Here is a 144179-nt window from a genome sequence, read left to right as displayed (position 1 = left end):
TTTGTTGGCAAAGTAATGTCTCTGCTTTTCAATATGCTATCTAGATTGGTCATAATTTTCCTTCCAAGGAGTAAGTGTCTTTTAATTTCATGGCTGCAGTCACCATCTGCAGTGATTTTGGAGCCCCCCAAAATAGTCTGACACTGTTTCCACTGTTTCCCCATCTATTTGCCATGAAGTGATGGGGCCGGATGCCATTATCTTAGTGTTCTGAATGTTGAGCTTTAAGCCAAACTTTTTACTCTCCTCTTTCACTTTCATCAAGAGGCTTTTTAGTTCCTCTTCACTTTCCGCCATAAGGGTGGTGTCATCTGCATATCTGATGTTATTGATATTTCTCCTGGAAATCTTGATTCCAGTTTGTGCTTCTTCCAGCCCAGCGTTTCTCATGATGTACTCTGCATATAAGTTAAATAAGCAGGGTGACAATATACAGCCTTGATGAACTCCTTTTCCTATTTGGAACCAGTCTGTTGTTCCATGTCCAGTTCTAACTGTTGCTTCCTGACCTTCATACAAATTTCTCAAGAGGCAGGTCAGGTGGTCTGGTATTCCCATCTCTTTCAGAATTTTCCACAGTTTATTGTGATCCACACAGTCAAAGGCTTTGGCATAGTCAGTAAAGCAGAAATAGATGTTTTTCTGGAACTCTCTTGCTTTTTCGGTGATCCAGCGGATGTTGGCAATTTGATCTCTGCTTCCTCTGTCTTTTCTAAAACCAGCTTGAACATCTGGAAGTTCACAGTTCACATATTGCTGAAACCTGGCTTGGAGAATTTTGAGCATTACTTTACTAGCGTGTGAGGTGAGTGCAATTGTGCAGTAGTTTGAGCATTCTTTGGCATTGCCTTTCTTTGGGATTGGAATTAAAACTGTCCTTTTCCAGTCCTGTGGCCACTGCTGAGTTTTCCAAATTTGCTGGCATATAGAGTGCAGCACTTTCACACCCTCATCTTTCAGGATTTGAAATAGGTCAACTGGAATTCCATCACCTCCACTAGCTTTGTTCATAGTGATTCTTTCTAAGGCCCACTTGACTTCACATTCCAGGATGTCTGGCTCTAGATGAGTGATCACACCATCGTGATTATCTTGGTCATGAAGCTCTTTTTTGTTCAATACACAGTTCTTCTGTGTATTGTTGCCCCCTCTTCTTACCATCTTCTGCTTCTGTTAGGTCCATAGCATTTCTGTCCTTTATCGAGCCCATCTTTGCATGAAATGTTCCCTTGGTGTCTCTAATTTTCTTGAAGAGATCTCTAGTCTTACCCATTCTGTTGTTTTCCTCTATTTCTTTGCACTGATCGCTGAGGAAGGCTTTCTTATCTCTCCTTGCTATTCTTTGGAACTCTGCATTCAGATGCTTATATCTTTCCTTTTCTCCTTTGCTTTTCACTTCTCTTCTTTTCACAGCTATTTGTAAGGCCTCCTCAGACAACCATTTGGCTTTTTTGCATTTCTTTTTCTTGGGAATGGTCTTGATCCCTGTCTCCTGTACAGTGTCATGAATCTCCGTCCATAGTTCATCAGGCACTGTGTCTGTCAGATCTAATCCCTTAAATCTATTTCTCACTTCCACTGCATAATCATAAGAGATTTGATTTAGGTCATACCTGAATGGTCTAGTGGTTTTCCGTACTTTCTTCAATTTCAATCTGAATTTGGCAATAAGGAGTTCATGATCTGAGTCACAGTCAGCTCCTGGTCTTGATTTTGCTGACTGTATAGAGCTTCTCTATCTTTGGCTGCAAAGAATATAATCAATCTGATTTCTGTGTAGACCATCTGGTGATGTCCATGTGTAGAGTCTGCTCTTGTGTTGTTGGAAGAGGGTGTTTGCTATGACCAATGCGTTCTCTTGGCAAAACTCTATTAGCCTTTGCCCTGCTTCATTCCGTACTCAAGGGCCAAATTTGCCTGTTACTCCAGGTGTTTCTTGACTTCCTACTCTTGCATTCCAGTCCCCGATAATGAAAAGGACATCTTTTTGGGGTGTTAGTTCTAAAAGATCTTGTAGGTCTTCATAGAACCATTCAACCGCAGCTTCTTCAGCGTTATTGGTCCAGGCATAAACTTGGATTACCATGATATTGAATGGTTTGCCTTGGAAATGAACAGAGATCATTCTGTCATTTTTGAGATTGCATCGAAGTACTGCATTTCAGACTCTTTTGTTGACCATGATGGCTACTTCATTTCTTCTGAGGGATTCCTGCCCACAGTAGTAAATATAATGGTCATCTGAGTTAAACTCACCCATTCCAGTCCATTTTAGTTCACTGATTTTTGGAATGTTGACGTTCACTCTTGCCATCTCCTCTTTGACCACTTCCAATTTGCCTTGATTCATGGACCCTTACTGGTTTACAATCCTTGCTGTAAAGTGTTTTATTCTTCTTGGGATCTCTCCTATAGGATCAGTTCATGCCAATCATATTGGTTGAATAGAATTATTAATTTGATGAAGAGAAAGAACTAAATGTTACTTTTTTCAACAGTTAGGAAACTGTGCCTCTCTTTTTCCACAATAGCTTCCTTTAAAACATTTCTTTTAATGTAGTAAAGCTGTAACTGAACTGGCAACATCAAGCTGCACCATTTTAACTCTTGGGGATAAATTACCAGCAAGTGCTTTACTCTTTTACAAGTTTCTTTCAAATTTAGTGAAATATCTGTTATACTTTTGCTAAAGGGAAGAATGGTAAATCTTTATTAGTTAGGGAAACCAAAATTTTGTTGAGATCTTAAGTAACACACCATCAATATGATAATTTAATTAAAGTACAAGAAAATGTGATAGAGAACAGTTCACTGTAAAATTGTGTTGTTCTTATATCATTAATGGAATTGACTCTGGCAGTAGGAAAACAAGCTGGGCAAAGTTAAGATGCTTTAGATTACATGAGTATTCATACTTATAATGCATGTACCATACGCACTGCATTTTAATTTATGGGCTTAAGGGAACTGTGATTAAGTAGGAGAGAGAAGAGCTTTTTAAACACCTCCTGGGGAGTGATTTCTATTCTTTGCTGTCACATCTCCAATTATTCTTTCTCTTCAAATACTTATTCTCTTTCTTTGAGTTTTCCTGGTACAGGTGGCTGCCATTTGTAGAGCTATCAATTTTGCTGCCCCCTTTTAAGGCCGCTATTATTTATGCCAGTTCCTGCTTATCCTTCTTTTGATTCATTTGGACAAGAACAGCTACAAAACACTTTAAACAGCTTGAGAAAAAGGTTAACTTTAAGGATCACATGTTATCATGCACAGCCTCCAAATAAAATGTTTCATCTGCTCCAGCACAACACTCAGGGATTGTGACTTTAACATGCTTTTAATTTGAGCCACCCTTTTAGATGCCAGAAATGTGGGGATCAATGCCATTCGAACAGTGTAATGCCAACAAGACTATCCCACACGATGGCCGAAAACATAAGCTCTGATGGAGAAAAGTTTTTTTGTGTGTGTTCGAAAGACAGTGTGACACTCATGTCATCTGGAAGAGCTGCTTTCCTTCTGTTAATTGCTATTGCCTATTTCACTCTTCCGAATCATTTGGTTTAAAGTTTGTTATGTTAGAATTAATGGCAGGTTTTGTAGTCTGTTAAACCATAAATTACCACTCCTTGTCTTGGTACTGAAAGAGATTACTTAGCCATTCACAATTTTCCATGGGATGTTCTCCAGATGTGTGCCATCTGAAGTCTCCTCACTCCAGTGGACTAAGCTGGCCTCTTGTTGAGGAAACAAAGAACTGGAAAATATATACATCAATGTTAAAGCATGCAGGTCCTCAGACAATGTTAAGATGCCTTCGCACTTTCACTGAGTGCATATGCGTTTGCTAACAATGCCCCTACTGTGGTGGGCAAGTGCCACTGCTGTACTTACGCCTTTATGTCTAATTTTATGCTAATCCCCGAATTGTTCAAGGAGACTTTAACAGTCAGCTGCCTTTCGCTGTCTTTTGAGGTATCAAATGATGTTACAACTTGGAAATCCCATAGATGTGGGCAATTGTGTCTTTAAACAATTCTGGCCCATTGGGTTTTCTAATGTGTTGTGTGTTAAGAACATGGTTCTCTCCAGTCCGTCCTGAAATACTGCGGGGGATTCTCTATTTCAAAGTGGCCCGAAGGAGCTAGCCATTAAGACAACGTTACCTCTAATCCAATTTCCCATAATCTCAAACTCTATGCAAAAGCAAATGTTGAACCTGTAGCTGAACCCAGTCTTTTGAATACCAAACCAAGACCCATAATGTATTATCTTAACTATTTGAGGGAGAGGCTGATTGTTTGCAAAATATCTTTGGGTTGCCATTAGTTAGGGTTTAATCCTTTAGAAATATTCAGCTCTCAGTCCTATTCAAGCAGGAGAGTCCTGGCTCCTCCAGCCCCTCGGCACAGCCTGGGTGATTGCTTGTGTATTTAGCCCCCACTTATTTTGTTCAGGTTCACGATCAGGCGAGACAGCACTGTCGATTCAAAAAGAGATTCTTTTTTCAAACTATTGATCTCCGTTGCTCTTGCAAATCCTTTAGTATTGGCTCTCAGGATTACTATAATGCTATAATCATTCTGTTAAGGATTCAGATTTGTGGTGGGCTAAAAGATGGGAACATCAAAAGGACTGAAATGCCCTTGAAGCAATCAATTTTTGTTCATCAAATACAAATGCTGAGAGGCTGCTTTTGGCTAATAATTTATAACTGAATTAATGACACATGGCTTCCTTCGGTCTTTTTCCCTTGAATTGTTCCCCCTCCCGCCCCCACCTCTTAAATGATCTGATTTTATATTCTGGCAAGTGAATTTGAATTGCATAGTGTTCTAAATAAGAGGAATGCTTTGGAAAGTGAAAAGCTGGTTTCATTTGATTTCAAACTGCTAAGGCAGTAGAATTTTTTTTTTTTCTCTTTCTTTGGGCCGTGAGAGAAGGGAGAACCTAACACGGTATCTATCATACTTCCTCTAGTAAACAAACATGCATGCGGCATGTATGTGTGGGTAACATCCTGGTGAAAGCCTCCATTGGCAAAATAATTTCTGTTAAAATCACAAGTAGTTTGCTGTGTCTCAATTCCTTCTACACGAATCAGTTCCAACAAAGTTTGTTAACAAGATAATGATGCTATAGGACAGGATTTTTCTTTGGTGTTCACAAATATAAGTTACAGATCTTGTTAATATAATGATTAAAATTGTTAAAAATTTTTTTAAAGTTCTGAAGGCATTAAGTCATTTTCAATTCCATTCCTAATGTTTCTATTTTTCAAAGTATCAATGTCAATGTTTAGCTTTTGGAGAGTGAGAAGATCTTGCAGTGGGAGTCCTGGGGGGTCTGTACAGGTCTCGCATGTCCAGTGAACCTCACAGTGAATCATGAAGAAACCTAAGAAGAAAGTTCTAAATGCAGTGTGAGCCCAATAGAAGAGCAGAGTGCGGGAGAGCCACAGAAGCCCAGCAAAACTTTGCTCTCCGCCTAGGTAGAAATTCTGATTATTCAGCTGCTGCTGCTGCTGCTAAGTCGCTTCAGTCGTGTGCAACTCTGTGCGACGCCATAGACGGCAGCGCACCAGGCTCCACCGTCCCTGGGATTCTCCAGGTAAGAACGCTGGAGTGGGTTGCCATTGCCTTCTGCAATGCAGGAAAATGAAAAGTGAAAGTGAAATCGCTCAGTCGTATCCGACTCAGCGACCCCATGGACTGCAGCCCACCAGGCTCCTCCGTTCATGGGATTTTCCAGGCAAGAGTACTGGAGTGAGGTGCCATTGTCTTCTCCGGATTATTTAGTTAGGACAGACTTGACACAAGAGTGCCTCCCTCCCTCTTTTATTTTCATTTTTTAAAATGAATTTTTGTTGTTTTACAATATTGTATTATTTATAGTTTCTGCTGTCCAGCAAAATGAATCAGCTATAGCATGTTGAAAAGCAGAGACATTACTTTGCCAACAAAGATCCGTCTAGTTAAGGCTATGGTTTTTCCAGTGGTCATGTATGGATGTGAGAGTTGGACTGTGAAGAAAGCTGAGTGCTGAAGAATTGATGCTTTTGAACTGTGGTGTTGGAGAAGTCTCTTGAGAGTCCCTTGGACTGCAAGGAGATCCAACCAGTCCATCCTAAAGGAGATCAGTCCTGGGTGTTCTGATCAGTCCTGGAAGGACTGATGTTGAAGCTGAAACTCCAATACTTTGGCCACTTCATGAGAAGAGCTGACTCATTGAAAAAGACTCTGATGCTGGGAGGGATTGGGGGCAGGAGGAGAAGGGGACGACAGAGGATGAGATGGCTGGATGGCATCACCGACCTGATGGACGTGAGTTTGAGTGAACTTCAGGAGTTGGTGATGGACAGGGAGGCCTGGCGTGCTGCAATTCATGGGGTCGCAAAGAATGGGACATGACTGAGCGACTGAACTGCACTGATACATATATCCCCTCTTTTTTGTATTCCCTTCCCATTTAGGTCACCACAGAACATTGAGTTCCCTGGGTGTAATAGATTCTCATTAGTTATCTGTTTTATACATAGTAATGTATAGATGTCCATCCCATTCTCCCAAATTCCACCCTTCATTTCCTCCACTGGTATACATATGTCCATTCTCTATATCTGTGTCTCTGTTTCTGTTTTGCAAATAAATTAATCTGTATGGTCTTTCTAATTTTTGTCTTACATCTAATTTTTGTCTTGTGTTGGCAGGCGGGTCCTCTACCACTAGCACCACCTGGGAAGCCCTTCTAATTCCACATATAAGCGATATCATATGATATTTGTTTTTCTCTTTCTAACGTACTTCACTCTGTGTGACAGTATCTAGTTCTATCCACATCTCTGCAAATGGCACAATTTTGTCCCTTTTTTTGGGTGAATAATGTTCCATTGCATGTATGGAGCCACATCTTCTTTATCCATTCCTCTGTCAATGGACATCTAGCTTGCTGCCATGTCCTGGCTATTGTAATTAGTGCTGCAATGAACACTGGTGTATATGAGTCTTTTTAAATTATAGTTTTCTCTGGGTATATGCCCAGGAGTGGGATTGCTGAGTCATATGGTAATTCTATTTTTAGTTTCCCCCTTCTATAAACAGAGGAAAGAGTTCTGTTTCACAAATGTCAAAACCTTGCCTGTGGTCACATGGTCAGTTGAGGCAAACCTGGAGCTGAAACCCAGAGGCCCTGAGTCCTAACATGGATTTTTCCTTCTTATATTATACTCACCCTCTGCAGCAAAGTATCCTTTTCACCTTTTTTCATTTCATTATGCATTTATATTCCATTAAATATTATACATGTGGTAACAGAAATTGTGGATGTATATCTGGTAAAAAAGGAAATTTTGGTGAAAATGGGTGTCCATAGTTATACCTTGATGGTTATTTGGGGGATTCCAACATAAAAATAGACATATTTTTGCTTAAAGAACAACTCTTAAGATCTCCTGTTCTCTTCCACATTCCAGTTGAAAGCTATTCTGAGGAAATAGCAATATAATTTTCACCAAAGTGTAAATAATACTTTCCTCAAGGACATAGGCCTTCTGATGCGAAACAAACTATAACCCACAGAAATAAAACTGCAATGGAGGAATTTTACTCATCAGCACATAAGGGAGGTCTTTTTAGGCAGCAATATCCCTGGAATTGTACCAGTCCTATACCTGTTCCTGCCAATTTCACATCCATTTAAAGACTGGACTTTAGTGGTGCAGTGTCAAAATCAACTTCTCATTGTCTGATTTAAAGTCCACTTCCAGAGATGTCTGGGGCTTCTCTGGTAGCTCAGCTGGCAAAGAATCTGCCCACAATGCGGGAGACCTGGGTTTGATCCCTAGGTTGGGAAGATCCTCTGGAGAAGGGAATGGCTACCCCCTCCAGTGTTCTGGCCTCGAGAATTCCATGGACTTTACAACGCATGGGGTCACAAAGAGTTGGACACGACTGAGTGACTTTCACTTTCACTTTTTCACTTTCCAGAGATGTCTAATTTAACACTGATAGCTGTACTGTTTTTGACATTTGTTTTTTTTTTACTTTTAAAATTTCCCACTGCTTTTCACACTTTTGGGAGGAAGTTACATCTTAAATTCTTTGCTTGCTTGATTTTCTCAATGTTGTCTGACTTAATCTCTGTAAACTATCAGAGGCCATGGTCGAATGTTTGTTATCCCTCACTTCATGTGGTATTTATCTAGCTGTTGGTGTTTGGAAATAAATACCAGCCCACTTGTTTTAAATACCACTGGCAGTTTTATGCAGGTGTTGAGGGTGAAGAAGAGCTTCCTATCTTGGAATAACTGAGTTATCATCTTTTAAACAGAGATGGCGTTTTCTACTAATGACACTTTGGAGCTTACAACACACAGGTGTGAGTGTTGGGGGCAAGGAAGAGAGATACTCAGCCTGCTGTCATGGGGTCAGAATACAAAGTGGCAACGTTTATAGATTAATCAGGAGCCACGTTTTTCTTCCTTTAAACCAAAAACTGTTGCTTCCCAATTTGTTATTCACATAGTCCAAATACACTTGCTCCAACCAGCAGAGAAGAAAAACATATACAAGGGTCATATAACTTTTAGCTACAGGAAGAGTCTATTCTCTTCTTGTTTGCTTATATACTTTTGATATATTTACCTGCAGTGACAGCAACACATTGAGAGTGACTTTAAAGTGAAACATGGATTCACAAAATAGGAGCTGATGCTTTCATCCTAACATAGTTCCAGAGAGTGCATTGTGTGGGAAAAAAGCATTCACCCTGTACACCCCTGGAGATCAAGCCCCGCATTCCCGGTCTGCTGGAATCTTGTGTCTGGCCCCAGCCTGCTGCAGGCACCCTCTAGATTTAGTCATTTTAGCAGCATTGTAGTATAAATATAAACAATAAATAAAATGTGATATGTTTTAAATAAAAATCTAAAGTGATCTAAATGGACCTGAACAATCTGTTAAATTGTGCAGACCTGTGTGCTTGGTTCATTTATGTCTAACACTGTGTTGCTCTGTTGGCTGCTCATATTTTGATTTAATGAGCATGGAGAAGAGGGGAAACAAAAACCACTTTCTCTCTTTTTTAAACTTTTTATTTTATATTGGAATGTAACTGATTAACAATGTTGTGATAGTTTCAGGTGGACAAGGAAGGGACTCAGCCCTAAATATACATGTATCCATTCTCCCCCAAACATCCCTCCCATCTAGGCTGCCACATAACATTGAGCAGAGTTCCCTGGGAAAACACTTTCTCTTCTCAAGTTTGAAGGATTTCCTTTCCTTCATAGTTAAAACTAGAATTTTGTTCAGGACAATGAAACCATTTCTCCCCAATATTGAAACAATGTTGATTATTGTTACTCTCTTTCTCAATGATACAAGAAACAATTGGATTTTTTCAGATTAATCCAGAATAACATTAATTAATAAAATTAATCCAGAATAACATTTCCCTTCATGGAATCAGTGTGTTGGCTCTCTCAGGAGGGGAGGAACAGGAGTATGTTCTGGGCCTCAGTTCGTGAGGTTGACCCTGAGGATCAGTGGAAAGTGAGGAGGCCAGGAAGCTGTCCAGGACTGAAGAGCCCAATCTCAGTGAGGCCTGGGGCATTTTCTAGGATAAGATGACAGTTCTGTCAGTTGAACTTGCCTGTGACGCCACCTCTGTCCTTACTTTTTCAGTTGCTTTCTTTCCTGCTTCACCAATAATTCCTTTTACAATATGTTTGTTGGGATCTTCACCAGTTGGTGAGGTACCATCCAGTGGGGTGCACTGCTGGGAGTTTTTTCCTTCTGCCAGAGGGTTTTGTGGGCTCCAGGACTTCAGATTTAACTAGGATTGGCCAGGGGACAAACCAAGCATGGTAGCATCTGGCAGGAAGAGTTGGATGAGAAAGTGTGTCCTAATGTATAAATCTCTGCAGGTGTATTATGTGCCACATTCCTATTTGTTTTATATTATATAATACACTGGAGAAGGCAATGACACCCCACTCCAGTACTCTTACCTGGGAAATGCCATGGACGGAGGAGCCTGGTAGGTAGGCTGCAGCCCATGGGGTTGTAAACAATTGGACACGACTGACTTCCCTTTCACTTTTCACTTTCATGCATTGAAGAAGGAAATGGCAACCCACTCCAGTGTTCTTGCCTGGAGAATCCCAGGGACGGGGGAGCCTGGTAGGCTGCCGTCTATGGGGTCGCACAGAGTCAGACACAACTGAAGTGACTTAGCAGCAGCAGATATAATATACATCCTATATAGCTATGTCTTATATAATATATATGTTTTTGAAAGTAATCACTTAACTGTGCCTGGCACATGCAAACTTTCAATATGTGTTGCTAAAATTTGCAGAGGAGTCTATGAGCTTATTGTGCTTATGGCTCTGGAAGAGCAAAGAATACCTCACATGTAATTGGGGTAATAGTACACACTTTCCAAGTCCTGAAGAATTGACATAAGGCTCAAATCAGTTATTATACGTGAAAGTGTGAGTTAGTGCTATATACATCTAAAGAATTATTAGAATTGATGCTTTTGAACTGTGGTGTTGGAGAAGACTCTTGAGAGTCCCTTGGACTGCAAGGAGATCCAAGCAGTCCATTCTGAAGGAGATCAGCCCTGGGATTTCTTTGAAAGGAATGATGCTAAAGCTGAAACTCCAGTACTTTGGCCACCTGATGCGAAGAGTTGAGTCATTGGAAAAGACTCTGATGCTGGGAGGGATTGGGAGCAGGAGGAGAAGGGGACGACAGAGGATGAGATGGCTGGATGGCATCACTGACTCGATGGACGTGAGTCTGAGTGAACTCCGGGAGTTGGTGATGGACAGGGAGGCCTGGCGTGCTGCGATTCATAGGGTCGCAAAGAGTCGGACACGACTGAGCAACTGATCTGATCTGATGTAATCAAAGCCAGATTTAAGAAAACTGTAAATGAGGGAAAATCAAACTTTGGGAAATTTGTGGACATGTTATTGGACATTTGTGCATATTTTTGGAAAAACTTGTGTTTTGTAGGTACCTGGTATCAGTAGCCCCATCTTGTCGATGTGCTTCTCATTTCAATAGGTCAGAATAACTAATGTATTGGTTCCTTTAGGGTGAAATCCTTCATTCAAGCAGGAATAGAAAAAGACTAAATCTTGTGTCCACTGGAAAAAGTGACGACTTTAGAAGGATAAAAGTGTGGGCAAGACAGGAATAAAATGAGGACAAGAACATGAATAGCAGTTGTGAAGGAATCGGAGAAGATTTGGTGGCTTCCTTTGTGGAGTCCATGGGGAGTGGCAGAAATGGGGAGAGAGCTTTTCTAAGATGTTTTATTGTGTAATGTTGTCCCTTCCCCCTGTCCACCTGAACCATGTATTTTCTGAAGATATTAAATAAAAACTATATTTAAAAAAAAATCAGTATATCACAAGATGGTCTCCAGGGTCACCCATATTATTTGCACTGTGCCTTCAAACTATTACTCCATGAACAAAATAACTTTTTGAGCACATAGTGTGTTCTAGGAACTAGTTTTCTTTTCTTTTTTTTTAATTTATATATTTCTTTATTAAGGGATAATTGCTGTACAGAATTGTGTTGGGTTCTGCCAAACATCAACATGAATCAGCCATAGGTACACATATATCCCCTCCCACTTGAACCTCCCTCCCCGCTCCCTCCCCATCCACCCCCCTAGGTTGTTACAGAGCCCTGGTTTGAGTTCCCTGAAACATACAGCAAATTCCCACGGGCTATCTAAGGAACAAGCATTGATCCTTCCACATTATCTTACAGGATTCAAACAGCATCACAGTAGAAATGGGTATAGCTCCATTTTTTAAAAAGAAGAAACAGACTCAGAAAGAAAAACTGCCCACACTTGGTGTTCTCAAACTTCAGTCCATCAGAGTCACTGGAAGACTCACTGAAACTCAGATTGCTGGGCCACTGACCCCAGAAGTTTCTGATTCAGTAGGTCTGGGTTGTGAGTTGGACCATAAAGAGGGCTGAGCACTGAAGAATTGATGCCTTTGAATTGAAGTGCTGAGAAGACTCCTGAGAGTCCTTGGGACTGCAAGGAGATCAAACCAGTCAAACCTAAAGGAAATCAACCCTGAATATTCATTGGAAGGACTGATGCTGAAGCTGAAGCTCCAATCCTTTAGCTACCTGATGTGAAGAGCTGACTCAATGGAAAAGACCCTGATGATGGGAAAGAGCGAAGGCAGGAGAAGAAGGGGATGACAGAGGATGAGATTCACTGACTCAATGGACATGAATGTGAGCAAACTCTGGGAGACAGTGAAGGACAGGGAAGACTGGCGTACCATACAGCTCATGGAACTCTACTCAGTGCTCTGTGGTGACCTAAATGGTAGGGAAATCCAAAAAAGAGGGGGCATATGTATATGTATAACTGAATCACTTTGCTGTACAGTAGAAACTAACACCACATTGTAAAGCATCTATACTTCAATACAAATTAAATTAAAAAAAACCCTTTTTAAAAAAATCTCAGCAGCTAGGATCTGAACTAGCTTGACCACAGAACTCATTTCCTTCCCATTGCACCCCTCCGCAGCCCCCCTGCCACCACCCCCCAGTGCCTCTCCAGGACTCTCAACTTTGACTGTACATTAGAAGTATCTTGGGACCTCCAGGCCACAGCTCAGGAGCAAAACTTCTCAGGTATTTTCAATGGACAGCTAAGGGCAATACTCACCGTTACAAGGTAAGAAATCAAGGAATATGGCTTAAATGTTCCCAGGGGCCCAGAACCTGTGTGTGTGTGTGTGTATGTGTGTGCATGCATGTGTGTGTGTGTGTGTGTGTGTGTGCATGTGTGTGTTCACATCCATGTGAGAAGCTGAATGAATCCTCTCTAGACCAAAGTCTGAAGCAGTTATGTCCTTGTTTGCATTTTCCCCACTGGTTCAGACATGAAATAAGCCCAGGCTTTGGAGTCTGACCACCTAGGGTTAAATCCTCTTGAAGCTGCTTTTTAGCTGTGTAATCCAAGTCAAGTTCCTTTCTTAGTGCTGTTATGTTGTTTATGTGGAATGAATGTGATATGATCCATAAAATATAAGCAGAATAGGACTCTGTTCCCTTACTGTGTTCCTTTAGAGAGAGGCTGGCTTGGCAGCTTTCTAACTAAAACCAGCATTTCCCAAAGTGTGAGAGTTACGCTGCTGATGGCACAAGAGATGCTATTTGTGTCCCAACGTGGATTAAACAAAACCAAGTCATATTAGGAGTAAGTTGTTTTCTTTTCAAATGTTCTAAATTCTTCTGAGTATATCAAAGGGAAAGTTTCAGTGTGGGCTAGCATGTCTTTACAATGCTTCCAAACTTGCTTCCTAATAATCCATCTACAATAACATGTATGTATAAATATATATGAGTCTGTGTTTATAAGTTATATATAAGTTTCAGGTGTGTAGCGTTATAATTTGACATGTGTATACACTGTAAAGTAATCATCAGCTCAAGCCTAGCTGCCATCCCTCACCATATGGTTGATCCCTTTCACCCGTTTTGCCCACTCCCATATCACCTTCCCTTCTGGTTACCACCAATCTGTTCTCTGAATCTATGAGTCTGTTTTCATTTATTTTGTTTGGAAATCTGTTTCTTTCAAATTCACATATGATTGAAATTATATGGTATTTGTCTTTCTCCATCCTACTTCTTTCACTTTGCATAATACCTCCAAGGTTCATCCATGTCATTACAAATGGAAGTATTGCATCCTTTTTCATGGCTGAGTAGCATCCCAGTATATTTACATACCATATCTTCTTTATCCATTATTGGATACTTAGGTTGTTACCATATTTGGCTATTGTAAATAGTGCTACAATGAACCTAGGCATGCACACATCTTTTTGAATTAGTGTTTTCATGTTCTTTGAATATATACCCAGAAGTGGAATAACTGGATCACGTGGTAGTTCTATTCTTAATTTTTTGAGGAATCTCCATACTATTTTCCATAATGGCTGCACCAATTTACATTCCCACCAACAATGTATGAGGGTTCCCTTTCCTGTCCAGCTTCTCCAACATTTTTTGTTTTTTGTATTTTTGATAATAGCCATTCTAACAGGTGTAAGATGGTATCTCATTGCTGTTTTCATTTGTATTTCCCAAACAATTTGTGATGCTGAACATCTTTTTATGTGCCAGTTGACAGCATATACCACTGAATGTGATGTTAGCCTAGGAAATCAACCCTGAATATTCTTGGAAGGACTGATGCTGAAGCTGAAGATCCAATACTTTGGCCACCTGATGTGAAGAGCCGACTCATTGGAAAAGACCCTGGTGCTGGGAAAGACAGAGGGCAGGAGGAGAAGAAGCGGGTAACAGAGGATGAGATGGTTGGATGGCATCACTGACTCAATGGACATAAGTTTGAGCAAACTCCAGGAGATAGTGAAGGACAGGGAAACCCGGCGTGCTGCAGTCCATGGTGTTACAAAGAGTTGGACATGACTGAGAGAACAGCGTGATGTTAGCAGTGAGTTTGTCATATATGGCCTTTATATACATTTCATCTATACCAGTTTATTGAGAGTTTTTATCATAAATGGATAGGGAGGCAGGAGGATGAAGGACAAAGAAGGCAATGTAAAGACTGAATCAGAAGTTGGGCTTTGAAGATGGAGGAAGAGTCATAAGTAAAGGAAGGTGGGAACCTGTAGGAAAAAGGGACTGGATTCTCTTGTGAAGCCTCTGTCAACACATTTTAGACTTCTCTCCAGAACTCAGTTAATAAATTTGTGTTGTTTTGAGTTACTAAGCTTATGGTAATTTGTTATGGCATCAATAGGAAACAATATATGGCCCATGGAGGGACCCCATGACAGACAGGGGTCTCAGCTCCAGGAGGAACCATTGTTAAGAGATTAGGAAGAACAGCCAGGTGGGCCCTTTAACAAATCTGCCCGGGGCTGCTATTCCATGTTGCATGATTCACCATGCTTGTGATTAATGTAGGAAACTGCCAAACTACTTTCCAAAATGGCTTTTTACCAATTTTTATTCCCTCTAGCCATAGAGTTCCATTGTTCCACATATCTGACAATACTTGGTATGATCAGTCTTTTTAGTTTTAACTGTTCCAGTGGGTGTGAACTGGTATCTCATTGTCACTGGTCATTTAATTTTGATGTGATCTTTACCTACAGTTTTTGAATAAAAAACAAGCTATAACATTTATTTCTATTATTATATTGAAAATAGGGGGAAATGGAATAAAGACATAATAAAAAGTCAATTTCTGTTATTGTAAAGAAAATAAGGGGAAATGAAAAAGGCAGAAAAGAAACCATATGTTGTAGGGAAATAAAAAGACATTAAATGGATTTTATCACGTAAGATGACTTCACAAAGTATGGATATTTTGATTTGTTTCAAGTGAACAGACCTCCCCACTCCATCAACAGAAGAGGCTATGGAGGCAGAGACAGCATTGTGAGCTGCTGGAGAAGCCTTGAGACAGGCTGAGTGCTTGCAGTTCATCTGTAGAAGCAAGGAAAAATTCCTGACAAGATGTTCTGAGGCTGAATAATTCCCTTTCTCATTGTCCTGATAGAGGCTGCATTCGGTAGACTATGTCACTTTCCAGTTGACTCACTTTTTTTACCTCCTAAACCCAAGAGAAAAGAGGATGGTGTTGAATATTTGCCGTTGTTGAACAATGATTTCCCCTTCAATTTCTGCCCAGGCTTTGTTGCTGAGACACCATTTAGACTCAGGCTGTGAAAGCAGAAAGCATGAAGACAGTCTAACCTGACCAGGGGTTAAGGGTAAAGCTGATACACCTGAGTCACCAGTAATCATGCCCCACCCTCAGTCTCCAAAGTGGTTCATGGATGTCAGACGCTTTTTCCCCAGTCTGATGCCTTTGTGAAGCTAATCCCCTGTACTCCAGAAATTAAACTTATTGCTTATGCAGAATTTGGTAAAATGTGTAGAGACATGTGGATGGTCATAATTTCAACTCAGTGATCTTTTAAAAGATTAGCATAAGATGATAAAAATAACAACATTCAATTTAGAAAATTTCACAAAACCAGTTAATATTCCTGTTCCCTGGAATACCACTGATGCTTATGTATGTACATTTTTTTTCCTAATGGGGTATCAGAAAGCTCACAACCTGGGAGAGAATCTCAGAGAAGAGTGATTTTGAGCAATTCGTCATCTGTGATGGGGAACAAAGGTCAACAGGTGACAGCCAGAATGGATGAAATTGATGTTCAAAATTATTTTAAACTACGTCAGCACCACTACCCACTAATACATTTTTTCATTGACACTTGTTTATCTCTTTATCAAAAAGGAATTTGAGGGGACAAACTTAAGGGGTCTTGGTCTATGTAAGGATTATAACCAAAGCTCTCAGATTTAATCCTGATCCATCCTCTGTTGCTATTGGGACCAAATTTTCAAAATTCATCCAATGAATAATGTACTGTACTATTATTCTCTGTTTTCTGAGACATGTCCTTTTCCAACTCATGTAAATAAAGACTTACAAGGTCACTTTATATTTTTTGCCCAAAATATGGTTTTTAGATTTCCACGCTGGACATGCAATACTATAAACTAATTAATTGTCTTAAAATATGCAAAGTGTGAAGTCATTGTAAAGTTACTGTTGCCACTAAATATATAACTTGAAACGTATGCCTCCAAGCAATGAGTACTTCAGAGAAGACTCCAGAGAGAATTAGACCCAGAATTCTGTTATGGAGCTTTGATACATTTCAAACACAACTAATGAAAAGAAATAGCATATTGAAAATGGAGATCATATGTATGGTGTAGCCTTTCTCAGAAATTCCTTAAAACAGAAAAAAAAATTGGCAATAAAATGCTATTCCTTCAAGCTGAGAAATGGTTCCATGATGCATCAATTGGGACCTGGGTTAAATCCAATATAGTCCATCCTTAGTAAAGAATACTATTCAGCTGTTGAAAGAGGTAGGCTTACACATATTGACTTGGCAAAATCTCTAAGACATATTTTTAAATGAAAAACGCAAGAACAATAATACTGTATAATCTAATTTACACAAAAAGAAATGAAGTATAATTGAGATATAAACACATTATGTATATAAGGGCATGAGATGTATACCAAACTATTGACAGAGGTTACTTCTGGGAGGGGAGTAGGTGAGTATATGTGTATAAGTACACATGTGTATTGCAGGTGACCTGAGGGGCAATGAGCCAGAGATTAACAGGTTTTGTTCTGTATGATTCTTTTTGTTTGCATATTTTACAAGACTACATGTAGGTATAGGACAACCATCCCCAAACAAGAAAAGAAATGGTTTAATTGGATATACTTCAGTCAATTTTAGGTTAAAATATGATACTGGTATATATCTAAATCTGTAACATTCCTACTGACAGTACAATTGAAGAGAGCTCTGGAATTGGTTCTATCATGCCAAAACAGTTAACTGATGATGGAAATAAATACAGATCCAATCCAGGGATAAGTGGTAAACTCCTATACACTTTGTTCTCCATTCTATTTCCCATACCTCATACAGATCACAGTATAAAGCAAAGGGTTCAGTAAATATTAATTGGATGGATGTTTTTGGAACATCTTCCAACATCTGTTGGAAGCCTATCTTTTTATGACTTAAAATGCAAATATTGAACAAATGATATTATTTAGCATATTAGAGACAGTATGACTTTTACTACCTGGCTTAACTCTGTTTCCACAGCAAAGACACTAACATCAAGAACATTTGCTAACCATGCTCAGTGAGAACAGAGAAGACTACAAGAAACCAACATGGCACCCAGCTTCATACCAAATGGAAGTTGTCCAGATGACGATGGTGTCCAGCCTTCCCTAGACGTCACATCTGGCTTCTCGTGCCCTTCCTTCAGCAGCATCCACCAGCCGTACTTAACATGAAACACAAAGCAGGATCACCCACAACGGGCTCCTGGACCTCAGCCAGGCTGCCGACCCTGTGGCAAAGCTGTTGCAACACAAGATCTTTGGGGAGAACGTGTGGAGAATGGATGACAATGCAGGCTCGGCACCAAGCTGAAACGGGATCGCCACGAGCAGGGTGGGCACAAGAAACACAGCGATTTAATATCAAATGATAGGCTGCCTAGATGGACTTCTGGGAAATCAGATGCAATGGAAAAATTCCTTTCAGGCCAAGAGTCCCGTTGGGGAAAGGGAAGAGAATAAAGAACAAAAGAAAAAATTTTTGCAGCATTAGCTCTAACTGAAGGGGTATTATTAGTGGATGGATGGACTATAAAGTAATCTGCCTCCCAATGGCTGTCTTCTGTCTGGTCATCACCAACAGTGATATTAATTTTAAGCACAAAGGGATTTTGTATAGTTAATCCAGAATATGTCTATAAATGTTACATTTATATGGAAAGTGTTTTTGCATAGTCATGGTGTTTACCTAGGTTTGAGATTTGCATCCGTGTCACGTTTTAAAACTTTGGAAAAATAATTCTATGTTCATAATTTCCAATGTAAAATGAAAACACAAACCATCTGGAAATTATCAAAATGCTATGTAAAGGCAATGATGCCATTTACGGTATAGAATCAATTTAGCACACCAATAAAAACACACACACGTATAAACCTTGAAAAAGCCGGCTATTTCTTTTTTTCTATAGAACTTTTCATTTAAATTCTGTAGCCATTGTTGTGCAGTAAATTTCGTTGTCACACAGCTATAGCTAAAGTGCTTTTTATTTGATGTAATCCTACTGCATCATTAAAATATCAGTATTTTTTATGTTTTGCAAATATTTGTGGACACCATTAAGCAACATGAAGGCAAATGCAGTAACAAATGTCCATTTTATAGCCACTGTCAGACTATATATTGTACAATGCCCCAAGATTATCAGCAATCTAGACCTAAATTATCACAACCCTAAGTCCATGAAACACAAGACACATATATAATCTCCCTTAGTCCATGTATTGAAATGTTAGAATTGAAAGCTTGGGCTATCAATTCAGGCAGAAAATGTCGTTTTCCAGAGGAATTTTTCACTCTGGACAAAAAAAAGAGAAAAGGCAAAGGAATGAAGCTAAAAGTTGATTTCTGAGAATGGCTCTAAACCTGAGAGAAGATTTTTAAGTCCCCACAGAAGAAAGAGGGGAAGTAAAAGGACCAGTGGGGAAGATTATTTTTTAACCAGTGCTTTATTATTGTGAATTAAACAAGATGTTCAGATTATCAGTAAACGATGCTGGTTATGGGGTTAGAGATTTCCTCCCAACTCAGAATTCTTCTAGAGAGAAACCAAAGAGATTGATGTTTCAAACTATGAATGACAAATTGCTTATAACATACAGTTCATGGCAAATTCGGAGCAAATAGTCTCTAAGTTGCTCAGGGATGCAACAAGCTAAGGTGCAGTAGGGAATCTGCAAGAAATTGGGTCAGAATTGGAAATACTTTGTCATATTAGTGTGGAACTAGTGGTAAACACCTGGTGATTCAATTTGCCCAGTGACAGAATTCCCCTAACTTACTGATAAATATTCTATTTCTTCTGCTAAAATTCTTTATCACTTTGGTAAATCATAAAGGACAAATTACCCCATTTCCCATACCTCTGTTGGTGTTTTTTTGTAGAGCTTTGAAAGTGGTGAAAGAATTGATTTCATTGGCTGAAAATGACAATATTAATCAAAAGAGGCTGCCAGAACTTATAAAGGTGAATGTGTCTGGAGGGGTCGGGTTGGTAGACGAACTTGGCCTCTTGCGGTTCCCCTTCTGGTTGTAGCTCCACGGCAGCGCTTGGAGGAATAAGAGGAAGCTGCTGGGTCTGGCTGCCAAAAGACAAGACCAAAGAGGAAAAGTTAGTACTTTGAAATGCCGGTGTTCTGACTTTCAACCGCACTGTGTTCAAACCTCAAAGGCATTTGGACAGAAAACAAGCCATTACGAATCATGAGAAAGATTTCAAAACCTTTTTCTGAACCATGCAGACCAAATGCACATAATCTGCTTCCTAAAACTACCCTGCAATGTAGCGCTTTTATTTTTGTCTGCTTATTATGAATTTTAGAGGGTCTCTTCCAAATTAAGAGCTGTACCCTCCTCTGACAGAAGTCTCCTTGTCTATTAGATGATCAATTTGAATGGTATCTTCCTCCCCTTAATGTGAGAGCCAATTTAGAAGTTGGATTTTTATTCCATCATGAGTCTTTACAAATATTGACAAGATTTGCCATAAAGTTATCAAATGGCTTGATCAGTAATTCTGAATTAAGAAAACAACTATAGATTTTACTTGAAGAGTATTTTTCTCACATGAGATAAAATATGTAGTAGAAGAATTAAAATGGGAATTTTATTTTTTATATCTCTAATTAAAAATGAAGTTTTTAATAGATAATTCTATTTCAGGCGAGAATATGTTGAGGTGTGAAAAAATAGTTCTTTATTCTTGTAAGTGAACAAACTTAGGATTTTTTTAAAGAATTAAAAAAAAATTTATAGTACGCTGTTGTTGGTTATCTTTAGTAATGTGTACATGTCAATCCCAAACTCCCACTCTCTCTCTCCCTCCCACCCTTCGTATCTTAACCATAAATTCATTTTCTAAGTCTAGAAGTCTGTTTCTGTTTTGTAAATAAGTTCATTTGTATCATTTTTTAAGATTCAGCATATAGCGATATCATATGATATTTGTCTTTCACAAAATTGGGATTTTTTTTTTTGAGGACTTAAAAATAAAGAACAGAACCAAATTACTTTAATTAAAACATTCAAAATATGTTCAGATAGAGTAGACAGTAGTAGAGTAGACAATATTTAGAGTTACAATTTGATGAGATTTCAAAGAAAACTGTAAAATTGAGACTTTTTTCCTAATTCAGCTGCCTTTTAAAAATTCTAAATGGAAATTTTTGGAGAATTTTTCTTATTTTCATAAATATATAAAATAGATGTGAATGCTGGAATATATATTTTAAAAATATCTTCATCTCTTATCTACATTTTTGTATCTTTTCATGTTCAATCTAAGCAATGGTGGATAAAGTTAGGTTTGTTTTGTTTTTTTTAAGATAGCTTTAAGTAGCAGTTTATGAAAGAAATTTATTTCCTACAGATTAGCTTTAGGTTTTTCCTGACTTGTCTTTTAAGACTTTTGAAAATGTGAATATTTTAAAATTTTCTATTTATTTGTGTTTGTTTTGCTTTTTGACTTCATTTACCTTTGGGCCTATGTAGAATTCTGTGATAATTCTCACTTTAGTGTAGGTTTGAATATGTTGTATATGATGAGTCATTAGAATTAGTCATAGGGACTAGAAATAACATGAAACAAACCACATACAATAGATGAATTTATTTTAAAATTCTGCATCTTACAAAATATAGTGTAGTATGTAAAAAGAAAACATTTGTGCTTTTCTACACCAGGATTTTAATCATTAAGGCAGAATAGTTTTTTCCGTTTGTGTTTTAAAATGGAAGAACATTATACAAATATTTGTACAATGGTAGGTGAGTATCTGTAAATGTGGGTACAAACACAAATATGCATTTCTGGATAGATATATTAACTAGTTTAAACAGTTTTAGAGAGAGCTGGGGCAGGTGATTGTGAGAGGAAGGGGAAGATTTTTACTTTCTGTTTTATGTCCTGGACATTTGGAATCTTCTAACTATGTGTGTTTTACTTTTTTTCAAAGTCAATGATTAAAATAAATATTTTAAATGGAATTATGTGCTATTTCTTTTTTCTTTGTAATTTCCTGTGTAAAAATACCTTGGCTAATAATTTTTTTTAATAAATAAAATTTAAGCATTTTTTTTAAAAAGCTTGAAATTAAGCAGCTGTATTATTTTGCTTTTAGGAATTGTCTAAAGAAGCTGGCCTCCCAGGTTGGGCTCTGTCCTTACTTTGGCGAATTAGCAGCGTTGTCAGTTCAGCGTGAAGTGTTTCTTTTCAAATTATTATAATTCTTCCTGTGGTTGCTCTGAAGGAAACTTGCCTCATCTCGTGTGCTTTCTAATAAATCCTGATAGGTTATTTTGATAGGGAAAAAAACACACAGTCAAAAATATATCTTCAATTAATTTTGTGGCTTGCTTTTGTGCCACTTCTTGCTGCAAAGTTTCACATCTGAATATTTTGGTGATCAGAGTTTTGCTTGATTTAAAGTTAGTTGCTTGTCTGTAGATTTCTTATGGCAAAAAATTAATACTGAGATCTTTCTGTGATATTACCTAATTGCCACTCATGGGCGTTTGGGAACCATTGCCAGGCTGAAGTGAAGCATCCTATATAAGTGTGTAGGGATTACCTGTATTTGGTGTTCTTTAAAGTGATAGGATTTTCTCTATTTACATCGTTTCATTTGGAATGTTATATTTCCTTGGCATATCATTCTGGTCTGACTTCATGTGCAATGTGATAGGTTTTCATAAGACAAGAGAGTGTCTTTCAATTCTAAACATCCACTTGGGTGTAGTTAAATTTTCTCTATTTCTCTTGGGTGTAGTTATTTTCTCCATTTCATAGTTATACTTTTAGTATCTAGAATAAATAATTGTTTAATTTTGCCCTACACTGAAATAGGATCTTTAAGATTAAAAACAATGTCAATTTTCAAAAATAATGCTCATCTATTCCTATAACTAGAGCTATATACATGTGAGGTAATAATTCATTAATTCCAAGATATATTCTGCTGTTGACAAAAAAGGACAGAATTTTGTAATTATAGCTTGTGTCTAAAAGATGCCAAAACAATAAGTTTAATAACAAAATCATTTGAGCCAAGCTGTCAGAAAACTTTTAGCAAAAACAACTGGTCAGTTGAATAATTCAGTTTTTAAGGAGTGTTTCTGATATCTCCCTGAAGCAAAAATAGAATAAAAAACAATGACGTGTTTCTATATTAAATCTATACTTCAAAACAAATAAAAATAAAATTATTTGTGTTTCAAAATGCAGAAAATAATTAGTTAAAAAATTTCATATCATATAGATAATGAGCATGTGTTGAAAATTGTTACTTGGATTTAAGGGCAGAAGATTTATTTTTAAGTTTATAGGTATGATGCAGACTTTCAAGATTAAATATATATCTTGTACTCAACTTTTTGTTTTATCATAAAAGGCCCTGCTGGAAGTGGTAATGACATTATTGGCCTGTGAAAATTTTGTTCACTGTAGAGATAATGGTTAGTACTAAATACAGGAGGAAAGGTATCCATAATTCAGAATTTGGAAAGTTATTTTATTAGTAGATCATTTTAATTGAGCATTGTGAAAATTAATTTTTTAAAGTAAGATAATGGCTTTATTCTTAAAAAAGTCAAACTCTTGAAGCAGTATTTTCATCATCTTACTTTTAAATCAATATGGATTTCATATTTTCTAAGACTTTGATAGTATTGAAAAAGCAACTTACTAGCTTAAAATGTTATGCAAAGACCTAGGGTATTAATTTATCTTCATCTTTTTTAAAAACAGAAGTTTGGTATTTGAGATATCTGTGGTTTGCTTTGCATAATTACAATGACAGTGATTCAATACTTTTTACACAATTATCTTTCTAAGTTATGTTTTGAAGATTTTTTTTTTCAGGAAATAAAGCATCAATAGAATGCCTTTTTTTTTTTTTGGCCTTATAGCCACAGACTCCTGTCAAACGATTTTTTTAGAATATTTCCATTTTGTTAAAAGATCATAATTACTGCCATTGCTGTTACTTCCAATAGATAGTATCAAACACTTAAATTTTTCCAGGCATTGTGCTTAATGTATTATATGTATTATCCTATTTAATCCTTACAACAACTGCATGAGGCAGAGACACTTATTTTACAGATGGAGAAATCGAGGCACAGAGAGCTTAAGTAACTGGGTCACTTTCATAACTAGCCAATGATGGTCCTGGGATTTGGAACCCAGGCAGTCTGATGCCAGAATCCATGTCTCAAATTCCATAGATAAGGGATTTGAATCTATTTGAATTCCCATTTTATGTTTCATTGATATAATGACACAACTTCATGAGCAAAAATCATAAAATTCTGAAAAATGATTTGCTTAATATTTTTTATGTCTATGGAAAAGCTTTAGATTTACAGAAAAAAATAAACTGTGTGGACTCTTCGGATTCAAGAAAGAAGCTGCAGATAACTAACTGGGGCATGATTGAACAAATGGAAAAAAATAATTTTTTTTAATAGCTGATTTTATGTTGTTGATTGATATCTAGACGTAAAAGGCATGATTCTTGCTCTCGATTCCTTACAGTTTGGTTGGGGAATTAGTTGAGTAAATAGATAATTAGATGCAGTATGAGTAGGACCAAATCAGAGGCAAATCTAAGTTCATAGAAAAGGTTCTTCCTTCCTAAAACTTACTTTCCTTAGCTTGAGGGAGAGTGGGGAGGCTGCCTTGAGGAGGTGATCCTTGAGCTGCATACATTTAGAAAGATGCGCAAAAGTTTCTGAGGTAGAGAAAGGGTGGAGTGGAGGGTTTTGCAAGAAGAGAAATACCAGACTTAAAGGTACATACCAAGTGAAGTAAGACAGAGAAGCAGATGCATCATATGACATTCCTTATATGCGGAATCTAAAAAGACATGATACAAATGAACTTATTTACAAAACAGAAACAGACTCACAGACTTAGAGAAGGAACTTATGGTTGCTGAGGGGAAGGATGGGAGAAGGAACAGTTAGGGAGCTTGGGACGGTCAGGTACACACTGCTACATTTAAAATGGATGACCAACAAGGACTTACTATAGCACAGGAAACTGCTCAATGTCATGTGGCAGGCTGGATGGGAAGGGAGTTTTGGGGAGAATGGATATGTGTATATGTATGGCCGAGTCCCTTTGCTGTCCACCCAAAACTATCACAACATTGCTAATTGGCCCTACTCCAGTAGAAAATAAAAAGTTTAATTAAAAAAAAAAAAAAAGACTTAAAGGTACAGACACATTAGCAGGGCTTGAGTTAGAAACTTCACAGACAGAACATGAAGCATAGGAAATGAAGCTGGCAAAATAGAGTTTGCAAAATAAACTGCCTTGTGTACTGTTGTAAAGACCTAGGGTTTTATCTTGACGGTCAAAGAGAACCATTTAAAGATTTAAGTAGGGGAGGAAACATAATTAGACGTGTTTTAGAAAGAAAGTTTCAGACAAATAATGAAGGTTTTAACACAGTGAGGCAAGACTAAGTCAGGAGATAGTTGTACATGATTGCAGTAATCCTGGTGAGATATAATTAGAACTTGAATTAAAGCAATGGAAATGAAAACAGAGAAGAGAGGATAAGTTTAAAAGCTACTTAGGAGATGACTAAATGGTCAATAAGATATCTTCCAAAGAGGAACTACTCTGATTTCTGTTACTAGAAGTTGGTTTTGGTTGTTTTTGAATTTTATATAAAATCATACAGTATTCTTTTTTTTTTGATCTGACATCTTTACTCAATATTTATGTTATTGCATACAGCAGTAGATTGTTCTTTAAAAACTATTATAATTGTATCCCCCTGTGTGAATATATCACAATTTATTTTGTCTATTATTGGTTGACTGCTGGGTTGTCTTTATTTTTGTGTTAATTTAATTATGGTGCATAAATATTCTTGTACATTTTTTTGGTGCACACACACACACACACACATATATATATATATATATATATATATATATATATATACACACACATTCTATTAGAATTGCATAGATACAGGGAGCAAGCTTGTTATTGCAGAAGAGGGAGAGGAGATGGGGATGGGTGAAATAGGTGAAGGCAATTAACAGATATGAACAAATAGTTATCAAATAAATAAGTCACTGAGGTGGAATGTACAGCACATGGAAAATAGTCAATAATATTGTAATAACTTTGTATGGTATGTAATGTATAAGAATGTCGAATTGCTAAGTTTTACACCCGAAACTAATAACTAATATAGTAAGTCACTACACTTCAATGGAAAAAACACACATACAAAAAATGCTGGTTCATGGTTTCTAAGTACGTTCAACATTAGGAGATATATCAAATAGTTTCCCAAACTGATTGTATCCAGTTTAGACTCCTATCAACACTAATCAAGAGATTCAGGTGTTCCAGTAGTTACAATTTTCAAATTAAAAAACTTTTCACAATCTAAGGGTTGTGCCATGGGATGCTGCAGTTCTATTTCATGTTTTCTTGTAACTAATGAGGGCTTCCCTGGTGTCTCAGAAAGTAAAGGATCCGCCTGCATCGTGGGAGACCTAGATTTGATCCGTGGGTTGGGAAGATCCCCTGGAGGAGGGTATGGCAACCCACTCCAGTATTCTTGCCTGGAGAATCCCATGGACAGAGGAGCCTGGCTGGCTACAGTCCATGGAGTCGCAAACGATGCTGACCACCTTTTCATATGCTTGCTGGCCATTTGGAGATCATGCCTTGCTGGCCATTTATAAAATACCTGTTCAATCTCTTACCCACTAAAAAATATGTGTTGCCTGTCTTTTGCTTATTGATTTCTGAGAATTGATTTTACATGCTAGATATAAGTTCCTTGTTGGAAAATACTTTTGGAACCTATGTTGGGACTATCTTCTCCTGATCTGTGGCTTACCTCTCATTCTCTTAATGTCTTTTGAATAACAGAAGTTTTAAATTTAATAAAATCTACTCTATTAATCTTTTCCTTTGTGGTTAAAGCTTTTTGTGTTCTGTTTAAAAAATACTTGCCTCTCTTGGGACTTTCCTGGTGGTCCGGTGGCTAAGACTCTGAACCAGAGCGGGTCAGGGTTTGATCCCTAGTCAGGGAACTAAATCTCACATGCCACAGCTCATAGTTTGCATGCTGCAACTAACATCTGGTACAGCCAAATAAATACAATTTTTAAAATATTTTTAAAAAATTTAAAATACCTCTTTTAGGTAAGAAGACACTTTTCCATATTTTCTTCTATGAGATAATCTGGAACTGATTTTTCTTTATATTGTGAGGAAGCGGTCAAGCTGAGCTTCCCACGTGGCTCAGCAGTAAAGAATCCTCCTGCAACATAAGAGATGCAGGAGACGCAGGTTCAATCCCTGGATTGGAAAGATGCTCTGGAGGAGGGCATGGCAACCCACGTCAATATTCTTCCCAGGAAAACCCCATGAACAGAGGAGATCGGTGGGCTATAGTCCATGGGGTAAAAAGAGTTGGACGCAACTGAAGTGACTGAGCACAGCACATAAAATTTGTCATCATTTGTAAGTTCCCCCAAACTTATCATTATTAAAATGGTTTCTTGCCTATTCATAATGGAAATAACTGTTCTTTTCCAGTTTGGGATTAATAGAAATAAAGTTGTTTTCCTTTTTAATTTCATGGGTCTCCTGAATTTTAGTCCTTGATTAAGAACCCCTTACATATAAAGGCACAACTTCAACTACTTTCTTCAAGCTTCTTATAATATAATGCATTTTCACTATATTCAGGTTAAAGTATTTTCTAATTTTTATTGTCATTTTTCCTTTAATCATTGTTATTTAGAGAATACTGTTTAAATTCTAAACAAATTTTATTGTTAGTCTGATTTGGTTAATCATGTTGTTCAATTCTTCCACAACTTTAGTGATTTGTTTCTTCTATAAATCACTGAAAGTGATGTTAAATATCTCATGGTGATCATGGGTTTATTTTTTCTTTTAGTGTTAGTTTTTGCTTTACATGTTTGATGTCATTAGGCACATATAAAATTTGGACTGTTACATCTTCTTGTTAAATTGACTCTTTTGTCATTGTAGAAAGTCCTTCTTTACCTCTAGTAAAATTTAATACTTATTGCCCTAGCGCTCATTTGTCTGATATTATTATAGTTATAGAAGCTTTATTTTGGTTGATACTTGCATGGTATGTCATTTTTAATCCATATACTTTGAACGTTTTTGTGTCACGGTATTTAAAATATGACTCTTCTAAGTATAATATTTATTATATATATTTGTGTGTATATGTGCACACATAATTATTGCCTTTCAGTTGGGGTATTTATTTGATTTGCAGTTAATGTAATTACTAGCATGAAAGAAAAGTGAAAGAGATAGCCTCTCAGTGATGTCTGTGACTCTCTGCGATCCCATGGACTGTAGCCTGCCAGGCTTCTTTGTCCATGGGATTCTTCAGGCAAGAATACTAGAGTGGGTAGCCATTCCCTTCCCCTGGGGATCTTCCTGACCCAGGGATCAAACTCAGGTTTTCCGCATTGTGGGCAGATTCTTTACCATCTGAGCCACTAGCACGTATTAGTTTAAATCTTCCATTTTTATATACATTTCCATTTGTCTCCTCTGTTCCTTTTTTCTTTTTTCTCTTTTTTTGCATAGTATCAATTATGTTAATTATAAGATACAAGGTAAGTTTGCATAGCAGAAATAAAGTGAAGAAGAACCAGAGCATTAACAGAACTGGGAAGGCTGAGTGTTCAACGTATCATCTACAGTCATCATTAAATTCATCCAGGACAATAGTGGGACTTCACCGCAGATGATGTCACACATTTTGAAGGGTCTTTTCTGCCAGGTGGCAGATGGGAGGCAGACCTTAAGAGCTCAGTACAGCAGTGTGTGATCTTTGCTGAGAGAAGCTGGGAGCAGCCCTTCTTTTTTTATCCTTTGGCAGAGAGAAGGCTTAGAAATAAGGAGTGCTTGGAATTAAGACAAAGGTGTTAAAGATGCAATGGTTATTGCATATGCTCAGTCTGATAGTGGTCAGTGCTGAGCTGGAGCAGATGGCAAGGAAAAAGAGACTGCGAATAACAATTCATGTCACACTTTTCTCTAGAATTGGATGTCTTGGGATCATTTGGGATCAGTTGCTCAGTTGGGATCTCCACGACACATCTCTATATTTGTGAAAGCATCCCACCTGGAAACTGCTGACGCTGCTAGTAAAGAAAGAAGTGTAAGAAGGTGAGAAGCAGACAACTTGGTGGGGACAGGATCCCAAATCTACTTTCCTCTGTTGAGTAATCCACTCATAAAACGACCTCCCAGTCCAGGGCAGTGGTAAAGACATTACGCCATATAGGACCTTGGCATTTGAAAATGGAATTTACCAGGCAGCTTGGCAAACCAAACAGCACACGTTTGTCATTATGATTCCAAACTGACACAGAAAGACAGGGCAAGCAATCCTGAAGAGAGTTTATTCCAGGCAGATACCATGGAATCACAGTTACAGCTCATTCACTCCTACTGGTCTTATGTTGCCCTTGAATCCTTCTCCTTTCAGTCCAGGCAATTTACAAGTTGATTCTTTTATGTCTGTTTCCTCTGCCATAGACCACTGAAGGCATGATTTCTTCCCGACTGAAAATAAAACAGTTCTGGGAGGAGAAGAATGAGACAAGGCCATTCCTTCATGTGACTGGTTTCAGAGCACAGAGAACAAGATGAACATGGGTACATGGGGAATCAGAGAGCATTTCTTGGTGAAGTAAGCCTTGAATGCCAATTTACAGCAGAGATTAATTGTGACTTTATAGAACCAAAGATTCTGGGATCCAGTGGAGATGGGAAAATGTATACTGAATATTGACATTGGAGAACAAATAATACCAAACTAGGAACAAAAAAGAGCAGTGGTGCATAAGCCAATGGTTCCTTTATAGTTACGCGTGAAATCTATTAAAAGAAAAAGAAATGCTGTTTTAGGATATAGTTTTAATATAAGAATTATTTTGGTTGCATATGATAACTTAATTCAAAATGGCTTAAATAAATCAGAAAATAAAGTGGGAGAAAAAGAGGAATTTCTTGATTCACTTAACTGAAATTTGGTGGCGTATCTAGAGTTAGGGGTCATGTGACTTGGTCTCTCTCCCTTCCCCTCTCTGCTTGTCTCTGTATCAGCTTGTTTAGGCAGACTATGTTTAGAATGTGGGGCTGTCGCTGCAGAAACTCCAGACTAACCCCGTGAGCCTGTCAGCAACCCTGGGTGACTCAGGTTCACCTGTTTGAGTCACAGGCCTGTCTCTGAGCATTCTGGAGGGATGGGACACTCTGATGGGCCAGATTTAAACCCAGCAAAGAAGGTCGTGGTGCAGTCAGTCCCAACAAACTACATGGACTGAAGTAGGGGAGGTAAGTCAAAGGAAAAATAAGGTCCAGTTATGACTAGGTAGGGGAAAAAGCAACAGATGTTCACAGCAGCAGTGCCTTTACTTTCTGGAATGTTCCCATATGGTATGAAATCCTAACAATATAATGACAGTTCTGGGTGTCTGTGTGTGTGTGTGTGTGTGTGTGTATCCTCAAAATAGTGTTAAAGACCCCTGAGGCCTTCACGTATGCTCTTTCCCCTGCCCATAGTGTCCTTTCTGTGCTGACCTCCGTCTGTAAGCTGGTTGATATTGATTCATCCTTTGTATCATTTTTTTCAGGAAAGCTTTCCTTGATCTAACAGGTTAGTGCCTCTTTCAAGCGCAGTCCTCAATGCTTTCTCTTTATGCACTTACTTTAAGTCTTGTTAGTTAATTTTCCACTAACATTTATTTAACTTTTTGTCTCTCTGACCCTTTGCAAGCTCCATTAGGACAGGAATGTGACCATCGTCATTCACTGTTCATTGGCCACTGCTTGGCGCACGTGTGTGTGCTCAGTCGCTCAGTGGTTAGCACTGCTGCTCCTGCTGCTAAGTCACTTCAGTCGTGCCCGACTCTGTGCGATCCCATAGACGGCGGCCCACCAGGCTCCCCCGTCCCTGGGATTCTCCAGGCAAGAACACTGGAGTGGGTTGCCATTTCCTTCTCCAATGCATGAAAGGGAAAAGTGAAAGTGAAGTCGCTCAGTCGTGTCCGACTCTTCACAACCCCATGGTCTGCAGCCTACCAGGCTCCTCTGTCCAGGGAATTTTCCAGGCAAGAGTACTAGAGTGGGGTGCCATCCTGGCAAAAGTGGGTACAAAAATATTTGTTGAATGAATAGCTGACCCAAGTTAGAACATAAAAATCTGAAGTATTTGGATAAATTTAGGAAAAAATTCACTAAACTTTCTCTTAATTTTTTTTTTTTCTGCTAAAAGCCATATCTAACAACTGAATGTCCCAAGGTTTTGGTACCCAGAAGACCTACATTTTTATTGAGAGTTACAGTAGTTCACTTTTACTTACGGATATTACACACCTTATAACTAATCACAATTTTCTTATTTACTGTATTTCTAGGAAGGTAAAGAGTCAAATTTTCTGAGTTCATTTAAAGATTTTCTCTGGTACTTTGGTAAACTTCACTCAAATAAGCTTTAAGCACAAATGAGGTACAAGTAAATAAACAATAAGGAGTGATAGCTTTCACTCTGAATTTAAATTTAAAATTAGAACAGAGACTTGGCTCCCCACAAGTATCTTTGGTAAACCCATAGTAGATATTTACTTTCACTTTTCACTCATGCATTGGAGAAGGAAATGGCAACCCACTCCAGTGTTTTTGCCTGGAGAATCCCAGGGTTGGGGGAGCCTGGTGGGCTGCCGTCTATGGGGTCACACAGAGTCGGACACGACTGAAGCGACTTAGCAGCAGCAGCAACAGCAGCAGATATTTGAGAAATGCTGAGAGTTAAATTGTTGCATATGATTTCTTCCTACATTGGTGCTTGAGAAATTATAAAGCTATATAGTCCCAGGTGGCACTAGTGGTAAAGAACCCACCTGCTAATGAAGGAGATGTAAGAGACTCCAGTTTGATCCCTGGGTGGGGAAGATCCCCTGAAGGAGGGCATGGCAACCCACTCCAGTATTCCCGCCTAGAGAATCCCATGGATAGAGGAGTCTGGCAGGCTACAGCCCATAGGGTTGCAAAGAGTCAGACATGACTGAAGCAACTTAGCATGCATGCATGGTCCTAATTACCAGAGACAAAGCTGTATTTGCTGATGGTAGATTATCCTCTGTTAAGGTCACCTCCCCTTTGCTTTCAGAATACTTGCTCCTGGGAGATTTATTTCACTTAGACTGGCTCATGATTGCCTCACACCAAAGACTTGGATGCTGATGAAGCCATGAGGAACCTAAGAAAGGGGTTCTCCAAGAAAGTGTGGATAACAAAATGACTAGCTTACCATCTCTTGTCTCCCTTTTAGGGCCCCCTTGTTAACTATATCTCCAAAGTGCTCATGGAGGCAAAGAAAGAATATCTCATGGACAAACATGTCTCTATAGGGTGATGTGATGCCAAGTGCTTATTCAGGAGCTGAGGTCCCAAACAGTATCAGAATCAAGCATGACAGATTCTAATAGTCACCAAATTTGTCTAAATCTGCTTCAGAACTTTGAGTGCAGGAGGAGAGAGAACCAGGAAAGTATGTTTCTTGAAGATTCTGACTAATCACAAAGTTCTTTTATGAGTGCATCATATTGAAACAATGTGCTTCTTGTTTTAGGTTTATTGAGAAGACTTATAAAAATATTTTAATTCTTTTTCTATACTATTTTATAATTATAATATAAAATTAAATCAATCTGTTTTGTTGAGATACTTTAAAAAAAAATTATTCATTTCGCAGCGCTAGGTCTGTGTTGCTGTGTGGGCTTTTCTCTAGTTGTGGTGAGCGGGGACTGTTCACTAGCTGCAGTGAATGGGTTTCTCATTGCGGCGGCTTCTCTTGCTTCTGAGCATAGGCTCTAGAGATTCCACAACTCAGTAGTTGTGGAAGGGGGGCTCAGTAGTTGCAGCTCCCAGGCTCTGGGGCACAGGCTCAGTAGTCGCTTAGTCACTCCTCGGCAGGCACGTGGGATGCTTCCAGACCAGGGATCAAGCCTGTGTCTCCTGCACTGGCTGGTGAACTCTTCACCACTGAACCACCAGGGAAGCCCTCTTGAGGCACTTTTTGCCTTGATGATTATTCTGGCTGGAAAGCCAATTTGTTTAGTTTTGTGAAGAATAATATATTTCTAAACAGAGTAGATGGATAGCAGTGTTCAGGGTTAGTTAAGGAAGATAATTTTTTTTTTCCCTACCCCTCTTTTTAACCCATTATCTAAAAGTTGAGTAAATGTAAAAGACTCAAGCAAGACCTGACCTCAAGTAATCTTTACAGTGTCTTTAATAAGCTGTGAATGGAAACATGTGGAATTAATTGTCAAGAAAATAGATCTTGATTATAAATTAAGAGCAGAGTATTTGAAAAAAATACATTCTAGATTTCAACAGGTTTAAAATGGCTGGAAGCAAGTCCAAGATGTTTGATGAACTAGAATCTCTTTCCTACTTTTCCTTATACCCAACATGCCTTCTCTCACCCTCCTTGTCCATTGCCCAAATTTCAAAGGAAAGAATGGACAATCTGATGGGGCAAGACTGTGTCAACATGATATCTAAGCAAAGGGATGAAACTACTGAGAAATGTGTAAAAGCTTTTTTGGCATTATAAAGAGCAAAAAGCAAATTAAAAAAGCTGCTGGTGGTGGTTCGGTAATGGGATGGGATTTTATGTGCCTGTTTCTTGGGTTCTCAATCCACTGCTTAACTTCTCTTTGCTTCATGGTCACCAGAGGACTTAATTTGGATAAATTCCATGGGAAGAGAAGATGATAATTGCCTTTCTCTGTTGCTTGACTTCAGAGAAAAGTTATAGAAGCTTTACAGATGGGAACCATAACCCAAGAAATTTTAAACCAGGGGTTAGAAATAATCTGAAAATCAGAAAGAAAACCCTTCGGTACGCTGTGTGCGTGCGTACTAAGTCGCTTCAGTCGTGTTTGACTCTGTGCAACCCTAAGGTCTGCAGCCCGCCAGGCTCCTCTGTCCATGGGATTCTCCAGGCAAGAACACTGGAGAGAGTTGCCAGGCCCTCCTCCAGGGGATCTTCCTGACCCAGGAATTGAACCTGCATCTCTTATGTCTCCTGCACTGGTAGGCCAGTTCTTTACCACTAGCGGCACCTGGGAAGCCCAATGGCAAGCTACTTTATAGAATATAGCAGGTTGTACTCCTCACTGCTTTCTAAAACACTCGCAGTGATTATCCTCATCTGGCACAATTGCTGTGCCAAGTCAGTTTACCACGTTGTCTTTATAATTTCTTCCCTCTCCTAGATGTTTTCTTATTTTATGTAAGATGTAAAGAAATGCTAGAGTTAGCCTAAAATTCCAATAACAACTTGGGACCTTTTTTTTAAATAATTTTTTAACTTCTTTATTTTTGGCTGTACTGGGTCTTCATTGCTGTGTGGGCTTTTCTCTAGTTGTTGTGTGGGGCGGGGCCGGGGGGAGCTACTCCCCAGTTACAGTGCAAGAGCTTCTCATTGCAGTGGCTTCTCGAGCCGTAGAGAACCGGCCCTAGAGCACTCAGACTTCAGTAGCTGTGGCTCCCCCGCTCTAGAGCAGAGGCTCGATAGTTGTGGCACACGGGCTTAGTTGCTCCGAGGCATGTGGAATCGTCCCAGATGTCTGAAATCTGTATTGACAAGAGAAAGAAATCTGACAATGACCCAGAGCTTGGGACAAGTGATGATGAAAAGAAGAGGGAAATGAAAATAGCATCACAACTTATCTCCTGAGCCTAAAAAAATTATTGAGAGAATGAGGGTCTGACATGACCCATGTTTCTCTTCATATTTTTATTCTGTTGTAACGTATTTCCATTTCCATTCCTACCTTCCCACAAATGCCTGCATTATATCTCTATGTGTTTTTGTTCTTTCTCATTCCTTACTTCTCCTTCTAATATCTTACTCATTTCACTTTGGCCTTCCCTGGTGGCTCAGCAGTAAAGAGTCCACCTGACAATGCAGGAGACAGGTGTTCAGTCCCTGGGTTGGGAAGATCCCCTGGAGAAGAAAATGGCAACCCACTCCAGTATTCTTGCCTGGAAAATCCTAAGGACAAAGGAGCCTCACAGGCTACAGTCCATAGGGTCATAAAGAGTCAGATATGACTTAGTGACTGAGCATGCACACATGGATGGGCCTAGAGATTATTCAGACTAAGGAAGTCAGAAAGAGAAAGACAAATATTATATGGAAGAATTTATATGTGAAATCTAAAAAAGAGCACAGGTTAACTTATTTACAAAACAGAAACAGATTCGTAGACACAGAAAATAAATTTATGGTTACCTAAGGGAAAGGGGGGATTAATTAAGGGTAAGAAATTAACAGATCTATACCACTATATATAAAATAGATAAACAACAAGGATGTACATTAGAGCATAGGGAACAATATTCAATATCTTGTTATAACCTATAATAGAAAAAATCTGAAAAAGTGTATATATATATGTATATAATTGAATTATTAGTTCTATGCCTGAAACCAATAGAATATTGTAAATCAACTGTAGTTAAACAAAAACAAAAGATTGGGGAAAAGAGACCCACAGGACTTAACACTGGAGGGGACTGAGGAGGAAGGCTAAAAGGAGTTGAGGTGGTCAATAAAAAAAGTGTACCTCTAGGGCAGGGGATTTCAGTTTCGGTTAGTAAAATAATTTGGCTTTAATTTTTTAGGGAAAATATAAAATTCTACTTTTTTAAAAAAAGAGATAGGATAACAGTACCTTCATAATGTTTCATTTACAGAAGGAAGCACCAAATTAGAATTCTACAACAAGCACTGTGGGTGATGTCATGGTATGTTTATTTATATTGATAGTCCCTCAGTTGTGTCCAACTCTCTGTGAGCCCATGGACTGTAGTCCACAAGGCTCCTCTTCCCATAGGATTTCCTAGGCATGAATACTGGAGTGGGTTGCCATTTCCTTCTCCAGGGAATCTTCCCAACCCAGGGATCAAACCTGGGTCTCTCGCATTGCAGGCATATTCTTTAATGTCTGAGCCACAAGGGAAGCCCTGTTTATTTATAAGACACCTAGAAATCAAGCAGAATCATCAGTTTTTGTGTCCCCTCCCTGAACCAGCTGGCTCCTCTTCATCCTTTAGATCTCAATTTAAAGGGCTGGTCCTCAGAGACTGCCTCAACCAAGTTGATCTGACTGTTCTTGAGGTATAGCCGCATTCCTGCACCCATGGCTTCTTTTATAGACTTGATTTGCTTTGTATTATATGTATATACACTTATTATCTAACTTTCTACTGAATGCTTTAGAGCAAGAACTCTAGTTACTTTAAAAAATATTACCAATATATGCTCAAAGTGTATCATATGCTAGCACAGAGTAGAATAAATTAATACTAAGTAAGTGTGGTCATACTAATCAAGGAAAAATTTGCAGCTTATAGAAAATTTCATACAACAGGGAGAATCAGTTGAGTATTGCCAGATAACTAGAGAGGGAACACGAAGAAGAAGGTTTCAGGTTCATGAGGGTGTTGACCAAAATATTTTTTTTTCTGGACTCTGCTCTCATTTGACTTCATTGTATGTAGATTGTTCTTCTATCAAGTCAAATGAAATTTTTCTAGTGAGCGGAGGATCTCTCACTCTTGCCTTCCTTGCCCTTCAAAGAGAGTAGGGAAACCTGATCTTGCTCAGTATCAGCTCTCACAAAGGTTAGGACAAGACGAATTCTTTACTTGTGGGCAGAAGACCCTGAGGAAATGTGGAACTACTGAAAGAGGCTGCAACCCACATGTACCCCCAGGATTGTCTGCAGACTGTGTGCATTCAATAATATGCACCCATTAGCAGATGCTGTTGTGGTTAATAAATTAAAACACATGTAAAATAGCTTCTCAATCAAGAGGTATTTTAAAAGACTGGCCTAGACACTACATTGTACCACTTAGGATGAATTTTAACTGTGTGACTTCCCGCAACAGTGAATAAAAGACCCCCTTGCACCTCATCTCATCAGTCTTTTAAACTTTTGCTAATCTCTTGGGTGCAAAATGATATCTTACTGTGGCTTTAATTCTAATGAAGTTGTAAAGTATTTTATTACATATTTTAATATATTTTACATATTTATTAGTCATCTAGATATTTTTACCTGTGAAATGCCTGTGTGTGACTTGTGCATTTTTCTCTATTATTTATTTCTTACTGATTTTTATGAATTAAAAAAAATATTTTTGAGGTATATTTGTCTCTCTTTTACTTGGTTTTATGTGTTGTAAAACCTTTTCTCAATTTGCTACCTGCTTTTTTTCACTCTATTTGTGGTGTCTTTTGATGAAAAAAGCTGTTAATCTTTACTTGGCCAAATTCATCAAAATTTTCCTTTATATATTCTGAGTATTAAGAAATCCTTTCTCTCTCCAAGTTATTAACGTATTCTTTTTTCCTTCTAAAAATTTGCTTTCCATTTTTAACTTTTAATGCTTCTAAAAGAATAAGTTTCGTACACTTACCTTCATCATCATGGTGTTTTGATGCTTATGCAGCAGGCACCCTCCAGCTCCCAATTGCCATTGTGTAAGTTGAGGTTCACTGAGACAGATCTGCTCAAATATGGTAACTGTACAGTTCAGAACTACCAACTTTGCATCCTGGCACAACTTGCAAACTCAGTCCCGAAATGCAACTGTATGACTTCTTAGAAAGTACCAACTCAGTATTTCAAGTATGTTTAAAGTTGCATACTAATTTTGTATTTCAAACTACATTCTCAAAATTATGAGTTTTTAAGTCCATAAAAAGCTAATCTGACCTTCTTGTCTGAGCTGGAAGACAATGTTTTGTGACCATGTGGGTTAGAAGGGACTGACTAGAGTCAACGCCATGAGAAATGTCATTTGGAAGTGTTAAACATCAGTACAAGTAGGCAGTGTTGCTGGTGGACAGCAGCTTCTGTTCCAACTGTTCAAAGATTTACTGGTTGTCTGTAGTGACTTTGAATATTTTAGCAAATCCAACCTCTAGAGGTCTCATTTTATACATCAAAAATCTCTGCATACTTAGAAGAAATATATTCATAAAAATTAACCGAAATTTTGTCTTTCTTCTCCCCGAAATGGCTGGCTAACAAAGTCTCAATCCTTTCCCCCTCAAAGATATCAGAACAATTTTTAAGAAATTATTGTCTAGTCTGAATGGGAAACTGTGAATAAATGGCTTTTTTAAAAAATATAATTTTTCTGTAAGAAACAGTTGACTGATTTTTTTTCTATCATTTTCTTAGGGAATAAAAGAATATCTAAATCATATTGGCCAATACTAGTATCCCTTGGGTTAAATTGGAATGAAATTATTCAAATTATGTATAGGTGTTGGTCTCCCATTTCATATCTATGTAAAATTAAGTGATAAAATTGTATCACAGCAGAAACCTGCCCCTATGAACATCCAGGAAAATTTCACATAGAATTAATGATTTGATTTCCAAAAGTGAATTTAAGCTAGACTGGATATTAAAGCAGTGTGAGAGAGTGCCTTTGTTGTTTTCTCGGCCATTTAGAAATACGGGTTGGAGATAGCAATAGAGTCTGGTTGAGTCAATACGGGATAGTAAATATTTAAGTGTGTCAGAAATAAAAAGAAGTAATGTAATTAAGCTTAATCCTGGGTCATAAGCACTGGGGCCACTGGCCTGCTTTTGAACTGAGAACACACCTGCCTTCCTTTGCATCCTTTGCCAGAATATGTGTAACCTTTCGAGCTGGGATTTCAAGGACAGTCAATACAGATTACTGCAGAATCTCATTTACATGACATCCTGGGTGTTCTGAGAAGAACCTGGGAAACCTATGCTATAGTTTATAGACCAACAAGACTTCCATATTAGGCTTTGCCTTGGCTCCGGCCATGATGTGGGCCTCTGTTGCATAATCCCTTTTGATGGAGAGGTACCTCTTGCAATGAAAGTCAAATGTATTATTTTGGCTATTCAGTCTTCCCAGCTGCCACATGTCTTATTTTATGTCGAGTAGGCAGCTGGTTACAGCTGCCTGGAGACAGTTTCATCCATTAGAGTCTCTTGGTAAAGTCTGGTGCTTCTAGAAACTTAGATCACGGGTGGTAGGTGTCCCCACAATGACACTGATGAGAGAGCCTGAGCAGCTTTGGGGCTTAGAGAGGACTCCTCTGATGCAGGGTGATTCTGAAGCCTCAGGTTCCAATCCTCACCCCAAATACTGTGTATTGTGGACTAGCTATTCATCCTCCTCTTTACTTTGCTTTTCCTTTTCACATCAGTTTTGGTCCTCCTGCCTCTACCTCTGAATCCTTAAAAATGGATAGAAACTTTGACATGGGGGAGAGACACAGGATGGTCTTTCAGAATGTCCTCTGTGCAGAAGGCACAATATTTTAGGATTATTAAAGAGAGTTTGAACTCTTAAAAGATACTGTTACAACTTTTGTTGCAAAGTTGTGCCTGCGCTCCAGTAACAGTCTGGGTCCTGAACTGGAAGATGCTTTGCGGATGTCAGCGCAACAGGAGAGAAGGAGCAAGCAAAGCTGGTCTGGGTGCGTGCGTGCGTGTGTGTGTGTGTGCGCGCACGCATTGTATTTTTCATATCAAACCTGAATGCTGATACATTTTGTGTGTGTGTGCTTTCTTACCCTTATGAGCTCTTATGAGGAGCTGCACTTACTGATTTTTGGAGTGCTTTGTGGCATATATACCGATTGGTCATAAAACCTTACAGTAGAGCACAGAAATAATCTACCAACTGACTAAGGGAGCAAATTTCCTTTACATCTGTTGACGTATGTGTCACCTTCTGGGAGGCCTCCAGCGCACCGCATGGGTGTGGATTCTATTCCATACGTGGACAGCATGCATTGTAGTTGGAAATGGAAAAGACATCTATTCTTTTACTCACAAATTTACTTTCAAACTTTAATGATTTCTTTTTTTTTAAATTTACCTCTGTCTCTTTATAAACCCCTTTATGGGTCCTAGTTTTGCCCTTATTGGTCCTAGTTTTTCTCTTTGTAGGTTCACAGCAGAATCTACACCCCCTGCCACAGAAAACATGGAGAGTGTGTCCTCTCTCTCTTTCTTTAAATTGATTTTTATTGACGTATAGCTGCTTTACAATGTGTTAGTTTCCACCGTACAGCAAAATGAGTCAGTCATAAGTATGCATATATCCGCTCCCTTTTGGACTTCCTTCCCATTCAGATCACCACAGTGCGTTCAGTAGAATTCCCTGTGCTATGCAGTATGTTCTCATGTGTTCTCTTATTAATAAGAAAGATTAATTGAAGACCAACCACACACCAGCCTCCCTTCTTTGCTTAACCATCTATGGCAGAATCCCATTATTGTAATCTTATTTAGATAAGTCCTGTTAGTACCCTCAGTAATTGAGTCTTAGAATAACTTAGAAACTTGTCCATGGCCACACAGCTAGTAGGAGGCTGAGTCAGGGTTTGAACTCAGGCAATCCCAAGTGAAAGCCCACACTGAGACCACTTCTCTTACTTGACTCTTCTTTTTCTCCCTCTGGGGTCCAATATCCCCTCCTATGCATGATTATCCCATAACAGGGTCTTCATCACTTCCTTCCATCCCTTCTGTGTTTTCCATGGGTCATTGTTGTTCCTCTGGCTTGAGGCCCTTCCCCACCAGGTTGGTCATGTTGGTGGCACACTCAGTCAGGTTGTGGATGAAGGGGCAGAGCAGGACAAAGCCAACCGTGGGCCTCCTGTTGTGCACAGACTCGAACCCTGAGTCAGTCTTCCTTGGACATTCGCTCCACCCTCTGCTTCCCTCAATAAGGGTGACTTTGTCAAATGTTCCACTGACTCAGAAATATAGCTTTCTCCTCCCTTTGTCATTAGGGAAAGTGTATCACATTTTAGAACAAGTTCTAGATATTATTTCCTTTAATCTATCACACACATTTTAGCACACATGCCTTGAGAGAAAGCCCTTGGGTCTATTAAGAGTTTTGAGGAGGGAAATGTCCTAGGAGCTGTGATGACATGTGTTAAAACTAGAAAGGACAACAAACTGAAAACTCTAGAAAACTAACAATGGCTCTAAGCAGCTTTAGGAACTGGAACCATAATAGTACATTTGAATGATATCAAATGTGTTTTTTTCTCCATTCCATTTACATTGTAAACTCATAGGCAGTGTACTATATACACATATTAAGACTTTTTCATCAAAAGTGAAACTAGGAATATCAGGACCATTTCATCAACTAGTGAAAGCACATCTGATTTGACTCATAAATCGGCTATTCTCACATTATGGGTGATACTCACTCTTGGATTAAATCTCTGCTTCTGCTCTACATCGTCATAACTACATTTTCATTTCAATTCATAGAGATAAAAGAAGTGTTAGTCAATGCTGGTAAAAGTTAAAATGTCATGTGAACCAAATCAAGTTGAAATTAGCCAGTGGAACTAAAATATTCTGTTTTCACTATGTTCTCATTGGATTTTGCATTTTGTAGGAACTCTGAAAAGTGAAAGTGTTAGTGTCTCAGTTGTGTCTGACTCTTTGCGACCACATAGACTGTAGCCCCCCAGGCTCCTCTGTCCATGGAATTCTCCAGGTAAGAATACTGGAGAGAGTAGCCATTTCCTTCTCTAGGGGATCTTCCTGACCCAGATATCAAACCCGGGTGTCCCGCATTGCAGGTAGATTCTTTACCATTTGAGCCACTAGGGAAGCCGATTGTAGGAACTTTAGAATTCAGAAATAAAATAATGATTGGTCGTTGGTGTCACTGATTAGATTCCCAATGTACCCTAGGCAAGGAAATACATATTGAGTATTCTGGCATCTGCTGGAAGAGGTTGCACTGGCCTTTTATATCATCTGACTCATTGTGTGGGGGAAGGATAGAGAGAAAGAGGGGTCTGTGGAGAGAGGAGGGCCGTTGGATGGACCACTCCTCCTCCATCGTATATCAAGGTCCCAATCATGATTAGACCCAATAAGACTTTAGAACTTCTGAAAGAGAAATAAATGCCACCAAATAAAACAATGTGGATACTCTTAGTTTTCTGACCAGCCCCTGATGTTTGGAAAAACATCGTGGTTTAGAAAACAATTTTTCTTCACTGTACTTCTGTAGGCAGGAAAAATCCTTCTAAGGAAGCTTTGTAGCATTAGTGTTGAAAGATGCCTTGTACAGAAGTGTTTAGAAGTTAGTCCTAGTTGAAACAAAATTAAGCAATTTACTTCTGAATTTCCTGAAGCCTTTCTACGCCAATGTGTACTGAGAATTTGGGGGAAAGGGGAGGAGAAAGAATAGTCAGGTCCCTAAACTTATTTGACCATGAATTTTTTTTTTCACGGACTGCCACCCAAATTTAGTGGCATGCACTTTTAAAAAGTGGAATGCACTTTTTAAAATGTTCTACTGAAGACTTGTTGGATAGTTGCAAGATTAAAATAAAATTCTAGTGAAGAAAGTTCAAATTGGGAGTTGAAAATAGGATTAGGACCCACTCACATTAATAATATCATAGGCTATTAATCCTTGTTGAACATTTTATAAATAATTCTAGAAATTCTGGGTGTCAACCATAAGGCTGAGGGACTCTCCTGGTGGCTTGTAATTTCACTGTGATAATGTCACTAATAACATTTTAAAAATCCTTTTTCTTATAAGAAAATTTAAATTTGGTTGACAGGCCATAAACCTTCCCTCCCTTTTCTGGTCCATCCTATATTTCATGTCCTCAGAAAACCTTTTTAGTTTCTATTGAGTTTTTAAAAGTAATGTGTCAGGTTCTAATGCTCCTGCTGGTTTAAGGAAAAATGCTCTCACTAATAAATTATAATGAATTGCAGTCTCAACAGGCCTGTGACCTTCAGTCGGTGGGGGGTTTGGGGCTAAACTCCACTTCCCCCTCTTCTTGTTGGAGACACTTTTCTTATTCTAGCCTGTCCTCTTAATTTATGGGTGGGCTGCCCATAGGACAACTCACCTGCAAAAATAGTTCCTGCTGTGGTGTTTATTATACTAAGTAGGTTTCATGCTGACTGAGAGTTTTTACAAGGGGATGGAGTTGCTGTCAAGATCTTCCATCATCTGAGCAAAGCTGGCCCTTAAATTCTCTCATATTTCAGCATATTAAATTTAGTGGGATGCGAGTAGGCTGGATGGGAGTGAGAGGGGACACAATGGTGTGAAATTAGCTTAAATGTCTTGCTCTGGGACCCCTGTAAATCTGACTTCAGTAAAATGTATCAACAGGAAAGCAAACTAAAAAGACATACATTAGAAACAGTAAAACGGTTCCCTGCTAGCCCAAGGTCATGAAAAATCTCTGTAGTCTACATGAAGGAATGCTAAGAAAGTAGCTTTAAGCTGATTTTTTTTTTAATTGAGTGAATATTTCCTATTTTCTTCAGTTATTAGTAAGGATTTCTCACTTATTCAACTAATCTGTTCTTCTAGAGAATTTTAAAAGAATGAGATAAAATAACAAAGAAAGAAAGAGGAAAAAATCCTATCACCCTCTCTTAGGGCCAATTATTTTTAACACTGTCATTTTCTGTCCAGCGGATCTTCTATGCATTTTGTCAAAGTTGTGACAATAGAATGTATACAATGTTGTATCTGCTTTTGGGGATTCTCTGGTGGTCTAGTGGTAAAGAATCCATCTACCAATGCAGGAGAGGCAAGAGACATGGGTTTGATTCCTGGGTCGCAAAGATTCCCTGAAGGAGGGAATGGCAACCCACTCCAGTATTCTTGCCTGGAAAATCCCATGGACAGAGAAGGCTGTTGGGCTACAGTCCATGATGTTGCAAAGAATCAGACATGATTTAGCAACTAAACAACAACAGTCTTCTTTTTTGCCTAACGTTATGTCTTGATCACTTGATACCTTATTATTAAAAACTCTTTGCAAACATACATCATTTCTAATGATAAACAATGTGAAACAGCATGCATGTATTATTTAGTCATTCTACTGTGGAATTGCCTTAACACTGATTGATCTTACGGGCTTTTCTTTTCTTTCTTTCTCTATCATCCTTTTCTTCCTCCCTGTCTTTCTTTCTTTCTATATATATTTTTTCTGCAATTACTCAAAGGTCAAGTTCCTTCCTGGAACTCATGGCCTTTGCATCGCCACCTTCTTAGCCTAAAGGACTCTTGCCCAGGTCTGTAGAGGAAGGCACCAGGGATGCTCTGGGAGAATGACTGATGGAGTCATTCATTGACTGTTTGCCCTGGCCCTCGTGAAACAAGAGTTACTTGTCTATCTTGTTCAAAACTAAATCTCCAGCCCTCTAATAGGCTTGGCACATTGTAGATGGTCAATAAATACTTATTGCATGAATCTATAATATCAAACTTCTAGGCTTTGGGGAGCTTTTATTAATAATATTATGAAAACATTCTTTCTGCTTTAATTTTTATCAGCATTTTAAATCATCTCCTTGGAATAGATGACTAGAATGAAAATAATCAGGCCAAAGAGCCTGTGCATTTTAACATTCCTGACCCATGCCAACTGGCTTTTATTGAAGGTTGTACGGTTTATATCAGCTATGAAGGAGTATGTTCTTCTAACCTTGGAATAACTACAATTCTCATTCCAACTGTGATTGGCTCATTTCTAAACTAAATCCAGCAAAAATTGGGGTTGTGCAGTTTTAATTTAATGTCTTAGATTATAGTAAGTAGAAATCTTTCATTATTTATGTTCCCTCCTTTGTGAATTGTTTAAGTTCTTTATCCAGTTATCCCTTGGGTGTCTTTATGTTTTCTTATCAGTATATATGGGATTTTTTTAAAACCATAATTTAGTCTTTAATCTGTCATATTTATTTAATTTTTTGGTTTAACATTTTGAATCATTTATAAATCAAATTTATCAGTTTTTTTTTTTTTTTGGTAATTCGTTCCACAGTTTTTAATTCTAGAAAATCCTACACTATTCCAAAATCAAATAAATATTCATCTGTCTTGTGAAATTCTTATGGCTTGATATTTCTTTTAAACTTCTAAATTGTTATTTTGTGCAAATTTGCATTGGTATGTAGCGTGAGGTGAAGATCTAAACAGAATTTTTTTCAAGTAGCATGTCATTGTCCCTTTTGCCAACTGATTCATAATGCCTCTTTATCTTGAGACATTTTTGAAGTAACATATACAAATTTAACTATTGTTATTATTGAAATTAAAACAATTTAAATATCTTCATGTGAAAGTGAAAGTCACTTAGTCGTGTCCGACTCGACTCTTTGCGACCCCATGGACCATGCAGTCCATGGAATTCCCCAGGCCAAAATACCAGAGTGAGTAGCCTTTCCCTTCTCCAGGAAATCTTCCCAACCCAGGGATCAAACCCAAGTACAGCATTGCAGGTGGATTCTTTACCAGTTGAACCACAAGGGAAACCCAAATATCTTAATAGGTTTTTTAAAATATGTTATTTAGTCCTCCTAAAACATGAGCAAATTAATTTTGGTGTTTTACTGACTGCTGATTAGCATATGAGAGCATGTCTGGGAATATTAGCGAAGGCCTTGTAAAGAATTTAAACAAGCTTTAATATTAAAATTAAAAATATATAAACTATACATACTATACAAGTAGATAAACAAGAATTTACTGTTTAGCACAGGAATATAATATAATCAGAATATAATATAATCAGAAAAATATAATATAATCAGAAAAAATATAACAATCACTTTGTTGTACACCCGAAACTAACATAGACTTGTAAATCAATTTACTTCAATTAAAAAAGAGAGATAAATATACTCCTAAAAGAAAGGAAACCACTTTGGTATAAGGAAAATGCCAAAGTTAAAAAGCAAGACAAGGTTGAAAGAAAATATAATGATGTATAGTACAGAGATTCAATATCCAGAATGTAAGCACTTTCATGAATCAATAAAAAAGAGAAATAGCCAAATAGGAAAACAGGCTAAAGTTATGAACAGGCAATTCATAGAAGAAGAAGTGAAGATGCCTATGAAAAAATGAAATATGCTCAGTTAAAACTAATGAAGGAAATGAAATTTAAGACAGAAGTATGCTTTACCTTCATCAGTTTGGAAAAAATTTTTTAAAACTGTGAATTTGGACAGCTAGTTTTGGAAAAAACTTTTTGTAATCTATGTGAATTTAAAATAAATATATGTTTCATACTAACAATTTTATTTTATTTTTAGACTTTTAGACTGTGAAACTACTTAGATATGTAACCAAAGAGACATTTTAAATATCTTTAAAAGACTATTTAAAGGTTTGTTTATAATACTGAATTATTTGGTCACAACCTAAATTTTGGTCAATGAGGAAGTGGCTAAGCAAATGTGATGAGATTTTATGGAACACCATTCAGCAGTTAAAAAGAATGAGATAATAGCATGCTGGCATGTAGGGAGTGCCAAGACATACTGTTAAGAAAGTTGTGGATTAGCTACACAATATAGACTTATATGGGCTTCCTTCATAACTCAGTTGGTAAAGAATCCGCCTGCAATGCAGGAGACCTGGGTTTGATCCCTGGGTTGGGAAGATTCCCTGGAGAAGGGAAAGGCTACCCACTCCAGTATTCTGGCCTAGAGAATTTCATGGACTATAGTCCATGGGGTCACCAAGAGTCGGACATGACTGACTGACTTACACTTACTTATACTTACATGTAGACTTATACACATCTACACTCTAGTCATAAAAAAACAATGCTAGTCACAAAACAATGTTCTATGGTTCCTGATCTTATCTATCATCTGTCTATCATCTATCTATCTATCTATCATCAGTCAGTGAAAACAAAAAGTAAGCACATAGGGAAAAATTCTGAAATTACAGATATCATATTATAGATACCTACTATTATATCTGAGGAGGGTAGAATGATGGTTGGGTGAAGGCAAAGGCAGATTTTTTTCTTTTTTTCTTTTGTTTTCAAATGCAGATTTTAGATAAGGGTGGCATTTATTTATTTAGTTATGTATCTGTGTAACACTGTACGTATGCACATATATATGTATGTGTTGGGTTAATTTCTAATTTTGGCTATTACAAATCAATGCTACAGTAAAAATTCTTGAAAACATATTGTATTGTTCAATTATTCATTTATATAAATAACTTACAAACACATTTTCATTAAAAAGTCAAATTATATCAAAGCATATGGAGGGAAAAAATCAGTTCTGGATTTAGGTGTGCCAAAAACACATGGTACAATATCTTCTGCCTACATCAAATTCATACATATGATAGTAAATATCAAAGACATGAAAGTAGAGTAGGAATGGATGTATAACCAAACGTAAGACTGTGTAGTAACATCAGAAAACTGGAAGAAAAATGGTGTGTGTGTGTGTCTTTCTGACACCAAATGCATGCTATTTTCCCACACCAAGAATAACCAATTGTCTGAGACCAACTGAGTGTCTAACAATTCAATTCAATTCTAACATTAACTGGAGATAGCATAGACTCCACAGGTTAAGGTCTCAGCCCCATATGACTATCTCCACCTCAGATACCAAGTTGGAAATGGGCAACTGGCAAATGTCTAAGTTACCCACACTATAGCTCAGAATACTATAAGTTGGGCAGGGGTGGGGTTTTTTTAACAATCTAATCCTTGGATAATTCCCCACAATAACTCACAGGTTTCAGAAAAACACTTTACATACAATTAATGATTTAATTTGTAGGATGCAACTCAGGAACAATCAAATGGACGAGATTTAAATACAATGAAATAAATTTATTGAATTAATTATTATTTTTGTTTGTTTGTTTTATTTTTAAGCTCAATTTTACAAACTTCATTTCAAACAACTTGAAGCAAATTCTCCCTGTATTTAAGGTAATTATTTTTGACTATATGCATACAGGTTTTCAAAAATTGTCTGTTTTTTCCATTTGTTTTGTTTTCATACAGATTTCAAACAATGCATTCATGTTAACAGATATTCTTGTGTTGCTTCTCAATGAAGCGGAGTGTTGGCGGGAATTTCGAAAATTTATTTTAAAGTAGTGAAAAATTATTTTAAATACAATCCCATAGAGCAGTCGTTCCCTTATTAGAAATATAGTAGACCTGTTTTAACCGTGTATCATCATGTTTATATTTGCTTATTGTCTGTTGACTACTAAGACAATACGACCAGTGAAAGAATATTCTATCTGAGGTTGAACATTATTGGGCACAGGCTATATCTGTGAATCACAGGTGTAATTGATTTTGTAAAGGTGAGGTGACATGGATGTGAAGTATGCTATGAATATGGCATAGATAACTCTTTCACAATAAAAGGTTGTGGTCTTGAATTTTCTCTCGCAGTTTTAATATTTTACATAAATAAAACAAAGTGAGAAACAAACATCAGCTTTATATATTAACAAAAGAAAAACAACAAATATGCTTGACATCTACACATTTTGGAACTTATAATTAGTATTTCACATTCTGAAGCAATATGGAAAAGATTTATTCCTGAAAAGAGTATTTCCCACCAAGTTAATTTATTCAGATTAATATACTATATATATATATTCTCAGGTTATTCCAAGATATTGAGTGTAGTATCCTGTGCTATATACAGTTTATGCTTTGTTTTATCTTAATAGAATGTTTTTTACCAACATTTTCTTGTGTATTCACAAATTTCAAAAGAAAGATGCTTTATTTTGTGCAATACAGTGTACCCTATGCCTGGAAGAAGGCCTGATACATTGTAGGTGTTCAGTGAGTGAAGAATTGAATGCATGATGATAACTTTCTGGACTGTATGGTCATAGTGGATCGAAGTTTGTGATTTATACTTCACAACTTTCTGGAATTGCCTGCCTTCTTTCTCCCCTAGTGATTATTTTGCTTTTTGCCTCTCCTTTCCCTTGTGTCTTTTTTCCTTCACCTGCATTTTGCTTTCCTCTATTTAGTTTCTTCCTCCTTGCTTCCCTGGTGGCTCAGAGGTTAAAGCATCTGCCTGCAATGCGGGAGACCTGAGTTCGATCCCTGGGTCAGGAAGATCCCCTGGAGAAGGAAATGGCAACCCACTCCAGTATTCTTGCCTGGAGAATCCCATGGACGGAGGAGCCTGGTGGGCTACAGTCCATAGGGTCGCAAAGAGTCGGACACGACTGAGTGACTTCACTTTCCCTCTAACCTTATTCTCCACTATCATCCCCCAGCTTTATTTTTTGTCCCAACCTGGACATAAATGGACCTGAGAGATTTTTTTTTTTAATATTTATTTTACTTGTGAAATAAATCTTTAGTTTCTCTGCCCTTAATTTAAAAAGCAGATGAGCTGGATGGTCTATAGTTTTAGATATATAAATTAATTTTAAAAATTATTTCTATATCTCAGTGGCTCTGGAGAGGGGAAGCAAACTTTCCCTGCTCTTGCTTTAATGGTTCAAAGACTTTTGAATGCCTGTAAATCTGCAGCTTAACTGGAAGAGTCATTTCTAGAGAAACAGAGGAACTTGTGCATTGAAAGTAATCTAGATGTGAAGAAAAAGAAAACGTGGAGTCCTCTACCTGAGAAGCTGGAAAACACTCAGGAGACACCTACATGAAAGAGAACTGTATGCCAATGACTCAAACCTTATGTAGTCACACTCCCTGTGATTGAATGCCAAACACCCATGGTCAATGAAGGCTCCTTGATTTTACTATACTAGAGGATTTTTAAAAATTAATTCATTATTTCTCACTGTTCTGGGTCTTCGTTGCTATTCGGGTTTTTCTCTAGTTGCAGGGAACAAGGGTGCTCTGTAGTTGCAGTGCTTGGGCTTCTCGTTGCAGTGGCTTCTCTTGTTGTGGGGTACAAGCATTTGTGTTGTGCTGTGGTCTCTAGGGTGCTCAGGCTTCAGTAGTCGCAGCACGTGGGCTTGGTAGTTGTGGCTCCTGGGCTCTAGGGCACAGACTCAACAGTTTTGGCAAACAGGCTTAGTTGCTCTGCCAAATGTGGGAGTATAAGTGAGTTTTATTTTCTTATGTTTTTTTCCTTCCTGTTTTCCTTTCAATAGTTTCAAACACAATATTGCTCACCTCTCCTTAAAAAAAGCTACAGTGAGTTGTGGATCGTCACAGTGGTATTGGGTGAGGGAGAGACCTGGGAGATCATTCATTACACAACATTTTTCAACCTACTGGAACCTGGAACTCATTTTTATTTTTGTATCACTCAGGATTAGACATTTTAGAAACTTTATTCTAAACCAGTAAACCTCATTTGGTTATTTTATCTATCAAGTAATAAATCATCAAGAAATAAGTTGTGCTAACTGAATGTGGAATTCATAGTGGAACAGGGTGGACAGTAAATACCTCACTTAGAGGTATTTACTAAAGATCTACACAAGTTATTTAACTCACTCACTTAGTCAATATCTGCTTGCTTGGTTCTGTTCAGCCACATCATTCATAAAATACTTGCTTTTGTCTCAACTTTTGCATTCAGTTCAGTTCAGTCGCTCAGTCATGTCCGACTCTTTGCGACCCCATGGTTCACAGCACTCCAGGCCTCCCTGTCCATCACCAACTCCAGGAGTTCACCCAGACTCATGTCCATTGAGTCGGTGATGCCATCCAGCCATCTCATCCTCTGTCGTCCCCTTCTCCTCCTGCCCCCAATCCCTCCCAACATCAGAGTCTTTTCCAATGAGTCAACTCTTCGCATCAGGTGGCCAAAGTATTGGAGTTTCAGCTTTAGCATCAGTCCTTCCAAAGAATACCCAGGACTGATCTCCTTTAGAATGGACTGGTTGGATCTCCTTGCAGTCCAAGGGACTCTCAAGAGTCTTCTCCAACACCACAGTTCAAAAGCATCAATTCTTCGGTGCTCAGCTTTCTTCACAGTCCAACTCTCGCATCCATACATGACTACTGGAAAAACCATAGCCTTGACTAGACAGACCTTTGTTGGCAAAGTAATGTCTCTGCTTTTGAATATGTTATCTAGGTTGGTCATAACTGTCCTTCCAAGGAGTAAGCATCTTTTAATTTCATGGCTTCAATCACCATCTGCAGTGATTTTGGAGCCCCCCAAAAATAAAGTCTGACACTGTTTCCACTGTTTCCCCATCTATTTCCCATGAAGTGATGGGACCGGATGCCATGATCTTCATTTTCTGAATGTTGAGCTTTAAGCCAACTTTTTCACTCTCCTCTTTCACTTTCATCAAGAGGCTTTTTAGTTCCTCTTCACTTTCTGCCATAAGGGTGGTGTCATCTGCATATCTGAGATTATTGATATTTCTCCTGGCAATCTTGATTCCACCTTGTGCTTCTTCCAGCCTAGCATTTCTCATGATGTACTCTGCGTATAAGTTAAGTAAGCAGGGTGACAATATACAGCCTTGACGTACTCCACCAGTCTGTTGTTCCATGTCAGTTCTAACTGTCACTTCCTGACCTGCATATAGGTTTCTCAAGAGGCAGGTCAGGTGGTCTGGTATGCCCATCTGTTTCAGAATTTTCCAGTTTATTGTGATCTACACAGTCAAAGGCTTTGGCATAGTCAATAAAGCAGAAATAGATGTTTTTCTGGAACCCTCTTGCTTTTTCAATGATCCAGCGGATGTTGGCAATTTGATCTCTGGTTCCTCTGCCTTTTCTAAAACCAGCTTGAACATCTGGAAGTTCACAGTTCACGTATTGCTGAAACCTGGCTTGGAGAATTTTGAGCATTACTTTACTAGCGTGTGAGATGAGTGCAATTGTGCAGTAGTTTGAGCATTCTTTGGCATTTCTTTTCTATGGGATGAAAACTGACCTTTTCCAGTCCTGTGGCCACTGCTGAGTTTTCCAAATTTGCTGGCACATTTGAGTGCAGCACTTTCACAGCATCATCTTTTGGGATTTGAAGCCTCATCTAATTCTCCTACCTCTCTAATCACTCTTCTAAAAGATTCAAACTTTTCCATTCAGCTGAGAAAAATGCTTATATATTAGGTAGTGATCTCCTAATCACCTCCTTGCTTTTTACACCTCAGTACATTCAAACTAAGATGTATAATATATGCAAGGAAAAAATATATAGGGTGAGACAAAGTGAAAGAGAGGGAGGCAGAGAGAGAGGGAGAGAAAGAGCGAGAGAAATAGGGAAAGAAAGAGAGAATAGAAAGAGAGCAACCAAACTGAACCAAATAATTTCTTTGGTTATGGTCTCAAAATAAAATAACAGTAATATGAGAATGTGGTAAAAATACCAAACTCAAAATTTTATTGTATTTATAAATTGGTTCAGAGGACTTGAAAACTATTTAATATCCCTTGTATTTTAAAATTCCTCATTAAAATGTGAAATGTCCTAGAATATTAGAAATAATAAAGCAGATTACAAAAGATACCACTAAGACCTGCACTGAAATTGCTAAGATAAATCAATTTTGTTTAATGAAGAAAATATTTCAGTTAAAGGGGAGGCTTCATTATGAATGCTCATAGCTCTCCACTTTAAACACAGATGTGAGTTGTAAGATGTTTTGACAATTAAAAAAAATTGTGACATGTAACAACTAAGAAAAGTCATTTATTTATCTGATGGGGAGAAAGAAAATTCCTCAAGTGGTTTTCATTCTTTCATGCCAGTGAGGGTGTTCATAGACTTGTTCTTGGGAGACAGAGGGAAGAAGAGGAAAAGACAAGAAAAGAAAATATTTTTAAATGTGGGTGCATCAAAGATAAAAATCTGACAGTATATTTGCTTCCACCCAGAATGTCACAAATCTGAAAAGCAAAGTTGAGGCCCAATTAAGAATTTGGCCCAAGATGCAATGTTATCTAACACTTGCAGACAACGTGTAAGCTATATATTTCAGCTATACAGCTGTGAAGACACCTGCCAGTGCCCTCCCTCCTCGATTTCTTGCCTCTGCATTATTGAAAGGTCCTATCTGACTTCCATGAAGGTATTTCTCCCTATAGGTTTAGGATACAGTAACTGCAAATGTATTATTTGGATTTCATGTGCCTTTATTTTAATACTTCTTTTTTGAAGTCTCCTGTATTCCTGGCAGATTCTTTACTGTCTGAGCCACTAGGGAAACCCTTTTCTTTGTTTGAGGAGTAAATTACTAAACATACAGATATTTGAAACACAAAGCTACTTATAATAACTCCTAATTGTCTATGTAGTTCATCAACCCCTTCATTTCTGATTATTAGATGATCAGAATACAATCTGCTTTTAAATTGAGAGGACTTGTTTTGTACTCTTCATCAAAGTGGCTTTCCTTCAGAGCAAGGGAATAGTCTCTGGAGTTACCTGGAAAAAGATACTACACGCAGAAAGGGGGGAAAAAAAAAGGAAAAGAAAGCTGGAGTAGTAATACTTTTAATAGAGAAATTAGACTTTAAAACGAAGACTGTAACAAGAGACAAAGAAGGACTTTACATAATAATAAAGGGATAGATCCAACAAGAAAATAAATAACAATTATAAATATAAATGCACCCAAAATAGCACCTAATACATAAAGCAAATATTAATAAAGGTAAATAAATTGACAGTAACACAATAATAGTAAGAAGCTTTAAACCCCACTTACATATGATATAGGTATCATATATATTTCTAAATATAAAACATTTCATCCAAAAGCAGCAGAATACATGTTCTTTTTAAGTGCACATGGGGTATTTCCCAGAATAGATCACATGCTAAACCACAAAATATTCTAAGTAAATTTAAGAAGATTGAAATCATATCCAAGAATCTTTTCTGATCAGTGTTTGAGACTAGAAATCAACTATAAGGAAAAAATGTAAAAACACAAACATGTGGATGCTAAACATGATGCTACCAAACAACCAATGAGTCATTGAAGAAATAAAAGAGAAATCAAAATATACCTGGAGAAAAATGAAAATGGAAACAATGATCCAAAAATCTATGGAACACAGCAAAAAATCTAGGTGAGACGTTTATAGCGATACAAATCTACCTTAGGAAATAAGAAAAATTGAAGAGGTGGTCTTTTCCCTCACTGTATATTCCCGCTTCCTTTGTCATAGATTAATTGACAGTATAAGTGAGTGTTCATTTCTGGGCTTTCTATTCTGTCCCATTGATATGTTGGTTTTGGTAACTTTGTAGTATAGTTTGAAATCAGGGAGTTTTATTCTTCCAGCTTTGTTCTTTCTCAAGATTATTTTGGCTATTTGAGGCCTTTCGGAAGCCCATACAAATTTTATAATTATTTGTTTTATTTCTGTGAAAAGTGGCCATTGGAACTAGGAAAACTGGATAGATACATGTAAAAGAATCAAACTGAACTACTTTCTCATACCACATGCAATAATAAACCTAAAATGAATTAGACTTACATGTAAGACCTGAAATCACAAAACCCCTGGAAGAAAATACAGGCAGTACACACTCTAACACTGACCTTAGCAGTATTTTTAAATATGTCTCCTCAGGCAAAGCAGGCAAAAACAAAAATAAACAAATGAAACTACATCAAACTAAAAAAATTTGCACAGCAAAAGAAGCTGTCAACAAAGTAAAAAGTTCTCCTATTGAATGAGAGAAGATATTTGTGAAGGGTATATCTGACAAAGGGTTAACTTCCAAAATACACAAAGAAGTCATAGAACTCAATATAAAAAAAGAAGATATACAGATGATCAATAAAATACATGAAAGATGCTCAGTATCACTAATCATCCGGAAAATGCAAATCAAAACCACAATGAGGTATTACCTCACAGCTGTCAGAGTAGCTATTATAAAAAAGACAACAAATAGCAAGTGCTGGTAAGGATGTGGAAAAAAGAGGACACTTGTGTATTGATGGGAATGTAAGATGGTGAAGTCACTGTGGGAAAACAGTATGGAGTTTCTTAAAAATTTTTTTACTAGAGCTACCTTATGATCCAAGGCTCCCCAGGTGACTCCAATGGTAAAGAATCCACCTGCCAATGCAGGAGATACAAGAGATGCAGGTTAGATTCTAGGTCAGGAAGATCCCCTGGAGTAGGAAATGGCAACCCACTCCAGTATTCTTGCCAGGAGAATCCCATTGACAGGGAAGCCTAGCGAGCTCCAGCCTGGTTGGTCACAAAGAGTTGGACACGACTGAGCATGCGCGCACACACGCGCGCGCCCGCGCACACACACACACACCCACCCACCCACCCACCCATATGATCCAGCAATTTCACTTTGGGGTATTTTTCCAAAGAAAACAAAATCACTAATTTGAAAAGATTGTGCACGCCTGTGTTCACTGAAGTGTTATTCACCATAGCCAACGTAGAGAAGTAAACTAAGCGCCCATAGATATGTGTTACTCAACCATCAAATAAAATGGAACCTTGTGATTTGTGACAACACGGATGAACTTAAGTGTGTCACACTAAGAGAAATAAGTCAGAGAAAGACAACTTCCATATGATTTCAGTTATACCTGGCATCTAAAAGCAAAGCAAATGAACACACAAAATGAGTCATAGACACAGAAAACTAACAGGTGATTGCCAGAGAGGCAGTGTGTGAAATAGGTGAGGGAATACGAGTGAAATAGGTGAGGGAAATTAACAGGTACAAAGTTCCAGTTACAAAATAAATACTTCACAGGGATAAAATGTACTGAGTGGGGAATATAGTCAATACTAGTGTAATATTTCTGATGGCAATGCTAAGTAGACTTACTGCGGTGGTCGTTTTGTAGTGTATAGAAATACTGAATTACTGTGTTGCTCACTGGGAACTATCATAGGGTTGTAAATCAATTACGCTTTAAAAAGCAAACAAACTCATAGGAAAAGAGATCAGATTTGTAGTTACCAGAAGCAGGGGGTGGGAGGAGGGGGAATTGATTGAAGGTTATCAAATGGCAAAATCTTCCAATTGTAAGATAAATAAGCACTAGGGATGTAATGTACAATGTGATAAATATAATTAACCCTGCCAAAGTTGTTGAGAGAGTAAATCCTAAGAGTTCTTGTTACGAGGGAAAATATTTTTTTTTCTTTTATTTTATGTCTGTGTGAGATGATGGATGATTACTAAACTTACTGTGGTAATCATTTCATGCTGTATGTAAGTCAAATCGTTATGCTGTATACCTTAAACTTACACAATTACATCTCAATAAAACTGGGAGGGAAAATAAACAAGCAAAAGGGAAACCCAATACTCAGCATCATCTGATCTGTTACCAAGTTGTAATGGTAGCCTGTTGTTGGCAGAACTTCCCATTTTTATTTGGATTAGCCTGAAATTTTAATATATTTTAGTGTCAAATCTCTGAATTTTAGAATGTTGCTAAGTAAATCAAATTAAACAAAAACATCATGCATGACAAACAAACCACATCTGTAGTTCATAGTCAGCTGGGAAACATCTCATTTAGGCTTCTGACATTGATAGGAGATTTAAAGAAGTTCACATCTTCACACAATTACAGTTTGGAACCTGAGCTGGCTACTTTTTACACAAACCCTGCACATAAAATATCACCTCTTCCTTATGGAGTTTGTGTGGATGTTTTTCCCTTCTTGAGAACAAATGCCTTTGTAAAGAAGAATTGGGTTGTCTTGATCTCTGTATCCTTCAAATACCTGTCCCAAAGCTTTACACTTGAGAGGCACATATACATGTTTGTTCAATGAAAAGAACAATAAATACCACAGCATTGTCATCCATTGGTCTTGTTTTAAGCATTTTGGTTATAACGCTATGATAAAAACTAAGTAATTAAGTGTAAAAATTAGACTCTGTGTGAGAGTTATTTGATTAATAGGGTGCCAAAGGGCTTTTTAATAAAGCACTCTTACTCTGATTTAAATCAGGAAATCAGAACTTGTTTTCTAATACTGTTACTTAAAGTATGGTTATACTTTGGCAATATAAATGCCTGAAGAGAGGGCAATGGAATCCATGCCTGTGTTTTGCCACTTATAAATTTTCACCTGCAGTATTTCATTTGCTAGAGGTACCATGTGCTATAAAGCTCATGAGATTATTTGAAAAGAATAATTTTTATTTACAACAGTAAGTTGTATATTACATATAGCTGGTTAGATTATATAATCAGGTATTTAGTAAAATTCTTAGCAAATCAATTAAGGAGCAAAAATTTAAAAAATATCTTTTGATATTATTAGAAAAAGCAAAGTAGAATATTTAGAATTCTAAAGTGGAATCTTAGAGTGTGGAGGATATTTCTCAGTAAGACATGGGACCTTGAAATCATAAAAGAAGATTGGCAGTTTTGATCATTTAAAAATTAAAAACATTTGTATGGGAAAGGCACCAATAAATGCATCTTATAAAAGTGATCATGAAAAAATGTTTGCTCTCTCTCCATCTTGTTTTCTACCTTTATCTATCATTCATATATCTATGTATCTACGCCTCTACGTTTATCTATTTATCTATGTATCTATCTATGCATTTCTCTATGTCTGTCTATCTAATCTATATTTCAAAATGTTAGTAGCAATAATAAGCTAAGAGCAGCTGCTGCTGCTGTGGCTGCTAAGTCACTTCAGTCGTGTCTGACTCTGTGCAATCCCATAGATGGCAGCCCACCAGGTTCCCCCATCCCTGAGATTCTCCAGGCAAGAACACTGGAGTGGGTGGCACTCAATAAAAAAGAATTAAGCCACTCAGAAAATGAGAGGGAATTCCCTGGTGGTCCAGCAGCTAGGATGCCACACTTTCACTGCCAAGGGCCCAAGTTCAATCCCTGGTCAGGGAACTAAGATCCTATATGCTGCAGAGTGTGGCCAAAATAAGTAAATAAATAAAAATATTTAAGAGAAAATGGGACAGGAGATGAGTTGACAATTTACCAAACAATAATAAATAAGCTTCAAACAATTAAAATGATATTTAATCTCAATGATGATCATGCAAATTAAAATGATATTGCAATTTTCTTTTATTTACCAAATTAACAAAAGTTTAAAATACCGATGATACTGAATGTTGACTTATATCTAGGCAAACAGGAAATCATACATTGTTTTAAGGAATATAAATTGGTACAAAACTTCTTATGTCGCAATTTGATGGTACTGGTAAAAATAAAAACACAATCCTTTTGATCAGCAATTGTAAATATAGGAGTTGGTCACGCAAAATAATGCTTAAGTATTCAGAATACAGATGGATAAGTTTTCAGAGATGTTCACACATGGATGCAGCATTCTTTGTGGCAGCAAGATGTTAAAACTACCTGTCTGTCTGCCAGGAGCAGGTTGTTTAGGTACCCTCTGATTCTGCTAACCTGCAAATAATGGAGATCCATCTACTTCCCTACACGCACCAATATGAAGAGACATCTACAAACATGGTGAACAAAGACATGAAAGATACAGAACAAAAAATGTTCAAATTTTGTAAAATTATAAAATGTCTTTATATACATAAACATTTAAAAGATCTTAAAAGCATAGGAAAGTTTCAGAAAGAAAAATATCTTAACAGTGTTGAGCTACAGAAATGAGATAGGGAGGAGAAATTTTTTATTTTATACTCTTCTATAATTTTTTTGTTTTGTTTTTTTTTTTACAACAAATACTCTGCCTTTTCATTGTTACACTCCTAGTGAAAATGCTTTTTAATGAGACAGCTCTTTAACATGTAAACTCGTTTTTCCATTATGACTTTCATGTCACAGACATAGACTTTTTTTTAATTAAATGTGTCAAAGATTTAAGAGCTCAATAGGCATAGTTTGTTCAATAGACACCTCATCTGAAATGAATGATTTGCTTTAATGGAGTTGACATAGAACATATAATAACGTCTTAGTGCCTCCTTAGTACATTATCCTCAGTTGATTTAGGTTGAGGCCTCTGGCCCAAGATGTGGTCAGTACTCTGTGTCTGAGATTTATGTGTGTGTTTGGTTATGGAGAATGTGGCTGAAGCATTTTAGAATATGGTTCATTGTTGCATGAATTTATCTCTACCGAGGATTCAATTATTACTTTCAAATCTCACTATGTATAACAAAGGCTAGATGAGTTTTGAGTCATGCATTTTTAGCACTGAAATATTTTGTAAAAGACAATAAACCCTATTGTGTTAGGACTTCTCTGGTTTCTCAACAAAACTTTGAGGGATTAGTATAATTTTATGTCCATTCTACAAATGAGGAAATTGTGTGCTACTTAAGGCTATTCAAGCAGTAATGAATAGAGTCAGGGTTTGAACATAATATTTTAATAAGGCAATGTGGCACAGCAGAAAGGGCTAGACTTCCACTAAAAAATAATGAAAAATCTGCTTGATGATAACACCATAAACTCTGTAACTAAGGAAATAACACCTAGGCTGTTGTGGGTCAGATCAGGTAACAAAATGTTTCTATATTAGTGCCTCTTCCTTCTGCAAGTGTGAACTGGTCAGGTCATAAACACTGTGCTTTATGGACAAAGCCAATAATAACAAACTTAATAAAGCAGTGGAATTTACTGGTGTACGCTGCCACTAAGGCAGACCTAACCCAGGAACATATGCAGAGATGATAAATTCGTGATTGCGTCTGGTAGAAGAGCTGAAACAGATGTGCAGGGTGAGAGACATCAAAGTTAAAACAATTACCATCTCAACAAATGGGAAATTCTCCCAGATACAAGCTTAGCATTTTTAAAAGACCTGGGCATTCCTTATATCATAAGGGCAATCTGAGGTGGTATATTCAGATGTGAAGCATATGTCCATTAAAGTAAAACAAAACAAGAATAAATGGCTGTTAGTTGCTTTAAAAGATACTGCCACTTGGCAGCAAATGTCGTGGCATATATTTGAATCATTTGGGGGGGATAGCCTTATTTTTCTCCTGCCATCCACCACCCTCTCCCAGAGGTGTCTCCAATATGGATACATCTATCATTGATGCCTTGGCAAGACTGAGAGTTGGGACCAGAAAAGAGACCAGCTACTTTCTATTGCCCTGTGTTGCTGACAGTGGAAACGTGGTGAGTATAGGCTGTGGAAATAGGGATAAGACATGGCTAGATGCAGAGATCATCTCTGGTCAGTAACACTGAAGTCATCACCATGTGGATATTTCATTCAGATACTGGGGGTTATAAATGGTTTGAAAAGAACAGTCATTCAATGTGCTGTTTTGCCTACGTCTCATGTAAGGGAATCTAAAAAGATTTTCTATTAAGTGATTATTATTGTATGTTTTACTCTGTTACAATAAGTGAGAGCCAGATTTAATAAATTAATAAGGAAATGAACTGTAGTTTTTTTGACCTTGTGTATAAATATTTTTATATTGAATAGAAGTGGGCCAAACATCACTTAAAAAAATTTTTTTTCATTACCTGTAGCTTCATTATCTTATCTCAAAAGCTTTAGTAACTGAAAAGACTTGCACCTGTGTGTATATCAAAGGGTGCTTTGCCTGAAAATCGTATTTATTTGATATTTTCATAGCTTTTAGAATCTTGTTTCATAGCTTTTAAAGTCTTGCTTAATAGTCTCTAAGAAAATGTAAACCACTTATCTGTATTTTCTGACAAATGATAAAATTACCTATATAGAAAAATAGCATTATAATGAAGTAATGGCCAATGACTGTTCAATATCAGATCTGGAAACTCTGCTTTTTCATTGTATGCCCCTAGTGAAAATGCTGTTTTATGAAAATGACACCTCAGCATGCAAACTCATACTCCATTAGACTTCCGTGTCACAGTTTACTGGTTCAAAAAAAAAAAACTGTTGCTATGCGCTTCACTACTAGAATTGAATTAAATTATTAAACACAAGCTGACACAGAAATAATAGTGCAGCTGAATATTTTTATGGATTTGTTGCTAATCCTGTATGTTCTTTAGTGTTTGGTTACAATTATAGTACTTCTCCAAGAGGGATGACTACAGTTTAGAATTGCTGCCTCCAAGAATAGAGAAGATGCTGTGTAGCAAGGGGAATAAATAACTTTTGACTCTCACTTCTAAAAATAGACACAAATAAAATTTAATAGGTGTATTTAGAAATTGTTTCCTTAATTTATAGGATTCTGGGAGTATATATTTGAGTGGTTTTGGTGCCATATGGAATAAAACCACAGTGACAGAATTTCTTGACCTAGGTGGTAATGTATTGGATGGAAGCAATTGCCAGTTTGCCAGTTACACTTATCTTGCCAGTGCTTTCTTATATCGGACAAATTCCAAGTGTGAATCATTCATCTGAAAACAGACCAGCATACTGTAGCTGTGCTCTTTATTTCCTCTTTTATGTATGCCTTACAAATAAGCCAAGATATTTAATGCACTGATTAAAAGGCATACAGAATTGCATTGAGATGATGGGTAAATAAAATAGTGCATTAGACTCTCTGCCCTCACCATTGTTCTGAACATGAAATATTTTATCCAAAGCAGGCTGTGTAGAGTCCTGAGGGACCAACTTAGGACGCAAATTTAGCATGCATTTTAAACTTTGGTTGTTCTATCTTTCAAGCTAAATTTAAATCTCATTAATTTTTAGTGAAAGAACAATAGTTAAATATCTTGCAGATGTAGCTTGTGTATTTAAAATTCCTTAGAAGGTTTCCATTTAGGGTTTTTACTGCATTAGTTTGATCTACTGTGCATGACAATATGGCATGTGCATTTCTCTCAGGATGTGCAATTTGATTTCATACTGTGGAAAAATCCAGAGCGTAAAATATTAGCATGAACAGTGTCAAGTGTCTACGCTAATTCTTTTATTACTGTGACAATATTTAAGGATAGCAATCATTTAACTATTTTAAGTGATAAATATTGCAGCTTGAAAAAAAGTTATGTGATCAGCTAAGATATATCCTTGGAGAAGGTAAAGTTCTAGAAAGTTCTAGGAAGATGACATATACATGCAATCATAGATTTCTCCTTCTTGTACAAGATTATAGAGAATACAATTGTTGACACAAATGAATAAAATCAGAATGTAACATTTTAATATTGTTGCATGTGGGTCACCAAATTTGCTTACTTTGGTGATCACAGGCTAAGGGCATTTGTTTCCAAAGAAGCATAGTTACCTTCATTCTTTAGCAGAACCATATGTTTTAGCACAAATGATGATACCTTGCAAGATAAACCAAAAAAATCAATATTAATTTTAGCAACTTCTAGGAAATTAAAGTGTTGAATTCTTCTTTTAAAAATTAAAATTATTTAAAAGAAAAATATCCTGATTTACATTGCTCATTTTTGGAAGCTATGTTAAATAAAAACATCACAGAGAAAATTCAGTTTGAATAGAGAAAAATTTCATACAACTGGTTTTTCCTTGGATTCAAATTTCTTATCCTGAAATTTGGAATAGAACCACAAGTCTCTTCCCTAAGTAGTTGTGGGAAAGTGGTGATATATTCAGTGGAAGGATGCAGTATTAATATCTTTATTATAGTGCTCTCATCATTGACAGGGTACTAGCACCTGTATTATTTATATTCCTAAGATGTATGTATGACAAAAGCATTTATCACTATTTGAAGTTCTAGAAATGTCAATTCATTCATTCACTCAGCAAATGCTTTCTGAGTGCAAATCAGGAGCACATAAAAGTTTAGATGGGTTAGATGTTGAGGATGAAAACACATCATGTTTGCACTGTAGAGAGAGAGAAATTATGATACAATACCACAGCTCTACACAGGGAACAGGTACAAAGAGTAGCAGGACAACTCATTTACTTGGGGTGGGGGGTGTTGGTGTACATAGGGAGGCTTCAAGGAAGAGATTAATGGGGGATAGAGACCTGAAGGACTTGGAAGCATTGATCAGTAGGCAGGCGAAGGGATGGCAGGCTAGAAAGGGAATTGAAGGGAAAACAAAGGCAGAACTGTGAGCAAAGATGGCATGCTGGGCACTGCACAGAGGGGCATCACAGCTGGAACAGAGTTGGATGAAAGGGGAGACTATGATTGAAGCTGGGATCAAAGCATGCAAAATCTTGTATGCTTTGCAAGGAGATTAGATTAAATTTTACAGGTAAGAGACAGCATTGAATTTTGAGCAAAGGAGTAACAATGTCAGCTTTGACTGTTTCATTAGGGTATCTATTTAGAGAACCCATGGGAGGAAAACATCTTGAATAACTCATGATTTTTGGCTCAGGTTGGCTCTGGTGTCATTCCCTGAACTCTAGGAGTTCAAGAAGAGAGTAGGGTAGAAGAGTGGATATCAGAAAGATTGAAGGAGACAATGAGGTCAATTTGAATGTGCTGAGATTGGCAGGAGTTAGAAAGGTCAGATTTCTAGTAGGCAATTATATGTAGTGGTCAGTACTCAGCATGGAGCTAGACTGAAATGCTAATAATGATAAATGTGTGAGTCATGAAACTCACCATTATGGGAAAACTTGTAGGCTACCATGACATCTTAGTCATTTTGAGTAGGGAGTTGGATCATGAGGGGAGACAGACAGTGAAGTGTGTGTATTGGGACTTTGGAGACAAGTTGCCTGGATTTGAATCTTAGCTCTCCTATTTAATGTCTCTACCACCCAAAGCAGCACTAAGATCTTGGCAAATTAGTTTCTGTGCTGTAGTTTCTTCAACTGTGAAATGCAAGAACAGTATTGAACTCAAGGATTATTATGAAGCTTAAATGAATTTCTAAAATTTTCATGTTTTTATTTATACACAAAGTATATGGGACATATAAATGTTATTATCATTATATTGATTATATTTATTACTCCTCTCATGAGCTTTCATGCTGGAATGGCTCCGTGGTCTACTGGGTTGAATTGAGGTGGTTCAGTTTTGTTCTGGTTGGACCTGAGGGATCTGATAAGAAATAGTTAGTGAGAAGACTCTTGAGAATCCCTTGGACAGCAAGGAGATCAAATCGGTCAATCCCAAAAGAAATCAACCCTGAATATTCACTGGACGCACTGATACTGAAGCCAAAGCTCCAATCCTTTGGCCAACTCTGAAAAAGACCCTGATACAGGGAAAGATTGAGGGCAAGAGGAGAAGGGGGCCACAGAGGATGAGATGGTTGGATGGCATCACCAACTCAATGGACATGAGTTTGAGCAAACTCCGGGAGATAATGAAGGACAGGAAGCCTGGCATGCTGCAGTCGATGGGGTTGCAAAAAGTTGGACACAGCTTATCGACTCAACAACAACAACAACATGGTGATGGAAGTCCCAATAGAAAAAGGAATACTTCAACTCAACAGTCTCATTTACTTTTAAAACATGGGCTAGCAACCAGGCCAGCTTGAGGGAAACTTGTAGGTGACTTTGGGAGTGTAGAATGAACCTGGTGGAGCCCTTCTGACTACAAAGACTGGAGTTTCTCTACAGAAGTGGCTGAAGAGGAAATAGGGGCATGGGGGGGAGACACAAAGGCCTGTAGCAATTTCAGCAGAGGCTATTGAATGGTAACTCAGCTTGTGCTTCACAACCTTTAGAGTCCTATGCTGAGAAATAGCCAGATCTTTGAGTGTGCCCAGGGTGTTCCACTTTGATAACCTACCATTCTAGACACATTTTGTGGGAATCTGAATTAAAATCATGATTTTTTATATATTTTAATTTCACCTACCCTTCAAGATTCAGTTCAAACTTGGCTTCTTCTATAAATCCTTCCTTGGAAATCCCACACTAACATAATCTCACCCTTCTGGCAAATGTTATTATTGTGCAAAATATTGCAACAATGAATAGAACAAAACTCACATGTATTTAAAATTTGCGACGTACCAGGCACAATTTGAGCACTTTGCATTCCTAATTTCATTTAATTCAGACTATAGCAAAGTCTTAAACATAATCACTTACTGCTTGTAATTTTTTTTTTTACTGTCTCCAGTCATTTCTTTTACAGTTTATATCTTATTCATAAAACAAATTTTGCATTTTTTTATTTATATGCTTTATATGCTTGTGTGTGTGTATTGGTCATTTAGTTGTGTCCGACTCTTTGTGACCCCATGGACTGCAGACTGCCAGTCTCCTCTATCTTCCATGGGATTTCTCTGGCAAGAATACCAGAGTGGATTGCCATTCCCTTCTCCAGGGGACCTTCCTGCCCCAGGGATTGAACCTGGGTCTCCTGGATTGCAGGCAGATTCTTTACCATCTGAGCCACTAGGGAGGCCCATTCATATACTTTTCATGCTTATTCCTAGAGTATAACAACCAAGAGCAGGGAGCTCATGTCATCTCTTTCAGAACTTAGTTGTATGTTGGGGCTTCTCTGGTGGTCCAGCGGTTAAGTCGCTGTGCTTCTAATGTAGAGTGCGCAAGTTCCATTCCTGGTCTGAGAAATACTATCCCACATGCTAAGAAATACTATCTTTGGCAAGGCCAAAGAAAGCAAAGCTGTTGTACATGGATTTGAGCTACTAGGATTAGGACAGCCATGTTGCACAACTTAAGGGTATCTATTCAACTGGTGGTTAGTGTGAACAGCACCCCCTGCATTTGGGCCGTGCACAGATAAACTGGCCGAACACATTGGCCCTGGATAAAATGCATTTGAATCCATGGATTCAACTGGAAAGCAACTTCACACAAGGACTGGTGAATCTATTCGTCTGTTTCCTTCTGGCAGATTCTGAGCTCTTGGTAAGAAGGGCTCAGGTGACTATGGTCCTGCCCCCTCTTCCATACCACTTAACACAAGACTTTGCAGAAAGAATATCTGCAAATGGTACTTGTTTGAGAATAGGACAAGGGGACTAAGGCAAGAGGGGACTGGCCATCCCATCTGTACTCTTCCTTTCTTCTGGTCTTAATAGTAGAATAAATGGCTTTCTTGCACTACAGAGTGAAAGAAATAACATTCAACATATTTAAGAGAGGGTGGGTAGAAAATCAACTTCATGAATGTTACAACGCGTCTGTCCCTCACATATTACCAATAAGGCTAGGCAGGCCAGAGAGGTTAAATGATTTGCCCAAGTTCACACAGGTCTCAGGCAGTGGAACCTAGTCTATCTCCTTGGTCTCTGACTTCCAGTCCATGAGTTTCCCATTACACACCTTCAGAAAGAATGTCATGTAATGATTTCTTTTAAAGGAAAGGAAATCCGAATTGGAATTTGCAGACTGTTTCCAAATAAACAGATTTAAAATTTCTTAAATTAACCTTTTGTCTCTTTAACAAATGCCTTCCCAACCCCTACTGTCTCCTAACACCTACTGAACTGTGCGTGTCTATGTATCTACATATGGATGTATACTTCTAAGCCTTTATATTTCTGATCAAAAGTTACCCTAACACATTATACTGAACCGATGTAGAACATTTGCCTTTGTTGAAACAAAAGCAGCTCCTTTTATTCACATCAATAACGTGTAATTGTATGTATAGTGTGCCGCGCTCACCCGGGCTAATGAATATTCAACCAGTAGTGAGAAAAGGGCGCCCCTCGAATGTTTACGAGGGTCCCTTTCTGATTTAGCATCGCACCCAGGAGTCAGGCAAGGACAACACCGCTTTCTCTCCCCAGTTCGATCGCTGGGCCCTGTGGCTCCGCCCACCCTGACGCAGAGGCCCGCCTGTCTGATTTGGGAGCTCTGGCAAAAAGCCTGAGCCCATTGATTACAGATCGCTGTTAATAAAGAGCATTTGTAATGCAGCAGCGGCGAGGCGGTCTCTGCACGCCGGTTCATGATGGCCCTTCAGGCTCCACAATTAAGTCGTCCAGCAGGCATGCCCCCTGTTGCAGCTGCTCTGTCAATCTCATTTTGAAGCACAAATGATCTTAGACCCAGTGTTTGACATGGGGTTTTAACACCAAAGAAGGCAATTCTGCAACTTCAAATGAGCCTAATTGGCTGAGCGCTCGGGCGTTCACTCAAGCTGCTTCAGTCCATCAGAGAGAGATTTCCCGCTAATTGAACTGCTCAGAAGGAAAAGGACCACGAGGAATCACGAGATGCCGAACCATTGGAGAGGGTGGTGTGTGTATATATATATATATATATATATATATGTATATATACACACACACACACACACACACATATATATTTCGTGATAGCAGACTTAAAGATACATTCCTCCTCTTTAATCAGCCACCTGTCAACATAAGAAAGGTAGTTATTGAGGCAGATGCCCCCGGAGTTACGATCTCAAATTGAGTTGTTGCTGTTTGGAGTGTAAATGTGCATATGTTCCTGATAAAGGACATCACAAAACACTTCGTCTGGATAGCATTTTTCTGCATCATTCTGAAGGCGGCCTGAAATAAAAATATGCAAATCCAGGCTGTGTGGAGAAGGATGAGGCGCCTCAGTTGGAGTCAGTGTGTATTCATCCATCACTTTATCCATCCACCCAGGCAGCTCCATCACCTCTGTTCTTCTGTTAAATGACAATCATATGTGAAGAGATGTAATATCTATGACTGCATCTGTATCCCTGTGTCTATTTATGGGCTTCACTGGTGGCTCAGATGGTAAAGAATCGCTGCCATGTAGGAGACCAAGGTTCAATACCTGGGTGGAGAGGATCCTCTGGAGAAGGGATTGGCTACCCACTCCGGTATTCTTGCCTGGAGAATCCCATGGATATATATGCCTGGTGGGCTACAGTCCATGGGGTCTCAAAGAATCGGACATGACTGAGTGACTAAGCTCACATCTTTATCTCTTTATCTCATATATCCATATTCACATCCATATTTATATATCTGATATTCCTTACATGATCCAGAATAAAATATTTTATAGACAATAGCAATCTATATAGCAATACTAAAGAGTATTTAATTGTGAAATTGATATAGTAATGTATCAGACAGGATCTTGGAACTAAGGGAATTGATCTAAGTTTTTCTAAACCAAAGTATTGCTTAAAAATTATGACTTAACTTGTTTTTTGGTGTCAAATTCTCCACATATGTATCCAATTTACACAAATGTGGTTTTACATGACATGGTGGTTGAAAAATAATTAGGGAGAAGAATAAAGAAATAAGATATAAAGATTTAGGACTGGTTCAATTTTATTTCAGAGAAGGAAATGGCAACCCACTCCAGTGTTGTTGCCTGGAGAACCCTAGGGACGGTGAAGCCTGGTAGGCTGCCGTCTATGGGGTCGCACAGAGTCGGACATGACTAACGCGACTTAGCAGCAGCAGCAGCAATTTTATTTAGGTATTTAATTTCAGATATGGAGAGGATCCAGAAAACATTCCATTATGTATTTTAAGATATGCATAAAGTGAGTGAAATATTCTTGACATCAGCTACTTCTCAACCTGGGAGCACGTGGTGTACATTTTATGGTGCCCAAGCTTGAGGATGGTAGTTGTGCATTTTAAATCTTTGAAGTTGTTCATATGAGCTCTGCCTCTGCTTTACTTTGTGACTTTGCTTTAAATTTTATTCATTGATCTTATTTTCCAAGGAAACCACTTGCTATTCTTAGAGCTTTTTCAGTATGCTGCTGCTGCTGCTACTGCTAAGTCGCTTCAGTCGTGTCCAACTCTGTGCGACCCCATGGACAGCAGCCCATCAGGCTCCCCCGTCCCTGGGATTCTCCAGGCAACAACACTGGAGTGGGTTGCCATTTCCTTCTCCAATGCATGAAAGTGAAAAGTGAAAGTGAAGTCGCTCAGTCGTGTCCGACTCTTAGCGACCCCATGGACTGCAGCCCACCAGATTCCTCCATCCATGGGATTTTCCAGGCAAGAGTACTGGAGTGGGGTGCCATTGCCTTCTTCTTTTTCAGTATAGTTACCTTCAATTTCTAACTAATATGCTTATTTTCCTAATATTTCTTGATTTGTCCATTTTTAGGCACAATCTATTACTAATTTCTTATTATGGAAGATGAGGAACTATCTTTTACCTCTCCTAACTACCCCATCCCAACCCTCCATTCTTCTACTATATCAACATTTTGATTAAATCAATAATACACATTATAATAACTATGCAAATTCTTCCATGTCCTGTGGTACAATCATTTTTGATCTCCAAAACACCTTCCTTTGCTCAGAGTCAGGATTTGCTTGATTTTCTCATTTATTTGTTTTTAGTAGGTTTATTGAAATGTAGCATAAAGCTCACAGTGTACAATTTAATGGAATTTAATGGGTTTTAGTGTATTTACAGAGTTTTGCAAGCATGTTGTTGTTCAGTCTCTCAGTCATGTCTGACTCTTTGTGACCCAATGGAGAGAAGCACACCAGGCTTCTCTGTCCTTCACCATCTCCTGGGGTTTGCTCAAACTCATGTCCACTGAGTTGGTGATGCCATCCAACCATCTCATCCTCTGTCATTCTGAAGCATGCAAGCGTGTCCCTAACCTAATGTTAGAACATTTTCATCACCCAGAAAACAGACCTAGAACTCACCAACATTCTCCATTTTCCTGTCCCTCCCCTTCCAACCCTAGGCAAGCACTAATCTACATTCTATCTTTACAAATTTGCTTGTTCTGGACATATCATATAAATGAAATCATATAATATGTGGCTTTTTGTATCAGGCTACTGTCACTTGATATTTTCAAGTTTCATTTAGGCTGCAGCATGTATCCATACCTCATTCCTTTATACTCTCCAGTACTATTTTATTGCATGGATTAACATAGATATCCATTCATCAGGTGATAGACATTTGGATTATTTCCACTTTTTGGTTATTATGAATAATGCTGCTATAAACACTCATGTATCTTCCATTTATTTTTATTTGTATAGTTTCCTCTTTGACCATCCTTATTTTTCTTACCTATGTGTTCCTTCAGATCCAGTACACACTATTAGTGATTTCTTTCTCCAGGGCTCTAATATATCAAATAAAGTTTCTCCCCCCTTTTCTTCAGGAAACCTTCTTTCCTCCAGCTCTAATCTAGATGGCTACCCTCAAATCTACAGCATACCTTTTTTCCCTGGAACATTCCTTCAGTGTACTGTTGTGTCAGAGCCCCTGTTTCCTGAATCCCCAGCCATTCTCTTTCTCAGCTGGTTCCCAGGTTTGACTGAAGCTGTTTAGGGTGTGGGAGGTCACCTGGGGTCCAACTGCTCGGTGTACATCAGACTTTGATCTGGCATCTCTTGTCCCACCTCCAACCCCCAAACATCCTGAGGTCCCTGGGTGAACTGGCTCATTTCTTACTAGTATCCCCTCTGCTCTGCTCTTCACCTTTCAAAGAGGTGTGAAACCCCTTGTGCACAGAAGACTCCTTGTGTACAGAAGTTCTCTTTGTCCTTAAGAGTTTATACTGTCTTTGTCCCTTTAGATCATTGAAGAAAGGTCTCTGGAGGAAGAATGGAGGTAAACGTGAGGAACGAGTGTTTGGTGGGGAGCTTGGGTCTTTTTTTAGTGATATTTATTTTTCAGTTGTGCTGGGTCTTTGTTGTGGTGCACGGGCTTCTTACCGCTGTGGCTTCTCTTGTTACAGAGCATGGGCTTCAGTAGTTCCAGCTTGTAGGCTCAGTAGTTGCTGCTCTTGGGCTCTAGAGTGCAGTTCAGTAGACGTGGCACACAGGCTTTGTTACTCCTCGACACGTGGAATCTTCCAAGGCCAGGGATTGAACCCATGTCCACTTCATTGGCAGATGGATTTTTATTCACTGGGCCACCAGGGAAGACCAGGAGGTTGGGTCTTGTTTTCAGTGATTTGGGGTGGTTCCTCAAAAACCACACTTTCCCATGTAGACTTTCTCCTTTCTCTGGGATTGAAATTTTAAATTCTTTTTAAGAAAAAATAATTGTCAATCTTATTTTATTTTACCTATTCATACTTGTAAAACCTAAATGTTGTAAAAAAAAACCCAAAAAACTATGAAAGCAGAAATGAACTAACAATGATTCATTAATGGCTCAGTGTGGACCAAGTCTAAGAGGTTCTAGAATCAAAACTGGAAGGGAGATTAAGGCCACGAGGCCTAACTCAGTCCCATAGGAAGAAGGAAGGAGACTCAGTGAGACCACCTGAGGTGCTCCCGTTCCCACAGCAAGTAGGTGGGAGAGTCTTAAGAAGGACCCAGGTCTCTGGACTCAGTCCACGGAGAATCTTCTCTCCCACACCTCCTCCCACGTTGCTGTTTGCCCTTTGTTAGCCTGTGAGGCCCTCGAGGAGAGACCCTGAAACCTCTGTAGAAGCATATTCTGTACCCAGTGATCCCCACAGAATTTTGTTTATACACGTGATAGAACCAAGCCCCTTTGGAGAACAACTGAAGACTTCTGGTTTTTGTTTTTTTTTTTAACTGTGTCTCCTTAGTAGGAATGTTGAGTCTCTGGTTAATTAGTTTTGAGAAATATGAAGTCTTTCTTTGTTTTCTCTTCCTTCATGACTACATAGTACCCACCTCTCAAGTCTGTGATGATGAAATAGAGTGACATGTGAGAGTGCCTGATATAGAGTCTGTCACCCTATACATGCCAGGGCCCATGCTTTGTTTTGCTTTAAAGTAAAACTGTCAAATGAAAACATCACATTGATATAAAAAGGGTATGTGATACATCTAGGGTCATTATTTGCTTACTATAGGACCTGTTATGGAATTACTTTGAATAACTCTAACATACAGACATTTTTTTGAGTAAGCTTTTGAGTCAGTTCACCTCTAAGAATCTGGTTAGAGTGGGATCTGAGAGGTGAATTTCAATGAGGCCTCTCAGGGTGTGCTCAGTGCCACTTCCCCCATCCCTGCACTGACTCATACCCTTCTCCGCCACGTTTGTGATGATATTTCCCATCAGCATGAATCTCTGTAATAACCCTCTGCCTCTGTATGACATCTCATTCTTCCACGGGAGCTCAAGTTTGGGAAAATTGTGTTCTAAGGTTGTTATCTCTTCTTTATTCTCGAGCAGCTTGTTCTTGACTTTTTGCAATTCTTTTTGTAGTTTAATCCCTTTTGTGATGCATAATTAAATAAATATATATGTATAAATACATATTTATTGTATGTGTATATATATGTAGAAATATATATATACATAAAATATATGTAGAAATATATATACATAATTTAATTATAGTAAATTATATTATACCAGTTTTGAGATCCGTAAAACTAAAAACAACTATAGATATCAGTTAGCCTGTAGTTTACAGACAACGGAACTAAGGTCCAGAGATGGGAAGAAACTTGCCCCAAATTTCACAGCTTATTCATGGCCCTGGGCTCCTGATCTCCAGTCTTGCCACTCCATCTTAACTACCTCCTACTCAGTGATCTTCCATTTGTTCCAAACTATTATTCCTGCATATCCAGGCTGTTTAAAATTCTGCCTTCGAGATTTCCATAGATTATTGAAAAAATGAGCATTTTTTAAAGCTCTTAAATGCTCATTTCAGATTCATTGTATTGGGGTCGTACAAGCTTGCATGTCAGGATGACTGGGAGGCCCATGCGGCCACGGTCACCATCCCCTTTTTCTGTTCTGAGAAGGCACCACAGCTAGCGGCAGGCTCTGTCTTTGCAATGGATCACATGTGTGATTGCTAAGAGCTTTCTTGCAAATAGTCCAAGTTCCAATGCTTTAACCTTTCAGAAGAGACCATTAAAAGGAGAGATAAATGCTCTTAAAACTTTCCAGAAAATACAAAGAAATCTTTATAGGAGAAGGAAGTTTAAGATTACTCATACCCCTCCAATATCACACTTTGGGGGAGGAAAAGCAGGAAAAGTTGTGGTGGTGAATCATAGTTTTAAGTGCTGAGTCAAAGGTCAGATAGAAAGTCTTTATTGAGACATACTCTAGGAAGATAACCTGCCTTCCAATGTCCTTACAGTACTCCCTCGATGTCTCTGATCCAGCTCCCACCCTCAGCCCCTGCCCTGGCCCCGTGTCTACTGATCCCTGTCTCATCCACCTCTCCTTCTGGCTCACTCATCTTTGCCTCCCTCTGGTTTCTCCAAAGACTACAAGGATCACTCCCACAATGGCCTTTGTCTTCTCTGTTTTTTGGATCATGCATGGTCTTTCCCCAGATAGCTACATTCACAAAGACAATTCCCTCAGCATCCTCAAGCGTTTGCCCAGGTAGTTCCTCACCTGATCATCCTATTTCAAATTTCGCCTGCACCAACTAACCCCCATTCACCATGCCCTGCTTTCCAGATCTCCTTGTCTTGCTCTTTTTTTTCCTATAGCACTTATAAATTTTTACATATCTATAATTTGCTTTCTTAATTGTGTTTATTTTTTATTTTTGCTTTTGCACTAGAATGTAAACTCTGAGTGCTTGTGTCCATTTTGCTCCTTGATGTTTCAATACAATTTGTTGACTGGATGAATGACTGTTAGCATACATCCTTATACCTGACTAAAGTAGTACCTTCACATTAAAAACTTTAAAAAATTGATCAATATTTCTTATTATAAAAGGAACATATGCTTATAGAAACAAGATTAAACAAGACAGAAGTATATAATGTAAGAAGAGAACATCTCTCTCTCACCCTCACACATCCCTGGAGATAATCACTGGAAATAGTTTGATATGTCTTCTTCCTGATGTTTCTGTTAGATTGTGCAAATATATCAGACAGTAAAGAAACTGCCTATAATGCAGTAGGCCCAGTTTGATCCCTGGGTCAAACCTGGCTTCCCTTGTAGCTCAGTTGGTAAAGAATCCGCCTTCAATGAAAGAGATCTGGGTTCAATTCCTGGTTTGGGAAGATCTCCTGGAGAAGGAAATGGCTACCCACTCCAGTATTCTTGCCTGGGAAATCCCATGAACAGAGGAACCTGGCGGGCTACAATCCATGGGATCACAAGAGTCAGATATGACTGAGCCACTCACACTCAGAAATAAATAGATATAGGGATGTCACTTAACATAGCTTGTTCATTTTTCCAAGTCAGCATATTGGTTTTTCTTTTTAACAAATGTATTTTTAATTCTGTGTGCTATAGTCTGTTGATGAACACTTAACAATATTTCAAAATTTTCTCCTACAATGATGCAATGAATACCTTGTATGAAGGAATGTGAGTATTCATGCTACTGTTTGTTTTCTTTGTGTGTGTGTGTGCCTGTGTGTGTGTGTCTTTGACATCTAGTTTTATTGTTGACATTCTCAGTTGTAATCAAAAAGTCTTTTTTTTAGGGACTCAAGCTGAAGCATAATTGTTTAGGATATTCTTAAGGACCATGTGCTTATCATTCTTTTTAAAAAATTTTTTTTAACTGGAGTAAATTGTTTAACAATATTGTATTCATTTCTGTCATACAGCAATGTCAACTAACTGTAAATATATAAGTATACATACATCCCCTCTGTCTTCAGCCTCCCTCCCTACCACTCTATTGTTTCTATAGATACATTCAATTCAGTTCAGTTCAGTCGCTCAGTTGTGTCTGACTCTTTGTGACCACATGAATTGCAGCACGCCAGACCTCCCTGTCCATCACCAACTCCTGGAGTTTACTCAAACTCATGTCCATCGGGTCTGTGATGCCATCCAGCCATTTCATCCTCTGTCGTTCCCTTCTCCTCCTGCCCCCAATCCCTCCCAGCATCAGGGTCTTTTCCAATGAGTCAACTCTTCACATGAAGTGGCCGGAGTTTCAGCTTTAGCATCATTCCTTCCAAAGAAATCCCAGGACTGATCTCCTTTAGGATGGACTAGCTGGATCTCCTTGTAGTCCAAGGGACTCTCAAGAGTCTTCTCCAACACCACACTTCAAAAGCATCAATTCTTTGGCACTCAGCTTTCTTCAACAGTCCAACTCTCACATTCATACATGACCACTGAAAAAAGCACAACCTTGACTAGACAGACCTTTGTTGGCAGAGTGATGTCTCTGCTTTTCAATATGCTATCTAGGTTGGTCATAACTTTCCTTCCAAGGAGTAAGCGTCTTTTAATTTCATGGTTTCAATCACCATCTGCAGTGATTTTGGAGCCCAAAAAAATAAAATCTGACACTGTTTCCACTGTTTCCCCATCTATTTCCCATGAAGTGATGGGACCAGATGCCATGATCTTCGTTTTCTGAATGTGGAGCTTTAAGCCAACTTTTTCACTCTCCTCTTTCACTTTCATCAAGAGGCTTTTTAGTTCCTCTTCACTTTCTGCCATAAGGGTGGTGTCATCTGCATATCTGAGGTTACTGATATTTCTCCTGGAAATCTTGATTCTAGCTTGTGCTTCTTCCAGCCCAGCATTTCTCATGATGTACTCTGCATATAAGTTAAATAAGCAGGGTGACAATATACAGCCTTGACGTACTCCTTTTCCTATTTGGAACCAGTCTGTTGTTCCATGTCAGTTCTAACTGTCGCTTCCTGACCTGCATATAGATTTCTCAAGAGGCAGGTCAGGTGGTCTGGTATGCCCATCTGTTTCAGAATTTTCCACAATTTATTGTGATCCACACAGTCAAAGGCTTTGGCATAGTCAATAAAGCAGAAATAGATGTTTTTCTGGAACTCTCGTGCTTTTTCCATGATCCAGCGGATGTTGGCCATTTGATCTCTGGTTCTTCTGCCTTTTCTAAAACCAGCTTGAACATCTGGAAGTTCACGGTTCATGTATTGCTGAAGCCTGGCTTGCAGATTTTTGAGCATTACTTTACTAGAGTGTGAGATGAGTGCAATTGTGTGGTAGTCTGAACATTCTTTGGCATTGCCTTTCTTAGGGATTGGAATGAAAACTGACCTTTTCCAGTCCTGTGGCCACTGCTGAGTTTTCCAAATTTGCTGGCATATTGAGTGCAGCACTTTCACAGCATCATCTTTTAGGATTTGAAATAGCTCAACTGGAATTCCATCACCTCCACTAGCTTTGTTCGTAGTGATGCTTTCTAAGGCCCACTTGACTTCACATTCCAGGATGTCTGGCTCTAGGTGAGTGATCACACCAACGTGATTATCTGGGTTGTGAAGATCTTTTTTGTATACAGTTCTTCTGTGTATTCTTGCCACCTCTTCTTAATATCTTCTGCTTCTGTTAGCTCCATACCATTTCTGTCCTTTCTCGAGCCCATTTCTGTATGAAATGTTCCCTTGGTATCTCTGATTTTCTTGAAGAGATCTCTAGTCTTTCCCATTCTGTTGTTTTCCTCTATTCCTTTCATTGATTGCTGAGGAAGGCTTTCTTATCTCTCCTTGCTATTCTTTGGAACTCTGCATTCAGATGCTTATATCTTTCCTTTTCTCCTTTGCTTTTCACTTCTCTTCTTTTCACAACTATTTATAAGGCCTCCTCAGACAGCCATTTTGCTTTTTTTGCATTTGTTTTTCTTGGGGATGGTCTTGATCCCTGTCTCCTGTACAATGGCATGAACCTCCATCCATAGTTCATCAGGCAGTCTGTCTATCAGATCTAGTCCCTTAAATCTATTTCTCACTTCTACTGTATAATCATAAGGGATTTGATTTAGGTCATACCTGAAAGGTCTAGTGATTTTTCCTACTTTCTTCAATTTCAGTCTGAATTTAGCAATAAGGACTTCATGATCTAAGCCACAGTCAGCTCCTGGTCTTGTTTTTGCTGACTGTATAGAGCTTCTCCATCTTTGGCTGCAAAGAATATAATCAATCTGATTTCAGTGTTGACCATCTGGTGATGTCTATATGTAGAGTCTTCTCTTGTGTTGTTGGAAGAGGGTGTTTGCTATGACCAGTGCATTCTCTTAGCAAAACTCTATTAGCCTTTGCCCTGCTTCATTCTGTACTCCAAGGCCAAATTTGCCTGTTACTCCAGGTGTTTCTTGACTTCCTACTTTTGCATTCCATTCCCCTATAATGAAAAGGACATCTTTTTTGGGTGTTAGTTCTAAAAGGTCTTGTAGGTCTTCATAGAACTGTTCAGCTTCTTCAGCATTACTGGTTGGGGCATAGGCTTGGATCACTGTGATATTGAATGGTTTGCCTTGGAAACGAACAGAGATCATTCTGTCGTTTTTTTAGATTGCATCCAAGTACCGCATTTCAGACTCTTTTGTTGACCATGATGGTTACTCCATTTCTCCTAAGGGATTCCTGCCCACAGTAGTAGATATAATGGTCATCAGAGTTAAATTCACCCATTCCAGTCCTTTTTAGTTCGCTGATTCCTAGAACTCTTTAAAGATATGTCCCTTTAAAATTTGTAAATCAACTGCCGGCATGTCCTTCAAAGAGGCTGTACCCATTTCTACTACTTCTAACATTCAGTCCCTGCCTGTTTCTCCACACCTTTGTAAGCACTAGATGTTTTACTCTTTGCCAATTTAATGGGAAAAAATAGTTTTTCTCTTTACTTAGCATCCCCTGATTGGTAGTTATATTGAGTATTTTTACATGTGATTACAGTTACATATATTTATACTATAAAATGTTTATTTGAGAATGTCCCCATTTTTTCCAATGTATTATTTTCTTTTTCTTGAGTTTTTACAAGATGCCATTCCTTTGCTGGTTGCTGCTTTTGCTGCTAAGTCGCTTCAGTCGTGTCCGACTCTGTGCGACCCCATAGACAGCAGCCCACCAGGCTCCTCTGTCCACGGGATTGTCTAGGCAAGAATACTGGAGTGGGTTGCCATTTCCTTGCTGGTTAAACGGGTTGCAAAAATTTTCTGTCATTTGTCTTTTAGCTTGTTTATAGTACCTTTCACTATACAGTGGCTTAAAATAGTTATATTGTTAAATCTGTCGGTCTCTTCCTAATGACTAATGACTTCTAGGATTTCAGTCTTTTCCAATTCAAAACAATATAAAAATCTTTTAAAGCTTTTTGTTTTAGAACATTTATTAGACAAATTTTTGTTTGACAATTTAACTGGAATTTATTTTGCATATTTTCTGAGGTAGGCATTTACATTGGTCTATTTCTTCTCAGTAAAACAACCATAATTCTAACTCAAATAAATATATTAATAATATTCCCACATTTTAAAATGCCACTTTTACATTTATAAATTCACAGATATACAAGGGTCTTTTTCTGGACTCTCAATACTGTCCCATTGATATACCTGTCTTCTCTGGGCCAATATCACACTATTCTAATTTATAGTAAGTTTATAGCTTATTTTGATATCAAGAGGAGCGAGTTCAGCAGAAAAAAGTTTGAATATTTCTGTTTTCCTTTCTTTTTACATTGCCCTTTTCCAACCTGATTGCAGCCTCTCGGGTTTGCTATGGATGCACTGATCACTGTGTTTATCTTGGCTCTTCAAGATCTCATACTTTGCATTCTTATGCACTACAGCCATTTTCTTCCTCCTTTGAGGCTAGATCCCATTTTGGAAGAGCGATGTTGAGATTAAGATTCAGAAGATTGTAAACTGCCTCTTTACATGCCATGTAGGTAGATTTAGAAGGACAAATTTGAGTAATTTGATCATTTGCAGCACATTTGACTGAATGGTAAAACAACTCCCAGGATCCTCCAACCTCATTCTCTGTTACTACTTATCCATTTAGACATGCCAAATTCTCAGTCTATGCTGAAAACAAAGAAAACACAGATTATCTGACAGCTTCTCCATTCATTTTCACTATTTGAAAGAATTGCTTAGTATAAATTTTATGATTATTTGGCTGGGTTAAGATCATTGATATTGTAGTGGAGAACAAGAATTAAATTTTACATTGTGACACTATCAGCTTTCTTAGTAGTAATAATCATTATATATTTACATTAAAATTTACTTTAATATTTCCAAAGTGCTTCCCTTCATAATGTTATTCCAATTGACCTTTCAAAATAGGATTTCATATGACATAGTGTAGGTGTATATCTAAATATAGTCATTTTAAGTGAACTAATATCATGGAACATTGAATACAAATTAAAACCTTGGAACAATTAATGCTAATAAAAATTAAATTTTATAATGAAATGTTAAGAGGAAACACTTTTTTACTTTATTTATAAAGTGCAAGTGGCATTTTGATTTCTGAATTTCACTGAAATAACACTATGATTTGGGGCTACAATGCTTCCATTTTTCAGACACTGTTTTAGATCTAACATGGACTGTCTTCCCTCCCCCAGTCCTATAGCTAAGAATGAATGTTGGATGCTCACTCCCTTAACAGTGGGGTTGGATGTGGACTCTAGGCTCCCCTGCTGTTGAACATAACAAACAAGCTGACCATGAGATTCCAGATGTTTCTATTTCTTTTTGTTTAAGACCATTGGACCTCCCAGGAGTAAATGTCAGCATGGTTGAGTGGGAAACCCTGTCCCCTTTAGGTTGGGAACAAAATGTTAACTTTGTGGCATTGCCAAAAATGTAAACGTCGGTCCCTCAGAGCAAGAAAGTCTCACAGACCCAAAGCATCAACTTGCACCGCTAGTGACACCAGTCAGAAATATAAGTCCATTTAGAAAACAAAGCCTAGGTTGAAAGACAGCTGTCCTGATTTGATGTTGTAAATGGGTCACTTGAATTTTACAATGATCTCTGACTGAGGAACATACAGGGAGTTCTCTAGCTGTGGTTTTAAATATTGGTTGGGAAGGAGAAGGAGGTTATGGGGAGATTGGAGTAGAAAATTGATGCCACCTAATTGGGTGAAAGAGGACACAGAATAGAGCCTCTGCCGAGAGAGATGCGGGAAGGCTGGTGGAGAGAGTCATCAGGTGTTAGGTCTGATGAAGCTCATTGTTTATCTCATTTACTCTGTTCATCAATCCAAATGTGCATTTGGAGCTCAGTCAGCAAGAGCTGGTTTTAAAATGAGAAAGCCTACTTAAAAACCCATTGATAGAATCAGAACTTTTGAAAAGCAATCCTTTCATAGGCTCATCGCATTTTAGTGGTATGTGGGCCTCGAGGTCAATGCCATGGAATGAATTAATCTCCTCAAGCACACACTGGCTTATATCTGAGCTTAATGTGGTTGTTTTAGACTGATGGCTTATTAATCCATGACCATTTTCATAATTTTAGTTTTTTGGTCTTGAAACAAACAGTCCTTTCTAACAAGCCCTCTAAACTTCTACTTAAGATTCCATGAAAACCACACTGAAGCAATTAAGTGAGAGGAATCGAGAATTCTAAATGTTCCTCACAGTGATCGTTTGGCATTGAGACTTTGAAGGGACAGAAGGTGTGCCACTTGGGTTAGTTTTTTGGTTGCGACTGGAAAGACACGAAGAACCATTTGTGATGCTAATTTTAAAAGCCATTTGGTAAGATGAATGAAACCAAGCCGTAAAATACAGCTCAAGTGGGCTTCGCATGGAGTAGTGTACACCAAACAATGGGAAAGGGCAAAAAGAAAGAAGTAAAACACTCCTTCATGGCAAGACTATTTCCAGGCCAAAGGCAAATTTTCCCTAGTGTGAGACGGTGGGGCTTTTGATTTTCTGAACTAAAGAACTGACATCCTGTGCTGCACCCCCGCCTCCTCCTAGCCTGCCTGCTCACTATTAAAGCTGAGTTTTCCCTGGGCTGAAAACTGCTTGTACATTGGCCATTTGACTTGCCAGCATTCTGCTCTCCTGTGGAAAATGTGGATCTTCAGCCACATAATGTCTTTCCATTAGTGATGGCGGGTCTCCAGAGTAGGGCTGTGGTTTAAACACAAGTGGGCAGTGCGGGCCAAAATGAATGCAATTTCAAGTCTACTATCTTTAAAAGGTGGATCTGGAGGCAATTTAGTGAGTGTAAATTACAATTGACTTTGGAAGAAATAACTCATACACTTGAACCTCCTCAGATGTGTAGCCAATAGGGGGTAGCCAGGCTAACATGAAATTTTACACATCCATCAGCTAAAGAAGAGATCCAAATGTAAAAACCTAGCTATCATATGGATTCGTAACACCCCCTGGAGGACTCACGGCCCACAAATCAATGAACGGTTTATGCTGAGCCAAAAATGTACTTTCACAGAGCTTCTCATTTTCCTTAACTGTTTCAGAACACCGTATGTGAGAAGCACAACAGCCCAGAACTGCTCGTTCAGAAGGCAGACCTCGGCAGTGAGAGGGGTACCTTGAGAGGTGGCCACAGACAGGTTGTTGGCCAGCTCCTTGGCTCTGCCCAGCAACGGTATTAAGTAATCTTTAAACCTCGAGCCTGAGGGACAGTTTCCACCACACAGGTGTTCTTTGGTCTCTGGTACTCTAGAAGTTATCTGACGTGATGCTTACTACCACTGACTCTCTTCACGGTGATGCTACCCATCAATGGTGGATTAGAACAATCTGATTGGAGTTTCTGTCTTGCTCTCTTCTTTTATGATTGCGGAGCCTGGTGCGCTGCAGTCCATGGGGTCGCTAGAGTTGGACACGACTGAGCGACTTCACTTTCACTTTTCACTTTCATGCATTGGAGAAGGAGATGGCAACCCACTCCAGTGTTCTTGCCTGGAGAATCCCAGGGACAGGGGAGCCTGGTGGGCTGCCGTCTATAGGTCGCACAGAGTCGGACACGACTGAAGTGACTTAGCAGCAGCAACAGAGACCTGTTATCTTTTCTTGACGTCTACAGTCAGATATGCTGACACATTCACAGGATTTGCTCTCCTTCAGAGTCTTCCCAGTTTATGGTTGTGAAATACAAATGTACTTAATGATAGTGCTCTATGGGTAAAAAGGACATTTTTTGGTAGTTAAATTCTTAAAGCATTAGTAACTAAGTTGCAAACAGAGAGAGCTGTTTATTAACAAGCAAATAAAATGCAGGTCATTTCTTTTTGGATAATGCTGTTGTCTAAAATGATATCATAGATACTTTTGCATTCTTTGAAAAAGAGAACTGAAGTTTATGCATCTTGATTACTGACATTTTTATGTTTAGCAAACTTTCAATGACAACATCTTACTTCTCTGCCTGCATTAAAAATTTGTCAACTAAAATGTTCAAAACAAAAACTTAGAATAGACTGTATGTGGATGATTCTAAGTAAGTAGATATGAAAGAAAATGTTTTTCATTTACAGTAATATATGACTTGAAATTCTAAGTTTGCCCTGCATTTTATGTGTGTTTTTGTTGTATGTGTGTGTGTATATATATATATATATATATATATATAGTTGTTATTGTTACCTAGCATTTCAGTTAGGAAGTGCATCCTAACTGACCCCACAGACTGTAGCCTGACAGGCTTCTCTGTCCATGGGGATTCTTCAGGCAGGAGTACTGGAGTGGGTTGCCATGCCCTTCTCCAGAGAATCTTTCCAACCAGGGATTGAACCCAGATCTCCCGCATTGCAAGAGGATTTTTACCATCTGAATCACTAGTATTATTATATGTGTCAGCTAAATAAGTGGAGCTAGGCTACATTTCTGACTTTCCACGTCCTCTGCTCCACAGCCCTGGGGAGACACAGTGTTATATATGAGTCCCATAAAGTCTTAATAAAGACTGAAATCTGATACTGGTATTGATGTTGTCTTGAGGTTGAGAATCCTGACTCTATGTGTAGGTGCTAATCATACACTTTGATCCCCTCCCAAATAGAATTATTAAATGAAAAGTCAAAAGGGACTTAAAATTTGCTTTTCCATCTTTCTTATATATTAATGCATTGTCAAGGGAGATAGAGTGGTCTGCCCAAACCAGAGCTAGAATTCTGCTGTTCTGCATTTTAGCCACATTCTTTTAATTATGATGCACAGATAAGTTGAGAAGGAAGAACCAAAAGAAAATTAATATGCACTTGCATTTATTTTGGATTTTTACCTGTATGAAAATTAAGTTTTGTGGGGGGGCCTCTGAGTGGCAAGCTTATGTCTTCTTTTGCCCCTAGCATATTATCGGCGTATCCAGAGACCTCATGGCATGACACCAAGAAATTTTCCAAACAGTTTTGAGCTTTCTTCAAAGCTCATGAAACGAAAAACTCAGATGTGCTTTTGTGGAGAGTAGTCCAATTCCCACAGCTTAGATCTGGTCTTAGAATATTCCTGAGATGTGAGTCTTTGTGTTCAGGGTCTTAAGAGGAGAGGATTGCATATATATCACTAGGAAACAGAAAGATGTTAATGTAAAGAAAGCAACCTTTAGTTCCCACTTTGTGTATGGGAGAATTCATTAATTTCTTCTTTTCTATGTTTGAAGTGTTCAGTATTTTTTTTTATTGGAGTATAATTGCTTTACAATGTTGTATTAGTTCCTTCTGTACAACAAAGTGAATCATCTATATGTATACATATATCACCTCCCTTTTGGACCTCCCTTCCACACCCTAACCCCAACCCTCTAGGTCACCACAGAACCCGGAGCTGAGCTCTCTGTGCTATACAGCAGCTTCCCACTAGCTAGCTATTTTACACGTGGTAGTGTATATCACATGTATGTCAACCCTAATCTTCCAATTTGTCCCACCCTCCCCTTTCCCCGCTGTATCCACATGCGCATTCTCTACATCTGCATCTCTATTTCTGCTGTGCAAATAGGTTCATCTGTACCATTTTTTTAGATTTCACATATATGCATTAATATACATGATATTTGATTTTCTCTTTTGACTTCACTCTGTATGACAGACTCTAGGTCCACTCACGTCTCTACAAATGATCCACTTTTGTGCCTTTTTATCACTGGGTAATACTTCACTATATATATGTACCACATCTGTATCCACTCCTCTGTAATTGGACATTTAGGTTGATTCCATGCCCTGGCTACTGTCAATAGCGCTGCAATGAACATGGTGATACATGCATCTTTTTGAATTATGGTTCTCTCCAGATACATGCCCAATAGCAAGATTGCTAGATCATATGGTAACTATTTTTGGTTTCTTAAGGAATCTCCACACTGTTCCACATAGTGGCTGTAGCAGTTTACATTCCCACCAACAGTGTAAGAGGGTTCTCATTTCTCTGCACCCTCTCCAGCGTTTATTATTTGTAGATTTTTTGATAACACAGCTGACAGATGCAGGCAAGGAGGGCAGAGACGGAGTTCTTCAGACCAGTGCTGCCACCATCTTTCCTTTTTGGTTCTATCTGCTGAATTCTTCTCTCTTCCTTTTCTCCCTCTCTCCCTTCATCCCTTCCCTTCCTTCCTTCTTAAGCTAGGACTTACAGAATTCCAGCTCTGGCAGCCAGAGTCTTGGTGGATACAATAAATTAAATGTTCTCTTCCTACTTGGTAGCACAAAATTCAGCACAGATATAATCAGATTTTTCTTAACTCTAATTTGCTTTTTCTAAACAGACTTTTGCCACACAAAATTTTTGCTGTTGTTTATGTATAAGAATATTTGAAGCAAAAAGCATAGTATTACTATGTTTCCATCATTGATTATATTCTCTCTGAGCACATGGATATTGTCAGGGATCAAGAGAAGAAAGGCCTCCTCCTGGGAAAGACCTCTCCCCAGCATCCACACCCTGTGATCATTTTCCCCAGAGCAGCCCTCGGGGGTGTGGCCCAGGAAAGGGTTGTTACTCAGAGTCAAGAAATTAAGAGAACTGCTGTGTTTCTGCCAAGAGATGCTGAGAAGGACTTTTCTCAGGTTCAGGAAGTGGTTCTGGTCCTTTTCCTACATTGCTGATCACTCTTGTTGTTCAAAGGCTCTTATGACTTTCCTGCTGCTCGTCAACCCTTCCTTCCGCCAAGCTGGGCTCATTAGGTGCCTGTGTTTTCTTCAGTCATGCCTTCCTGGGAGGTGACAGTCCTTTTAAAATCTACCTGTCCTTTTAGTTCTTTAAAAAATAGCTTTAAGGTGGAAATATAAAATGGTCAGCCACTATGGAAAAGAATGTGGAGAGTCTTCAAAAAAATAAAAATAGGACTACACACAGTCTAGCAACCTGATTTCTGGGTACTATCCAAAGGAAATGAAAACATGGTATGGAAATGAAAACAGTCATTCCCACGTTCATCACAATAGTATTCACAGTGTCCAAAGGTTGTAATCGATCAGTAGATGAGTGGATAGAGAAAATGTGGCATATACATACAATGGACTATTATTCAGCCTTTCAAAAGAAGGCAGTCCTGTGAAGTGCCACTATATGGTTGAACCTTGAGGACATTGTGTTAAATGAAATAAGCCAGACACAAAAAGACGGATATGGCACAAGTACATTTCGAGGTCTCCAGCACTCAATCTCATGAAAGCAGAAAGGAGAATGGTGGTTGTGAGACGATGAGGTGAAGGGAGTTGCTGTTTCACGGGTATACGGTTTCAGTTTTGCCAAATGGAGAAGGTCTAGACATCAATGCACAACAACGCCCATAGAGTTCACACTATTGTACTATACTTTAAAGATGGTTAACATGGTAAATTTTATGTTATATGTTTTTTATCCATGATTTTAAAAAGTAGAATTCAGGATGACTATTCCTTCTTTGAAGTAGGAATGGGATGCAGTGTATGACACTGAAGCACTCAGGCCTCTCTCTCCTTGGTCCTGGGCTCAGTCTCTTTCCATCTCTTACCCTCCCAAGAGAAGGTAATCTTGGATCTTGAGATTTTCCCCCAAAGAATCAGAAGGAAATGGGGAGGTGAGTAAGGCAACAAGGGGCCTATGAGGAGAAAGATGGAGTTGCTTCTCAAGGGTTTCTGAGAGCGAAGAGAGAGGAAAGAAAGAAACTAGTGTGGGAAAAAATAGGGATACCACTAACCTCTATAGAACCTTTGCATGGATGAGAAAAAGAGGTCCCTCTGATGAAATACTTTGCCCACCTGATGCAAAGAACTGACTCATTTGAAAAGACCCTGATGCTGGGGAAGATTGAAGGCAGAGAAGGGAACAACAGAGGATGAGATGGTTGGATGGCATCACCGACTCAATGGACATGGGTTTGAGTAAACTCTGGGAGTTGGTCATGGACAGGGAGGCCTGGTGTGCTGCAATCCATAGGGTCACAGAGTCGGACACGACTGAGCAACTGGTCTGAACTGAACTGAACTGGGTGGGTTAGCCCACCGGCTCCATGGCTGGCACCTTTCTTTGTTTGAGGATATAGAGCTCCTTGCTCTAACAGAGTCCCATTAGAGCTATCTCTTGGCATGTGAGTGTGGGCTAGATTCTGCTTCTTTTGGAAAACTATTCAGACTCTCTCTGGGAAGGGCAGTGTATAGGAGAAGGAAAAAAGGTTTTGAAAATATATAAAAATATAAATATTTATATTTATATAAATAAGTAAAACAAGTAAAACTGGAAATTGTATCCTCTTCATAAGTTTTTTTTTTTTTTTAATAATTTTGTTTATTTATTTATTTGGCTGTGCTGGATCTTTGTTGCTGTCCAAGCTCTTCTCTAGTTGCTGAGAGAAGGGGCTACTCTCTAATTGTGGTGCTTGGGCTTCTCATTGTGGTGGCTTCTCTTGTGGAGCAAGGACTCTAGGGTGTGTGGACTTCAGTAGTTGCAGCGCGTGGGCTCTAGAGCACAGGCTCAATAGTTGTGGCAGACAGGCTTAATTGCTCCATGGCATCTGGGATCTTCCTGGATCAGGGATCAAACCCGTGTCTCCTGCATTGGCAGGTGGATTCTTTACCACTGAGCCACCAGGGAAACCGTGATAAGTTTTTCTTTTTTTTAAAGAACTCAAGATATGAAATAATTAAAAACATAAGTCAATATAAATAATATAACAGACCTGTGCATAGCACCACTTTTGCCATCTTTTCTTCAGATACTGTAGTTGCAGATGCGTTCTTGCTAATGTTCCAGGCATAGTTAAAATCCACTTTGGCTACTTATCCTTCCTCTTCCTACCTCCCCAGAAGTAAGCTTCATGCTGAAGTTGATATTTATCTTTCCTGTGTTTATACTTTTACCGTTTGCATATATAAATAATATATAGTCATCTTTGGGCATATTTGAAAAATAAATATTAATATTTTAAATAAATACAGATATTATATAAGCAGTGAGAAAGGTGATAGAGAGGATCCTTTTGAAACTTGATTTTTGCATTCAGTATTATATTTTTGAGCTATTTTTAATCTTATCATATACTGATTAAGTTCTATTATTTTAACTGCTCTATAGTATTCTCTTGTGTGGTTGTACAGTAATTTTCCTCATTCATCTTGCTACTGGAGAACAAGTGGGTTGTTTGCACTAAAAATAATGCAATCCCTGAGTGCGCATTCTTACAAGCCCACATGAGAGCCTACCTATTCTGTTACTTCCCTTATGCAAAGGGAACTACTGATACAATGCCCTGAAATCCCAATACTCTTAGGGTGAACATGCATATTAGGTATGTATTGTCGAAGTTGATACAGTCAGAAAAGAAATCCATTCTTAGAAACTTTCCACTGCCATCCCACCCTCTCTTCTCCCCATGCCACTCTCTCCACCATCAAAGTCCTGAAATGCTTTGATTCTTCCATTTTGCAGAAAGATGGTGTAGAAGGAAATGATGTCTCTGAGTCTGAGTCCAGACTGAAATTTAGCCCTAAGATCTTTGAAATATTGATGACAAGGGTAAAAAGAGAAAATATTATGTAAAAACTTCAATTTTTTCTCTTCCCAGAAGTGGAATGGAAACTTGATTATAGATGGGAGTAGACTCTATCTGGGACAAGATTTTTGAAAGAGATATTTAGTTTTGCAAACTTAAAGTAGTGGCTACTACCAAACCTGATGCCTGCCATCAGTGGCACCAATGAACTCCTGATAAAAATACAGCCTATTGTCTCAGAGGTAAGCAGAATCGCAAATACTGCTTCTGGGGCAGACTTTATTTTCTAAGGTGGATTGAGACTATTTTGTACCTGAATACTGTTGTCATTACTTCTGGAAATGAATATTTAAAGGTGGGGGGGGGGAGAATACTGTATAACTGGAGCTTAGGCGAAGACGCTGGCCCTGGCCAATGCAGGGCTACTTAGAGGCATGGTTGCCAAAGTATTATTTGTTGAATGAATGAAAGCAGGCTTGGATTTGGGGTGCAAGACATTCTTTCCACCTCCTTATACACTCTGAAGTCTTGTGGAGAGATCCATTAACAGGAGCCAGGAGCGATAGTGAGAATTCCTTGTGGCATGTGAGCAGGAGAACAGGGGACCCAGGAAAACAGAAGAAGAGGGTGGGGGAAACTTTCGGGTAGCTCTCTTTGGGGACTTCCAGAAAAAAAAAAAAAACTGGGAGACATTTTGTAGAGGCACAGAAATCAATCAGGTGAGGAGACATAGGAATTTAAACAACTGGGCTTGAATAGAACCTTATTAATATTCACAAGCTGCTGAATGATGAAGTCTGCACAGCTGTTTTCCTTTTCTTTTGGAGGAACAGTGCTAAAAAGAAATGGCCGTTTCTTTCTGTTTCTAGGCATAAAAATCCTTTGGAAAGTGACAAATTTTGCAGGGAGTATATTAGGCTTGAAAGGGAGGCAATTACAGAATAGTGAGAAGATTTTTAGCTAGCAATCCCTGACAATTTGATTTGTAAATGTACTGCCCATGTAATTTGGATTTAATTCCCTACTATTTTATCTAACCTGAGTGTTAAGAGTTGGCGGGCAGGGCCGGGAGGGAGGTGCAGTGGGATGGGGGGGAATAGACAAAAAACCTTTCCACTATCTAAGATTGAGGCTTCACATTGATGTTTATAACATTTTAATGTAGGTGTATACTTTATTTAAAAATTCCTTGAGTAATTTTGTCTTTGATACCTAATTATTAATTGGACTGAGATGGTACATTTTACTTTTGATTAGGTTTCTCTAATATTTCAGCATGTATGAGTAATGAATGCTCAGTGTTTCTATCCTTGAGGGTTAAGAGACATCTCATTACTTGCCTGGATCACTTAGGACTTTAAACTCCTAATTTTTAAAGGTATTGGTTTATTGTTGCTTTTAATTTCATTTTGAATTATAAAGCTCTCTGAGACCTTGCTGAAGAGGGATGTATGAATTTATTATATTGTTCTTATTATTGGTCATACGTTATCCATGCAATATTAATGGAAAAACCGGGAGAGATAAGGTAAGGTTTTAAAGCAAGAGACTCATTTATAAGAACCAAACCTTACAGCCTTTTCTTTTTCCTTTTTTCCCCCCAGTTTCATCATTTTTCTGCCTCTGCCTTGCTCTGTTAGCTTGTTAACAGTATAGTTTCTATAGCAACACCTATTGGTTGTAATAATGAAAGCCACAGCAAGATCTCCTGCAGAGAAATCCTTGATGCTGAGAAGATCAACTCATATTTTCTTTGTCCAATGTTTTCTATTTTTTCTTGGAATGACCCTTTTAGCAGAATATAAAAGATCTCCACTAATTACTTGTGAAATAAACAGCTGAAGTCAGGCAGCCCCGACAACACATCGGATGTTAGCTTTATTCCAGCAATGGTGAGATACTGCCTGAAGGAACAAGCCAATTTCTTTAGCTATAAATTTTACTAGCCAGCACTGTTATCATGGAATAAAATGAAGGTCAGTCCACTTCTTCCAATTTGAGCTAAAAGGTTTTATTTAGAGAAAATTTCCCATGTACTCCAATTTTAGCACTTCATCAAAATAGCAAAGTAAATATCTTATGTTGTGTATGATTTAGAACAACAGATTAAAAGTAAAATATTGAATGTTAATTCTGACAAGATAGATTTGGATTACTATTTAGACAACCACTAGAATAAATCCTCTGTTTTGTCTCTCTTTTTTGAGCTATAAGGGGCAAATTTTTCTATCAAACACTCCTTTCCTGAATTATTCAAATACTGTACTTGCTTTTCCATTTTGCTTTATGTGACATACTCATACTTATTAACTTAAAATGGGAAGAATTAAGTTTTCTTTAGTGCAAATTTGCCCATTATGCATCATTAACCAAAAATAAAATATTATTTAAAACATTGCTTAATGCTTAATGTTATTAATTAATTAATTATTAATTAATGCTTATTAATGCTTAATAATCTAGAATTATTCTAGATCCTTGATCCATTGAGGATCTCTGACTTTATTTACTGTTTGTTCCAATTTCTTCTAGGGGTCTTCCTGATTTCCACATGAACTCATCTATTTACTATGTCTTAATGATATCTTCCTTTTCTTCTCATGAACAACAACAAACAATTAGCATTAAGTCAGACTCGACAATCTGTGTTAATTCTTCCCAGGCACTAGCCATCAATGCCACAAATTTAAATAATGTTCTAAGGATTTTAGACAGTTATTCCATCTCCCAGTTGTTTAAACAGTAAATGTCAATTAAAAGTCTTAATGCCTAGGAATCTAAAGCAACCCTGGGATACCAATATTTTTTTATTTCCATTAGAAATGTCTCCTATGTATGTAAAGGGCTTAATTAAATTAAAACCCAGAAATCGACAAATCAAGAGAAATATCTTTAATAACTGTAATGAAAGAGAATGTAAAAAAGAATATATGTGTATGCTAAGTCACTTCAGCCATGTCCGACTCTTCTATGGACTGTAGCCTACCAGGCTCCTCTCTCCGTGGGATTCTCCAGGCAAGGATACTGGAATGGGTTGCCATGTCCTCCTCCAGGGGATCTTCCCAACCCAGGGATCGAACCTGGTTCTTATGTCTCCTGGCATTGGCAGGTGGTTTCTTTACCACTAATGCCATCTGGGAAGCCTATATGGCCACCTTCCCAGGTGGTGCTAATGGGAAAGAAACCACCTGCCAATGAAGGAGTTGTTAAGAGGCTCAGATTCAGTTCTGGGTCAGGAAGATCCCCCCAGCATGGCAACCCACTCCAGTATTCTTGCCTGGAGAATCCCATGAACAGAGGAGTCTGGTGGGCTATAGTCCATAGGGTCACAAAGATTCGGACACAACTGACCGACTAAACACAGCACAGTATGAATCACTTTGTACACCTGAAACGAACACAACATTGTAATCAACTGTATTTCAATTAAAAACATTTTTTTAAGAGAACAAGCGATTCTTGTTTCCCTTTCCAACTTTTTTCATATCTTTGTATTTAGAAGAGGTTCTCATGTCTATCAAGTAAAATGCCACAATTGCCTAAAACTGTCATGTCTCTAAAATATTTAAACATACGCATACATATACAGCAAAATATGAGCATTGTTGAGTGGACTTTAGGCAATGGAGTTAAGGAAGAGTTTTGTTTTCTTCTTAATACATTTCTGTATTTTCTCCAAAATTTATCCATTTGTCTTTCCCCTTTCTTTATAGTACCTTATTTTTATAATTAGAAAAAGTTAAGGAAAAATTTCCCAGTAAAGTTAATTATGGTAAGTGCCTTGCTGATAGGTTTCATAAATTCTGGTCAGCCTCTGAGTGTTATTTTATCCTGAAAATCTGTACATCTCATTTCCAGCCAAAGACGTAGTTAATTCTAGAGATAATAAGAAAAAAAAAACTGTTCAGGACTTTGCCACCTGAATCTCAAATGAAAACTATCTTGAACCCTACAGATCCCTTATTTAAGGTTCAAAGATACCCAGATTCAAAATCCCATATATTTCCTAGCATGTGTCTGAAAAGTACTTCACCACACACTCTCTATAGGAATGGTATCAGATGTAACCTTAGGCTATGTCTGGTATTCTGCTTCACCAGGATCTCTCTAGAACACTTGTTTATTCACTTCCCTAATCCCAGCCTTCAAATGCAGATGTTTCTTGGAGTTTGGATTACCATCTGGCCATATCATCAGCTGATGTTGTCTCCAATTCCATAATCTTGAAATGAATGTTTCCATGACCACAACCTGCATGTTCCCAACTTTCATAGCTATTAAACCTTCTCTCTGTCTGCACCAAGCCTCCTGTTACTTGATTTCTCCAACCTTATGCAACCTTTCACCACTGTCTCCCTTGGAACCTACTTTGTCTACAAGTCCCAGTCAACAACTTCAATGCTTTTGCCCCCTGCTCCCTTGACTTGCTCATCCACTGAATGACTGGCACAGTGTAGTATTAATCCAGTTTATCACTAGCATACTTTATTCATAGCTCCTTCCCCTTTCTTTATAGTATTGTTGTTGCTTAGTCACTAAGTCATGTCCGACTCTTTTGTGACCCTATGGGCTGTAGCCTACCAGGCTCCTCTGTCCATGGGATTTCCCAGGCAAGAAATATTGGGATGGGTTGCCGTTTCCTTCTCCCAGGGATCTTCCTGACCCAGAGATCAAACCTGTGTCTCCTGCATCGCAGGCGGATTCTTTACCACTGAGCCACTTGGGAAGGCCTCTTATAGTATACATGTGTCTTATCTTAAAAAAGTCTAAGCCAGTAAACAAAATCTTAACCTGTGCACTGTCATATGTTTAATCACTATATCATTGACTCCTTTAATTTTGGATCAAACTCTGTAGTGAGTGATCTAAGCCCTCTGCCTTCCACCTTGGCACCATTTAATGCATTCCCTAATTCCATGTAGAAGCAAGTTTCTGCCTGTATTATTCTTTTAAAACTAGTTTCTTAAAAATCACCAAAGAGCTCCTGGACAAAATAAAGGCTTCTTTTACTCCCCATTCTCCTAAGGTTTTCTGTAGAGTCCACCAGTACGGACACTCCTCTTTCTAAATGCCCATTTCCCTTGGTTTTCATCAATATCATTGTTTTCTGGTTTTACTTGTCTTTCTTTTTTAAAAATGTAAACCTCAAACTACTTACTGGCTCCTCTCTTATTTTCTCTTTCCCTACCTAAGGGCGTTAACCCACACCTGAGAACTAGGTTTCTACCTTTGTCTCCTTATACTTTCTTTCTTGAAGAAATACCAATTTTGGAAAATATAATTCCCATAGAAATCACCTTCTTACATTCTAGTCCTTACTTTTTGCCCCAATTTCATATGCCAATTCAGTCCAGGCACAGTAACTAGGAGATGATCCTGTGATTTCTGTAGGTCCCTTGTTCGGATATTTTACTCTCTGAAGTCATGTCACACTTTGGTTCTCAGTAGGATCTACATAAGGTGGGGTGAAGCCTGGTGGTGGTGGTGAGCAGGGAGCTTTACCAAACCATGTTTGCCAGATCCTATTTCCAGGGGCTGACCAAGTGCAGAGTGGGTAAGAGTGGTTTTCCCTGAAGGCAGGCAAGCAGTAAGGGTGTACATTTTCAACATAGAATTTAAAAATAATATGTTTACCTTTTTTCTTCCTCTCCTTTTTTAGTGAGTTTTATTCTAATCACTGATTTTAAACTATACATTTACTATCTGTGAACATTAAGGTGAACTCTTTTGTTGTTTCTGGCTCCAAATTAAAACACACAGCCTTTCTCCTACCACCCAACCCCCTGAAAGTATGTCTTACGTGATGTTTTTAAAATATAACAATTCGTTTTGAGGCTTGACAGAAAACAACAAAATTATGTAAAGCAATTATCCTTCAATAAAAAAAAAATTAAAAAAGACAGATAACAACAACAACAACAAATATATATATATATATAAAACAATTTGTTTTTATCATCCTCACCCCATGCTTTGCTAGGGCAATTGAGGACTCGATAATAATTTAAACATGATTTTTTGGATAAAGTTATCATTACTAATTCCTTTTAAATACTCATATGAATTGAGTAAGCTTGGAAGTTACTGTAGAAGAGGACAACTCAAAGCTTGTTCTTTGGTGCCCAGATCTTTCCTAGAGTGGCCCCGTTCACGGCTCTGACCCTGTGTGACAAGGTGTACTCTACCCTGTTCTAGGAAACAATCACTGGGCAGGACACAGGGAAAAGCAATTTAAGGACATTTTAAGCAATTTAGGTAATTTAGAAACCATACAGTATGGTCTCAAGCAGATTTCTGTAAGCCGTTTTAAAGCGAAACTTACAGTTTTTCTAAGAAAAATATTCCCATCTCTCTCTCTTTCTAAAAAAAGAAGCAATAGCATGAAAGGAGTTACTGAGTCAAGAATAAAAAGGAAAAATAGATTTGAGACTTAACTAATTAATGAAATGTTTAATCTCAGTAAAGAAATGATCCCATGCTGTGCATTCCACAGAATCCAGACTTGTGTGTTATTTGGGCTCGATTACATATTCAAATTCATTCAGATTTAACTGAGAAATCACTTACTTGCGCATGAAAACATGGGCTACCCTTTTAACATTCTCAAGTGAGGTTGTCAACTCTGTTTTACCCTATGTGAAATGTATGAGCTCAGATGATTTGGATTGTAAATCATCTATATTCCTGTAATTGATTGGAGCCAAGTAAAATGGAACTTACTGTGAGCAGTTGTCTGAGCTCAATAGAATTTGGTGACAGCTTTATGAAATGGAAAATTTTAAGGTGGAGATAACGGCACAGATGGGAAGAAACACGAAACATAAAACAATCATTTGTCTTTCTTTAAAAGTTCTAAAATTCATTTGAAGGAAATATGAAGTTTCATTGTCATGCTCTAAAAAGACTATGGTAACTGAGAAAAAAATTCAAAACAGAGCAAGAGTTGTTTGCTTGTTGTTTCTAGCTCCAAATTAAAACCAAGTTAAACCAAGTTTTAATTTCCAAGTTGTTTGTAGTTTTATCTCTAAAAATTAAAAAAAATTTTGAGGGCATCCTAACTGGAAAGCCTACAGGGGATTTAAATAGTATATTATGGTACATAAATGAGACATAATTTTATTGAGCAGCCAAAAATATGATAAAACATAATGGTATTAAATAATATTTAGCTAAATGGAATAAAATAACAATAATATTTAGGAAATTGAAACTGTGCTTTGATTTCAGTTGTGTTGAATTATGTGTGCTAGTAATTGTGTGTGCTTGGACGATGAGAATGTGGGATTTCTTCTTTTGTTTCCTTTATAGCACTAAAAATATGATTTGTGCATTAAATAAAAATTAGGCAATAAAGATAAAGTGCTATTCCTAACATAAAAATATTACACAACTGTTTTCCATTGTCTCTGGTTCTGCTTCTGTTGAACTTGATTCTTAGAAGAGATGGTGAGCTTGACTTCAGTGATTTTGTTGTTCACCAGATAGTCCCAGGATAACTGCATTTTACTGCTGAAACACCATCTGGACTTTGTTCAAAATCCTCCTTAGAATGAATTGTGGTTGGCTAATGTCTCTCCCTGTACAAACACCATAAATTATCTACTCTCAATAGGGACCTCTATCACTTTATAATTTAGGTTATTTCAGCCTTTCAAGACACAGCTACAGGAACTTTTCAATATCTCACAATATTTTTGGTCTTTAATCAGTATGTTTTAAAAGAAGCTTTAGGAGGTTTTTTTGCTTGTTTGTTTTTACATGATCAGATTCAGATATTACATATTTACACACTGGGTATTTCCCATCATCAAATGTTGAAAATTATTTTTAAAAACAATCAAACTCAAAATATATTGGACACATCATATTAGAACAAGAGTAACAAGGAACCATTTCAGCATTTTCTCTTGTTTTAACTGATAGAGGTGTGAAGTCATTTTAATTTTCTCACCCAGCTATCTCACATTCCTTCCCTGTGATGGTCTTGCTCCTTGTCCTCCTGGGAGATTCCTACACCTCAAGCAGCCAACAGCTGCCAGAGGTGATAAGGATGCGATAATAATCACCTCGAGGTGATGCGTTGCGTTGACTCAAGGCAAACACTCCAGCCCCAAGAGATGGGAAAGAGAGATTGACCTCCTGTCCCGTAACTGGAGAAACTAGAAAGATTTCACTACAAATCTTCAGGAACACAATGGCTATCTTTTCATCGAGAGTCCTGCCTTTGCCTTTCTCTACCTACCACATTTTTTGTCCCACAAATACAATGAATCAGTTTGCAGGTGCTCAGTAGAGACGTTGTTAATTTGACCCTGGAAGAGCATTAAAGCCATCTCCTGCTTTCTGGGTGTGGTAGTGACCTGACAGCCTTTTGGATTCAAGCATTAGGTTCACTTTGGAAAGAACTGAGAGACCACTGTGGTGGTCATCAGTTCAGTTCAGTTCAGTTCAGTCGCTCAGTTGTGTCCAACTCTTTGCGACCCCATGAATCGCAGCACACCAGGCCTCCCTGTCTATCACCAACTCCTGGAGTTCACCCAGACTCACGTCCATCGAGTCAGTGATGCCATCCAGCCATCTCATCCTCTGTCATCCCCTTCTCCTCCTGCCCCCAATCCCTCCCAGCATCAGAGTCTTTTCCAATGAGTCAACTCTTCGCAGTCATGGAACAGTCTAAACCTGAAATCAAATACAGAGAGAGAGCTTTTTGAAGTAACTATACATTTCTTTCTATATACATTTTTTAATATGTATATATACACTTCTTGGGCTCCCCTTGTGGCTCAGCTGGTAAAGAATCTGCCTGCAATGCGGGAGACCTGGGTTTGATTCCTGGGTTGGGAAGATACCCTGGAAAAGCAAAAGTCTACCCACTCCAGTATTCTGGCCTGGAGAATTCCATGGACTGTATCGTCCATAAGGTCGCAAAGTGTCGGACACGACTGAGCGACTTTCACTTTCACTTTTCATACACTTCTCAGGCTACCCAGGAAGCTAGTGGTAAAAAACCTGCCTGCCAATGCAGGAGATGTAAGAAACACAGGTTTGATCCCCAGGTCAAGAAGTTCCCCTGGAGGAGGAAATGGCAATCCACTCCAGTATTCTTGCCTGGAAAATACTGTCTTTGCCATGGACAGAGGAGCCTGGAAGGGCTATACTCCATGGGGCTGCAAAGAGTCAGACATGACTGAAGTGACTGAGCATACATGCACACACTTCTTAGGCAATTCTGCAAGAATTGGAGCACAAAATTGGGCTTGATGGAATTCTGGGTTTCGCAACTGGCCTCTTTTAACACCCCAGTCAGTAACCATGGGGCATCAACATGGACAGCAGTGGATTGATAAAATGGTACAATGAAGTATGAAGACACACCATCCTTATCTACCCACTGAAGTTACCTGTTCGATTCTATCTTTTCCAAAATAGAGGGTCCCAGGGTGAGCCTTTCAGTAGCCAAGTAACCCAACTGTAAAGACCAATTAAGGGAAGATGGGCATAGGGAAAATGAATATTGTGTGCCTGCCCTGTCCCATGCACTGGGCTGTGTGTTTTACATATGCTCATCTTCAGAGGAACCCCACGAGTGATGCTATCATACTTGTTTTCCAGATGAGGAAGCCATAGCTCATAATGGTAAATTGTAGAGATCATATTTGAACTTCGTCTGAATCCATGGCCATTGTCTTACTACATGCTGTCACTCAGAGAATGTCTAAACCTAAAAGAACTTCTGGTGGTTTGAGGTTACAATCTGGAGATGTGATTGTAAATAGAGAGGGTGGGAGAGGAGCAGATGGAGTGGCAGTCAAAGGATTTCAGGGTGGCAGTGGGGAAGAGCAGGCACTCTGCTTATTTTTTTTTAGGTATTAGATGTTTACTAGGGTATGCTTTTATAATTAAAACTTGGAAAGAGATTTCCCCTCCATTTTATCTGCCCAATTTCACCATTTATACTGAAGCCAGGGCTAGCCAAACTAGACATTTGAGGAACTGCAAGGGTGAGGAAGCATTCAAGAGGGCTGAACTTGGAGTTAGGAATTTTATACTCAGGATAGAATAAGACCCAGAGAGTAGGGGATACAAGTCAAGTCAAAGTCCATAGGAAGAGGTCAAAGGTCAGATCCAGGGAGACCTCATATAAACATCAAATCCACAGTGCCAAAGGTAGGATGGAGGGCAGGGTCAAAGATCAAGAGTATGAGACCAGATGGGGATGAAATTGGAGCAAAGGCAGGTCAGGGGCAAATGGGTTAAGACTGAGTGCTGGAGGTGAGGTTTAGGATGAGTTCTTAGAACTACAGTGGAGGTCTACACTTATGTTCCTGGAGGTGGGCTCATGATGTGTGAATGTGTATGCATGTGTGTGTGTGTGTGTGTGTGTGTGTGTGTGTGTGTGTTAGTCACTAAGCCATGTCTTTGCAACCTCATGGACTGTAGCCAGCCAGGCTCCTCTGTCCATGGAATTCTTCAGGCAAGAATACTGGAAGTGAAGTGTAAGTCACTCAGTTGTGTCTAGACTTCCATGAGAAGTCCATGGAATTCTCCAAGCTATAATACTGGAGTGGACAGCCTTTCCCTTCTCCAGGGGATCTTCCCAACCCAGGGATCAAACCCAGGTCTTCCACATTGCAGGCAGATCCTTTACCAGCTGAGCCACAAGGGAAGCCCAAGAATACTGGAGTGGGTGCCATTCCCTTCTCTCTTCCCGACCCAGGGATTGAACCCAGGTCTCCTGCATTGCAGGCAGATTCTTTACCATCTGAGCCACCAGGGAGACCAGTGTTCATGGGTAAGGCTGGTTTAAAGCTGAAAATGCCATTAACATTGGCATTCCACTTTCAGGATAATAGGGGATATAATATTATTAATAATTTTCTAACAAGAAAACTGAGACCAAGAGAGAATGCCTTGAGTTAGTCACACACCATGGGAATGAAGGAGCAGGGGGTTAGACTTACAGGAATGACAAAGAAGAGGTGAACACATCACTCTGTTCATGGGGATGGGATGGAAAAAGGCAAAACCCAGGTACACCAACCCCAGCTGTCCAGTTGACAGTTCATCAGGTTAACACAGGGATGAAGAGACAAAATTCAGTCCACACACTCAAATGTACATGAAAGCTTATCTATCTTTATTATTTAAAAAAATAGTAGTATTTTAAAATTTTCTGTAATGATCTGCCCTGTGACAAAACATTTCAGTTAATTCCGGAAAAACACCCCTTTCTCCCAGAGTTGTATCAAATTCCAAGTGGTGTGATTCCTACTTGGGCCAGGGGAAGGAGAAGGGTGGGGTTGGAAATCTGGGGTTTGCCTGTCTTTCTACAGGGTCATCCATTGATTTATCCTCTGTCTTGTCTACTCTCCAGAGCTGGTCCCTTGATTTTCTGCTGAACTACCTCTTGTCCCCAAGTACAAGCTTCCTGTGGCTGCCACCCATGTCCTCAGGACATGGACTCATTTGCTGCTATCCTGGGGTGAATTCTGGAGGTCGTGTTGGTGGGGACCTCTGGTCTTAGGTGCAAGAGAATTGTTCTTTTGTTGAAAAACTCACCTTTGTTCCTTTCATTGTTTCCTCCAGTCTTAATCCCCCAGTCCACCCCACTTCTGACTTGGACACCTGACACTTCCTCGATCCAATGTGAAATGCAGGCATTATTGCCCTAAGTCCTCCTGCCTGGACATTCTGGAGCTGTCCCTGCTGGTTCCCCTAATAAAACCAGCAAAGACTACGTGGGGTGCTGGGCAAGATGCAGAATGCAGTGAATTTCTCTGAACCATCCTGCCCCATGTTCATCTAGCTGCCTTCATTTTCCTTAGCGACCCAACAAGATTGCCAAGTATCTAAATGACGAGGTATGATTCTGGCTCCTTCACCAGAAATTATAGCTAAGACCAGGTCAGCATGACATGAGAAGAAGTCAATTGCTGGCGGCTGACCTCATCTCTGGCTGATATTCTTTTGTAAAACATGAATAACCTTAGATGTTTTAGGAACATTTGATGAATGCTGAGAGAATATTCTGCTAATATTCATCTATTAAAGATACTTTTCTTTCTATTATAATAATTACAGAAATATTTTTACAGTTGATTGATTAGAATAATTTCCCTCTAATTCACACTGTTTTTATTTATGTCCTCATGTCATATTCCAATGTAGTGGTGTGCAGAATGAATGTTATCAAATTTCTGGCATGAGACTGTGAATCATTTTAGCTAATCGTGTTGCTATAAAATTTAACTTATTCCAGAGATAATTCTATCACATAAGTAAGTGGCGCCTTTATGGTCTGTTGCCTTTCTCCATCCACAAATAGAGAGGCTGTGGGTACCAAGAAATGGAGTTGGATTAGACAGTCTGGGTTTGAATCCTGGCTCCATTGTAGTAATTGTCAGTGACTCCTTAGGTCAATCACTTAAATTTTCCGAGTCTTGGTTTCTTCTTCTGCAAAATGGGTCAAAGTACCTACTTGTTGATGACTTTCCCATCACTGCACATCTGTTCCAATGTACTCATTCATACCCTCTTAAGCTACTTAGCAGCTATTTACAAATGTATTATGTTTAATAAAAATTGAAAATGCAATAATAAGGGCAAGTGAGGCCATTAAAGAAGACCCTTTCATGACTTTAGCTGAGGCTCGAGGGTAACAGTACTCTTGCCTGGAAAATCCCATGGACGGAGGAGCCTGGTGGGCTGCAGTCCATGGGGTCACGAAGAGACAGACACGACTGAGCAACTTCACTTCATGCATTGGAGAAAGAAATGGCAACCCACTCCAGTGTTCTTGCCTGGAGAATCCCAGGGATGGTGGAGACTGGTGGGCTGCTGTCTTTGCGGTCGCATAGAGTCAGACACGACTGAAGCAACTTAGCAGCAGCAGCAGCAGAGGGTAACAGAAAGGATACAGATGTCAGAAGACTTGGTTTTAAATCTTACCTCTGTAATTTCTGAGCTACTAGCAAATAATTGCTCTAAGCCCCTGTTGTAAAAAATAAAAAAAGAAGAAGAAAAAAGAAATAGTAACTCTAACTTGAAAAGCTGTAGGATCCTAAATGAGATAACACAAGTAACCACTTGGCACGACGCTTACTGGTCACTCAGTAGTGCCCAGCTCTTTGTGAGCCACTGTACTGTGGCCTGCCAGGCTCCTCCGTCCATGGGATTTTCCCAGGCAAGAAAATTGGAGTGGGCCGCCATTTCCCCCTCCCGGGGATCTTCCCAACCCAGGGATTAAACCTGCATCTCCTGCACCTCTTGCATTGGCGGGCAGATTCTTTACCACTGAGCCACCTGGGAATCTGATACACCACTATTATGTTTACTGAAATGTGTTCTTGGAATATGTTAGTTGTTACTATATTGCAGATCAGGAAATAGCAGATAGATAGTGGTTATTTGACCCAAGAAGGGATGACAGGAGATGTAGAGTGGGCCTAAGTAAGGAAAATTTTGAGAGTGTTTGTTTTCAATGCTCTTCTACTCCCCCCCTTCATTATTAATAGCATTGTTTCTTTGTTCCAATTTCCAGTTGTCCATTGCTAATAAATAGAAATACAGTTGTGCTTTACATTCACCCTGGATTGTGGGAACTTACTAAATTTCATTTATTAGTTTTAGTAGGTTTTTGGACATTTAGAATTTTCTACATAGACAATCAAGTCACCTGCAAATGTAGAAAAAGAAAGAGAAGTTTCAATGGTGGAATTTCAGGCATAAATCTGACATCAGAACTTGCAGGGAAAAAACAAAAGAAAAACACTTAAATCCACTTTCACAGATACGTGTTTAGGGCTTCTCTGGACGTATGCTTAGGGTTAATCAGCATAAATTGTACTAAAGGTTAAATTAAATGCGGCCATTTAACGACTTCTCAAGGGAACTGAAATAATTAGTCAAGATTTGAATTAAACTTTTAAGCAAAGTGACTACAGTCACATCTTGAAGAGTACAAGAAAATCATAATGTTATAGTCATTCTTACAAGTTGATCAGATTAAACCTGAACAACTGCAATTAAGAAGCAGATACACAAATATTACCAATCAATTATATCTCTTTTTTCAGGGTTAAAATAAAAATAACTTTATTATTTGTTGTTAAAGGTTCACCATGTTTTATTCATTTAATTGAATGTCATCCAACTTGCTCCTATTCTTGCCAGCTCTGGCTGTTTCATCATGTTTGTGGTTAATTTATATTCTACTGAAGGGCTATCTTCCAGAAGAATATGCTTATCTGGTTAAAAGCTATGGCATATTAAAGACCACAAGTCTTTCATAATTTCAGAAAGCTGTAGAACCTTTTTAATCAAAGAATATATTCATAATGCGTTTATGGATAGTTCACTTTTAAATAATGCCCATCATATATTCTATTGATGTTGATGTCTCTCAAATACATATAGTGCTTTAAAATGTGCATTGCTTTTTTAAATGGTCAGTTTTATCCCCCTTCAAAGTTGATGTACTAAAAACACATTCACCCCCACACCTCTGACACTGCTTTCCAGTCTATATGTAAATTGAAACACACCCAGATTAAATTAAAATCACTGCAATTATGGGACAGTTTCCTCACATGAAGTCTTTTCTTACTTAACCTTCCCACATGAAAGAGAGAATCTGTATTTGGTGTCTACTGAACCTGTTTGACATTCCAGGGATGTCAGAATCCTGAAGAATACATCTTAGCTGGTCTGGGTAATACTTTTGTTGCATAAAAGAACTAAGCTGGGGAGGGATTTGTGATTTTTCAATTCTAGAAATAGTATGATGAAAAAACTAATGATCCCACACAGAGTTCAGTGTTTGTGCAATGTTTGTTCAGTCAAATAGAGAGCTGCTTTTCTCTGCTATTAATCCTCAGCTTTTCTTAGGCTCTGGCATAAAGTATTTGTAGAAAGCAATGTTTTAGTAGTGTGTTACATTTCATTAAATAAATGTGGGCATGTGAGTGAATCACATAACACTTTTTGGAGCCAAGAACATTTCTAAACCTAAGAATTTAACTCTTTATTTTTATTCATTTTCACTTTACAGAAAATTATGCTTTTATCTTGTCTCCTTTTCACCCTGCAAAATTAGTGAGCAATAAATGTCAAATCCAAAAATCTTCATAGGGTCATTTTAAATTCTCACAAAGTAAAAAAAAAAAATAGATTTGTGTGTGTGTGTATAAAAATGACACATATTATGCATTCCTTTAAATTCATCTTTACTTTTTCTGCATGTCACTCTGAACATATCTTATGAGCACATTCGGAATGGCTGGACTGAATAAGAATTCAAATTCCACTGCATGTTTTCCTCAAATCTTTCCAGTTTTTGCATTTTTCCCAGTAAGCATGCATAATCCGGTGAGATTACCATGTTAGCTTCCCAGAACCACTCTATGTATCATTTTGTGAAGTACTTTGAGATCAGTTGTTGCAAAATTTTAAATATGGTGATACAGTGGAGCTGGAGACAGAGAGGGCAGGGAGGGAGGGAAGTCATCTGGAATGTTAATGCCAATCTTACTTGGCTTTTACTGAACACTTACTATGTAATAGGCACTACAGAAAGGGTCTTCCATGGTTTGTTTCACTTAATTGTGAATTCTTATGAAGTGAGCAATCTCTTAATGTCCTCTAAGGTGGAGAAATCAAGGAATACAGAAATCAAGTGGCTTTTCCAAGGATTATACAACTAATAAATAGCAGAAATGTGACATGAACTAACTTGAGTTTGCCTGAGCTCTGGTGCGTATGGCAAATTCATACAGCCAGCACTGCAACCACCTCTGTGAGAAGCATAAATTTCCGAAAGGGCTTATTTTATTCTGAAATTACTCAGAAAGAGGCCAAGGCTGGTGTTTTGGTTTTATGTTCCTCTGACAACGTGGAGCCAAACCCTCACCCCACCAAACAACTTTGAAATCTTATTCTAGGGTTTTGTTTTTTTTTTTTTTGGTACACATCTCTTTGTAAATAAAAAATGCAATGGAAACATTCATTTTGATATTTGGCAAAACTAATACAATTATGTAAAGTTTAAAAATAAAATAAAATTAAAAAAAAATTAAACACTAAAAAAAAAAAAAGAAGAAGAAGAAGTTGAAGGCAAAGGGAGACTCAAACTCCTCCAATATCCCCAGAATAAATGGTTACATGATTCTTGGTAAAAAAAAAAAAAAATGCAATGGAAACAGAGAGGTATTAGGTTCAAGCCAGCATGAAATCTGCCCTCTGTTAGTCAGCCAAACCCTACTGACAGCCCCAGAGGGGCTTGCTCAAGTCAGTGCGGTATTGTGAGAAGGATCTGGAAACTATGACAGGCTCTGCCAGCCAAGCCCACCTCATGCCTGTAGACACCCTGCTTTGACTGGGGCTGCATCTCATTACCGAGCAAAGATCAACTTCCCAGCAATTTGTCTTTTACAAACTGGAATCGCTGTGGTTAGAAACGTAGACAGTTTACTTAAAATAGGAGAATCTGTGATAGTATGATCCCACTCTTGTTCTCCCATCCCCTTTTATTATTTCTATCCCCAAATGTATGTGCGTGTATATGCTCAGGTGCTTCAGTCATGTCCGACTCTGTGATCCTTTGGATGGATTCTCCTGGAGTGGGTTGCCATTTCTTCCTCCAGGGGATCTTCCTGACCCAGGGAGCGAACCTGCGTCTCCTGAATCTCCTGTATTGCAAGTGGATTATTTATCACTAGCACCACCTGGGAAGTGCTATACCCAAATGTATATCCATCCTTGATCTTTTGTTTCAGAAAGGACAAAGTGTTGTGTGCCCTGATTGCAACTGCATTTGATTTAATAATGACTTCTATGTAAAAAGAGGTCTCAGAAGGGGTGGCCCAGAGCCCCTCTTTCTAAAGCTGTTTTAGAATTGAAGTCCCCTCACAGTGCTGAAGGAAAGGATTCCAGTGGTATTTTCTTCCACCATAGTTATCAGCACTCATATTTACAAAATATTTTGTCCTTTTGTGTAGGGGGATGCTAGGTGCCAGTTAAATTTTAGCTAAGATAATTATACTCCAGTGGCTGAAATTTTTCACTTCTTTTAAAGTAGTCCAACTGTGGTAAGCATTCTTTCTTCTCATGTTTCTCCACTGAGTTCTAAAGCCACCAAGTCTTGGCTAGAAGGAATGGTTGAGGAAGAGGCTCTTCTGATTAAGCCAATATTCTGATTAATTTAGATTTCTTGTTAAAGTCCTTTTAGTTATGTCTTGCCTGTGTCCTCAGTCACTTCAGTCATGTCCTACTCTGTGATGCTATGGACTGTACCATGCCAGGCTTCTTTGTCCATGGAATTTTCCAGGCAATAATACTGGGGTGGGTTGCCATTTCCTCCTCTAAGGGATCTTCCCAACCCAGGGAACAAACCCACGTCTTCCATTTCTCCAGCATGGCATGATGATTCTTTACCCACTGAGCCACCTGGGAAGCCCTAGTCATATCTTATAACAATCTTTAAAAATGGTATGCAAATGCAGCAAATGGAATGTTACCCAATTGTTGATGGCTGACACACACTCAGGATCTGAGTGCATTATCTGAATGCAGTTTCTGGACAGAACTTTGCAAACTGGCAGCTGGTAGACTCTCCACTCATCTTCTCTGAGTTCTTTCTTAGTTGGATTCAAATCTCAGTTTCTTTAGGTACTAGTTTATCTTGGGCAAGTTCTTTATTTTCTCTGAACCTCAGACTTACAATCTATATAAAGAATAATAACTACCTCAAAGGGATGTTGGGAAGACTAAATAAGTTAATTCATATCAATGTCTTAGCGCAATGTCTGGTGAGTGCAAGTGCTAAGTCTATCATTAACACACCTTCTTTAAATTTGAGTGTTTGATCTCAACACATACTTTGAAAACTGCTTTCCTTTAGGTAAATACCACATAAATCAAATAATTTTCTTGCCATTTGTCTCTCTCTTGATAAGAGAGTTTAGTTGTAACAGAGGGAAAACTATTATAGCTGGCTGGCTTTGGATTGGGGGCACATAAAATTGTTTTGTGTAATTTAACAGATGTAATAGATATTTTATAAAGATTGAAAAATCACTTGGTTAAGTTTGATGAATTCATGTGTAAATGTAAGACAGACTGGTTGGTTGACTCAAGAACATGAATTTCAAATGTCTATTTTGGATTTACAGAAATCTTTGGTAATCGGCTCTGTTACATTGATGGCTTTCCACAGTCAAGTGGCCAATGACTGAAGTTTGTACCTTGTTAGGCTGCCTGTTTGTCCTTTTCCTTCTTTCTCTCCCTTCCTTCCCCTAGAGGGGCATGACAAAGGGAAATAGGAAAAAGCTTGTTTGTTCACTCTCTGCTCCCTCTCTTTGGCCATCCTTTCGATGGTGGAAGGTCAGTGAACAAAGGTCACCATGCAGGGCTCCCACATTAAACACCCTGACCTCGCTGCCAAATCACTTTTCCAGAAAGTGCCACCAGATCATGTGTCACTTTTATGAACTTTTGGTCTCGCAAACCTGATGCTGTGTCACCTTCTTGGTTAAAATGTGTGCTCTTTAAAAGCAAACACTACGGATGGATAGAAGTTTGTGTCTAGTCTCACTTCAAGAACTTTTTTCACTTCTTTCTTAAAAATGGAAAGTATATTTGAAATACAGTATCACAGCAGGAACCTAGAATTTATAGGTTAGCACCTTATTAGGATATTATATCCAAATAATGCACCATAACCAAGTTACTGTTGATGAAACATTCATTGTAATGAACTCATTTAGGAAGTATGCTTGAATTTCAATGATTGGAAGAGGTCTATATTTTGATAAAAGAGTTTGATTCCTATAAACATCAAGTGCATGTTTTGTTCACTTAAACCAGCTTTTATTGCCTTGAAAGCATTTGCTTTAATCTTATTAAAATACATAGTGGTATAAGACTTATAATTTTGGCTTCACTAAAATGAATAAATATGTTTTACATTTAACTTTTGAAACATTTGAAAGTTTATTTTTTTATGCTTTAATTAATAGTTTAAAATACTATTAATACTCTTCACATCTTCCCCCTGCCCACCCCAATCAAACCAGGCATTAAAGCATGTTGTAGTTGTCAATACATGCATAGGTATCATGATTTATTTTTCATTTATATTTATGGAGGAGAAAGACATTCACACTCTTACTTTTTTTAAATGAGTGGAGTTATCATTTGACAACTAGTATCTATGTGTATTTTATACATTCTTATAATTATTAATCTGTTCAACGCTATTATTATCCTTAAGTAGACTGAATACATATACTTCACACCTGAAAATTATGACATTTTCAAAAGAAATATTAACACAAAATATGATAATTTTTGGCATTGAGATTACAACTATTAATTCTCATTTTAAAAATGTGTACTCTCACCAAGTCCATTGATGTGTCCTGAGTGTATTTAAGTGATTCAGTTCAATTCAGTTGCTCAGTTGTGTCCGACTCTTTGCAACCCCCTGGACTGCAGCATGCCAGGCTTCCCTGTCCATCACCAACTCCTGCAGTTTGCTCAAACTCATGTCCATCAAGTCAGTGATATCATCCAACCATCTCATCCTCTGTTGTCCCCTTCTCCTCCTGCCTTCCATTTTTCCCAGCATCCGTGTCTTTTCCAAGAAATCAGTTCTTTGCATCAGGTGGCCAAAGTATTGAAGTTTCAGCTTCAGCATCAGTCCTTCCAATGAATATTCAGGACTGATTTCATTTAGGATTGACTGGCTTGATGTCCTTGCAGTCCAAGGGACTCTCAAGAGTATTCTCCAGAACCACAGTTCAAAAGCATCAATTCTTCAGCGCTCAGCTTTCTTTATAGTCCAACACTCACAACCATACATGACTACTGGAAAAATCATAGCTTTGACTAGACGGACCTTTGTTGGCAAAGTAATGTCTCTGCTTTTTAATATGCTGTCTAGGTTGGTCATAGCTTTTCTTCCAAGGAGCAAGTGTCTTTTAATTTCATGGCTGCAGTCACCATCTGAGGTGATTTTGGAGCACCCAAAATAAAGTCTCTCATTGTCTCAATTGTTTTCCCATCTACTTGCCATGATGTGATGGGACCCGATGCCATGATCTTAGTTTTCTGAATGTTAAGTTTTAAGCCAACTTTTTCATTCTCCTCTTTCACTTTAATCAAGAGGCTCTTTAGTTCTTCGCTTTCTCCCATAAGGATGGTGTCATTTGCGTATCTGAGGGTATTGATATTTCTCCTGGCAATCTTGATCCCAGCTTGTGCCTACATTTAAAACTAACCAAGTTAATTAAGATTTTCAGTAGTTATATTAAAAAAAAAAACTAGCACCAAATTGGAAACAATAACAAGAACCCCATATATACACATTTTATGTTTAAAACAACAGTTGAGAACTCACAATGTATTTGTTGATTTCAAATCAGAAAAACAGATTTTCACAATGCTAGCTTTGATAAGTTCACTAAATTTCACTGATGCTTTTACACATAACCAGCAGTTTTTGTACTCTAGATTACAGCCAATGGGAATGTTATTTACACATGAGGGAAATGATTTGTAGTCTACCAAAGGATCAACAACTCTTTCCAGTGGTAGGCAGGTTGTGATTATTTTATAAGATGAGACCCCCTCATAAATTTACTTATGACTGGGGCTGGGTAATTAAATATTTTAAATAGTGGTAGGAGATAGTATGCTTTTTTACTCCCCCTGTAGTTTGAATTCACCAGTGCAGTGAATGAAAACCGGAACAATAAAACCTTGAAATGACAGAACGGTAGACTTACACCACAGGGGGAAATCTCTATAAACCAACTTTTAGGCACATTGTAGCTAAAAAAGTACCCAAAAGTAGTGCTCTGTCATGTTTTCACAGATTCCCACAGAAGGATATGATATAATTTATTCCTTTTAGTTACAGTGATTAAGTTAACAAGACTAATTATATCTGACTTACTAATGTCCATTTTGATTTTAGTGTGGGAGAAACTAGGTATAAATCCAACCCGTACTCATTTAAAGAACAGAACTTCAGTGACACACTAACAAGACTGTCCTTTCTACCTGGTTGTCCCAGTCTGGGCAAAGCACAACCCCAAAGACTATTTTTGAAGGAGTGAAAATCCATCACTTCTTCCATCCATTACTTATCCAACAATATCTCCAGGAGTTGGCCACCTTTCATGTGGGAACAACATCAAGATGAGCAAGGCAGGGCTACCCTAGTGGTCCAGTGGTTAAGACTCTGTGGAGCACAGGTTCCACCCCTGGTGGGGGAAGTTCTGCATGCCAGGAGGTGCCAGCAGGGGAAAAAAAAAGATGAGCAAGGCCATCCAGTCTGCTAAGTTCACTCAGTAGCGGTCTTATACCAGCTCCCCACCTCCCTGCCTAGGACAATGATGTCAAGTTTGACCCTGACTATGGTAAGCTTTGGGCTTCTCAGGGTAGCAAAGTGGTAAAGAATTCACCTGCCAATGCAGGACAACCCAAAAGATGTGAATTTGATCCTTGGGTCTGGAAGATCTCCTGGAGAGGGAAATGGTTCCAGAAGGAAATCTATTCCAGGATTCTTGCTTGAAAAATTCCATGGACAGAGGAGTCTGGCGGGCTACAATTCATGGGGTCACAAAGAATCAGACACAACTGAGTTTACATGCACATGATAAGCTTTGAGACTAGGTGTTGAATAGTTATCTATAGAGTTAACCTTGCAGATGTGAAAGGACTTCACTCTTGCCTCTGAGCAGCTTATTCTTAATTAAAGATAACCCTGAAAGGGATGTACAAATTAAGTTGCTGTAGGTCATCTTTTCTTTACCTGAGAAGGTATTTATTAGATTTCTTTCTTCCATGTCCTGCTGCTTAGGGTGAAGTTTCTGAGATAAACTCGGATAATTTGAAACCCTGTGGGTGGTAGGATAGGGATCACCTATCTTGAGGGGGTCCCAGGCACGTGAGAGGTTGGAGAAATAACAGGAGGGGATCACGGTGGTCAGAACAGCCAGAATTTCCAGAGTGCTTACCACATGCCAGGCATTGTCCTAAGGCATTTTATGTATGCTGATTCATTTAATTCTCATAAAAATCTCATGAAGTAGATGCTACAATCATCCCTCTTCTGCAGACAATAAAACTGAGGTAAGAGGAGTTAAATAATCCTAAGATCACAGTGAATGACAGAGTAGATGACAGCATGGGAGTTTCAACCCGGCTAGCCTAGCTCTCGGAGAAGGCAATGGCACCCCACTCCAGTACTCTTGCCTAGAAAATCCCATGGATGGAGGAGCCTGGTAGGCTGCAGTCCATGGGGTCGCTAAGAGTCAGACACGACTGAGCGACTTCACTTTCACTTTTCGCTTTCATACATTGGAGAAGGAAATGGCAACCCACTCCAGTGTTCTTGCCTGGAGAATCCCAGGGATGGCGGAGCCTGGTGGGCTGCCATCTATGGGGTCACGCAGAGTCGGACACGACTGAAGCGACTTAGCAGCAGCAGCAGCAGCAGCCTAGCTCTAGAGCTAGGGCAGTGCTGTCTATTCACCTGATTCCTTTTGGAGAATAGCAAAGACCTGGGGGTGAGAAACTATGGTGGGGAAAGAGCCAAGAAAAGGAGTGTAGGAGCCCCACCAGCTACACCACAAACTTCAGTTCTGTTTCAGATCAGTTTTACAGTCTATTCGGAGAAGGAGATAGTTTTGATACCACACTCTCTCCCAGTAAGTAGGAGTCTGTGTTTTATCTCAATTCTGCTAAGTCATGCTACTTTGGATAAAATTTATCTTTTCTCTACATCTCAGATTAATGTATGAATAAATAAATAGATTCTACTAAAGAAAATAAATGAGTATAGGTATTTTTTAATGTGAAGTAATCATTCTGTAAGGTAGTACATACCATGGGCTTTGATAATTTTTTTATTTAACATGGAAATGAACAAAAAAGCTAAGTAGCCCAAATAAAACAACTCTAAATAAAAAGCACTTGTAGAATAAAATTTTTAAAAAACTCTTTAAAACAGGTAAAGATTTACTTTAGATTTTTAAAATAATTTTACTTATTTTTGGCTGTGCTGGGTCTTTGTTGTTGCTTGGACTTTTCTCTAGTTGTGACAAGCGGGGGTTCAGTTCAGTTCAGTTGCTCAGTTGTATCTGATTCTTTGCAACCCCATGGACTGCAGCACACCAGGCCTCCCTGTCCATCACCAACTCCCAGAGTTTACCCAAACTCATGTCCATTGAGTCCGTGATGCCATCCAACCATCTCATCCTCTGTCGTCCCCTTCTCCTCCTGCCTTCAATCTTTCCCAGCATCAGGGTTTTTTTCAATGAATCAGTTCTTCACAACAGGTGGCCAAAGTATTGGAGTTTCAGCTTCAGCATCAGTCCTTCCAATGAATATTCAGGACTGATTTCCTTTAGGATGGACTGGTTGGATCTCCTTGCTGTCCAAGGGACTCAAGAGTCTTCTCCAGCACCACAGTTCAAAAGCATCAATTCTTCAGCACTCAGTTTTCTTTATAGTCCAACTCTCACATCCATACATGACGACTGGAAAAACCATAGCTTTGACTAGATGGACCTTTGTCAGTAATGTCTTTGCTCTTTAATATGCTGTCTACAGGTTACTCTTCTCTAGTTGTGGTATGCAGGCTTCTCATTGCAGCGGCTTCTCTTGTTGCAGAGCACAGGCTCTAGAGTAGAGGCTCAGTAACTGTGGGGCATGGGGCACAGGCTTAGTTGCCCCACAGCATGCGGGATCCTCCCAGACCAGAGATCCAACACAGGCCTCCTGCACTGGCTGGTATCTCTCAGCCACCAGGGAAGTCTCTATTTTAATTTTTATTGTATGCATAGACCTAATCTCTAACACAAGGTTAAAAGTTGATGTAATTGTTTAGGGGATTCCTGAGGAAAGACTACTTATGTCCATATGCTCTGACAAGAACAATAACAGTTTTCCCTACCACTATGTAGGCTTCTTTGGTTGAGTGAATGATTTTTGTCCTTAAATCCATTGTTTTCTAAATCCATAGGAAGGTTTATCATAAGTATATAAGTAAACTATGGTATCTGGAAAATAGCTTTTCTTTTTTGGAAAGACACTTGTTGAATTCTCTGTTCTAAAATTGGCAATTTTGGCAGGAACATTCTGGGATTGACTTTGGAATCATGCTTCAGTTGCATCTATCCTTCACCTTGCCAGTAGAGCTTGGTCACTCACCACCAGCCTGGTGGTGTGTTTTGGAACTTGAAACTTCCATCACTGGGGGTTATTAACACTCACTGCTCTGGAAAAGTTACTATACAGCTGTCAGTAGTTTCCAGGAAAGCCATTCTTCTCACTTTCTTGCTCTGAATCAATAGACAGGTCTGTTATTATGCAGGCCACTGGACAAATATCTCTATGCTGAGGTCCAGCCTTGGGGGGCAGGGGTAGGAAAAGAAGGGAAAAAGGTTGAGCCCAGGGGAATGGCTACTTTTTAGAGTCATGTGACAAACATCAGCAAATCATCTCAAATATTAAAAATGTAAGATAGCATAAATTGTTTTGGAAGGGTCAGGGTTTTTGTTGTTGTTGTTGTTGTTGTTGCTGCAACTGGAAAGTTGTTTTTTAGCCCAGTTTCCCTTGAAGGAGCTGGCCCCCTTTTTGATAGCATGGAGTCACTTGATCAAGTTAACAGCAGCAGGGTGGATCGCAGGAAGCTATAGAGTCAGCCTATTCGGATGAGTAAAGACCTAATCAAGTGCCATATCAGCAAAGTAAAGTGAAAGAGGATTTGGAAAGAACCACCAATGCCAAGGTTTCCTTTCATGAAATATAGCACAAGTTCAGTCTTCTAAACTCTACATACCTCCGACCTTTGCCTCTTTTATGTCTCTATTTTTCTGGCCTGACAGACCACATGCCAATGTACAACCCAGAATCCCTCACCCTCGTGATTTATGACTTACAGCTGCTTCAGTGTCTCAGACATGGCAGCTGCTTTTCAGATGTCTTCAAACCAGAGGGAAAGTGTTAATGTGAACTTGAGTGGCTGCAGAAGAGAAGGGAAAAGTTGATGAAAAAATCATCTGAATTCAGCCCCAACACTTTTGATTGATCTTTGCCTTTGGGGCCAAGCAAAATGTTTGGTTTATTTTATAAGCTAATTAGGTGTGTGAAAGGCTACTTGGCATCTGCTATTGACTGGACCCAGCAGAAGTGATCACTAGGCTGGATGATCAATAAGGGATCGATAACAAGCGTGTGATTGGATTAGCCATTTGATCAATGCTGTGTGCTAATATATTAACAAGCAAATTACCCACAGCACTTAAGAGCAGAATGCTGACTCTGATTGCATTACAAACTAGTGAGATCTAATGACCTGCCAAGTGCAAGGGGTTAGTTATACAAATCAAGATCTGAAGGTATTTTTTTCCTGGAAGATTTCTCCCCCGCCAGAGAAAATGCTTTCTTAAGTGAGATTCAAATTAAATTACAATTAGCAAGCAGTTGCACTGGGACACCTAATTTCCCAACAAGTATCATTCATGAGGAAGAGGGCTTGGGAAGTCCAGAAAAACTAGCCTGGAGAACTTCTAGGAAAAGCCGGGTAAATATCAGAAATGGCAAACACAACGAATGCCAGAGTAGTCACTAATATTTCTCCAATAAAATTTTGGTAAATGTATTTCTAGGTTGGATGTATAGAGCCCTTTCACACTAGAATCTAATGGTGCTTAATCTTTATCAAAATCATAGGTTTCTTCCCAGCTTACATTTTTGTTTTAAAGTAAGCTATTATCTTAATTCAGTCTCAAAATGGGTAAGCAATGAGAGATATCTGTGTGTGTGTGTGTTCACACACATGTGCCAAATGCACAGTGTGAAGGATTGTGGCTAACAGCAAAAGTGCTCTTTCAAAAGAGAAAAAGAGAAAGAAAATTACATGTCATAGGACGTGAGGAGTGAAGAAAATGTTGTCCACGTCCTAACTCTGCAGAATTTATTTCTATTCGATGATTCACTCTATCAGCAACCTCACGAGAGTAAAAAGCCACAAAGCAGAACTTCTCCCCTCCTGCTTTTGCCATGATTAGGTGAACCATTTATTCAATTGACTGTGCTCTTTCTGATTCCCTAAGTGGAGACCAGGCAAGCCTTTGCTCACTTTCTCTCTTAATCCTTTTCCTTTTGAGAAATCTTTTTTCCCTGTGCCTGAGGGAAGCTGAACCGATTAGTCTGAATTCTCCAGTGTTATTTGCAGACTCGAAAGGTCTCCCCGGGCCCAGAGGCAGAGTGGCAGCCGAGCCTTGGTGAGGTGAGGCGAGCGGCAGCTGACAAAACAGGCTGCCTGGCCTGGAGAGCTGGGGGCCGGGAGGGGACAGGCTGTCAATCAGCATCAAAGAAGCACAGGCAGGGAATGTAATATCTGATGGAGCCCTGTCAGTGCCCAGACTTTAAGGTGAACCAGGGTTGATTTGCCAGAGGCTGAACTGCCTAGGACCTCGGGGTGGGGGGAAGCGGTATGCAGATTTTCCCACTTGCCCTGCATTTGGTGGGCTTCAGTGTCTATACCATCCTGTGTAAGTTTTTGTACCCAAGCTCCAAGTCCAGTGCCATCGTGAGTACCTTGTGACGGTTCTGTGAGAACTATCGTTCCGTTTGAGTAAATCTGCTGATAGTCAATGATCACAGTGATGACAGTCCTCTCACATCCATTCCTCTGTGGTGGTGCCTTGTTTGACAAGCCCTGTGCCATGTTTTTAAATACTTTTTTCTTGTGCTTACCAAAGCATGAGGTACAGGAAGCCAGCAATATACAGCTAAAGAGGTTAACTCCGTTTAAACATGGAAGTACATGAAACTATGAAGCATCACGTTTATTGTTGATGGAATCTCACTCACTACTTCACCAGCAATGAGATTTTGTAAATAAATGACACATCTTTGGGATCGATGTGTCTACACTTCAGTGGCACATGTGTGTAACGATATAACAGTCTATGCTATTAATTCCTTGTCATCGGTGATTACATTCATGGTAAGAAGCAATGTACTTTCAACCTACAGTGAAAGCCCATCTAATGGATCATGTACTTGCCAAAAACCTTAAAGAGTTAAAGAATATTTTGCATTTCATAAATTAAGACAGGTGACTATAATGCTATAAAAAGACATATTACCATGTTGCTGGTTATGCCTCTGACATGATTCTACTCTCCTTCTGCCTTGTTATTAACCTGAGCTTTAAGTACTGTTGTAAATATTTCTCCAGGAAGAACCAGCTGTACGGCTCTGGGTGATAATAATTGTAATTATTTAAGTGAGAAAGCATTGGAGGACAAGATTCCTGCTTGGCACAGTGTCTGATTCTGTAATATGCTGTTTTGCAGGAAGAACTGAGAGGAAGGGAGAATGATGTTAATAATAGGCAAAAAAGAAACTTGCTAGTGTTCAGTACTTTGTTTAGGAATTTGTGATTGTTTTGCCTGGGAAAAAAACACCTTTTAAAAAAATATATTTTTATTTATTTATTTTGATTTTTGGCTGTGCTGGGTCTCCGTTGCTGTGCATGGGCTTCCTCTAGTTATGGTTTGCAGGCCCTAGAGCCCAGGCTCAGCAGCTGTGTCACCTGGGCTTAGTTGGCTTAGTCACCCCACGGCATGTGGGATCTTCCCAGACAATAGATCGAACCCATGAACTCTGCCTTGACAGGCAGATTCTTAACCACTGGACCACCTGGGAAGTCCCAGAAAACATCTTCAGTGACTTGATAAGCATAATCATTTGAATCTATTACAGCCAGAGCATCATCTAAAGTATATATATATCTTCCAATCAATAGCTTTTTTTTTTTTTAATAAAAATATCTGTTTGGTTTCTAAATTGTCTCAATTAACCTCTTCCTTGTTAAGTTTAGTAACAGTGAATACTGAAGATTTAATGTGATATTTCCCATCAGTTTGAAGATACGCGTGTTTCAGAATCTGTTTTCCTCAGATCCAGCTGAATGTTATAGAGTCCAATGTTGCCCCGTCAGTATGAGAATGAAAGCCCTGCTCTTTTGCCTGCTTTCATCCTCATGAGAAGATTCATCTTCTGCAGACAAAGCTTACAGTCTTGAAAGCTCCAGTGGGCTGGACTATGACTTGGTTCCAGTAGATAACTCAAATGTTATCCTGTGAAGCACTGATGATTAAGACAAAAAGATAGGGATGAGTGGTTAGCTGAAGCATGCATGAGTGAGAAGCTTAAACAAGAAGGGAAATGGCTCTGATAAGAAAAATAGTACAAAATACTAGGTAGGGGTCTTTACACCCATTGAAAGTGAAAGTGAAAATCTCTCAGTCATGTCCGACTCTTTGCAACCCCATGGACTGTACAGTCCATGGACTTCTCCAGGCCAGAATACTGGAGCGGGTGGCCTTTCCCTTCTACAGGGAATCTTTCTAACCCAGGGATAGAATATTTGCAGGTCTCACCCATTGCAGGCGGATTCTCTACCTACTGAGTCACAGGGAAGCCCAAGAATACTGGAGTGGGCAGCCTGTCCCTTCTCCAGCGGATCTTCCTGACCCAGGAATCAAACCAGGGTTTCCTGCACTGCAGGTGGATTCTTTACCAACTAAGCTATCAGGGAGGCTCATTACACCTATTAGGATGGCTATTAATAAAAGCACAGAAAATAAGTACTGGCAAGCATATGGAGAAATTGGAACCCTTGTACACTGTTGGTGGGAGTGTAAAACAGTGCAGTCACTATTGGAATAGGATGCTGATTATTCAAAAATTAAAAATGGAATTAACACATGCTCTAGCAGTTTCACTTCTGGATATAGTTCCAAAACGACCAAAAGCAGGAATTTGAACAAGAATTTGTACACCCATGTTCAATGAAACGTTATTCACAGTAGCCAAAAAGGATAATAAGCAACTCAAGTATCCATTGACGGACGAATGGGAAAACAAACTGTTGTATATAATATAATGGGATAATATTCAGCCTTAATAAGGAAGGAACTCTGATGCAGGCTGCAACATGGATGAACCCTGAGAACACTATGCTAAGTGAAATAAGCCAGTCACAAAGGACAAATGTTATATGATTCTACTTACAGGAGGTGTCCAGAGCAGTCAAATTCAGAGACAGAAAGAAATAGGATGGTGCCAGAGGCTGGGAGGGGGCAGAAATGAGGAATTACTGTTTCATGGGTACAGAGTAGTTTCAGTTTGGGAATATGGAAAAAAAGTTCTGAAAAAAGATCATGGTGGTTACACAACAGTGTGAATGTTCTTATTGTCCCTGAACTATGCACTTAACAATGGTGAGAACGGTAAATTTTATGTTATACATATTGACCACAATTAAGAAAATACTAGGTAAAGAATAACCTACAGAGATACCTGTGACCTTCATACATCTCCTCCAGAGTTTTTGAACAGAGGAGGGAAACAGCCACCTGCCAGAATGCGTGGCGCATGTTTCCTCCTTCCCCAGGGGGTCAGGCTGGAGGGGATTCTTTTTTATTCCTATGCTTCCCATGGCTGCCTGGGAGTGAAGTTTGAAGGCAATGCTGAACAAGAACTTGAACGAGTCATGCTGACCTCAATCAGCTTTCCTGAGTAAGGTTTACAATTCACACAGGTGAACCCTGCCTGCTAGAAATATCACCTACTGCACTGGGAGGCCACAGTAAAAGGAATTATAACTCACTTTTTAACTGTAATTCAGTAAATGTTTACTAAGAAATTATGTGCCAGACTCTATGATTGGTCTCATTTTACTCAACATCAAGTCTCATATTCTCAGTAGAAGTTGTGGTTATTCAGTCTTTGATCAATTACTATCTACAAAGACTGCCATGATAACGTTTAATGACTGTCTCAGGGCTTGTTGGACCCATTCATCTTGGTTTTTCAGAATAGAATAAACCTTTAAGATATCACATTAATTTTTTTGACGTAATTGTATGAAATCCAGTAGGATTTTATATTTCGAAAACCAGGGAAAAGAAATTACAAAAATATTCTCATTATCCAGAAAGTGAATATTAATTTCTATGTCACCTGATCTTGCAGGTGGTGCAGTGGTAAAGTATCTGCCTGCCAATGCAAGAGACGTGAGTTTGGTCCCTGGGTCAGGAAGACCCCCCTGGAGTAGGAAATGGCAAACCACTTCTTGCCTAGAGAATCCCATGGACAGAGGAGCCTGGCAGGCTACAGTTCATGGGGTTGCAAGAGTCAGACATGACTGAGCGACTAAGTACAGGACTATAACCCCATCCAATCAATGTCCTTTAAAGTTGTCACTGGTCAGTTAGCTCTGAGTTGTCTAATATTTTTTTAATCCAATTTATATATTTTTCTGGAGAAGGAAGTGGCAACCCACTCCAGTATTCTTACTTGGAATATTCCATGGACAGAGGAGCCTGGTGGGCTACAGTCCTTGGGGTCACAAAGAGTTGGACACGGTTGAGTAATACTTATACTTTTGCCATGGCCTTTTAGGGGACCAAGAACTTCATTAGCATATGAATATTGCTGGATGATCCTGATAAAAACTTTCTTTGAGGCATATAGCACCCGCAGTTTATATAGCAGTTTTACTTACTGTCCTAAACTGACTATCTTATGCTCTTACATTTTGAAATTAACTTTTATTCCTATATTTTAACCAAGACACTGAAAGTTTAAATATCTGTCGAAAGTCACATTCTTAAATAAACCTGGAGAAGGACTTTATGATGTCTTCCCTCTCAGGCTACTAGCAGTACTTTTTCCCATCACATTTCAGTACTGCATCCCTATCTTGGATATATCTCTGTAGACTCAGACAGAACCTGGGGAGGACCCACTGAATCAATTTCTTTTGTAGACTTTCCAGGTTTCTGTCTAGCTCCAAATTGAACTGGCTAAAATAAATGTTGGAACCATTCATCTTGGTTTTACAGAATGGAATAAACCTTTAAGATATCACATTATTTTTTGACACAATAGTGTGAAATCCAGTAGGATTTTACAGTTTGAAAACCAAGGAAGATAAATTACAAAAATATTCTCACTATCCAGAAAGTGAATATTAATTCCTATGTCACTTTTAAATAAATAATTTATATTGTTATTCACATTAATACATTGTTGATGATGATAGTTTCTTAGTACTAACTTTGGTGAAACATTATATTTGAAGTATAGATGCTGCTGCTGCTAAGTCACTTCAGTCGTGTCCGACTCTGTGTGACCCCACAGATGGCAGCCCACCAGGCTCCCCCATCCCTGGGATTCTCCAGGCAAGAACACTGGAGTGGGTTACCATTTCCTTCTCCAATGCATGAAAGTGAAAAGTGAAAGTGAAGTCGCTCAGTCGTGTCCGACCCTCAGCGACCCCTTGGACTACAGCCTTCCAGGCTCCTCCATCCATGGGATTTTCCAGGCAGGAGTACTGGAGTGGGGTGCCATTGCCTTCTGAGTAATACCTATAAAAGCATAAAATAATAAAAAAAACAAAAAACTCAAGTAATGCCCAAGGAAACAACTTGCATTTTGTTTTACTTAATTAGAGTTAAGTAGGGAGAGCTACAAATTTCTTTTCATGAATTAAGAATTTTTGATAATATGCCAAGAAAATGAATATGTAATTCATATAGAAGCTGTCATGCAGCTATAAAACATCATGTAATTCTAGCTGTTATGGGATTTTATATTGAAAACGTTATAAATATTACTGCTTACTATTTCCAGAGAAGGCAATGGCACCCCACTCCAATACTCTTGCCTGGAGGTCCTGTGGACAGAGGAGCCTGGTTGGCTGCAGTCCATGGGGTCACTAGGAGTTGGCTACGACTGAGCGACTTCACTTTCACTTTTCACTTTCATGCATTGGAGAAGGAAATGGCAACCCACTCCAGTGTTCTTGCCTGGAGAATCCCAGGGACGGGGGAGCCTGGTGGGCTGCCATCTATGGGGTCGCACCGAGTCGGACATGACTGAAGCGACTTAGCAGCAGCAGCAGCAGCAGCTTACTATTTCTTTCTTTCTTTTTTTTTTCCCCCTCACCAGTTCCCTGACCAGGGATTGAACCTGGGCCATGGAAGTGAAAGCCTGGAATCCTAACCATTAGGCCACTAGGGAACTCTCACTGCTCACTATTTCTATGCATTTAGAAGTGACTTTTTTACACAAAACATTTATATGTGCATTTAGTGCTGATAATGCAAAATGTACCCTTGGATGTACCACCTAAAAACCAGCCTTTTCAGAAAAGTTAGGGATGCTTTTAAGGAAAGTTATAAGCATCTGAATGCAGAGTTCCAAAGAATAGCAAGAAGAGATAAGAAAGCCTTCCTCAGCGATCAATGCAAAGAAATAGAGGAAAACAACAGAATGGGAAAGACTAGAGATCTCTTCAAGAAAATTAGAGATACCAAGGGAACATTTCATGCAAAGATGGGCTTGATAAAGGACAGATATGGCATGGACCTAACAGAAGCAGAAGATATTAAGAAGAGGTGGCAAGAATACACAGAAGAACTGTACAAAAAAGATGTTCACGACCCAGATAATCACGATGGTATGATCGCTCACCTAGAGCCAGACATCCTAGAATGTGAAGTCAAGTGGGCCTTAGGAAGCATCACTATGAACAAAGCTAGTGGAGGTGATGGAATTCCAGTGGAGCACTTTCAAATCCTGAAAGATGATGCTGTGAAAGTGCTGCACTCAATATGCCAGCAAGTTTGAAAACTCAGCAGTGGCCACGGGACTGGAAAAGATCAGTTTTCATTCCAACCCCAAAGAAAGGCAATGCCAAAGAATGATCAAACTACTGTACAATTGCACTCATCTCACATACTAGTAAAGTAATGCTCAAAATTCTCCAAGCCAGGCTTCAGCAATATGTGAACCATGAACTTCCAGATGTTCAAGATGGTTTTAAAAAAGGCAGAGGAACCAGAGATCAAATTGCCAACATCTGCTGGATCATGGAAAACACAAGAGAGTTCCAGAAAAACATCTATTTCTGCTTTATTGACTATGCCAAAGCCTTTGACTGTGTGGATCAAAATAAATTGTGGAAAATTCTGAAAGAGATGGGAATACCAGACCACCTGACCTGCCTCTTGAGAAACCTGTATTCAGGTCAGGAAGCAGCAGTTAGAACTGACATGGAACAACAGACTGGTTCCAAATAGGAAAAGGAGTACGTCAAGGCTGTGTATTGTCACCCTGTTTATTTAACTTATACGCAGAGTACATCATGAGAAATGCTGGGCTGGAAGAAGCACAAGCTGGAATCAAGATTTCCAGGAGAAATATCAGTAACCTCAGATATGCAGATGACACCACCCTTATGGCAGAAAGTGAAGAGGAACTCAAAAGCCTCTTGATGAAAGTGAAAGAGGAGAGTGAAAAACTTGGCTTAAAGCTCAACATTCAGAAAAGATCATGGCATCTTGTCCCATCACTTCATGGGAAATAGATGGGGAAACAGTGTCAGACTTTATTTTTTTGGGCTCCAAAATCACTGCAGATGGTAACTGCAGCCATGAAATTAAAAGACGCTTACTCCTTGGAAGGAAAGTTATGACCAACCTAGATAGCATATTGAAAAGCAGAGACATTACTTTGCCAACAAAGATCCATCAAGTCAAGGCTATGGTTTTCCAGTGGTCATGTATGGATGCGAGAGTTGGACTGTGAAGAAAGCTGAGCACCAAATAATTGATGCTTTCGAAGTGTGGTGTTGGAGAGGACTCTTGAGAGTCCCTTGGACTGCGAGGAGATCCAACCAGTCCATTCTAAAGGAGATCAGCCCTGGGTGTTCTTTGGAAGGAATGATGCTAAAGCTGAAACTCTAATACTTTGGCCACCTCATGCAAAGAGTTGACTCATGAGAAAAGACTCTGATGTTGGGAGAGAAAGGGGGCATGAGGAAAAGGGGACAACAGAAGATGAGATGGCTGGATGGCATCACCGACTCGATGGATGTGAGTTTGAGTGAACTCCGGGAGATGGTGATGGACAGGGAGGCCTGGCATGCTGCGATTCATGGGATCCCAAAGAGTTGGACACAACTGAGTGACTGAACTGAACTGAGGGATGCTTAGCATTTGCCCCTAACTGCCATTGACATGCCACCACGCACTCTGGCCATGACATTGCAAACCAGCTGATGTCAAGGGAGAGCAGCAAAAAAGGGGACAATCTGGATAGCAGAGACCCAGCGGCATCTGAGCAGTGTTGTCCTCTCTAGCTGGATTCTGTTTTCACCCCAAAAGGGCTATAAGTGAATTCTAGCCACCAGCAGCTTCATTCAGGCATTTTTTTGTTGTTTCAGTCACTAGGTTGTATCTGACTCTTTGCGATCCCCACAGGCCTACAGCCAGCCAGGCTCCTCTGTCCACAGGATTTCCCAGGCAAGAATACATGAGTGGTTTGCCATTTCCTTCTCCAGGGGATCTTCTCGACCCAGAGATTGAACCTGGGTCTCTTGTATTGAAAGACAGATGAGCCACCTCATTCTTGCATAAAAATACAAAACTATTCATAAGGAAATGTTTGTAAACATAAAGCATATATTAATTCACAGAAACAAAAGATGTAGGTGAGGGATGAGATTAATAACCATTAATAGATAAAACTATTAATATTAGTCAATACATATTTTTGCTCAAATGTATTCACTCTTAATAATTACTTCAATGTAATTTCAATAGCTCAGCTTACTATGTCCTCCAGTCAATATGAAAAATAAGAGTCCTGTACCAACAACCCATTTTTCTTTTCTTTATCTTCCTTTTTTAGTATATAAAATATATACATTTTAACATTTATATAACGTCATCAATAAAATACCAGTTTTATCTTCATTCCTGGGTATGAATACTCCTTGACTCATTTCAGGATATGAATTATACAAGCCAAGGACTCTTTCTTCCCTATTACATAGGATGCTGGCTTGCCTTTTGTATTTGCTATCTGTATGCTGAATAAATTGGTGTGTTTCTTTCCCTTGAAGAGGCTACATATTTCATACATATGTGGCAGTTGTAGGTACATATGTCTGCTGTAGGTACAACTCACATTCATCGCAAGTAATTACATAGAAAGGGTTATAGTGAGCAAAGTGAGTTGATAAAAATGATAATGCGAGGCTCTATATTTATTCATTTGCAATGATTTCCACATCAACTTCACTCAGTTTATAAATCTAAACATTAGTTCTCTTGCTGTCAGCACTTCAGACTCCACCTGGGATCAGTCAGCCAAGCTGTGCTTTCTGCCTCCTAGAATCATCATGCAAAATAAGATTCTGCATTTGGAATGTAGCTGACAGGTTGGTTGATGATGCACCAGACAAAAAGGAATGCATTTTCCCTCCTCAGCTGTATAAGCTCTCTTGTTCCACAGGCTTATTTCTTTAGCAAGGAAAGCAGATGTGACTTAAGTAGCACAGGCAAGGAGGTGGTGGAGAAAGAGCCCTTCTTTCATAAGTACATTTTAAATTACCACACCTTTTTCTTGTCTTATAAAGTACCTAAGTACGTAAAATTTCCTAGTGCTCAAAAGCTAATTAGGTCTGCTATCTTTATTCCTAAAAGAAAAAATTAAGTGCAAATTTTGCATAATTAAATAAAGGATGCAATAGATTTTCCAAAGAATCAATGTTGTCCAACTTACAATTCTTTTCCTTTGAAATTTCACTTTTTTTTTAACCTTAGAATTGTTTTCTTTCCTGTAGCAGTAATTGTGGTGGAATTTATCAAGCTGCTTCTCTTAAGCATGCTACTCATGTGTTACTTATTTCTGAGGGGTAGAATAGTAAATTCACAGATTCTTTCCTACTTGAGGCTTTACTACCACTCATTCATACAGTTCTTTTCTATTTGATCTTTATATTTCACAAAAATAATTATTATTAAGACATGACATTCTCTTTTACTAGTCAAAGCTGGTATCTTGAAAACATAACAACTTCAGAAGTCAAGAAATCCTCAGAACTAGGTTGCTAATTGCTTCTATGTTGAAGTAGCAGGCTTCATTAAACAGAAATCCAAACTATAGTGAATTTGGTTGGGTATCTGTAATTGTTGTGACAGATAGCACACCACTAAGCTGATTACATGCACAGCAGCTAGAAACTTACCCTATTAGAAGTGGCTTGGAAGTGACTAACAACCTAATTCTGAGTATTTCTTGACTTTTGAAGTTGTTACTTTTTCAAGATGTCAGGTTTGACTAGTAAAAGAGAATGTCATGTCTTAATAATTATTTTTGTGAATTTTAGTATTTTTGCATGTGGGTTTAGCAAAACTATGAATGGTAATTCTTTCATAAAGAAATATGCCACTTATATGCTTGAAGTTTACTTTTGAATCATTCTCTCTGCTGTCTCCATCTCCTCATCTCTCAAATATGAGTTAATCTGTTTATTTAGATTAGACAGCAGATCAAATAAAGTACCGAATAATAGTCTGAGAAGCTGAGGAGAGTTGAAAGTTACTCTGTTATCCAAGATGGAAAAATAGACTATTAAGAGTGATATCTTGGCAAGAGATAATTACATTTCCTTTGATATTTTACCTACTGTACCAAAATACATAAAATCATCCTGGACACTTCATATTATTTTTTAACTTTGTACATTTATTATTAAAGTAGTATTTACCTATATAATTTTTACCTTACTAATGAGAATATGCTTATAAAATTTTATTAAATCTAAAAGAAATACTTTTTAAGATTTCTTTCCTTCACCCAAGAAAGATATCTCCATCTTAAAGTGGAATGAAATGTATGTCTTTTAATATGTCTTATAGGGCCTCCTGTTCTTGTACTGGCCCTTTGAAAAGTCAGTTCATTAAACCATTACTCTGGACTATGTTCTGAGCTTCTAATAGAGCAAATTTAAAGAATCTAAAGCAAAGATAATACTCTGACACAGAGTCAATGGCTGTGCGATGGGAGAGGTCCATTGGCTGGGAGTTGTCATCTCCACTGCTGGTTTCTCACGCCATTGGGGTTCATATGGTTCATAGGACAGCACCCTGGGGAAACTTTTTCATTCTTTATCTCTTTCCTTTCGAACAGCCAAGATTAGGCTTGCATTTGTGGCTGTTTCTAACAAATGCACGCTGACAAAATCCAAAAGCTGATCTTTCCCTGGAACCACAGCATTAGTGAAAAGCAAAACAAAATAAAAACAAATCCTAACTGCTTTTCTAAAACAATTTGGGGTTGGTGATTGAAGGGGCAGGGCCTTGGAACAATATCTGGCACAAAATTTATACTCAATAAGTAAGTGTTGAATTAAATGATGGAATAAACATTTAACTATCAATAACTTCAGCAACTTTTAGGAATGGCCCTGTGATTCATATTTTTATCCCCAAAGGGGTTATTTAGTCATTTAACAATAATTTACAAAGCTGTCATCCTGTGTAAAGCTGTAATAGCCACTACAGGGGATACTAAAGTGGATACATCATAATATAAGCATACTGATAACTGAATTATCATAATATTTATATAATTCCTAATGTTAAGTGGAATGAAAACACTATGAAAGAGATCCAGATAAAGTAAGTATAAGGATAACTGTTAGTTATTCCCTATTGTAGCTAACGTGTGTCTCCCAAAGAGTCACTGTTGATATACCCTCTTAATAAAAACTACTACTTACTTAAACTACCACCACAGAGCACTTTGTAGATGTCAGGTACTTTGTTTCTATCATTTTTAATTTACTCAACAATCCAGCAAGGATTGTTAACGTCATTGTTCTCATTTTAGTTGAGGAAATGAAGGTCCAGAGAGGTTAAAAAGGAAATTTTCTCAAAGTCACATAGCTACCAGCTCGATATACTGTCTCACATTGCTGCAATAGAAAGACTCACCAAATTCTCGCCTCTGCCTCTTTCCTCTTTCTATAACCCAGGCCACTTTCTTCTTACAGGCTCAGCTTGTCCCCTCCAACCCCACTCAGTCCCTCTCTCTAGGAAAAGAAGATTTAAGACTGACATATATATATACTACCATGTGTAAAATAGCTAGTGGGAAGCTGCCATAAAGCACAGGAAGTCCAGCTCAGTGCTCTGTGGTGACCTAGATAGGTGAGTTGGGGGTGGGGTAGGAGGGAAATCCAGGAGGGAGGGGATATATGTATGCATATGGCTATTCCACTTAACTGTAAAGCAGAAACTAACACAATGTTGAAAAGCAATTTTATATGTGTGTGTGTGTATATATATATATATATATATATATATATATATATAAAAGATACTCTGGCGTAGCACTCTGAATCTCAGCTCCCAGTTACTTCCAATGCTTGTCTGGGAGGAACAAGAGAGTTCTGGGTTTCTTCTTTGTCCCTAATTATCCCCTCATGATAATTTTTACCCTCTTGTTCCCAGTGCCCAAATTCTGTCTGGATTATCTAGCAATCTAGTCCTTTTAGTACTAGGTTCTGACTTGTCCTTGTCAACCCTTTCTTTAGCCCAGAATCCTTCCCTTGAACTCCCCTGGGGAGTCTGAAGTAAAGCCACCCAAGGACAGAGTTCACAGTGGATCTCCTGGCATTGCCAACTTAGATGCCTCTGTGCTGAAGATTCCCAGACATGGTCCATGGGTCCTTTAATGGTGGGGCTCCTGCTCCCCTCTCTGTACTCATCCTCGTACCCCAAACCTTAGTCATACTGACCTGCTTGCAAATCTCTGAAATTGGTCTGTCCACTTTTCCCCAGAGGACCTGGCATAAATTGTTCCCCCTGCCTGGCTACTTTCCACCACTCTTCTGTTTTCTGTGTCTGCTCTTATTTAAACATCACCTCCTCTAGGAAGCCATCCTTTGGTTTCTCAAGTTGCTCTGGGTTTGCTCCTCAGTCTCCCTACTGGGCTAAGAGCAATCTGAGGACATCATTGTTGTATCTCCAGAAACTAAGCCAGAACCTAGCACACTACAGACACTTAACAAATATTCTTTCATTGGTATAAAACTACTTACAAGGAAATTTACAAGGACCATAAAAATCAACAAGCAGTACTTGGATGACACTGATCTTCAGTTCCCTGATACAGTAATTTCCCCACTGATGCCATATTCTAATATACTAGCTGACTCTCGTGAATCTTGTAGGCAACCATGAGAATTTGAGTTCCAGCATTCAAGAACCCCAAGTCCCTCCTGCTGGGAGAATTATTTCAACTCACCATTGTTTCAAGGACTTACGGGACACATTATTGTGATTTGCAGATGAGGAGACTGGGACCCAGAGAAATGTCAGATGCTGTTATGACAAACCTCTATTAATGGAAGATTTGAATTTATGTTCGGTTCATAAATTCTTTTTTCATAAATATTTCTATTGAGATAGAATGTCAACACTTAGGATATGCTACTCATTAAGATGATTCTAGGTCTGTACGTCTGATGAATGGCAAAGCATTTCTTAGAAATTTAAAAGATTATTTACATGGATATATTCCTAGGAAAACATCTGTCTTCTGCAAATGGAAATAATGAAACCCACTAAATTGCAGTAGTGCAAAATACAGAAGGTGGCAGATTTATAGATACTACTGTTGACAGGTCACCTGCCACCCCTCCTTGTCCACCTGTGGGCCATCAGTTTGCCATTCTCTGAGCAATGCTATTTTGAGAAGAGAGAATCTTTGTCTGTGAGCAGTTATAGCAAACCCAGAGGATGCAGTGAGTGTGTCAGTGGAATGGAGCCATCGTCCGAAACATGGCAGGAGTTCTCTGGTGTTAGGAACATGCTGTCCTTTACGCTTTGTAGAAATCTACTAAGCAGTTATCATTCTTTAAATAAAATTGTCTTTTAGTGAAGGGAAAAGATTTTACTGTCTGTTGAACTTGTGTTCCTGAGGCTGAATTTGCATACACAGAGAGCTGTTTTAAATAAACAATTTCTGACTGTATTATTGGAAGAAAAGAAAAGGAGAGAAAGGTTAAATTTTCTGGTGCACACAAATTGGCACTAATGTTCATTCACTCAGCAAGGTTTTAGAGACCTAAATTATGCCAGGCATTGTGCTGGGCATAATGGAAGTACATGCTGGAAGTACTGAAGATAATGGAGTAAGTGGTGAGTGAGGCAACATCACTGCTTCTACAAGAGCCTTTGAGCTCTAAAAGATGGGGCTGGAAGTGTGTGGGTGTCGGGGCAGGGGACTGGATGCCATTAACAAGGGTGAGATCTTCCTTTTGACCCAAGTCTTCCTTTCTGGATTCTGAAGGCAAAATATCCCCATTAAGAACAATGCAAGGAACAAAATCCTTTCTTTCACCTAGCTTTCTAATTTTCTTCTTAAGTAAACTGGTAACTCTCAGCAGGAATCTGCAGCTTCCTGACCATTGGTGAGGGAAGATTAATAAATTGCCACCCTGCCAGGGAGACGTGGGCACGTGTGAATACTTCCCACTCTGTTTGCATTCCCCACTAGAGCTGCAAGCTTGTATGAATTCACACGTAGAGCAGAGAAACATTTCATTCTGGGATGAACTCAGGAGAGGTGAATTAGCCTCCACATTTTAGACTGTTGAATTATTCTTTCATCTTTAAACTGCAAAAGGAAATACATTTCATCCCATGCAAATACATATTCAACCTCTTTTATACAATTGAGTTCATGAGTCAGTCTCCTGTTCTATTTTTATTTACTTATTTGGTAGTTTTGAGGAAATTTCTCCATTTTACTAACCACTTTAAAATCCTTTTCCAGATTAAGATCAACATCTGAGGCTAGAATTTAAACCCCAGAAAAGGTAGTAAGTAAAGAATCTTTAATTTATGAAACTGAACAAGTTGACTTATCCAAACATCTCTAGGGCTTTAATGGGGGATATCTATAATTCTCTGAATTGTATTCCTTTCACAGTGATATTTTGTAATTCCATTCTATTACCCTTGCTTAACATTAATGAGATAAAAAGATCACATTATGGCGATTGATGTTCTTCAAATTGAATGCACGTTTCCATGTACAAAGCTGTCTGCTAATTTAAAAAACATAGCATGTAACATAGAATCATGACCATGGTCATCACTCAGCTGGGACCAGATAGCATTTTTTATCTATTCATTGGATTTAACAAGGCATAAGATGGAAGCAGAATACAAAGTGTGGGTAGATTATCCCATATCCCTCCTTTCGGTCAATTCTTGGCAATCTCAGCAAGGAAACTGAGGCTTCATGTTTCCATGGAAATAAACCTCAAGGTCAAAGGGGCATATGGAAGGTCAGACAATGACAAAGGGACATCTGAGAGGCCATCTGGATGAGTGACCTGACATAATTAGTCATTAATCCCACTCTGGGGAACAATAGAGCTGGCAGAGAGTGTGTTTGGGCTTTGATCGTGGTCTGGGTGATCTCATGGGGAAGAAGGGAAAAAGCCCCACTTGGTAACTAAGCAGATTACCTCGGCATGCTGTTAACTAAAGACGGGGTGGCCGAGGAGGCCAGTGGGATATGCATTTTACATATTAGACTACATTTTCCTTAACTTACCACAGGCTCCTCTAGGGCCATGTGGCTTTCGGATTAGCTTCTGGGTAGCATTTTTTACAGTTTACAATGGAAGGAGAGCAAGAGTCCCAAAATACATTGCTTAAAATTCTTAGGCAACAGATGGAAGATAGCTGGAGAGCCAATGGCATTAGACAGCTTGGTTTACAGGTGTCAATATTTACTAAGCAAAGTTTGCCAGGGTGCCTTTTGGGAAAAAGCAGAGAGAATAGCTAATCAGTAAAACAATAGCAATCAGCCCGTTGTCTGTTTTAGCAGAACGGTTAGAAATATAAATTGTCTAAAATGATAAGAAGTACTCATCAGCATCTGTCTTTCTCTCAGGCTCTTCTTTTTCATGTTTATTAGTCTTAGCAGACTTTGATCGGCTACCCATCCCGTGTAACTAGAATCCTTCTATTTGCAGCGCTGGTGATGTTTTGAGCTTAATTGTGTGCATTTTTGTAGGATGTGAACATGCTGCTGCTGCTGCTGCTGTTGCTAAGTCGCAGTCCTTATAAATTCATGTATTTCAGCAACTGCTGAAATCATCATCTGCCCCCCAGGGATAACTGATTATACTTACTGGGTAAAGAATGGTAGCCAGATGAGGTAGTAACTATATTGGACCAAAGTCTCTTTGTTAGAATAGCTTGCTGAATAATGACATTTAAAAGTCATTGTGAGCTTTTTAATTTTGAAACCGGAATCTGATTAGTCATTTGGGTGGCATACTCTGGCAAACTACATGTGAGGCTGTAGAAGGAGCACTCACAGAGAGTGGGGAGATGAGACATTGTTGCCCTAACTTTGCCATGAATTTGCTCCAAAATCCCTTTGTGAGCATTTATTTTTATTTTTTGGCCATACTGTGCAGCATGTGGGATATTTGGTTCCCTGACCAGGGATCAAACCCGTACCCCCAGCACAGGAAGCAGGGAATCTTAACCATTGGACAGCCAGAGAAGTCCCTGTGAGCATTTCTTTATCTGTAAAAAGATAGGGTGTACTCCATCCCAAATAGCAAATGTACTTCTAATAATGCCAACTATGAGAGATTGGTAGTGCTTACCTCCACATCTACTGAAAATTGAGAAAGACTCTGAGAGGTATCTCTGCTTAGTGAGAAGGATTGATAGGCAATGTATGCCTTTGGTGTAGGAAGAGAAGTGGCGTGTTAAAAACGTGTATCTCCAGATGTGGTTATCTTATATATCACTTCTAGGTCTATTTTGGAGAATTGAGGGAGGGGGGAGGATCATTTACATAAATACTTGTTAAAAGTTGCGGCATATGTTACTGTTAGTGGTAACGGCAGCAATGACACAGGACTCCTGCATCAGAAACCATCTAGAAGCTATGGTGATGGGAAACCCAAGCAGCTTGTTTGCCAATATTTAACTATATTACTTCAAACAGAATGTGAGCACCTAAGTCATAGGGTCAACTGAAAAATTAAGATGTTAAATCAAGGCTGACTGTAACCAATGATAGAAAATATCCCTTACATGGTATCCTAGATAATTGCTACTTGGTCTTGTTTTTTCCTTTCTTTTGAAAAGTGAATTTTGGAAGTATGTCTTGAGAACTTTAACTATAAATTCAGATGAGTTTTGAACTGATCAATAGCTCTCAATAGCCCTGTTCAAAGTAGCTAGACATAGATAATGTGGGTACATGTCCACAGATTTTTAAGTCCCGAAGAGAAGTGTGGCATACAGAACTGTCAAGATCTCTTTGTATTTTCCCTTCACTAAATGTAACAATCCATTCAGGATGTTGTCCCCACCTCCTTGTCCCTTCAAATCTGTTAAATCAGGAGTCACTTTCTCTGCTGTGACATGTTAATTCACACAAGTGATTTACTCAAGCATTCTCAATGATGCAAAAAAATTTCTGAAATCCCTTCTATGATTAAAAAGTATCCAAAATCAGCATGAAATATTACTCGAGTTATATTATCATAATAACTTGCGTTATTCAAGGGAGTATCCTTAGCATCTTTATTTATGGGATGTCTACATGTGAGAATTTAACAAAGGAAGTTTCAGATGTTTTGAAAAACTTTAATACTCCATTTCTGCTAAAACTTACTCTTATGAGCTTGCCAAATCATCTCACTTTTGGGTCTATGAGATCCAGAAAGCCAAGAAGTTGTCTGAAAGTGTCCACATTTGGAGAAGTGCTGAATTTTGCTTCTTTGGCCCATACTTTCTTGCCTGAGGCTGCTTCAGTAATTTAGCAGAGAGTTTGCAAGTATGTAGCAATGTTCTCTTTTTCTTCGATTTTATTGATCTTTATTTTTTCAGCTTTTGTCAGTTATGACAAATAAAATTGTAAGATATTTAAAGTGTACATATTGGTGATTTGATATACATCATGAAAAGATTCCTACTATCTAATTAATTCATACAACTATTGTCTCACATATTTATATATTTATTTATTTTGGTAAGAACATTTCAGTTCTACTATATTAGTTCAGTTCAGTCACTCAGTCATGTCCAACTCTTTGCAACCCCATGGACTGCAGCACGCCAGGCCTCCCTGTCCATCACCACTCCCGGAGTTAACCTAAACTCATGTCCACTGAGTCAGTGATGCCGTCCAACCATCTTATCCTCTGTTGTCCCCTTCTCCTCCCACCTTAAATCATTCCCAGCATCAGGGTCTTTTCCAATGAGTCAGTTCTTCACATCAGGTGGCCAAAGTATTGGAGTTTCCGCTTCAACATCAGTCCTTCCAATGAACACCCAGGACTGATCTCCTTTAGGATGGACTGATTGGATATCCTTGCAGTCCAAGGGACTCTCAAGAGTCTTCTCCAACACCACAGTTCAAAAGCATCAATTCTTTGGTGCTCAGCTTTCTTCACAGTCAAGCTCTCATATCCATACATGACCATTGGAAAAACCATAGCCTTGACCAGACGGACCTTTGTTGGCAAAGTAATGTCTCTGCTTTTCAATATGCTATCTAGGTTGGTCATAACTTTCCTTCCAAGGAGTAAGCGTCTTTTAATTTCATGGCTGCAGTCACCATCTGCAGTGATTTTGGAGCCAGAAAAATAAAGTCCATCACTGTTTCCACTGTTTCCCATCTATTTCCCATGAAGTGATGGGACCTGATGCCATGATCTTCTTTTTCTGAGTGTTGAGCTTTAAGCCAAGTTTTTCACTCTCCTCTTTCACTTTCATCAAGAGGCTCTTTAATTCTTCTTCACTTTCTGCCATAAGGGTGGTGTCATCTGCATATCTGAGGTTATTGATATTTCTCCCAGCAATCTTGATTCCAGCTTGTGCTTCTTCCAGCCCAACATTTCTCATGATGTACTCTGCATATAAGTTAAAGAAGCAGGGTGACAATATACAGCCTTGATGTACTCCTTTCCCTATTTGGAACCAGTCTGCTGTTCCATGTCCAGTTCTGTCACTTCCTGACCTGGATACAGATTTCTCAAGAGGCAGGTCAGGTGGTCTGGTATTCCCATCTCTTTCAGAATTTTCCACAGTTTATTGTGGTCCACACAGTCAAAGGCTTTGGCATAGTCAATAAAGCAGAAATAGATGTTTTTCTGGAACTCTCTTGCTTGAAAAAATGATCCAGCGAATGTTGGCAATCTGATCTCTGGTTTCTCTCCCTTTTCTAATACCAGCTTGAACATCTGGAAGTTCATGGTTCATGTATTGTTGAAGCCTGGCTTGGAGAATTTTAAGCATTACTTTGCTACTGTGTGTGAGATGAGTGCAACTGTGCAGTAGTTTGAATATTCTTTGCCATTCCCTTTCTTTGGGATTGGAATGAAAACTGACCTTTTCCAGTCCTATGGCTACTGCTGAGTTTTCCAAATTTGCTAGCATATTGAGTGCAGCACTTTCACAGCATCATCTTTCAGGATTTAGAATAGCTCAACTGGAATTCCATCACCTCCATTAGCTTTGTTCGTAGTGATGCTTCCTAAGGCCCACTTGACTTCACATTCCAGGATGTCTGTCTCTAGGTGAGTGATCACACCATCATGATCATCTGGGTCATGAAGATCTTTTTTGTACAGTTCTTCTGTGTATCCTTGCCACCTCTTCCTAATATCTCCTGCTTCTGTTAGGTCCATACCATTTCTGGCCTTTATTAAGCCCATCTCTGTATGAAATGTTCCCTTGGTATCTAATTTTCTTGAAGAGATCTCTAGTCTTTCCCATTCTATTGTTTTCCTCTATTTCTTTGCACTTATCATTGAGGAAGGCTTTCTTATCTCTCCTTGCTATTCTTTGGAACTCTGCTTTTAAATGGGTATATCTTTCCTTTTCTCCTTTGTTTTTCTCTTCTCTTCTTTCACAGCTATTTGTAAGGCCCCCTTCAGAGAGCCTTTTTGGTTTTTTGCATTTCTACTATATTAGCAAATCTCAGTTGTATAAAACTTGTATAATACAATGTTATCAACTATAGCCACTGTTTTTACATTAGATCCTCAGGCCTTATTCACCTTAAAGCTGAAAGCTTGTACCCTTTTACCAACCTCTTTCTATTGCACCGACCCCGGCTTCTGGCAACTGCTTTTCTACTCTCTTGAGGCTGATTTCTAAAATTTTCCACATTTAAGTGATACCATGCAGTATTTGGGGCTTCCCTGGTGGCTCAGGGCTAAAGAATCTGCTGGCAATGCAGGATGCAAAGGAGATGCAGGTTGGATCCCTGGGTGGGAAAGATCCCCTGGAGGAAGAAATAGCAACCCACTCTAGTATTCTGCCTAGCTGCTGCTGCTAAGTCACTTCATTCGTGTCCAACTCTGTGCGACCCCATAAACAGCAGCCCACCAGGCTCCCCTGTCCCTGGGATTCACCAGGCAAGAACACTGGAGTGGGTTGCCATTTCCTTCTCCAATGCATGAAAGTGAAAAGTGAAAGTGAAGTCGCTCAGTCGTGTCCGGCTCTTAATGACCCCATGGACTGCAGCCTACCAGGCTCATCCATCCATGGGATTTTCTGGGCAACAGTACTGGAGTGGGGTGCCATTGCTTTCTCCAATTCTGCCTAGAGAATCCCATGGACAGAGGAGCCTGGTGGTCTATAGTCCATGGTCTCGCAAAGAGTCTGACACGACTGAACTAACTGAGCACGACCATGAGCACATTCAGTATTTGTCTCTGTCTGGCTTATTATACTTATCATAATGCCTTCAAGGTTCCTTTATGTATTTGCAAAGTATAGAATTTCCTTCTTTCTCATTTAAGAATTATTTGTAAACATCACTATATTTCACCTCCAGATGCTTCAACATTCATCTCTAATGATAAGTATATTATCCTTCACAATCACAAGCAGAGATTTTAATATTGACACAATACTATTAAGTAGCATGCATGTTCCTATTCAGATGTTCCCCGTTGCCCAATTATTTCTTAAATAGCTTTTTTGGGGTTTTTTGGATTCAGGAGCCAATCAATAGTCACTTGTCCTACTTGGTTGTTATATCTCTTTTTTCTTCTTTAATCTAACACAGTTTATTAGTCTTTGGGGGATGATGGGGATAGATATAGAAGGAGCTGCTCTGTTGCTGATTTTTTTTTTTTTTAGAATCCTGGACGATTGTTTTTAGAATGTCTCTCCATTTGAATTTGTATGCCTTGAATGCTTCTTTATGATTAATTTAGGTTATATATCTTGGGCAAGAATATTACATAGATGTTGTATATTCCTTGTTGAATCACATCAAAGGCACGTGGTGCCAGTTTTTGCTGTCAGTGTTGTTAAATGTGGTGATCTAGCAAGAATATAGCTCTCAAATCAATTTCCCCATATATTGCTTCCAACAAGCAGTCATTCAATAATTCTAGCATCCAAGGATGATCTTAACAGGCCAAATGATTTTATAATGCTCATAAAATGATGACTTTCTGTTTCTATCATTCTTTCTACATTTATTCATTGGCTTTTTAAAAATTTAATAAAGAAGCTTTTCCTTTTTTCCATCTCTCTCTCTAAAAAAGCTTTAAAGTATTTTGGGCTCATGAGCATTTTAAAAATATTTACTGAGTTATTGTCTATTCTTGTCGTTCTTCGTTTTGACTCAGTGGTAATTGTTTATGTATAAGCTGTCTCCATTAGACTGTGAGCCTCTTGAATATGAGCCATAGAGTCATGTCGTGTGGAGTTTTCTGTTGCCTAACCCACATAGTACACTCTATACATTTTTATCCAATGAATGGATGACTATAACCACCAGATTATCTATCAAATTTGTTCATAGTTTTTAGCAACTAAAGCAATGAGATACTATTTATTATTTATCAATTTGACAAATATTCAAGCATTTTAATACTCATTTTTATATTACTATATGTTGGATTTTAAAATGTAAAATGCTTCTGGAGGATAATTTAATAACATGTATTAAAAGTCTTTAAGGAATAATGGCTAAGATGAGATGAAAATGATCAGAGCTAAAACACTGCCAAGTTTATAAGACATAGATAAAACATATATGTCCTTTGATGCAACAATTCTACTTCTAGTGGTATGAGGGATGCATTTTTTGAGACATTAAACCAATGTGCTGTGTGGCAATCCCCCTTTTAGAGTTGTTTGGCAGCTGCCCCACCCAACGGATCAGCGGAATTCATTGCCACAGGGAAGTGGGTGGGGGACTGCCAAAAAAAGGGGACTCCTTGCCCAACTTTAAATTTCAAAACATAAGTTATTGAATCCACAGTGAATTAATAGCCTAAAAGCAAATACTTTTGATTTTTCAAAAGCCAGACTTTAATAAGAAACGGGAAAAGTTTGTATATTTCAATGTCAGAACTTAAAGACCTGACCATGGAATAGATGATAAAGCAGGGAAAAATCTAGAATATTATGTAAGCCTTTCCTGGGGCTAAAGAGGAGAAACCAGAGAGAAAGGGAGAGAAGGCAAGGAGTCAAAGGCAAATGTTCTTGTTTCCACCCTTCCTGTTGGAACATCACAGAAAGTGAGTGTTTTGAATGGGAAGCCAAAGCGTGTGCTCTGTTTTTCATTTCCTGCCCTTTCAGGAGACTTGCAGAGTGCCCTTTGCCAGCGGGAGAGTAAAAGTGGCAACACAACTAGCTTAAAGTAGAGAGGGATCAGGTCTCCATGGGCTGTATACAGCCAGCATCAGACAAAGATTGTCAAAGGCCCAGGGAAGAATTCTGTCCATAGCTGAGAAGTAAAGTGGTGCCTCTTTCAAGGACGGTAGCTGGTGAAGAGGAAACCAGAAGGTGGGCATCACTGTGCTGAAGGTGAGGAGTGGACAAGCTTCCAGACCTGTCCCGGGAATGGCCCAGGCCAGAGAATAGATCAAGGGTTTTATTAGCTGCAGACTTTGCACCGGAGGCTGTACAACTTCACACTGGTGCCCAGTGACCAGTAGAATGAGACCTTCTCCCACAGAATGGCTCCATTTACAAGCTACCCCTGCACTGAGATGGCGTCTTGGGAAGGAGGAGGGGAAGTTTGAAACCTTCAAGAGAAGAGGTATAGTTGTCCCTTGGTATCTGTGGGGGATTGGTTCCAGGACTCTTGTGGATACAAAATCCTCTGATGCTCAAGTCCCTTATACAGAAAGACACAGTACAAGGAAGACAGTTGCCCTCCATATCTGTAGTTGGGAAACCCATGGAAGGAAGAGGTGTATTGCCGAGGTGTACTCAGTTGCTCAGTTGTGTCTGACTCTTTGCAACCCCATGGACTGTATGCAGCCAGCCAGGCTCCTCTGTTCATGGAATTTTCCAGGTAAGAATGCTGGAATGGGTTGTCATTTCCTTCTCCAGGGGTATTCTTGACCCAGGGATTGAACCAAGGCATTTATACATTGGCAGGCAGATTTTTTATTGCTGAGCCACCTAGGAAGCCCCATTGCCTAGTTAGGTGGCTTCAGTTTTGAACTAACTATATTTACGCTTTACTAGCGTGTGAGATGAGTGCAATTGTGCGGTAGTTTGAGCATTCTTTGGCATTACTTTTCTTTGGGATTGGAATGAATACAGACCTTTTCCAGTCCTGTGGCCACTGCTGAGTTTTCCAAATTTGCTGGCATATTGAGTGCAGCACTTTCACAGCATCATCTCTCAGGATTTAGAATAGCTCAACTGGAATTCCATCACCTCCATTAGCTTTGTTCGTAGTGATGCTTTCTAAGGCCCACTTGACTTCACATTCCAGGATGTCTGGCTCTAGGTCAGTGATCACACCATCGTGATTATCTGGGTCGTGAAGCTCTTTTCTGTACAGTTCTTCTGTGTATTCTTGCCATCTCTTCTTAATATCTTTTGCTTCTATTAGATCCATACCATTTCTGTCCTTTATCGAGCCCATCTTTGCATGAAATGTTCCTTTGGTATCTCTGATTTTCTTGAAGAGATCCCTAGTCTTTCCCATTCTGTTGTTTTCCTCTATTTCTTTGCATTGATCGCTGAAGAAGGCTTTCTTATCTCTTCTTGCCATTCTTTGGAACTCTGCATTCAGATGTTTATATCTTTCCTTTTCTCCTTTGCTTTTCGCTTCTCTTCTTTTCACAGCCAGGCTTCAGCAATATGTGAATCGTGAACTTCCTGATGTTCAAGCTGGTTTTAGAAAAGGCAGAGGAACCAGAGATCAAATTGCCAACATCTGCTGGATCATGGAAAAAGCAAGAGAGTTCCAAAAAAACATCTATTTCTGCTTTATTGACTATGTCAAAGCCTTTGACTGTGTGGATCACAATAAACTGTGGAAAATTCGGAAAGAGATGGGAATACCAGAACACCTGATCTGCCTCTTGAGAAATTTGTATGCAGGTCAGGAAGCAACAGTTAGAACTGGACATGGAACAACAGACTGGTTCCAAATAGGAAAAGGAGTACGTCAAGGCTGTATATTGTCACCCTGTTTATTTAACTTATATGCAGAGTACATCATGAGAAATGCTGGACTGGAAGAAACACAAGCTGGAATCAAGATTGCTGGGAGAAATATCAATAACCTCAGATAGGCAGATGACACCACCCTTATGGCAGAAAGTGAAGAAGAACTCAAAAGTCTCTTGATGAAAGTGAAAGTGGAGAGTGAAAAAGTTGGCTTAAAGCTCAACATTCAGAAAACGAAGATTATGGCATCAGGTCCCATCACTTCATGGGAAATAGATGGGGAAACAGTGGAAACAGTGTCAGACTTTATTTTTCTGGGCTCTAAAATCACTACAGATGGTGACTGCAGCCATGAAATTAAAAGATGCTTACTCCTTGGAAGGAAAGTTATGACCAACCTAGATAGCATATTCAAAAGCAGAGACATTACTTTGCCAACAAAGGTTCATCTAGTCAAGGCTATGGTTTTTCCTGTGGTCATGTATGGATGTGAGAGTTGGACTGCGAAGAAGGCTGAGCACTGAAGAATTGATGCTTTTGAAGTGTGGTGTTGGAGAAGACTCTTGAGAGTCCCTTGGACTGCAAGAAGATCCAAGCAGTCCATTCTGAAGGAGATCAGCCCTGGGATTTCTTTGGAAGGAATGATGCTAAAGCTGAAACTCCAGTACTGTGGCCACCTCATGCGAAGAGTTGACTCATTGGAAAAGACTCTGATGCTGGGAAGGATTGGGGGCAAGAGGAGAAGGGGACGACAGAGGATGAGATGGCTGGATGGCATCACTGACTTGATGGACATGAGTCTCAGTGAACTCCGGGAGTTGGTGTTGGACAGGGAGGCCTGGCGTGCTCGATTCATGGGGTCACAAAGAGTCGGACATGACTGAGAGACTGATCTGATCTGATCTGATATTTACACTTGAAAAAGACTTAGTTAAACTGGTGACTAGGAGGAGGGCATGGTAACCCACTCCAGTATTCTTGCCTGGAGAATCCCCATGCACAGAGGAGCCTACAGTCCATGGACATAAAGAGTCAGACATGACACAGCAGCTAAGCACAGCACAGCACAGCACAGCACAGCAACTTGATTATCTTTAATTAGCCAATTTAAAGTTTTTCAACTATTGAGTGAGAATACAGATTCCTCAGCAAGATCATATCAATTAAATAAGAATAAGTTAAATACATTAAATAAGAATAAAAAAATTAATAAGAAGTAACAAATAAGAAAGTTAGTATTTTTTTACACACCAACTTGCAGTAAGGCAGTTTCTACCCTATAGCATAAGTAATTTATCCCAAGGAAATGATCAGATAAGCACACAAAATGTGTTTACAAAAATGAATAAATTGGAGACACCGTGATACCACATAAAGTATGGTACAATTTTTTATGAGTTATTGGGCAACATTAAGAACAGCCTTATAGTGTTATGTTTATTGATATGGCAATATGTTCATAACACGAGTTTCACACACAGGAGTCCTATTACCCTGTCATATTTTTTAAAAATAGATTTCTTCATTATTTTAACCCCAACCCCTGAATTTTCCACCTGATTCCTTATTTGATCCTTTAAAACCAGTTAGTCCCACTTGTAACTATTGTATTAATTTTTCCATGTGTGAGTGTGTGACATTCTCTAAGCAATGACAGTACAGGTATTATATCTATTTTATTTATGCTTATCTACTCAATTCTCCAGTACAATACCTGGTTTGGAGTAGTCAGCAGACATTTGTTGAAAAGCTAAAAAAATTTTTTAATAGAATAAATATTAAAAATCCAAATTATAAACACATTTACAGCAGCATTTTACTATGAAAATACTAGAAAAATACATTTATAAATATACATGAAAAAATCTAGGCATATATAGATATATATATATAATTATTATAGGAAGGTAGAAATGAAGGTGATCTGAATTTATTTCTTTAAATGTATTTCTTTAAATGTATCTTTTCCTTTTTCCATAGTGAATAAGAATTTGCCCTATAGTAATTTTGAGGATGTATTTCTAGATGGATTGCAAATTATTTTAGCATGTACAGTAATAATTTTGTTCTTAAAAGCATCTCTTTATATACATTATTTTTTTTAAATAGTACTGTTTCACATTCATTTCTTACTCAAAACATATACAATTATTAGATTCTAAATGTTGAGTCATAAAACACTTAACAGTCAAGTTCGTTATGTTTGAAAAGATTCAATTGGCTTGTATATTTTATATCCCTGTATTTGTTTCTTTTTCCTGGTTCACTTATGGGCCAAACTATAAGATATTCTTCCATTTGTAAATTGGTCAGGAGAAGATCATTACATTTTAGGGGTGGTTAGGCCCATCCACCATGAAAATATTAACTTGGTGAAGTTAATACTTCCTACTTTGTTTCATGTAGTTTAAAGGAAAGACGAACTCCAGCTTTATTGCATATCTGTTTGGAAAATTTAAATGTTTTAGACTTTTTATGTTGTATTGGAATATAGACTATTAACAATATTTTAATAGTTTAACTTTGTCAGAAATGTTTAGTCTAAATTACTGTGGTCTAAGATCACAGCAAGGTGTGAGAATAGGAGTTCTGTACTTGTTTGGGAGTGAGGGGCAGAGGGGCCATGGTGGGGCTGGGGCAGGGGGCAGACAGTTTCAGCAGCTGTCTGTTAGTTAACTGTTCAGGTTCTACTCCATGTCCGATCCATCAAGTTGTAAATGAATGAATGAGATATGATTGGCCAGTAAGTCCTACCTGGGTCTGTGCTCAGGTCTCAAGTGGTGTAGTGTCTCCTTTTGGAGTGCTGTGCAGTTTGAATGAATTCAATAGGGAAAAATATGTTGAGCATGCTATTGAAAGGCTTTTGCCTTTGTTGCTTTGCTTTTGTGTGTGTGTGAGTGTGTGTGTGTGTTAAAATAGACGTGCCTTTTGGAGAAGGCAATGGCACCCCACTCTAGTACTCTTGCCTGGAAAATCCCATGGACGGAGGAGCCTGGTGGGCTGCAATCCATGGGGTCGCTGAGGGTCAGACACAACTGAGCAACTTCGCTTTCACTTTTCACTTTTCACTTTCATGCATTGGAGAAGGAAATGGCAACCCACTCCAGTGTTCTTGCCTGGAGAATCCCAGGGACGGGGGAGCCTGGTGGGCTGCCATCTGTGGGGTCGCACAGAGTCGGACACGACTGAAGCGACTTAGCAGCAGCAGCAGACGTGCCTTTAAGTTTTGTTTATTCTTAACCATTATAGCTCTTTTTGTTTCAAAGAATAAAGTATAAAAAAATGTTATATGACATTTTGGACATATGGCTATTTTAAGTGATTAGTTGATTGTCAGTTAATCAGGACATGTGGATTAAATTTCTCCTCATAAATACCCATTGGTTTAATATTGTAGGAAAGCTCAGAGTAGGATTCCTCAGAGTATTTGTTGTTACTTACTGACTTTTTAAAAAGCAATGAAGTCATGGTTGTTGTTGTTTAGCCACTCAATCCTGTCTGACTCTTTTGTGACCCCATGAATTGTATCCTGCCAGGCTCCTCTATCCATTCCCAGGCAAGAATACTGGAGTGGATTGCCATTTCCTTCTCTAGGGGATCTTCCCGACTCAGGATTCGAACCTGAATCTCCTGCATTGGCAGGCAGAATCTTTACAACTGAACCACCAAGAAAGCCCAAGGAAGTCATGGAGAAAATATTAATTCAAACTTCCAATGCCCTTCCCCAAGTATGCCCAGTTTTTTAAAGTTTATACATAGGCGTAAGTAGTAGTTAAAGGGACAAAATTTGCCCAGTGACATGCTTTATTTAAAAACACAGTGGCTCCATTTGTGCACTGGTACACAAATCTATTAGCAAATTCTTTATTTAACTGAAATAGTGACATGTATGTATAGATTTTAATGGATATCTTTTCTCACCATCTACAACAGTGAGAGAGAAGAGCTGAGAGCCTCCCTGCCATGACCTCCTAGGCTGAATATGATCTGACTCAGACCCATCAGTCTGACCTCATTTTGCACCTCTTCCCACCATATTATTCTCCAGCCATATGGACCTACCTTCAGTTTTTCAATCAGAGCAAGTGTGTTGCTACCTACCCTCTCCCAGGACGCAGTGCTAGTAGGCTCAGCGATGCCTTCCCCATCCACCTATTAAAGACACTACAGACCTACCTTCTCATTGTTCTCTGTCTGTACTTAGATTTGTTTCCTGCATTGCACATATCATTATTGAAGTTAGCTTAATGTATTTGTTTCCCACTTGCCTCTCCTTTTCAGAAAATAAGCTTTATACAACCTAGATGTCCATCACAAATAAATAAAGATGTGGTATACACACACACACACATGTACACACACAATGGAATACCACTCAGCCATTAAAAAGAATGAAATAATGCCATTAGCAGCAACATGGATGGACCTACAGATTATCATATGAAGTGAAGTAAGTCAGACAGAGAAAGGCAAATACCATGTGATATCACTTATAAGTGGAATCTAAAATATGATAAAAATAAACTTATTTACAAAACAGAAACAGACTCACAGACATACAAAACAAATTTAGGGTCACCAAAGAGGAAAGGGGGTGGGGTGGGATGAATTAGGAGTTTTGGATTAGCAGATACAAACTGCTGTACATAAAATAGATTAGCAATAAGGTCCTACTGTGTAGCACAATATACTGTAATAAACCATTATGGAAAAGAATATAAACATATATGTATTAAAAGAAAACATATATATATATATATATATGTAACTGAATCACCTTACTGTGTATCAGAAACTAACACAATATTGTAAATTAACTATACTTCAGTTAAAAACTTTTTTGTAAAGAAAATAAGCTTTACAGGAGAAGTTGTATTCATTTTGTTCAGTGACATGAGAAAGACTCAGCACATAGTAGGTTCTACATAATGAATGAATGAATGAGCCTCTGATATAACCTTCAGAAAACTGTACAAATATCCTAGGGAAATGGTTTGCTGCCATAAATGAAAAGAATGAATCAAATAAAAGTGTTTTAATGCTGGTGCTTCTGTGGTACACTGAAAGCCTTCAGCTACTCGAGGTTCTCTGGTCAAGAGACTTTCAACCCTAGTTGGGGAAAGGCCTTTGTCTTTACCTTAGAATTGTGCCCAGCAGAGAGGAAGTCTCTCTAGAACCATTCCTGGAGAAATGGATTAATATCAGGACCAAAGGGTGATGTCACAGAATGAAGAGGATGCTGCTTAAGAGGTGATGACTGGGAAAGCCACACTGCCAGTTCCTGGAGCATCTTAGGGGCAGAGAGTGAATAATGGGTGATCCTCATTGTGGAAGCTACTTAAAAGAAAACGTACAAGAAAAAGGAACAGGAGGTCTGAAGCTTTAGTGACTTCACTCATGAGGCTGATAAGTATAAAAATTATTACAAGTTTTAAAAATAATTACTATTGTTATGCCATCTCTTAATTTTATTCCCCAGGTTGGCATATTCTGGCAAACGCCATTGTGTATTTTAAGAAGAACCTGGCCCCCCAGCCCCCAATTGCTTCCAAGAACAAATTACCCTTGAGTTGCTATGGAACATAGCCACTCTCTTTTTTTAATTCGGTACTCCATTTTCAAATTGTGTATTCTCTATTCTCTCATCATTCCAAAGCATTAGAAAAAAATAAATTGACTGTTTTTATGGGCATGACTGATCCTCTTTTTATGTCCCTAAAAGCAAAGAATTAAAACTGAATGACAAAAATAATATGGATTATGCTTCTTATTTTCACAGAAATTTTCTTTGAACTTAGAAGATTTTCAGAGTCTATAAATTATGGAGTTTTCTTTTGTCACTATTAATTAACGTCTATTTGAGGAATATGACTCAAGTCTTTCCTTTAGGGAATAATAAAGTTAATAATAGATGAATAAAGTTCCTGCCTCTCAAAGAATGGGCAAAAATATGTATATATGTGTATAGGTATATGTATGTATGTTTTGTCTTTTCATCTTTCTCTTGGTAATAGACTAGTTTAGAGATGGCAACAGTAAGTAAAAGACAATTTGCATTTTCCTATTCAGTTCAGTTTAAAAGAAATCAACAAACATTTGTTAAAGAGATACAATTTAGCCACATTAAGATTTGGACATTTGAGGAACTGCCTGTGAAAACAAACATGCTGATTTCTATGACCATATAACATAATTTGATAACTAACCTTATTTAGTGGACAGGAAGTTTCAGTCCAAAACCAGATCAGAAAAAAATCCAGAAGTACTGGTGGCTCAGATGATAAAGAATCTGCCTGCCAAGCAGGAGACCTGGGTTCGATCGCTGGGTTGGGAAGATCTCCTGGAGGAGGGCATGGAAACCCACTCCAGTATTCTTGTATTCTTGCCTAAAGAATTCCCATGGACAGAGGAGCCTGGCAGGGTACAGTCCATGGAGTCGCAAAGAGTCCGGACACGACTGAACAACTTAGCACATAGGACAGACAAAAGAGAAAAATCTAAATACTGTTCTGAGTAATCCAAATTATCACCTTTCCTTGCTTGAAGTTTTTCCAGTGGGTGTCATCACATGAAGCAGACGGTCTGATGAAAGTGCAGGATTGTGTCATTGTTTTAAACATTTAATTTCTTGAACTGAAAGATCATGAGAGCCAAAGAGAAGAGTTATTGGTTGGCAAGGGGATAGCAATGGTCAGGGAAATAAGTCATTGCAAGGAAGGGGCTGAGGAAGATGCTTCACCTGCGCT

The sequence above is a fragment of the Bubalus bubalis genome, chromosome 10 (genome assembly GCF_019923935.1).
Source record: "Bubalus bubalis isolate 160015118507 breed Murrah chromosome 10, NDDB_SH_1, whole genome shotgun sequence".
Taxonomy (NCBI): Eukaryota; Metazoa; Chordata; class Mammalia; order Artiodactyla; family Bovidae; genus Bubalus; species Bubalus bubalis.
The sequence above is the reverse complement of the archived record's forward strand: the minus strand, read 5'-3'. Positions refer to the sequence as shown.